The sequence below is a fragment of the Populus trichocarpa genome, chromosome 17 (genome assembly GCF_000002775.5).
Source record: "Populus trichocarpa isolate Nisqually-1 chromosome 17, P.trichocarpa_v4.1, whole genome shotgun sequence".
NCBI classification, from domain to species: Eukaryota; Viridiplantae; Streptophyta; class Magnoliopsida; order Malpighiales; family Salicaceae; genus Populus; species Populus trichocarpa.
This window is the reverse complement of record NC_037301.2, coordinates 10,291,385-10,416,824: the sequence shown is the minus strand read 5'-3', so window position 1 is coordinate 10,416,824 and position 125,440 is coordinate 10,291,385. Positions and strand designations below refer to the sequence as shown.

At 32.9% G+C, this 125,440-nt stretch overlaps 12 protein-coding genes across 21 annotated transcripts; 5 read left to right on the top strand and 7 right to left on the bottom strand.

Annotated features, from left to right (window-relative positions):
• The first annotated feature begins 3,397 nt into the window (after positions 1 to 3,397).
• LOC7484563 (BAG family molecular chaperone regulator 8, chloroplastic) lies at positions 3,398 to 5,464 on the top strand. The gene is made up of 2 exons (XM_002324060.4): positions 3,398 to 4,383; positions 4,466 to 5,464. The coding sequence occupies exons 1-2, from the start codon at positions 3,751 to 3,753 to the stop codon at positions 5,225 to 5,227; spliced, it is 1,395 nt and encodes a 464-aa protein (XP_002324096.3). The 5' UTR covers positions 3,398 to 3,750; the 3' UTR covers positions 5,228 to 5,464.
• Positions 5,465 to 24,313: 18,849 nt separating this feature from the next.
• Positions 24,314 to 31,608, top strand: LOC7467877 (probable galacturonosyltransferase 14). Its single transcript, XM_002324058.4, has 6 exons — positions 24,314 to 24,984; positions 26,054 to 26,109; positions 26,230 to 26,385; positions 28,417 to 29,007; positions 29,694 to 29,996; positions 30,648 to 31,608. The coding sequence occupies exons 1-6, from the start codon at positions 24,768 to 24,770 to the stop codon at positions 30,933 to 30,935; spliced, it is 1,611 nt and encodes a 536-aa protein (XP_002324094.2). The 5' UTR covers positions 24,314 to 24,767; the 3' UTR covers positions 30,936 to 31,608.
• Positions 31,609 to 38,889: 7,281 nt separating this feature from the next.
• Positions 38,890 to 42,052, top strand: LOC7467876 (membrane-anchored ubiquitin-fold protein 2). The gene is made up of 5 exons (XM_002324057.4): positions 38,890 to 39,174; positions 39,707 to 39,992; positions 40,758 to 40,922; positions 41,484 to 41,571; positions 41,671 to 42,052. The coding sequence occupies exons 2-4, from the start codon at positions 39,860 to 39,862 to the stop codon at positions 41,537 to 41,539; spliced, it is 354 nt and encodes a 117-aa protein (XP_002324093.1). The 5' UTR covers positions 38,890 to 39,174; positions 39,707 to 39,859; the 3' UTR covers positions 41,540 to 41,571; positions 41,671 to 42,052.
• A 9,695-nt stretch (positions 42,053 to 51,747) lies between these two features.
• Positions 51,748 to 57,985, top strand: LOC7484562 (chaperone protein ClpB3, chloroplastic). Its single transcript, XM_024589103.2, has 10 exons — positions 51,748 to 52,233; positions 52,317 to 52,535; positions 53,009 to 53,246; positions 53,616 to 53,811; positions 54,255 to 54,309; positions 54,453 to 54,603; positions 54,902 to 55,210; positions 55,576 to 55,841; positions 56,104 to 57,027; positions 57,485 to 57,985. Exons 1-10 carry the CDS (start codon positions 51,994 to 51,996, stop codon positions 57,809 to 57,811), a joined length of 2,925 nt encoding a protein of 974 aa, XP_024444871.2. The 5' UTR covers positions 51,748 to 51,993; the 3' UTR covers positions 57,812 to 57,985.
• Positions 57,986 to 58,751: 766 nt separating this feature from the next.
• LOC7467875 (pentatricopeptide repeat-containing protein At3g29290) lies at positions 58,752 to 61,681 on the bottom strand. Its single transcript, XM_024589106.2, has 3 exons — positions 61,497 to 61,681; positions 59,456 to 61,233; positions 58,752 to 59,138 (listed from the first exon to the last, which is right to left on the bottom strand). Exons 2-3 carry the CDS (start codon positions 61,205 to 61,207, stop codon positions 58,947 to 58,949), a joined length of 1,944 nt encoding a protein of 647 aa, XP_024444874.2. The 5' UTR covers positions 61,208 to 61,233; positions 61,497 to 61,681; the 3' UTR covers positions 58,752 to 58,946.
• A 122-nt stretch (positions 61,682 to 61,803) lies between these two features.
• On the top strand, positions 61,804 to 65,185 carry LOC112324751 (uncharacterized). Of its 4 annotated transcripts, none has more exons than XM_024589108.2 (6): positions 61,804 to 61,960; positions 62,066 to 62,230; positions 63,338 to 63,411; positions 63,518 to 63,597; positions 64,154 to 64,305; positions 64,904 to 65,185. In XM_024589108.2, the coding sequence occupies exons 1-6, from the start codon at positions 61,957 to 61,959 to the stop codon at positions 64,981 to 64,983; spliced, it is 555 nt and encodes a 184-aa protein (XP_024444876.1). In that variant the 5' UTR covers positions 61,804 to 61,956; the 3' UTR covers positions 64,984 to 65,185. The 4 variants fall into 4 exon arrangements, with proteins under 4 accessions (XP_024444876.1, XP_024444875.1, XP_024444877.1 ...); XM_024589107.2 differs by having other exon boundaries at positions 61,818 to 61,960; positions 62,063 to 62,230; XM_024589109.2 differs by having other exon boundaries at positions 61,822 to 61,960; positions 62,063 to 62,230; positions 64,154 to 64,301.
• A 2,599-nt stretch (positions 65,186 to 67,784) lies between these two features.
• On the bottom strand, positions 67,785 to 70,703 carry LOC7484560 (EID1-like F-box protein 2). Of its 4 annotated transcripts, XR_002978623.2 has the most exons (5): positions 70,553 to 70,701; positions 70,401 to 70,441; positions 68,506 to 69,277; positions 68,296 to 68,366; positions 67,785 to 68,213 (listed from the first exon to the last, which is right to left on the bottom strand). XR_002978623.2 is itself a non-coding variant. In XM_024588431.2 (4 exons), the coding sequence occupies exon 3, from the start codon at positions 69,266 to 69,268 to the stop codon at positions 68,522 to 68,524; it is 747 nt and encodes a 248-aa protein (XP_024444199.1). In that variant the 5' UTR covers positions 69,269 to 69,277; positions 70,401 to 70,441; positions 70,553 to 70,701; the 3' UTR covers positions 67,785 to 68,216; positions 68,506 to 68,521. The 4 variants fall into 4 exon arrangements, 3 of the variants coding, with proteins under 3 accessions (XP_024444199.1, XP_024444197.1, XP_024444200.1); XM_024588431.2 differs by lacking the exon at positions 68,296 to 68,366 and having other exon boundaries at positions 67,785 to 68,216; XM_024588429.2 differs by lacking the exon at positions 68,296 to 68,366.
• Positions 70,704 to 72,926: 2,223 nt separating this feature from the next.
• LOC7484559 (uncharacterized) lies at positions 72,927 to 77,080 on the bottom strand. Of its 2 annotated transcripts, none has more exons than XM_002323850.4 (3): positions 76,826 to 77,080; positions 75,556 to 75,619; positions 72,927 to 75,438 (listed from the first exon to the last, which is right to left on the bottom strand). In XM_002323850.4, the coding sequence occupies exon 3, from the start codon at positions 75,390 to 75,392 to the stop codon at positions 73,320 to 73,322; it is 2,073 nt and encodes a 690-aa protein (XP_002323886.3). In that variant the 5' UTR covers positions 75,393 to 75,438; positions 75,556 to 75,619; positions 76,826 to 77,080; the 3' UTR covers positions 72,927 to 73,319. The 2 variants fall into 2 exon arrangements, with proteins under 2 accessions (XP_002323886.3, XP_024444195.2); XM_024588427.2 differs by lacking the exon at positions 76,826 to 77,080 and adding an exon at positions 76,637 to 76,786.
• Positions 77,081 to 82,364: 5,284 nt separating this feature from the next.
• LOC7484558 (uncharacterized) lies at positions 82,365 to 86,705 on the bottom strand. Its single transcript, XM_002323849.4, has 6 exons — positions 86,325 to 86,705; positions 84,747 to 84,896; positions 83,739 to 83,997; positions 83,439 to 83,657; positions 83,188 to 83,330; positions 82,365 to 82,917 (listed from the first exon to the last, which is right to left on the bottom strand). The coding sequence occupies exons 1-6, from the start codon at positions 86,619 to 86,621 to the stop codon at positions 82,612 to 82,614; spliced, it is 1,374 nt and encodes a 457-aa protein (XP_002323885.2). The 5' UTR covers positions 86,622 to 86,705; the 3' UTR covers positions 82,365 to 82,611.
• Positions 86,706 to 87,276: 571 nt separating this feature from the next.
• On the bottom strand, positions 87,277 to 90,419 carry LOC7484557 (uncharacterized). The gene is made up of 2 exons (XM_002323848.4): positions 90,263 to 90,419; positions 87,277 to 88,598 (listed from the first exon to the last, which is right to left on the bottom strand). The coding sequence occupies exon 2, from the start codon at positions 88,534 to 88,536 to the stop codon at positions 87,733 to 87,735; it is 804 nt and encodes a 267-aa protein (XP_002323884.1). The 5' UTR covers positions 88,537 to 88,598; positions 90,263 to 90,419; the 3' UTR covers positions 87,277 to 87,732.
• A 4,097-nt stretch (positions 90,420 to 94,516) lies between these two features.
• On the bottom strand, positions 94,517 to 101,302 carry LOC7484556 (cyclic nucleotide-gated ion channel 2). 3 transcript variants are annotated; one of them, XM_002323847.4, is made up of 10 exons: positions 101,096 to 101,302; positions 100,686 to 100,874; positions 98,304 to 98,526; positions 97,552 to 98,197; positions 96,804 to 97,019; positions 96,395 to 96,708; positions 95,828 to 95,939; positions 95,501 to 95,737; positions 95,298 to 95,384; positions 94,517 to 95,148 (listed from the first exon to the last, which is right to left on the bottom strand). In XM_002323847.4, exons 3-10 carry the CDS (start codon positions 98,321 to 98,323, stop codon positions 94,663 to 94,665), a joined length of 2,118 nt encoding a protein of 705 aa, XP_002323883.2. In that variant the 5' UTR covers positions 98,324 to 98,526; positions 100,686 to 100,874; positions 101,096 to 101,302; the 3' UTR covers positions 94,517 to 94,662. The 3 variants fall into 3 exon arrangements, with proteins under 3 accessions (XP_002323883.2, XP_024444635.1, XP_024444634.1); XM_024588867.2 differs by having other exon boundaries at positions 100,686 to 100,751; XM_024588866.2 differs by having other exon boundaries at positions 100,686 to 100,748.
• A 1,748-nt stretch (positions 101,303 to 103,050) lies between these two features.
• Positions 103,051 to 105,255, bottom strand: LOC112324672 (uncharacterized). The gene is made up of 2 exons (XM_024588728.2): positions 103,347 to 105,255; positions 103,051 to 103,277 (listed from the first exon to the last, which is right to left on the bottom strand). Exons 1-2 carry the CDS (start codon positions 104,869 to 104,871, stop codon positions 103,051 to 103,053), a joined length of 1,752 nt encoding a protein of 583 aa, XP_024444496.1. The 5' UTR covers positions 104,872 to 105,255.
• Between the last annotated feature and the right edge of the window lie 20,185 nt (positions 105,256 to 125,440).

The following is a 125,440-nucleotide window of genomic DNA, read 5'->3' as shown; positions in this document are numbered from 1 at the left end:
AAATTTACTTCCTAAAATGAAATTTAAAAAATGTTGAAAATGGGAATATGATGGTTATTTTGAACATATAAGCCCGCTTGTATTCAAGATAAATGACATGTCAACTAATTAATAATAAAAATTTATTAAAGTACTTGATTGATCTAATTTTATAAGTACATGTACTCAATTAAAAAAAATCAATACAAGTACTCAAATAAAATAAAAAAATATAAAGTATAGTACTTCATAAGCTATTATCCCAAAAATATTAAAAATAAAACAATATCAATATGAGCCCACATGATGAAAAGTCAATTATCTCATCAACGTTATGATAACAAAATTAACGATGATATTTAAATGATAAACTTTCATGAGTACAAGTATTCAAATACTCAAAATCAATGCAAATACTCAAATAGAAAAAAAATCATAAAATACATTAAGTAAACTCATTTATATACCATCGAGTTCCCAACAAAATTATTTAACTTCCAATGATAGTAAATATATAGATACAAAGACTATTTTGAAATGTCTCACTACGTAACGACTTGAACAAAAAAATTAAATGTAATCATCTAAGTGGTGGTCCAGTGGTAAGAGTTTGAGACCAAGAGATTTGTTCCCTCTGTGGTCTCAGGTTCAAGCCATGTGGTTGTTCATATGATGGCCACTGAAAGCTTACATGGTCGTTAACTTCAGGACCCGTGGGATTAGTCGAGGTGCGCGCAAGCTGACCCGGACACCTACGTTAAACTAAAAAAAAAAATTCAAATTATGAAAATTTATTTGATATTATTATTAAACTTTAACATGTTAAATTTACCAACCTGATTGCTTGTCTAATTCAAGTTTAAAATTAAACTATATAGAGGTTGTTTAAACATAACCTAATTGATTTGGAAAATTCAAAAATAGCCCGGATGATCAATAAAAAACATGGGTTGACTTTAAAAACAATTTCAAGATGATTTTTTTTTTTAATACTGAGAAGACAATTTATTGAATCGCCACAGGCTTTACAGCTTAACCCGTCAAATCCATGATTCCGGTGATAAATTTCACTATGTTTAAGAACTTTTTTTAACTTTTTTAATTCATTATATGATAAAAAAAATAGACGCTAGTAGGATCGAGTACAAACCAAATGTTGAGATATTTGTTTGGGAATATAATAACCTCATTGAAAGCAAATTAAAACAATTGATAAAGACAAATTAAAAATTAAGAGAATTTTGAAAGATGAAATTGAGAATAGATGGACGAAAATGTGTGTGTGTGTTAGAGAGAGAGAGAGGAAAAGAAAAAAAAAAACCAATCTACTTTACCGTTTATATGAATAGTGTGGGAGATGTATTGAATCCTAAAATTTTTATTATAGAGAATAATAGTTTATTGGACTGTGTTATGAAGTGGGTGGGATAAAAAAAATTAATGTAATAAAAAAATATTTAGACTGAAAAGAACTATTTGATATTGTTATTAACTTAGACTATCATATCAATTTTAAAATCTTTTAATTTAATTCTTTTTAGGAGATTTTATAATAGTTTTCTAGCATAGAGTATAATATAATAACTAGTGCAATATATTATTATATCTCATGAAGATTACACGAGTTATTGAAGATTTTGATAACATATATGGTACCATATAATTAAATCACACATGCATTATTGTTACAAAATATAACCAAATACAAATCGAATCGAATATTCAGTACAAGTGCGTGCATTAATTAGTTACCACTTAGAAAACGTAATCCTATTTTGTTCAGTTATCTTAGTATTATTATATTAATTAGGTAGTAAATAAATACAAAAATGATCTTAAATGGATAGTTTATGAAAAAAAAGAATTATACCTTCTATTTTATAATTTGATCAAAATTATATTTATCTATTAAATTTTAAAAAATTATAATTTATATCCTGAGTCAGATTTTAAATTAAAAAAAATATCATCATGTATATAATATATCATAAACTCAAATAAAAAACATATCACAAATAAAATGAACAAATTAATAATTATTTTTTTTACCCTAGTTTTTTAATCTTTATCAATTTATTGGTGGAAGGAAATGATTCCAAGCAAAACCCATAAATTCTCATTTTCCCAGAAAACCCAAATATTTTCTGGGAAAATCTCTCAATCATTTCTTCGATTCTCTATAAATTCACAGTGAACAAAATGTCCGCCATAATGTCTGTTTCAACTATCATCTTGGAAAGTTTCTCCAGAATTGTTGTTACTTTGTTTCAACTATCGTCAAAAATGGAATATGGATCACAGTGAACAAAATGTCCAAACCAACATTCATAGTCTTCTAGTAGACGGATTGTCCGCCATTAATGTCCGTTGACTTGTCCGTATGAAGGTCAGTGAAACCACCTGCAGGTGAGGCTCATATCGAGAATCCTACAAAGACCTAAGAAAATTTTGATTCGTGGAATATGAATCTTACGTGCGCACACCTTTACAACACTAAACCATGGAGTTGCTTTTTACTATGCCCACTTCAAAACCCCCCCTTTCTTACGTCGATTGCTTTGTGCCTCAAAATTGTTATTGCACCTTTAATGTAGTTCTTGAGGTTAAATCTGATAAAACGACATGTCTCTTTGATTCCCTGGACTTGGGTCGCATGACGGTGGCGGTGCGCCTGGTATATTTGGAGTTTGGTGGCTTTGGAGTTGAGTGAAGGCGGTGGCTATGGAATTTGGCTGGATTGTGGGATTGGTGAGGTTGTGGGTTTATGGGTGGAGATGGTGGCAAAGTAGTGAATTTGGTGTTTAAGAGAAGATAGGTGGAAGAAGATGACTAGGTTTTTTATTTAATAATAAATTAATAATATTTATGCTTTTTATTTAATAATAAGCTTGTAATATTTAATATAGCTCTTTAGTTATTAATTTTTTTTAAAAATAGTAAATCAGTAAAAATTATCTAGTTCGATGGTTGGTGAGTTTGGTTTGTTAAAATGGAGAGTATAGTTTTTCCATGTTACTGTAATAATTATTTTTTAAAATATAATTTTTTATTTAAAAATAAGTTAAAATAATATATTTTTAATTTTTAATTTTTATATCAGTATATTAAAATAATATAAAAAAATAAATTTAAAACAAAAAAAAATTTCAAAAACTTTTTTTAATAGTAAAAACAAATGCAGCACCAGGATAACTCAACTTTTATTAATAAAAGTATTGATTGGAATTGTGTTCAAAATAATGTATCATGAAAATTTAATTTTTTTTTAAAAAATTAATTTTTTTTGATATTTTTTAATTATTTTGATGTGTAAATATTAAAAATAATTTTAAAAAAATAAAAAAATTATTTTAATATATTTTTAATAAAAATAGCCAATAGATTTAGACCCACCATGGACAAATTGGAAATGGACTCTTCTATTACATCACAGGGATTCATGACTCTGGTCAGCCATTTCTTTGCACCTCTGCATTCTCACTTCTCATCGGTGCCAGCCCAGCTCCGGCAGCGGGACATGATAATCAGTTCATAACATATTTCCTTTTCTATTTGTGTGAGAAAGAAAACCCTAAACCGCACCAAATTTCTTAATCTTTAATCTTTCAATCCCATGACTTTATTTTTGCTCATCTTGAATTACAAAAAAAATAAAATAAATAAATCTCAATTATCAAAAACAAAAAGCCCCCCCCCATTCCAAGGCCCCTTTTATCTGTCAAAACCCTCCAAATCTCTGTATCCTTTCCTCCTCCTTTACTAACAAACATCATGGCCTCTCATCACCACTGCCAAAACCATGTCTCCGTCCCCACCACCTTTACCACCACCACGACCCCTTGCTGCTGTTACAGCCACTGTTCTCCCCAACCTCACCACCACCCAATATCACCACCACAATTATCTAATGATCCACTTCTCCAGTCCCTTGTTTCTCTCCTCCAGCAACAGCAGCAGCAACAGCTGCAGCTGCAACACCACCAATCCCATATCTTCTCGCCTTGCCTTGACAGACCGAACAGCCACACAAAAAATCATCACCAGAAACCAAAGCTACATTTTCAACAAGAAGATGACCCCCAACAAACCCATTTTGTTCTCGCTTCTCTTCTTCAACGAATCAACACTCTTGAGTCCTCACTTCACCAATTTTCTGCTTCATGTACGAATAACCATAACTATCCTTCACATTCTCTCAGAGACACAGCTGCACGTGTTATTCAAACCCATTTCCGTGCCTTTCTTGTTCACAGATCAAGAACCCTAAGGCAGCTCAAGGAGCTTGCTTTTATCAAATCCAGTTTCAACTCTCTCAAATCTTCTATTTCTACTGAATCCCATTTTGATTTCAAGGTCGCTTCTCATAAAGCCATGGGCTTGCTCCTCAAACTTGACTCCATTCAGGTATATCATTAATGGGTCTCTGTCTAATTTTCTCATAATAATCTTATGAGATTATGATTTGTGGTCTTTTTTTTTTTTGTAGGGTGGTGATACTATGATCAGAGATGGAAAAAGGTCAGTTACTAGAGATTTGGTAAGGTTTTTGGAGTTTGTTGATGGATTTGCAATAAAAAGGCATGAACTTTCGTATAAATCTGCTAGGAATGTGAGGGCTTTAGGGAATACTAACAAAGCTAGGGCTTTGAATGCCAAGAATGGTTATGGTGGTTGTCGAGATTTGACTGAAAGTCAAAGGGAAATAGTGGATAAATTGAGAAAAAGAGTTGAAAAGATTAGTGGGTTTTCGAGGGCTTGTGAAAATGACCAAGAAGATGTGGAGCTTGAAGGATTTCAGCAATTCGTTGATGATGGAGATGGAGAGCTAAACCGAAAAGTTTCTGTTGATGGAAAGCGAGGTGTTTCGTTGAAAAAACGAGTTGGTCACCCTAGAGTGAAGAAAACTGTTAGTTTTGCTGAGAACGGGAATTCTTATAGGGTAATTAGTGACACAGATGAGTCAGTTCTAAACGGAGATGATAGTTTCAATGATGGGAGTGATTACAGTGATGATCATGGGGAGGCTGTGGAGATCCATTTTTCTGAAACTGGGGAAAGAAAAGGATTTTCTAAGGGTGCTGAGAATGACCAGGAAGCTCATTTGGAGGATGGTGGGTCATCACAGAGCAGTGATAGTGGGTATCGCTTGGAGAAAGATGGGAGTTTAGTTTTCTCTGCTCCAGTGCCTGTGAAGATGGAATCAAGAGCTGATTTGATGAAGAGAAAGGCTATGAAAATTGTCACATAGGGGGCCAGTCATTGGGCTTGAATTCTGAAGTCATGCAAAATTCTGTGGCTTGGCTGGCGCTTTAGGTTCCCATTATATTCTAATTATCAATTGTTAGTGCAGCATTGACGAAATGTGTTTGTAGGAATTTCCTGCATTTGTGAGAGATTGTGAGATTTGTGAGTGCAATCAGCTACGTTCTGCCAAAAATTTTAGATGTTCAGTGAGTAATAAATTCCACAGCTGAGATTGTTTTAACCCTTTGTATCTAGTTATTCACCAATCATGTTTCCGAAAGTGCATATGCTAGCAGCAGAAAATGTATTTTTCTATTCCTGTGCATTTTAAGCCTTCGTTAGCTGCACCCTGTCAAAATACCTCTTCATGTTAGAAGTTTCTCCAGCTGGAGATGTTCTAGTCACGTAGAAGCACTTAGCACAATTTATTAGTATAAGGTCTTGAGAGAGTCAAATTGTGACGTGAACCTCTGTATACAGTGCCCTATGATATGATTTTACATACTAATGAGCTTATATAATACACAACTGGGGCCACCGGAAAAGAGAATGACACCGCGTTGCTAATGAGTTTCCAGGATGAGAAAATGAAGTGGAAGTTAGGGGACCATGGCTTATATAAGTAGCGTGTCAACTAGAAATCAACTAGAAACATGAAGTAGATTAGGAAAAATATGGATGCAAGACCAAGATTGTGAGGTATTTTCTTGCAGGATATTTGGGGATAAAGAGAAGACCAAAAACACTACAACAGAACAAAAAACTGAAAAGTGCTCCAGGAATCAAAAAGATTTCTCGATAGAATTTCAAATCACTTGAGAAACAACAATGGACTGAAAACTCCACATCTTCCAAACCTGTCTTATACAAACATACAAAGAAGCTAGCATCTAAGCAATTGAAAAGAAAAACCTCAATTTGGAGGAGTATTGTCTATGATCCCATGCATCCTAGCTGCTTATGGTAATTACTAGTTGTCATTGACAAAAGGACAAGAAAGAATCCAGCAATTTTGATCAGCTGCTTGAATTTCATAGAAGTTGATTGATACTTGATCACACTGACCTCATTAGTGAAATGTTTGGGCATGGATACTTCGGCCACAAGCAAGCATGACTATCATGTCCAGGTCAGTTACAAAATGAGTTGAATAGCATAACATAACGACAACAGCAACTAAGCCCCAATCCCAAGCTATTCGGGGTCAGCAGTGTGGATCCTTTTGCACTATTCAGTTCAATCATAAACCACATTTACCTTCAATATCGGAAGTACTATTGCTCCAAACATATTCAAAAGTATTATTATACATCCAAGACTCTGCTGTGTTTGCTTTGTGCTGGCCTGCATGACTTGTTTGTAATGAATAGCTGTCTCTGTGACTAGAAATCATGTTCTCATCCTGGAAACTATTACCGGCCACAGTTTCAAGCTTTTGTGCACTCATGGCATTTTTCTTTGAACCAGAAATTTTTATCCTGGCTTCTCATAACGTATTCAATGCTACCTTAAAACTGTGGTCAGATGCCAGCCCTTCCACCACACATTTTATTTCTTCCTCATACAATACATTGTACTGCAAGTTTTAACCCCTGTGAGAATTACTCGGCACATCAAGACAGGACAATACATCCAAGATGGCATCATCCCTGGCATTTTTGGTCCATTGCTGTAAAATATAATTTTGTGGAAGAATGAAGACATTTGTAGCTTTGAATACTGCAATCACATCTCTGCATAGGATCCCTTCAAACTGGAACATCTTGCAACTACAACTAGCTATTTCTTCTGATATACTCAAAGTGACAAAGTACACCTTTTGTTCTTCATCAAATTTTGCTAGCTCATAAGTGGTGGTTCCTCCATCATCTCCACCTAACTTCACAGCACATAAAAGAGATTAAAAAATCTCATCCTGAACTACAGAACAATTTTCTAGCGTAAACTTCTGCTGCTTGCTTTTCCATAGGAAGTGGGGTCTTTAATATGGGTTTAGTGTAAACAGTCTCCAACTCTGCCTTTGCTTCTTTTTCATATCGATCATCCAAAGCCCTCACATATTGCTCTGCAAAATCTTGCAAGGTAGTCCTCGCATTCACGTAACCATCAAAAAGCGAATTCACACTCACACTTTTCTGGGCAGTATTCATGCCTGCAAAGAATACCTCTCTAACATAGACTGGGACCCACAACTTGCAGTCCATGTAAGGTGATTGAATCCATTCATTTCCCCTAACAAAACCCAAGTAGATTCAGGTATCCCAGTTTTGTTAACGCCTCTATCAAGTTCCACCTGAAATGTCTTTTGAAGCGAACTGTATGCATGCCCCATTTCCTTTGGCATTTTGCTCATGATGTGCCACTTGCAATATCAGTGGGTTGATTGGGGGAAAACTCTCTCTATTGCTCTAGTCATGGTAGAATCATAATCAGTTATGATTAACCCTGGTTGCTGTCCCGACACTGCCTCAAGCCAGGTTGTGAAAATCCAAATGAAAGTAGATTCTGTCTCATTTGCAAGCAATGCACAAACAAACAACACTGATTATTTATGATGATTTACTCCAGTAAAAGGTGCAAAAGGCATCATACACTGATTGGCTTGATAAGTATCAAAGGCCACAACATCGGAGAAATAATCATATGCAATTCTAGATCTCGTGTCAACCCAGAAAACACTACTTGGCCTATCCTCTTCATCAACCTGTATTGCATCATAAAATGCAGGATCACTAGCTTGCATAAACTTGAAAAATCCCAGAATATTTTGAGCATCTATACCAAAATTGCTCAGTCGTCCTCTTCCTACATAGTTAATACAATTCAGGAAATTAAATACCATTTTGCCAACAGTATTACCATCTTCTGTAAAGACAATCACAGGTGCATCTAACCCCGTCACAGGAGAACTTAAAGATTCACTGAAACTATTATTTAGATCATAGTCCTGCTTATGTGACCTAAAAAAATGTCGCATTCATGGTGTTAACATCTCATGATTATGATTCTTCTCTAATTTTGCAATATACCATTTCCCATTATCTCTTCTTCTCACAGTCATCAATGCCTGGCTACCTTCTCTCGTAATAGGCCTAGCACGCCTCCTCCTTGTTTCCTCACCTGAATCCATTTTCTTTGCTCGCTTCTCTCCGTGAAGCCCTTCTTTAGAACAACAAAACTCTCTAGATATAATTGAATTATCTTTCTTAGACTGATAATACGAATTCACATGAATGCTAAACCCTGTTTGTTTTGCAGACGCACTGTATAAATCCCTCACATCATCTTCTGAAGTAAACCCCATGCCCAATGCAGGTTCTTCAACCCTACCATTCAAACATTGAAACAACTCAACATTCACAGTATCAAATCTGTTCCCGTCATCCAAAACCATTGGTGTCTCAGCATCCTCTACCACACAACACTCATCACCTTCATCTTCTAAAGCCACCACATAAGAGTTCACTAGGTCTTTGGCTTCAATTGCAGGCTCATCATCATCCATGTTATATTTTTGTTTTGCAAAACAAAATCAGATATTAGAAACGTACTAACCCCCAACTTCCAAATCGTTTCAATTTGAGAAAAAGGGACCCTCTTAACTTCCTTGTTTAAGTTATATATCTCCACTAAAAACAAGATTTAGTTACAAGCTAAACCATATCGTGATTATCCAAAAAAGCTAAACCATATCGTCCTATTGAGCAAACTTGCATATGTAGTTGCCATGATTTCTAGGTGCAATGTACAAACACTAGAAGAAATCATAATACAATGTCCAAAACAGCAACAAACCTTTTCAACTTTGGTTAACCAGATTAAAGAAACACACACATACACAGTCAGAATGACACATAACACATTTTTTTCTTAAACAACTTGAAATTGGCTAGAACAAAAACTGCTTAAAGTTTAAGTGATGTCAACTACTTAGAATAGTGGTTATTTTAAGGAAGCTAAAGCAATCCATTGCTGTAAATTAACGAACTAGTGGAACCCATTAAGGTTTTCTTTACTTTCTTTACGGGAGAGAAGAAAGGTTTAAACTTCGAGAAGTTTATTACCTCTGCAAGGAGAGACGAGGATGGGAAGAAACCGCCGCGGACGATAAGGTAATGGGAGGACCCAAATCACCACCTCCTGTCCACCTTATTTCGTATATAAATGTCGAATTTCAATCCATGAGTTTTGGGCGTTGGATGCGTTAGACGAACAGATTTCTGTAAATATGGCTGTAGTTTTCTTCTCTTTTTTTCATGATAAGGGATAGGCAACAAATTTTTATTTTGATAAAATAAAATATTAATGATTAAAAACTAAAGTTTTGCTTTGAGTTTAATGTTTTGCGGACATTTATTTTGGATTCTTGAATATTAAAAGCAAGACTGATTATCAAGAAATTTGATTAAGTACTTATCATATAGCATTAATCTTTGATCCTAAATTTCCTTGGATTGGTTGTATTTGGACATTTTGGCAAACAAAACATCTTATATTGTTTTTTCACAATTTCTAAAGACAAATCTCTGTTTCATTTTGCCCCATGTTTTTCTACCCATCATGTAATTTCCTCATAGAAAATAAATTAGAAGCTGTGAAAGTACAAGTCATTTATCTTTCTTGTATCTCAATCAATGACTTAATGACTTGTTCAAAATTATCTTTTATGATTTGACTTTACGGAGAAATAGAAACTCATGAGTACATGGCAGATGATCATATTTTTAGACTTTGAAAGTTGTTTTTAAAATATTTTTTATTTAAAAATATATAAAGATAATATTTATTTTATTTTTAAATTTATTTTTGATATTAATATATCAAATCAATTTAAAAACATAAAAATAATAATTTAAAGTAAAAATAATAATTTTTTTTTAAAAAATACATTTTTATTGTAAAAATAAATAGACTGGCACTTGATTACTGACTGACCATATTCTCATGTGTATTGGTATATAACACTTGATAAATCTTTTCCCCAATCCTTGTTGGGATGCTGTCATTAATGGGCAATAGTATCTGCAGCCCTACTCTAAAGGAGGGTTGCCATTGTCAAATACTACAACGGTGGGGTGTTGGTAGCAGCTGGTTATTGTCAAAAGAAGCTGCACCGACCATTGACAAAGAATGGCCACCATTGTTGAGGAATGAGCAAGAGGAGCTACCATTGAAGCCTATAAATAGAGGCATCACTTGAAGAGCAAAATGAGAGAGAGTGCAGAGAAAGATGTAAGAAATATAAGAGAGAGTGGGCTGCCCATGGTAACAAGCAGTGGCTGCCATTACAACACTGCAAAGAGAGAAAAGAGTGAGGTTGAAAGTTGCAAAGAGTGGATGATTCCTCCTCCTCTATTGTTGTAAATATTGTTATCTCCCTATATAATCAAATAGCTTCTCCCGTGGATGTAGGCGATTTGTCGAACCACGTTAAATATTGTGTCAGTGTGCTTAGCCTCCAATGGGCAATCATCAGAACATCACTGGTCGGAATTTCCAACAATCCTCACATATCAAACAATTATTTTTGAAAGAGTTATTGTTATCTTTAATGTTGAGTGAATTCATAATAAAAGTGTAATTCACATCATAAAAACTTGAGATTGCGTTACAAAAAGCTTGAAAAAGAGTTCTTTAAAGTTATTGTAAAAGGTGTGGTTTAACCTTTAAATAAGACCAAAATAATGAAATAAAAATATTCAAGCTTACAACTTAGAAGGAGAACTAGATGATTAAATGTAATCAAATCAATGTGTTCATCTTTTCCCCTTTTTCTTTTGTCTTTCAATCAAGTTATTTTATGATCGTGTTTGTGTTGGCGTTGTTGCTTGATGAAAGTTTAGGTTTTAGTGTTGATTTATAACAAGAATTAGTTTTAGTTTGTCTTGCTAAGTCACCCTCTTTTTAGATTCCATAGACTTTTTCAAATCAATTTATTAAGACTAGCCAAAATTTAGCGTTCATGTACCAACACTTATAATCCAAATAGTGTTACTTATTTCTCTCATCATAAAGGATAAAGATTTTTAGAGAGAGAATCTATTTAAGAGTAGAATTGAGTCAAAAACTTATTATTGTCTTCATATATTGAAGACATACATTAGTGATGGTGATTGAGGGTAGAGGGAGGCTTTTTCCATCTCTCACATAAATCATAATCAATGTTTATTATATAAATCATAAAAATTGTTCTGAGTCATTTTTACTATACACACTTATAATTTAAAGTTATTTTTCAATAATTATTTATAAAGAATAAAATTTTGAATTTTGATTCAAAGTCAAAAATCAACATTTAAAGTTGGACCACAAGAACTCTAATTTCAATCTTTTTCGCACCATTAACAATTTCTTTTGATTTTATTTATTGCAACACTCACATATCTTTACCATTGAACAAATTGATACGTATAAAATCAGGACCTCAATTATATTTTAGCTAAAAACTAGGTTACTTAACGCGCTACATTGCAAGTTGGACTAAACAATTTTTGAAAGTAAAAAAAGAAAAGAAAAGAGAATGTCCAGACTAAAAGAAACTCTTTGATATTGTCATTAAATCTGGTCATGTGAATCAAACTTAAAAACTCCCAACTCGTTTCATTTTCTAGTCCGAGTTTCAAATTAGATCATGTGAGAGTTTTCTTAATATAATTCAGTCGACTTGACAAATTCAAAGATAAAAACAAATCAAAAGATAAAAAAATAGGGACTAGACACACATATCCAAATCCAATTGGACGATCGGTAAAAAACGGTTTGGCTTCTAATTTTTTTTTTCAAACATTAAGATGATGATATATATTTGATTGATTCTAGTGAATTCAAATTAACTCGTTAAATTCATAACTTGGGTTATAGACTTAAATGGATCCAATAATATTTTTTATATTTAATTATATAATAAAAAAAAAGACCAATTCAAAATAAATCAAATATTAAAAGATGAAATTGAAAAAATATATATAAAAAAATTTAACCAAAACCTATTGTTGAATGATAAAATTGAAAAACAAAACACAAAAAAAAACATGTCAGACCAGGGGCACGAGCCTTGGTGGTCTAGCACGTCAAAGCCTTAAAAATATCCTAGGGCCTTCAAACATCTCAATATATTCTTTAAAGCCACAAAAAGTTGGCTTAACTGCATCATCTAAAAAGATGATTTTGTTGCAACCTAAAATAAGGTTTTTAGGATATTATATATATTAAGGGCTAATTCAGCCTATTGGCAGGGCTATTCAATTTCCTGATAAGTTCTTGGATGAAATCAGGGATAAAACGCATCTATGATAATTTCTTAAATGCCTTAATTATATGCGATATTTTTATAAAAAAAAATATTGTCCATGATTGCAAGCCTATATTTCAAAGGCTTAAAAAAGAACATGCAGAGTGAAACCATGAATACACCACTGCAATAAAAAAGATCTAGACCAAAGATAAAGAGTTTCCTTATCTTTCTATTACCAATCGTAGTATTTTTTTTTAAATTGTTGAAACATATTCTTTAGATATGGTAGAATTATAAAACAAAGGATTCATGATAAATAACAATCAGTGAGATCCACCTCTAAACTTTGGAACCTAGCCCATAAAAATTATTCCACAATTAAAAAGAAAACTATATCAATAGTTTTTGTGTATTTTTAAATTTAAAAGTTATTTTATAAACCAAAAATTCTTATTGAGCATTGATTGTGAATATGCAAAAAATTTCCTAATAAAGGATGTAAAAAATATTATTTCTAAACAAATATTCACTAGATGGAAATGATTCTCTTTGTATTTGATTTTGATATTGAATATATCAAAGAAGAAAATAATTGTCTTCCTGATTTTCTAACAAGAGAATTCTTGTAGGGATTGCAAAACTAAAAACAATTTAAAGGTCTCTAGAATTTAAAAGATCTCTAAATCCTTGACATATTAGAGGAACACCTGTAGTCTTTTCTAATAATAATAAAAAAAAATCTAAATTGTCCAATGAAGCTTATTTAATAGGTCATTCTTCTGCTAGTGATAAAGAAAATTTATACCCTTTTATTCCATAAAATGCTTTTAGCATTTGAAAGATTGAAAGATCTTTAGTTCCTTCTTCAACTCTACAAGAGGTGGCAATATTGCTCTTATCAGAGCATTTTCTCCCATTACATGATAAAAAAAGAGTTATCTATTACCAAGAGCTTTTATTAGAGACGTGCTCAATCTTTCTCCAACATATTCCCATAAATAAAAAAGATTGGGCTTATTCTAAGTTCATAATTAGAAGCACTTATATAAGGACCTCTCTAGTACTAAATGTGATCAATAAGAATTAAAACTGAAAAAGATAAAAAAATAATAATAACAAGGATGGAAAGGTTTAATTTATATAAAGATGAAATTATTATAGATAAAAATGCCAGAGTTCTCTCAGAGATATTTAATTGCTACAAAAGAAGACAAAATCCTAAAAAATTCTTGTATGGAGCATAATAATAGGTGGTTATGGAATGCATGGACATGGTGAGACTCATGTTTCACTTTTCAAACAAATGGTTCAATATGGTATGGAGCCAAATGACGTTACTTTTACTTCGGTGTTGCAATTTTTCAACCATGATGGCTCGGTGGATGAGGGTTTGTTTTTGTTTAAACTCATGCTCAAGAATCACGAAACAATACCCAATGATGATCATTACACATGCATTGTTGATTTGCTTGGTTGTGCAGATTGATTGGATGAAGCTTATGATCTGATTAAGACAATGGTATTTATGCCCAATCATGTTGTTTTAGGTATGTTGCTTGGTACTTGTTGATGGGTTTCTAGAAACATGTATTGCAGCGGAAATTATAAATTTAAAACTTTTTTGGGAGTCCTAAGGATCTCATTAGACAGATCTAGAGTCGTTTAGTGTTTATGCGAAAATTACCTAAAAATCATATGTTCTTTTCGGCTTTGAATATTTGCTTTAAGGCTAGGTTGTCGCAAATCATAAGTCGTCCAATTGTTTGGCCTTTAATAATAATTCATATGAACCGCCAGTGAGAAATATCATAAACCCTTTTAGAGAGAGAGAGAGAGATTGTTATACCTTAGAGTGCTAGCTCTTTTTTTTTATATTTTAGGTATTGATGCACTATACTTTTCTTACATTTCACATCACACCCCTCACAAGAAATAAAAAATATAACATTCTATTTATAGAGAAATCTAAAAATCTTATAAATGAAAAAAAATATTAATTTGCCCCTTAAATAAAATCACGTATATTATTTTAGGCTAATTTTTTAAATTTATTCAATCAAGTCCTCTTTGATTTTTCTAGGTCTAGAATTGTAATTCCTTGTATAAATTACACACTAGTCCTCAATTTCTAAAACTTATTTATGATTAAATCATACTTGATTAGTTATCCTAATTTAATTTTTAACCAGTGGTTCTTAAATGCGTGATCCATTAGATTCCCTAATAAGTTGGCCCAAATATAAATCACAATCTTAAAATAAAATAGGATAAAATAAATTAAAAACATTAATTTATTATCAATTCAACAATTGATTGATTTATATTTGAAGATCAAATACAATGTTTAGTAACTTGTCATGATTCCCCAAATATTAGGAAAGTAATAAGTGGTTTGACTTAACCTTTCAGTGACCAATTTTTCAGTGCAATTATTATCCCTTCATCAACAATGTTTTGATTTAGACATTATAGCTTAAAGTGTGTCTACTATGTCAAATTATGTTTGTTCACAATACCATAATCATTGATTCTTTAAATAAGATTTGAAACTCTTTTGAAATCTCATTCCACCTTGCGCAAGGATTTACAATCAATACTATTAGAGAATAGATGAAACATTTTTCTTAATTCATTCATGGTGTTGAATTCTCTCTTGATTACTTAAATACCTTCATATAGTTCATGTTATACCCAATATCTGCCCATTTATTACTTTTAATTAGGACAACGTGTAGCAAGATCAAAATATAACACTTCCTATATAAGATAACTTAGTGACATCAAGTCTAAATATCACTTACATAACTGTCATGTGAGCCTTTTCATAAACACATGTGATCTCTCCATATGGATTTATCATACGGGTCAATTTAGTGTACATGTCATCTAACAAGCACCTATATATTAGTTTCTGATATTTCTTATACCTCAGTTTATAAGAACAATTGTTTCCTTTCATAAAAGAAAAAACATAATATGTATTAGTTTCAACAATTCTAATTAATGTCCAGTCTTAATAAAGCATTAACCAAGAACATTTATGAAAAAAATGCTTTGACGCAATAGGAATCTCATAATTATAACAACTTTATAATTTTTTTTGCAAAACATTTTTGTCTCGATGACGTTATTTTTATTCTAGATTCATTAATTAAATATTTGATGAATATTAAAGATAAATAAGTATATATATAGTCGATGTTATGCATAATCAACCAATTGACTACATGACATATATACTAACACTTACTTGGTACATCAAAATATAGAATTGGGAGAGGTTGCAGCAAAGTGGCTTTTTAAGCTTGAGCCACATAATACAGGAAATTTGAGGTGTTTGAGAGTGTGGTAATAGTTGTTTTTCAAAATGTTTTTTGCTCAAAAATATATCATAATAATTTTTTTAAAAAAAAATTATTTTTAACATCAACATATCAAAATAATTTAAAAATATAAAAATATAATTTTAAACAAAAATAAAATTCAATGTTTTAAAAATACGGTTGCAACCGCGTTCCCAACAACTGGCCAAACTTTATGCTGCAGAGGGAAGGTGGGAGGATGCAGAAAATGTGAAACACGTGGTGGATGCCATAAGAAGAGCACCTGCCTACAGTCTGATTGAGGTCAGAGCTGTGTCATTTGGGAACATACTATCCACATCAACTGGATAAAAATCTACGGTTATCACCCGCATTGAAGAGTATAATTGATTTTGCTGATTGCTTAGAAACTATATATGAAAGACACTTTATTGAACCAATAATTTTCCAGTTCAGTGCATCAATTGGCCTTAAATTGCAGCAGATCAGGAGTTCCTTTCTGTCAATCTAGCTCATTGCAAGTGCAGAAGCAGCTCGCCTGTTGAACATTTGGTGCAACCTCGTTTCACGCACAGAATCCATTGCCATTTGACATCTTGAATTTTGAAGAATGTGACTAGCTCAAGTGGCAGAGGGATCAGTGTTTTGTGTGTTTAGACGGCCTTTCTTGCAGGGCAAATAGAATATTTACATGCAAATTGAGTAGCTAGGAAGGCCCATCGATTGTACTGTAACACATTTGATGTTGTTCATGGCTGCTTCATCCTAAACACCCCTGATCCCTTTACAATATTGATCGACGTGAAAATAATAGTGCCGATTGGTTATGTTTCTACCATGGACCTGTCACCCTATCAATGATGAAAAATCTCGTCTTTCGAAACTTCTTGGCCAATATTGTAACATGATTTTCCAAATTGAACTGGTTTTGTTATTAGTACCTGTCAGAAGATTTGCAGTGGATGATGATGTAAGAGCATTTATAATTCATTTAATTTGGATTTAGACAGAACATGGTGATGCTGACTGCTTTTTAAAGGGATGATTTCGCTGATTCTTCAAAAATGGATGGTTTAATTTTCCCTTTTCAATTATTAGGTACGATTATCTCATCTTGTTTTCAACATTTATATCATTGGATTAATTGCAGGAACTCTGTGCATTTGACAAGCACTAGTTCTTTAAAGCTCAACCACCTGACCTGTCGCCTCCCCTGTTTTGTCTTCTTTGTTTCAGTCGCCAACAACATAATCTGCTTTACAAAGGGCCATACCTAGCGTGCTCTTCAGGCAAGGCATTGACAGGGGAATTTCTTTGAGACACAAACAAATAGATTTAGACAGTGAACAGAGGACGAAATAATAAGTGGAGGTGAATATACACATATCACAGTTTTGGCCATGTGAATGATCGATCTACTGCTTATCATGCTTTGGCTGGCACTCTTGCTTTTAGAATAAAGCCTTCGTGTACACATCGACTGCAGATTTAAAGCCCGCTGTCTCAACTCACAGCTACAAGGCATGTGCTCTCTGCCTTTTCTCATGTTAAGATATTCCCTTCAATGGAGGGGGCCCCTTCAGTTTTGTGGGAGGGAGGGAGATGAAAGCATATGATCTGAGCTGAGATGCAGGTTTAATTATCATCAGTTGTGGGCTTGTCTCAAGTTTTTAAAAAAACAATGATGACAGAAGCCGACTTTTTTTTGAAGGATTTTGGCACCTAAACACATAATCCAGCCAGCCAGCCTGCAATTTGCGAGTCTCAAAAAACATGCAAGTGGCTTTGGTTCTTGGATTTGCCTAGATTAAACCCGACCTAGCCATGTTATTGATATTGCTAGCAAATTAATAAAAGAATATCAGAACTCTATTATCCACGTCTAATAGCATCTCTAATGGCAGGAGAGCCATAAAAAAACAACTACCAAAATGGTTTTTTATCTATTGATTTTGAGTCTCCAGGAGGATAGATATGCCCGATGATAAAATATATTTTTTTTTGTCAAAATAAAGAGTTTTTGAGGAAAATAATAAAAGGAAAGGAAAATCTTAACTACTTTTTTTCTCTTTAAACCTCTCTCCTCTCTGTTTTATCGTTATATAAAAAATACAAAATAATTTGTTAAAATGGTTTTTTCCATTGAAATACCATATAATAAGTGTTAGAAAATAATATAAATTATATTTTAAGACTTCACCTTACAGTTTAAGCTTTTATGTTGAATTGAATCTTTGACATGATATTAGAGACTTGATGACTAAGCGGTCACGAGTTCGAATCTCACCATTCCTATTTATTTGATAAAAATTAAGCACAATGTAATGTGAGCCTTTGTAAGTTTCAAGTCCAAAGGGCTTTCACTTGAGGGGATGTATTAGAGAATAATATAAATCATATTTTGAGGCTTCACCTAACAATTTAAGTTATTGAGTTGAAATGATTCTTTAACAATAAAAAAAAAAAAAATCAAATAACTTTTGCCAATGCCCTAATAATAGATAAGCAGCATGGGATTTATCACACTCACATTTCTTTTATATGATTAGATAGCAGAGAATATCCTCAAATTAATTTTTATATATCCTTCTAATTCAATCAAAGAAACACCTGGCTTGAATAACTTTTTAGAAATTAACTTCTTCGCTACAATTCCTTTTCTTTTCTTCTCTTTTGGAAGGAAAAAACCTATTGTCAAGAAGTAATCAAAAAGAAATTATTATCATTATTATCATTTCTATGAAACTTGATTAGCTTGAAAAGTCGACTCGGGACCTGATTCAAGCCGAGTTTTATAAAAAAAATAAGAAAATATTTGATTATGCATGACTTATTCAAAATTCAGGCTGACCAGTTTATATAAATAAAACCAACTTCTTAAAAAAAAAAAAATATGTTTAGTTTGTAGAGATTACTACATGTTTAAAGTTGTTTGTTGCCATAATCATTTGACCTTGAGAAAATTGCACCATTAGTCATTAGATTTACAAGTGATGTTTGATATCGCCGTCGCGGTCTAATAATATATTAAAAAAAATTATTTTTTTGGTTTTAAATTATATTTTTTATTTTTAAATTGTTTTGATGTGCTGTTGTCAAAAATAAATTTTAAAAAATAAAAAAAATTAATATATTTCTAAAAAGAAAACTGTTTAAAAACCAACCTCTAACAAATTTCCAAACAGGAATTGCAATCATGCAGGCTTCGGCTGTTCATTTATCCCATATTCACTTTGAAGCTATGAGCTGTGACAATGAAGCCACCTACATAAGTGGCTCTAAGACATCTTATTGTTTTATTTTTGTTTTTGTCGGTGCCAATAGCGTGTGTCTGTGTATGGCTAAGCAGTCCTTAGCGAATTTGCCAGCCCATAGCGACATGATTCTTTCAGCGCTAGCCGGCAAAAAACTTCATTTTCTCCTCCCCCAACTTTATTTTTTTATTTTTTTAAAAAAAGCTGTACCTAATATTTTTTCCAATGATAAGAAATATTTCCCTTTCAATTAAAATTAACCATAAACAAAGGCAACATGCCACTTAAAAATTATAAAATCGCATAGTGTACTAAAAATAAAATAAGAAAAAAAATTCTAAACTAAACACAAAATCTACCATTCTAAAGTTTTTTTAAAATTTTAATCTATTTTTTTTTACGATTCGATTTTTTCGGTTATTTTTTTCGGTTTTTTCGGTTTAATCGGTTTTTTTGCTCACCCCTAGTATGCTATAGGAAAAAAATGTGCTTAAAGATTTAATCCTTTTGTAAATATTTTAGTATGCATATATATATTTATTATATTATGGTTGAACTCTTAAAGCTAATTAAGGAATTTTTCTTGCATACAGTATACTATAACTTTTTTTTTCTGGATTCTCTTTTGTTTCTTTCATTTTCCTAGTATAGTATGTGATAAATTCGTTCTTTAAGAAATATAATTCACTTTTTATGGTTAATTGTCAAAGTATGTGCCACGAATCACCATTTTAGTAATGGAAAGACACATAAAAAGCTTCATAATATCAATATTAACTAGAATGATAAAATCCAGAAAAAAGATAAAAAAATACTGTAACCTTATTTGTATTTTTTAATTATTTTTTCTAGAAAACAACAATTTAATATTGAAAAAAAAAGGCACAACTACAGTAATGGAGCATGGTAAATTTTAGGGGTAAGTAAAAAACTGAAAAACTGAGAAAATAAAAAAAAATTAACCAAAAAACCAACCATGAAAAAAAACTGATTAAAATTTTTAAAAAACCAACCGGTTTGGTTCGGTTTTGATTTTATAAGCCTGAAACCAAAAAAACCAAACCGAACCAAGCCCAAACCAAAAAAAACGAACCAAACCAAAACCGGTCGGTTTGAACCGGTTTCGGTTTCATTTGTTTTTTTTTTTAATATTCGATTTAATTATTTTTTTATAAAAACGAACTGAACCGAAAATAATCACCCCTAGTAAGTTTTATTATGTTAGTCTAAAGCCATTTGCTAAAAAAACCAATACACAAACAAAATTCACATGCCCATTAAATAGCCAGCCATGTTCCTCTTTTAGCAATCACCCACTTCCATGTGGAAGTTGCAAATTGCAATATTAAAAATAGCTGGCCTCTTGCTCCAATTATGTTAATAACTTAACCTAATTTTTTTTCCCCATGAAAAAAATTATTAAACCTAACCCAAGTCAACATCCAAATCATAGGTGGTCTAGATCCATTGTTTGTTTTATTTTTTTAATATTAAAATAATATTATTTTGATTTTTTTTAGATAAATCAAGTCTTAATCAAATATTAATTAATATCTGATTTTTTAAACTTGACCTACATCAAATCCCATGTCAATCAGTTTATTAGTGGACCTGAATTTAAGAAAATATTGTTTCTATGACTACTTTATGAGGTGGGTTCAAATGATAGAAACAATTTTAATTTTAATTTTAATTTTTAAAATAAAATAGGTTAATTACAAAATTCTTTAGCATTAAAGATGATGTGAGATTTACAATAGAACCCAGCAATTCCTTTAAAATATCGAGAAGACTTGTCTTGCCATCTCTGTGTCTTCTCTTGGTGGATCACTCGATAATTGATGACATTCACAGATTTAATTATCATGATTGTGAGTTTTTTGTCCACTTCAACCAATTGCATCAATGCTTCTCCTCGCTTTGAAAGTATAATAATAATTGCGGTTGTTTTTTAAAATATTTTTTATACTAAAATATATTAAAATAATATTTTTTATTTTTTAAAATCAACGTATCAAAACAATTTAAAATATATATATAAAATAATTTTTAATAAATAAATAAATAAATTTTTTAAATACACGAATGCCACCGCGTTTCCAGACAAACTGTTATTCAATGAAATTCCCAGCAAGAAGGTAGACTAGATAACCAAGTCGTTGGTCCCCATGTCACAGGGCTTCTCTGACTTCCAATTTTTGTTTTTTAATTTTTTCTCCTTTGATGTCTCAACTGTTCTTTCTTTCAAAATCAATGGCGTCTCTGGAAATGTTTGGGGCAGCCAAAATTAACTAGTTGTCATGAACAAGCGTCCAAACTTTTATATAGATTGTCTAAAACAACGAAAAAGAAAATAGAAGAAAATCTTTTTTCTTACAGCACCCATCAGACATGTAGTTTGCATTACGCCGTGAGTTGGGTTAAATAATAGTGTTCTTCTAAAAAATAAGAAAAATTAGGGATTTGATTCATTGATTTGAACCCATGACAATAAAACAAAAAAAAGACAATGTTTAATCGAGAAAAATAAATATTTTTTAATATTATAAAAAACAACTCTCTAAATATTCTTAAAATATCTCAATGATTTTATTTGATAATAAAAAAAAATTAAATGAGAATGAGATAATTTTATAAAGAGAAAAAAATACAAAGCTTAAATGCTAGCAAATCAAATGCTGAATTATGAAAAAAGAATAACCCCGCACAAATAAATTGAATAAAACAATGAAAGGGGAAACTAAAAAAATCGATTAAAATAAAAAAAATCAAGTCAACTCGGGTTAACTCAATTAACCCGCGACCTGTGATATGAAATTGAGATAACCCTATAGAAATGGAAGTTATAAAAATCAAGAAGTTGGAGGCCCAATAACATAATTTTGAAAGATAAAGATGAAAAAAAATCAATTAAAAAAATCTAAAAAAAACAAAGTCAAATCAAGTTACGAAACTCATGATCTGGGTCATAAGATCGAGTTACCCCATAGAAGAAAGACTTCAAAAAATCATGAAGCAAAATTTTCAATCATAAAAAAAAAAAGATGGTAATCATAAGAACAAGGACCAAATGTGGTATAAAAACTAAATGAAATAAAACAACAAATGATGAAATTGAAAAATAAAATAAATCAAGAAAAGGATAAAAAAAATAGCAAACAAAAAAATAAGTATCAAATCTGGTATAAAAATTAAATTAAATTAAATAATGATGGATGAAAATGAAAAATAAAATAAATCAAGATAAGGATAAAAAACAAAAAATAATAGCAATAGAAAGAATGAAGGCTAAATATTATAAATGAAAAATTGAAGGAGGATGAAATAGAAAGAAATTCTAATTTTATAAATTATTTCAAATAAAATAAATAGTAATTAAAAGAACATTATTGGGATTCAAATGAAAACAACTTGAAGGGCTACTTTGAAAACAAATTTCTAGAGCCACGTTTAACAAAAAATACTTTTAAAGATGATTAAATCATTGTACTGTACCGAAAAAATATGAAAAAAACCTCTATGTCCTCATTCAATTTGAAGATGACTTTTGAACCACAAGAAAAAGACCATTCCACCCCTAACAGGAGGCTTAATGATTTTTTTAAAAAAGATAAAATGATTATTTCAATGTTCCAACCCATATTATGATTTGAATCCGGGTATACATAAAAAACCAAGCACTTATAAGTTTTCTCTAATCTGGCTAATAAGAAAAAGACCATTCTACTCCTAGAAGTCTTGATAATTTTTCTTTAAATAACAAAATAATCATTTTACTATTTTAATCAACAATAATTTTAATATGTAAACCTCCTCAAAAATAAAAAAAATAAAAAATTGAAATCTACATTTCCTTGTTACTTCTATAGCTTAGCATTGATTTTTTTTCCTACCATCTCTTTCAATTTTGACACACTCGAAAAGTCCCCCAAAGGTGGAAACAGCCTCCCTTCAAATCGTTTGTGTGGACAGCCCCCAACCTTTCGTCCCGACGAAAAATCTGTGGTAATCCACAGAAAAAAAGAGATCACATCATGATGGTGGTACTGTGACAGCGGCATGCATGCTCACCTCCTGTGGGCCTCCCTCGCATATGGACGTTGTGTAAACTTTGACCGTCTCATATTTTCCATGCATAATATAATATAATAATATTTCACCATGCCAGCAATATTTGAATCTGTACCCTCCTCCGTATTAAAATTTCCAAGTTATTGGACCGGTAAAATGGGCATTCAAGTGCTTCTTTCTTTCGTAACGGACATGGAATAGTGAAGGGAGAGATCTCATTGCATTTCACTCATCAAAGCTTATGATATTTTAATTTAATGACAAAGATTTTGCTTTCATGAGAATTGGACTTGATTATACTGTTTTGCTATTAATTCAATAAATTAATGCGTAAGGGGTGCTTGAAGCGGCCGTAAAGATTGTTTTTCATAGTGTTTTTTACTCGGAAATACATCAAAATAATGTTTTATTTTTATTTTTGGATATCAGCGCAGCGTATCAAAATAATACAAAAATACTAAGTAAATAACAAATTCTCTCAAACACTCTTTAAATACGATGGAATCTTAGTTTTCTCTGCATAAAAAATGTATTTTTTTTTTTTTTACAATATTTCTTGGATTTGAGTAGAGAGGAGGAGGATTTATTCTGATGAATTACATTTTAACTTAATGTCAATTGATGTATAAAATAATTTAAAGATAAGGGAGAATTTATTTGTAATTGGAAAAGAATCTATTTGTTTTTGTGTTTAAAAAACGATTCAAAAAAATTAATTTTTTATTTTATTTTATTTTTGCTTCGAATTATTTACTTTTAATGTTTTCATATCGATTTGATATCTGATGTTAAAAACGATTTTTAAAAATAAAAAAAAATTATTTTACTATATTTTCAAATAAAAAATTATTTTAAAAAATAACTATTACCAGACTTCCAAACACAACAATACATCACTTTTAAACACCATACCCTCCACTTGAGTGAGAATTGATATGAAAGAATAACTAAAATTGACAAGCACTGAAAAACAATAGTGTCCAAGGAAAGCAGATCCATGTTTTGGCCACGAACAGAGGAGACATCTAAATTTAGCTCCAAGGTGAGGATTGCAAACACTGGAGCCTCTCGAAGGTCAAAAACTCACCCCCACACTTTTCTCTCTCCTTAAAAAAAAAAAAAAAAAAAAAAACCAACACCATCGCAACACGGTTTTGACTCTTGAACAACCTTATTTACTTTATTAAAAAAAAAAAAAAACAAATGAGAAAAAATCAAAATAAAAAAATTAGACGAAAACACAAACACAGAACAGAACCCATTCTCTCTCTCTCCCTCTCTCCCTCCCTCCCCTTCTTGATCCATTAAAGGTAGAAGAAGAAGAAAATCTTGCAAAAGGAGAAAACCCATTAGAGCTGTATTGATGTATTGTTGCATGTAAATAGGTATAGAAACCCATTTTTTATTGTTATAATAATAGCTGCTGCTGCTGAATCTCCAATGCGGTCTTTGAAAGGACCACAAACAAGGGAAGGAGAAAGAGAAATAGAAAGGAGGATAAGAGATAACAGCAACAACATTACAGGAACCCGGAAGGGAAATCTTATCTGTGATAGGTGTGGATCTGATGGTGAGTTGGGTATTGTTGGAACAAGCGGGGAAGGAGCTAGAACTTGTTGCCTTTGCTAGGTTTGTGCTGGTGAGGCTGCATAGAAAAGGAATATGCAGCTTCACATCTCGCGTAGCATGAGAAGCATCACTATATCTTCTAGCAGCAACAATGGGTTTATTGACTTAATGAAGATCAAAGTCGCAGCTCGCCATATCTCTTATAGAACCCTTTTTCATACTATACTCATTCTCGCTTTTTTGTTACCTTTTGTATTCATTCTCACTGCTTTGGTTACCCTTGAAGGAGTCAACAAGTGTTCCTCATTTGGTGAGTTTTATTTTTTATTGGCTTTTACTTGTTTTCAAGGATTTTTGTGTTCAAGTGTCTGGGCTTTTTTTTGGTTATTTTGATTGTGATTGTTTCTTCATGTGGTGGATGGATCTTCATTTGATTTGGGTTGTGATTGCTTTCTAATTTCATGATCTTGTTATTGTTTGTATGTATGCATTTGGCTGTGAGGTGTTTGGATCCTGATTTGATTTGGGGTTCGGTTGTTTTTTCACATGTGATGCATTCGTGTCTTGTTTTATTCACATTTTGTTACATCTTTGCATATTTTTCATGAATGTGGCTTATGTTTGTTTTGAACATTGATGGTTAATATTTTCAATTTGCTTACCTCTTTTTTCTGCATTACTAATACCTTGTTCTCTCCGCTCATATACATGTTTAAATACACTCACGGATGGTATTCATTTGATTATGATTTTCGCATTTGTGATTGATATCAAGGGTGATGGATCTAATTCTGATTTAATAGCTCATTATATTTGTTGGCATAGAAATTTCTTGCAGCCGAACGTATTCCAGCTGTGTAACTCGGCTCTGGATTTCTTAATCTAGCATGATTAATTCATGGATTTTTCCATTTCCATTTATTTTTCATGCGTGTTCGCTCGCTTCTAATAACCAATGAGGCTTTGAACTTGTAAATTTATTGGGGATAGATTTCAATTCATTAATTTATGAATTCTGGGAGATTAGTATTGTTTATTGTCTATGATAAAGATGAGCTAAATAAAGATTTGACGGAGTCTTAATTAAAAGTAATTCACTGATACTTCAAACTGAAGCAGACTTCTAAAAAACATAAAGTCACAATTTTAGATTAATTATTTGGTTCTCCTGGCTGTTTCATTTTTTTAATCCTTTGTTTTTTGTGAAATTTGTTTATCGTGTTTATAATTCCAATTACTGAAATGTTACAGAGCAATCTGGATCTGCTTTTAGATGTCTATACTCATTGGATCAGGGTCTAGGATCACAATTTCATGATGCTGCTTCTGTGTTTGTGGCGATGCTTAATTCTTGTTCTTGCTTTGCTTTTGCACCGCAGATTGTTTAGGTAGACGGTTAGGACCAAGGCTTCTTGGTAGAGTAGATGATTCAGGGGTAAGTAAGCCTTTTCCTTCATCCTTACTGTTTCAGATTAAGATATTACCTCCTCTCCTACTTTTTGTTAATGGTGTTATTACAAGTTGAATACTTATGCTGGTGGTAATGATGTAACAGAGGCTCGTTAAAGACTTTTACAAGATACTCAATCAAGTTAAAAACGAGGAAATCCCAGATGGTGTAAAGCTCCCAGCTTCTTTTAGCCACCTAGTTTCTGAAATGAAGAACAATCAGTATGATGCAAGGACATTTGCATTCATGTTGAGGGCTATGGTATGTGTCAAGTTATTCAAACATAGACATAATTAATTTAAGATGTGGTTCGTTTCCTTATTCTTAACTTATTGGGAGGAGAGCAGGGTTGAAAAGTAGGTTTTAGCTTCATGGATCCATACTTGTTTCTGCATCTTTCATTTTGTTTCAAACTAGTTATATCACTCAATGAGGGTTGAATCTATTACCAAGTATTAGACAGGAATTATATTTGAACTTTTTTTGTTCATGCTCATGTTCTTGTTTTCTGTTAATTGTAATCTTAACATTTGGGAGTTTTTAACTGGAGAAATATATGAAATTTGGGTGACACATCTTATTAGTAGTTATTATGATTTTTTGTTTGCCTGCAAAAGAAAGAAAAGGGATTCCAAAGAGAGGGGTATAAAATATATAATACTTGAAATCTTGTCCCTGTGTATTCTATCAAATAATGATTTGCTGGAAGGGATCTCTGCATGGTTCTATGAACGATTGCTATTAAATTATCGTATGCTAAAATGTCATGGACAACTGAAGAGAAGATCTAAAAGAATTAGAGCTATTGCTATTCAATTATTGCTTGCTGAAAAATGAATTATCAGTTTCATCCACCAATACCTTGTTTTATGTCTTGACTGAAAAAGAGTAATTAGAAATGAAATGCCAATTCAATCTATCTTGAACACTTTAGCTGATTCTAATTCCCACTTATAGAAGACTATTCTAAACCTACAAAATTCCATTGGATGATGGATTTCAAGTAGATATATGTTTATGCCCTACTCCAGGTCTGATCTCTTCAATTGTAGCCTATAGATCACTAATTCTATCTTCAAACTTACACTTGATTGCCAATCAATCAGCTTTTTTCATTAACAATGTGATAAAGGAGGTGACCCTAGTTTTGAGACCTTTCATGCCATGTCTGATACTGCTTTTATATCAACTATTGTTGTTGCTTATTTTTTGCATGACATTCTCCTTGATGAGTGTCTGATATTGAGTTTTGATTTATTGTTTGCTTGGCATCTTGGTCAGGTTGACACAGGATTGTCCACAGGACGTCTTGTTGCATTTCTATTCTCTAGGTTGTTCTGTTGTGAGAATCTTCTATTGTTGTGAGGCTTTAATTATTTTTCGACTGAGGAGATACCATTAATTGTTTATTGATGATGTGCTCTTAGAATTAGTTTGTTGGAAAAAGAAGAGTGACACAAATTCTTGACCCTTAACTCATGACCTGCTGACATGGATGAGTAAATTCTATCATTTTTTTATATAGGCAAGGAAGCTATATGTTAGAGGTTGGATCCTACTATTTAAAAATGAAAGATAAAACATTATTATTATATTGTTGTTATATCAGAATTACTTTTTGTGGAAGAAGGAAAAATTAAGAAGAGCAAAAATGAATTGACATACTTAATGATTCATTATATGAACCAATGAAAGAAAAAGTCCAACATGTTATTTTTGTAATTATTACTGTATTTTCTTTTTCTAGGTCTTAATCCTTTTATTTGATTAATTTTTAATTCAATATGAGTACAATGTTGGTGTGGGTCAAGAGTTTGGGTCACTCGTGGTTTGCAGCCTCCTTTAATGGTCATGATCCCTTTCACACACAAATACATATTTTTAAATTAAGTTATTTTGTGGGCTAACTTGCTATTAATATGACTTTTCATTATTCAATATTAGATTGAATTATTCTACTCAACTTTGATAGAGCTCCAATGGTGCAGTCATGGTACTAATACATTTGTTTGTTTTAAGTTTGGATCCTTTAACTGCAACACGTTCATGCTACTCTGTGTCATTGAAGTGGGATGTGAAATTTGTATTTGCTTTCTTTTGTTATGTCTTTGATTGATCCATCGATTTCATTTTCGTTCTCTTTTCTTGTTATCCTTTACACATATATGCATAAATTCATATGTATAGAGAGGGCATTTACCCATGCCACTCCAATAGAAAATAAGAAATAAAAATCTGCTGGGTTGTTAAGAAATATTTTCAACTAATGTCATTTTTTTTTATCTTTCACAGATGGAAAAATTGGAAAGAGAAATTAGGGAATCTAAATTTTCAGAGCTGATGAACAAACACTTTGCTGCAAGTTCCATCCCGAAAAGCATCCACTGTCTCTCTCTACGTCTGACTGATGAATATTCCTCCAATGCTCATGCACGTAAACAATTACCTTCTCCAGAGTTCCTTCCTCTGCTCTCCGACAACTCTTACCACCACTTTGTCCTCTCAACTGATAACATTTTGGCTGCCTCAGTTGTTGTCACTTCTACTATCCAGTCATCTTTAAAGCCTGACAACATAGTTTTTCACATCATCACTGACAAGAAAACCTATGCGGGCATGCACTCATGGTTTGCGCTAAACCCAGTCTCCCCTGCTATTGTGGAAGTGAAAGGTGTTCACCAGTTTGACTGGTTAACAAGAGAGAATGTTCCAGTGCTTGAAGCTGTAGAGAACCATAATGGTATCAGGAATTATTACCATGGGAATCACATTGCAGGGGCAAATCTTAGTGATACAACTCCACGAAGATTTGCTTCAAAATTGCAGGCTAGAAGTCCAAAGTATATATCAATACTCAACCATCTTCGGATATATATACCTGAGGTGATCTCATATGAAGTTTATCTTTTCTGTTGTCGTACTTGGAGATTATGAATTATGATGCATGTGGTCTATTTTAAAATAACCAGGGACCTAAGATGTTAAAGGGTAAAAAATGCAACCAAAAAATTATGATGCTAGATGTCATGAGGAAATGTCCTTGTGATTATTTCATGTGCACATAGGTAGAAACCACCTGATCTCACTTGGAAAATCTAGTCTTTTACCAGCCATAACAAATCAGGATCTAACTTTAGTATTCTTGAAAGTATCCAGGATTGTTGTGGGAACATTCATTGATTTGTATCGGGAGTGACCCTGTGAATTCCTGAAGTTTCTAAAATTTTTAATATATTGAAATATGAATAAAATGTGATGCTTACAAATTGAAAAAGGAAGATGGATATGGATAACAAATGATGATTTACTTAAAGTAAAATGCTTTCTTTTGGAAGGAAAAAAGAGAGAAAATATACTAAAGTTTGATGATTATGTCACATGTCCAATGGCAACAAAAATTTCTGAATTCCTTTCATTTCTAACGGCAGCATTAATCTCCCAAGAACTATTGTATCATTAGTCCAACCTTTGAGGTTTGCCATAGTTTCTGCAATTTTGTTTTGTGCTAGATTTATTTTTTCTTCATCTGTTGGCTCAATATCTTCATGCTGATTGGTTATGTTGAACAGCTCTTTCCAAGCCTTGACAAGGTGGTGTTTCTAGATGACGATGTCGTAATCCAGCGTGATTTGTCTCCACTTTGGGAAATTGACCTTAAGGGAAAAGTCAATGGAGCTGTAGAAACTTGTAAAGGTGAAGATGAGTGGGTAATGTCCAAGCATTTCAAGAATTACTTCAATTTTTCACATCCCCTCATAGCAAAGAATTTGGACCCTGATGAATGTGCATGGGCATATGGAATGAACATATTTGATCTCCGCGCATGGAGGAAAACAAATATTAGAGAAACCTACCATTCCTGGCTGAAAGAGGTAAGCTCACCTGTTCCTGCCACCACCCTTTTTTGGTCTAATAAAACTCTAGGATAATATTAAAGACAGACAATTTCACTAACATGCTCATGCTGTGATATTTGCTATCTTATGTGGCAAGTGACTCATTAAATGTGCTAAAAGGTAACCTTGATCTCAAAAATTGTTATGTGAGAAGCATTGCGCACTAACAAACAAGCGTTACTAGCTCCAGCTTTAAAAAAAATATCAATATGAGAAGGACCGCATCGGTAAACAACCTTCATCATCATCATTATCATATTCTTTCATTTATGAAGTATTGTTTTTACTTGCTTGCGTGCTCCTCACCTGTCATTGGCTCTGTGCACTCTTAATTTATTTGTGAGTACATCACTTCAGGGTGTTTCTCCCTGTAACATTTCAGATATATTCTAGTTTATAGTTTCATATTAGTTGATTGTCGGAATGTTAGTCAAATATCCAACTTCCACGTGGCTCTAAATTCTGGATGAATATCAAACACCACAAATACAAATATTTCGTATTGGGTTATTCTTGTATGCACTGAATATTGGTGAGGTTGTGCTTATAGTGATTTGTATATAACTGTAGGCAAATAAGAGATGCTTTGCCACCGTTTTTCTCTTATTCTGGGTTTTGTTTATGTAGAACCTGAAGTCAAACCTGACAATGTGGAAACTCGGAACCCTACCACCTGCTTTGATTGCATTTAAAGGTCATGTTCATCCAATTGATCCATCCTGGCATATGCTTGGGTTGGGATACCAGAATAAGACAAACATTGAGAGTGTAAAGAAGGCTGCAGTTATCCACTACAATGGTCAGGCAAAACCTTGGCTGGAAATTGGCTTTGAGCATCTTCGACCATTTTGGACCAAATATGTGAATTACTCCAATGATTTTATAAGGAACTGCCACATCCTGGATTCAGTTTGATCAACCATATGGGCTAGAACTAGAATTGGAATGGAAAAAGACAAGTGATTTGGGTGGCATGTAAGTTTTTTCATGGTTGAAAATTTTCTCAAGGTCTACTTGAGAAGGCAAGTGGAAAATCATCCAGAAGGGAGCAGAGTTTCAGGTCTGAATTCTCTGTCATACCTCGTTCCTTTGCAGAAAAGGGCCTGATCACCAGCACGGGCATGGGATTCTTTCTTTCAATCTTTAACGTAGCAATCCATCATTTATTTCTTGGTTGGAAAATTGATACTATTAATGGTCTTCCTGCAGAAAGTCTAGTCTGATTTCCTGGCACTTATATTAGAATAAAGCAAATTACACAAGTTAGAAAGTGCATATGCCAATGCGCCATAGTGCTTGGTGCAGGAAAGAGGAAGGCTAGGGCAGATCTCTAGTGAGGGCTCCAGCATTGGTCTCCAAATGTTTCTTCACTTGATTTTTCCCCTCTTCTTGTCATTTTTGCTAGTACCTCCCCATTTTTTCCCCTGTCAATTTAATATCATCAAGGTGAAACATAGGAGTAGGTAATGGAGATTGCTTTATTACAGGTCCCGTTAAATTGGGGAACTTTTTAGGTTATATCTCAGTATTTGTTATGTACGATTCATGAGAAACATTAAAATGTGCAGAAAATTCTTTTTTTTCCTAAGATTCTGTTTCTCCTTGTATCCTTGAGCATTCACTGTTTGTGACATGTTTTAACATCCATGAAGCTAATGCTAGGTCGCCCAAAACCCAATCACAGCTCTCATGATCCCCATTTTTTTCTTCTACAAGTGTAATTGTATTGAAGAAAACCGTATAAAATACCAAGGGTATACTCTGAAAAATACAAAGCTCGTTACCTAGATCGATCAGCAACAACTATAGTTTCTGGAAAACCTAATTTAGAATCGTCGATTATTCAAACAGAACACCAAAAACCCAGAATCCTAAATGTAACCAGAGGGCCATCTAACCTGGGAAAACATGTGTGCAGGTCCATGATCAATTATATATTATTTTCTTGTGCAGAATAATTAAATTACGAGGAATTGACTGTGTCTCATTTCCTTCTTCGAAAAGAACATTGTGCACGACAATGCCCTAAAGGAAGAGATGGTCGCGTAGAGACAGAAATCTTGTGTACAATAATATCTTTAGCAAACAAAAGATTCTTGTTGTTCATGGAATTTCCTCAGTTGATGATGACAAGAAATCCATTTACTTGCACGATTATCTTTTTCTAAGCATCCAACAACCGAATTTGGCAGCTCTGATGTTTCAAGGCAGAGGTTCCTTGTGCCTAACGCATCCCGATTATCTTAAATGCCCCAGTCCCCCACCACATTTGATTAGACCTCTCTTGGAATTTTGCTTTTCTTATCTTTATATCATTAAATTAAATTAATTAATTAAATACCAAGAGATGACCATTAGTGTCCTTTGTCTGCATCATTAATAAGCTTATTTTGATTCTTCTAAAGTTTAAAATGGAAGAATCTGAAAGTTCGTTGAAATCACACATATTATGGTTGATTATTTTTTATTTGATTTGATTTTTATAAAAAAAAATAATTAAATTAAATTTTTTTTTTTAAAAAAACTGAAATCAGGTCAAACCGACCAGTTTCAGTCCGGTTTGGTTTTTTAGAACAAAAACCGGTTCAAAATGGTTTGACTTGGTTTTTTGCCGGTTTGACTCTGTTTTTTTTATTTTTTTCGGTTTGGGTTCAGTTCGGTTCGGTTTTAGGCTTATAAAACCGAAACCGAACCGAACTGGCCGGTTTTTTCAAAATTTTAATCGGTTTAATCGGTTTTTTTTCACGGTTCGGTTTTTTCGATTATTTTTTCCTGTTTTCTCGGTTTTCTCTATTTTTCGGTTTTTTTCTCACCCTTATCACATATATCTACTTGATCAAAAGATCAATGAATGCACCCAATATTAAATGAGCCTAATCCCTATCTTCATGAAAACAAGAAAGAAGAATTGTATTCGATGCTTTTTTAGGTTTTGGATAATAGTTACTTTTTAAAGTATATTTTATTTAAAAATATATTTAAAATGCAATATAAAACAAAATAGGCCTCCTTGACAGGGTCCTGATAAATTCTTTGGTCAGAGTTCACATGATCAAATCATCTCTCTCTTGCATTAATTTGGTGCCTTCAGTTTTGACCATTCTAAGAACACAGCTCCATATGTCAGCAAATTGTACATAACCTTATATTGCTTCATACTTTTTATTATAATTTTATTAATTTCAGATTGGAGGACTAATAAATAGATACATCTGTTCCAAGTCATGGCTCTGCCCTCCCATGAAAGCTTAGCAGCCATTAATAATTTAGTGCACTATTTCAAACTTAAATTGACAATTTCCTTTCTCTTCGTTTGCAGCTGGTCCTTTGAGGAGCACTTGTCACCCGGTATGTAAAGAGATTAATCTGGGCCAGCGCTCAGGATACCCTTAGTTCTACCAAAAAAAAATGCTCCAGAAACAGTCCTTCTTTTCCTAAAATTCTGCATTTGCAAAGAATAAAAGTTTGGTGCTGTTCAATTAGCAGTCACACATTTTTGTGTAGGCTAAAACACAAGATACTTATACATTTTGTCCCGCCGCTACATTCTCAAATATACTCTAGATTGCTATAATGTTTTTTGTGAAAAAATTTATTTTGATCCTTCAATTTTATTTTTACATGTTTTATCCCTAGAGGTTTAGGTTTTCTCGTTTCGATTCTCAAACTTTATTTTCATTATATTTTAGTTTTTAAATTCTAGAAGATGAGAGAAAGCCACTGCAAAAAAAAAAGGTTTTTCTCGTTAGAGATAATAATTGAATAGAGGTAGTTTTTCTCCTTAACCAAGAATGAAATAATAGATTGGGAACTATAAAGAACTTTTTTGTTTTATCTTGAGTTTTTAGAGTAATTAAATATTATTTTAGCTTTGAAAATATGGTTATTGAAATTTTTATGATATTTTTCATATTCTTTTAACTAAAAACAAATTGAAAAATTGATTTTAAGGTCCTATACTCAAACCTTAATTTGGTGACCAAAAAAAGTTATAATAGTACATAATGATGTGTCATTCTTAATATGTTAAGAAAACATATTGTCCACCATTTTCTTTTCAAAAAAAAAAAAACAACCTAGGTGTGCGGATATGTCCTTCAAACCCATGCATACTTGATCTTTTTTTAAATGGACCTTCATCTTTTGTTTTCCAGCTCTTTTTTCCTTTAATAAAATTCTCTTTAAATAAGATTATTAAAATGATATTTTAAAAAAATCCCATTATGCTCTAATTTTCAAATTAGATTATAGCTTTTTCACATAATATTAATAATTATTTTATGATTAATTATACATGAAAATTGAATTATTCGTTTTTTATATGATCGTATAAAAATTGAGACATTATTTTTGGTTTCTTGATTGAAAATTGTTTTTCAAATCATGATAAGTTTTTATATAAAGAACCAAGCTTTTGATAATAATAATAAAAAAAACATTGTTTGTCAAAATTAAAAAGAACTGAACAAATTATGAAAAGGAGTTTTGTCTAAAAAAATACATTTTTTACTCCTAAATTTAAATCATTTCAATTCTGACAATTCCTACTTTAAATATTTTAGATTTGTATTTAAAAAATCATTTTGTTGATAAAAATAGAAGTTGTTGTTACCCACTTTTAACCTCACAAAAACTTAAGAAAAGAAAAAAAATAGAAAAAGAAGATCCAAAATACAAGAGGATATACATGAAGAAAGCTTAGAAGAATGCCCAAATTGGTGGTGAGGGATCAAAATGACAAGTGAAAATGTTGGAGGACCAAAATGTATAAGATTGATAAATTGACAACCTAAATTAATTTTATTGAGGACTTAATTGTAAGAAAAATTAATATTTAAAGTCAATTTAGGCTTTAATTGAAAGAAATTAAAGTTTAAGGGTTGAATTGCAATTTTAAAGAGTTAATTCAGTCAAATCAGGGGCTTAATTGCATACATATTGAAGTTTGATGAACAATTAGAGACTTGATTGAAGAAATCTAAAATCAAGGACCAAACTTAAAAAGACGAGTTAATGCAGGGGTTAAAAATGATCAAATCAGGGGCCAAATTGTAAAAAAAATTAGAATTTTGTAGATCAATTTTAGGGTAAAAATGCATAATTTCATAATCAAGGACTAAAATGAAACAAGTGGTCAATTTTGAGGTTGACAATTAAGTTTGGTAGGGGTGAAATTGTATGAAATTAAGAGTTTAGGAGACAATTACGTGTGTAATTAAAAACAATTGGAAGAAAAAGGACTAAATTGCAATTTACCAATATCCCAAATTAAAAATCTTAATTTTTAGGGTTTAGCCTAGACAACGCGTTGTGTGGTTGAATGTGGCATTTCCGACCACTTTAGGGGTTGTAACCACTACCATTTGACTGAGAAACACTTGCTCTACAAAGATCAGTTACTCCTATAAAAAATATGCATTCTATTTTCTCCAATGATCTAAACAATATCTTGTTCCCGATCAGCCTCACTTCATTGACAAATTATGGGTTAATCGAGGTGGCACATTCAAGCAAATGAATGTGAGGCTATAGGCCTCCAAATCGAGCAAGATTGGATCTAAAGGAAATGTGTGCACCCCTTCTACCAACTTTAGATGGTCTTCAATAACGATAACGTTAAAGTTGCTCCGACAAAGCCTCGAAAATAGGTAACTTGGTTATCGATGGTTGTGATACTCATTTTGCAAAATCACTAATCTTTTTCATGTGTTCATACTTCAAACCTTCTCGGTCGATTCTTATCAAAGGTTGGTCACGTTTCTTTGAAGATCATAAGGTTAAAAATAAGTTTTTTGGTCTCCAAGTTTGGAAAAACAACTAAAATCTCAAAAACCATGTTTGTTGCAAAACCACCATTATAAAACCAACATAGGTACAAAGCTTATAGCTATAAAACATACCAAAAAATCTCTTATTTTGATCAGAAGGCCGAGCTTTTATGAAGAAGGATCAATTTTTGATTGAATCCTAGCTTGAAACCCTATAAATACCTTTGGAAAATCAAGGTAGAGGAGCAGCAACGAAGAGAGAAAGAAGAGAGAGGAAGATAGGATAAAAGAATTCCAAGTGTGAAGGTTTAAGAGCCTAGTACAAATATTTCCTCAACTTTGAGATAAAGTAGCAAGCTTGGGAAAAAAAGGGCAGCAACCATATTGAAAAGTATAAAAAAAAACTCTTCTAATTTAGCAGGTGATGTCCATGAAGCACACCTCTAGCTCTTCATTGCATGTTTCAATGGTGTTTTGAACTTGTATTTGTTAATACATTGTATTGATCTTGTATTTTGATTAATGCATGAAATGTTGCTTTTCTTTGCTTGATTTTGATCTGAGTTGTTTGTTACTGTATACTGGATGTTTAAGAAATGTTTTGATGTTTATTTTGCTGAAATAAAATGGTTTTTATTTTCTGCCAAATATAGCAATATGTGTTTGATGCTTTTTTTTTGTTTATTAGTGTATTTTCTTGGTTCTTGAGCTTGAATTGGGTCCTAAGTTGTTTAGAGAGTCAATTTTGAATTGAGATTTGATGTTGTTGTTGGCTGACATTACGGATGCAGTTATGAAGGTAAAATCTAATGCATGATTTTGATGATTTGATGTGTTTTTTAATTAGTTCTTTTGATTCAACTATGTTTAGTATTGGTAATGTGGTTTGTGAGAAACAAAAACAGTGTGTTTAGAGGCCTATAATGCCATTTTCGAGGTTTAACAATGTGTTGGGTTTTTCTAGGTTGTTGGGCAGTGTTGTTGGGAAAAATATTGTCTTAGCTCTATGATTTGGACCGGTTTTGGTCCATTTCTTTGCACTAAAAACTTTGTGATATTTGACTACTTAACAATCTAGGATTTATTGGCATCAATAACAAGTTTTTAATGGGTTTAAATCCTATGGTTTTGACTTAGAACCGAAACCTATTTGGACCAAATCATGATGATTATTTTACAATCAAAGTGAATGGATGCTAGATTATTATCATTGAATGATTCACAACATGTTTGTGACCTTGGTTTGATCGTATTTGGTCTAGTTGGAGATTCATGTTGCTGAATCGGTATGAATGTTTTTCGTATTCTTTATTTTTTGTGTTTGATTTGTTTTTGATAAAAAAAATTGAGTTTTTCTATTTTTTAAGTTTGATTCATTTTAAGTTTTGGTTTTGTTTTTTGTTTAGTTTTCGGGTCAAGCAATGTTTTTGGTTTAGTTTATGGTCGGACTAAAGATTTCGAGTCAACCCGGTCAAGTCAAAATTAGATAAAAGATTAACACCTTGTTTGGCTGACAATGTTTTTGCTAAATGTTTTTTTTTGTTTTAAGGGTATGTTTGACAAACACTTCATAGGCCTATTTTGATAGTTTTGGTTTTAAAAAAATGGGTTGTTGCCAAACATGGCCTTACAGAAATAAAAAAAATAAAATAATAAAAGAATAATTTTTGCTTGTATACGAACCAATTCTTACAAAAATTGCATTTTAAAAAGGAGGGGGAAATGGTTTTTTAACATTGTTTTAGAAAATTTATGTGCATTTAAAAAAAAATCAAAATAAGTTTGTAAAACTCCTTAAGGATTTTGCCAATATTTCAATAACCCTAAAAATTTTAATTTCTGAAAATTAATGGTCAATATTATGATATAAATGCTAGACCTACCAGGAGGTTTGTATTTAAGTACTAGGAGTTGACTAGAAAATTCATGGTAGAATTGATGGTGGTGAAAGTGGAGAGGTAATGAGGTGAAAGAGAATGAGAGTTACGAGTTTTGTGGTGGAATGAGGTGGAAGAACATGTAAGGAGGCAAGGAGGCAAAGATGTGAGGGAAGCTCATGGTGTATAGATAGAGAAAAGGGTTCTCCGAGTGAGGGAGAACGAGAAAAATAAGAGGAAAAAGAAGCAATATTTTTCAAAAATAGATCAGTTGATTACGCCACTCCAAACAAAAAGTATTGATTGCACACCCTACTAGCTTAAAAACTTGTTTGTTTTTTAGGTTGCTTTTATATTTGCGTTGAACCCCATGTATTTAGTGTTTAGTTACAAAACCAAACTGTGTTTTTATCTATAAGACCCACCAATAAACCGATGTCCAATCTAAGTTATTATAATGAAGCATTTTCTACCAGCTTTTCTTGTCGGGTTCAATCAATGTTATACCCTTTAATTTTTTTGATTGTTTGTTACCTTTTAAACTTACAAAAATGACTTTTTTTTTCCTTCTTTCTTCTCCTTGCAACAAAAACTAGAAATTAATAAACATCTTTTTAGGTCATTTCATTATTAATATCAATTTCAATTTTATTTTTTAACCAAACACCTTAGACATGTTTTTTGCTTAAAAACAATTTTAATCACAATTTTAACCAAACATATATTTTTATCAAATCAACTACTACTAAAAGTGATTTTTTTGAACTTACTTATTTCATACCACAACTATAAAAACTACCACAATACTACTCTCAAACTCAACTAGGCAATTTTCTTTGGTTACACCATTTAAGTTTTGTTTTTTTTTTTGCGTTTTAAAAGCCTTTTTTTAAAATATTTGATTTTTTTTTATTTTTTTATTTCAAATTAATATTTTTTTGGTGTTTTCATATCATTTTAATATACTAATATTAAAAATAATTTTTTAAAAATTAAAAGAATATTTTTTTAATATTTTTTTAAGTAAAAATTATTTTAAAAAATGACTATAACTATATTTTCAAATAGTCTCTGAGTGACCAAAACCGCTGGGAAAAAAAAAAGTGTGATTCACAATTTTTTTTTTAATTTTCAAAATAATTTTTCATGACTGCTATTTGTTTTTTTAAAAAAACCCTCAAAATACGGTGTTTTCTTTTTTTAATATTATGTGACCATGACATTGTAAAGCTGGGAAACAATGCTAAGTCTTGTAAGAGAGAAACCTGTCCATTTCCATAGTCATAGGAGATTGCTAAGAGAATGCAAGAACGGAGGCATTGACCATAGATATAGAAGACTTTGAAAAGTCCGAAACAGCCTCCTTCTGGGGATTTATTCGATCTCTTCTTTTCCCATTCCTACCACTATTGATGCACACATCAGTTTTTCTTCTTCTTCTCTCTTTTTTATTCAAGCTTGGATTTTTGAGCCAAAAAGAGATTGGCCCAGATCAGTTTTAAACAAAAAGTAAGCTAACCCATCAAGGATTTTCAATTCTGTTGAATGTTTGTTTTAGTTTTTTTGATGACCCAGTTGAGGATTTGGGTTTACTTTTGTGCTCATGGGAGCTTCCTTTTGTATTTTTGTGCTGTTGTTATGCCCCATGCAAGTTATTCATGTTCTCTGAGTGGTTCTTTTGATTCTATGGATTGGTTTGAGGAAGAACTAGTTAAAGCTTTTTAAGTTGCTGTGATTTGTATGAGATTTGTTATTAAAGATTTAGTAAGCGTACCTGTATGTGTGTCACTTCGTGTTTGTGATTTATTTATATATTTGTGGCCTTCTGCATGATTTTGTTGTAAAAAAAAGGTTAGCTTTGCTTGTAATTTTGAATGAATTCATCTGGTTATAATTGATTGCTGATTTTGATTGCTAGAAATTTAAATTCAAAACTATTTCCTCAATGGTGTTTCCTTCTTTGCATTAGTTTCCTGTTCCAGATTGCTATGCTTTCTGCATAACATATTTACATGGGATAAATTCTATTTTCATTTGGCAGAGTACCCAATTCAGAATCTTGGTCAAATATTTGTCTTTGTAAGGACCCAAATCAAGAAATTTAGAGGGCTTGATTTCTGATAGAAAATTCAATTGAGATAAAAGGTCCAAGTAGAGGTGGGTGCCTTGATTTTGAAAGACTGAATCTTTGAAAATGGCTGTGGTGCAAGATCAGTTAGAGATCAAGTTTCGATTGACTGATGGATCAGATATCGGTCCCAAAACCTTTCCGGCTGCTACAAGTGTTGCAACCTTGAAGGAAAATATTCTTGCTCAATGGCCTAAAGGTTAGAAAAGCTTCAAAGGATTCCCCCCCCTCAAATTCTAAATTATTGTCTTTTCTCTTAACTGTTTCGTTGTGAAATTTTGCACAAATTTTATTAAACTGTGTCTAGACAGACATGTATTGATGCTGGGCTTCTCTTTAAAACTTTGTGCAATTTCTGTCTATCTGTGGTTTACTATTCGGAAGCGACAACCTTAACAAGAGGAAGTAACAAATTATTTATGGATATTGACTTCAGGCATTTTTGTTCTTATGAATATTGATGAAAATTTGTAACGAAATTCTGAAATCTGAATTGTTATACTACACATTTTGCCTCAAACAAAAACTGAAGTAACAAATTATTTAGTTTAGTTGTTTATTCATCTTTGTTGGTAATTTGGATTTTCATACTCTTCTTTCTTCAGTTAAATAATTTACGAATTTAGATGGAATAGGATGGCACCTCTGAGACTCTAGTTTGGGTTGTGAACATGGTTGTTTTTGTTCATTGGCAATCCAGTGGGAATGCAGCTCTGTAAAGTGAATGCATTTGAATTTTCAGTTGCTGGTTATTAAGAACCACTGTCAAACTTGATAGCATAGCAATCAGATTTGTCATGTAATCTTGCTAGACAACATCTTTTAAGTCTTTGTTTTTGTTGCTGTTTATTCCCTAGTAAAGACAAGATTTTACACTTGTGAACTTTGATGCTTTCTATAGTTTTAAGTACCTCCAAGAAATATTATTCAAGGTACTTAAAAATCTTAATATTTATTTGACCAGAAAAGGAGAATGGTCCAAGGACATTGAAGGATGTCAAGTTAATTAGTGCAGGAAAAATACTGGAAAACAACAGAACAGTAGGGGAATGCCGGAGCCCACTGTGTGATATCCCTGGTGGTGTTACAACCATGCATGTTGTTGTTCAGCCATCTTCTGTAGAGAAAGGTACAAGCATTATCCATCACCCGACAATAATGATGGCCAAATTTTTAAATATATTCTTTCTTTCCAATCGTTTGTTTCTTGGAGCCTTTTGGAAATAAATTATTATTTTTTATTTGAGCACTGTGCAACTAGCATGGCTTGTTTTGTTTTTTGTATAATTTTTGTAGATTCCCATATTTTGTTTTTGTGAAAAAGCCTAGTTTGTGGTTTTGAGAATGGTACCCTGTCCAATTCTTTACCCTCTTTTGGTCTACTATGTTAGACAGATGGCTATTTTTGTGGCTTCGTATACCTTGTTATGTTACAGACCAGGGATGGCATATAAAAATGGTTGCATTTCATTGAGTTCCCAAGCATCTTATAAATTATCAATGCAATAGTTTATGTCAATTCAACTCAATTATTGGCCATTTCAAAGCAACATTGATGGAAAGCTAACTTTTGCAAACTATACGGCGATTACATAATTTTTTTTGGCATTTCCCTGTTGTATAGTATATTTGAATATCGATTTTATTTCTAGTGTCTTATTAAAATTTGTATCCCTTTGTGGCGGAGCAGGGAAGAAAGGGGCAAATCAAGCAAAGCAAAGCAAATGCGTTTGTGTTATATTATAATTTGCACCACCAAGAGCAGGAATGACATAAAGGTAAATTAGATACATGACAGTCCATGTCGTCTTCAATAAAACATGGTGCTCTTTAAGTTGATTTTTGTGTTTCTTTTTCCTCCTTCTGTGTTTCTACAGGAAGAGAGTTTGGTGCTGTTATGAGATAACAAAGTTAGCAAGTTGTGGATTTGATGAGAAGCAATGACATTATGAACTTTTATAATAGATCATACATAGGTCAGGTCATACCCAACCCATTTGGTATACGATGATTGTAGTTAAGTCAATTCAACTCTACTTTGAGGCAACTAAATCTCATATTTAGTTGAAAATTTCACACAGGCACGTATCCCAGATTTTACATTTTGAATTTGTGTCACCTTGTCATGTTTCGGTCATAGTTGTACAATCTGAGTAGGTATTACAATTCATGTTGGCGGTCATCATTTACCTAGTTGAATGATGAAAAGCTCATGACTGTTCTGGAATGCAATAAAATTCTTGTTTCATTCTTGATCAAGTGGATGGGGTTTCAAAGTCTAAGGTCAAATGTAGTTTATGAGTATTGCTTTCTTAAAGAACTTTCATAGTATGAGTTTGTTGGTTTTCCAGTAATTATTCCGTGCCTGAGAACCTTATATTTGCCTTTAACGTTTGTTGCACTTAATTGTCCCAAAGCTACAACATGTGTATAAAATACCATGCAAGAAACCAGGTCTCCACTTGGTGCCCCCAGTAGACTAGTCAAATTTTGATGCAGCTATCAAATACCAACTACCAACCTTTACCACTTTCTTAGTTTTTTCTCAGGTTCTTACAACCTTCTTGCCCAATTTGATTGATGTTCTGGTTGTTTACGGCCACCTATTTGAATCGCACATGCATATTGGTGGAAGGTTTTGTCTAGATGCTGGCTGTCAAGCTTCTATCTTCTATATGCTTGGTGGCAAACTGGTCATAGATCTAAAATAACCATTGATGGGTCAAAAGCAGAGAGCTAATCCTAACTTTTCCTTCATGGTGAAGGTAAATTATGTGTAGGTGGGTATGAATCATGAAAATGTCAAATATGGTGGGTTGATGTGATTTTGGCGCATTCAAAATAGATTCATGACATGGTTTACATGTTTACTTGATGATCAAAGCACAAGTAAATTTTTTCTGCGGATGAGGGAGTCACTTTCCTTGCTTTTGCATCCAATCACTCTTAGATCCACTCTTTGAGGGTCAAGATATTAATTAATTTCTCGGAGATTAACAATATCTTTTTCTTTCATTTTTAAATCAGTATGATCCATCTGTTGATGTGCTTAAATGTGGATCTATTGAAGAAGTCTATTATATTCGAAGATCATCATCTCCATTGAACCCCAAATAACAATTGTTGCTAAGATATTCGGATGTTAAAGACAATAAAAAAGACACGAAAATCTTTTGTAGGCCCAATAGATAGATATCTTGAGTTTGATTTCCACATTTCATGATTTTCATCTAAGAAAAGATCATAATACAAATAGACAAAAACTGAGATAGACAACAATCTTGTCAGTCGACTCAGGCCACCTCTTAAGCCCAAGCATCACAAAATTACTTCACATGGTCCAGACAACCTCTTATGCAAACTACTCAAGTGGACATATTTGGGCAAAATTAAAAGTGGATTAATTTGAGGTTAAGATTTTATTGGAAAGCTTTCTCCAGCATAAGATATATAAAATACAATATTATTATGTTTAAAATCAATTATAGATGAATGAAACATTGATTTTGGTTGGCAAAATTATAAAGCTTAATTCCATGTTAAAAGATTACAAACTTTTTTAGTAGCTTATATAATGGTGTCTTAGAATGTAAAAATTAGATCTTATGGCATCAAATTTTTTTTACTAAAACGACGTCGTTTTGATTTAAAAAAAAATCAGAATTGACCCGGTCAAAACCCGGAACCCGGGCCTTGGACCAGGCCGGGTTTAAAAACTTTGGAAATTATGATTTTAACTCTTCATATATAAAATAATGATTTTATATTAGAATTGAAACCCTAAATTAAATTAATTATATAATTAATTTTTCTAATTAGATTAGGATTGAATTAAAATGTTTAATTCAATTTTTTTTAAGTCTTGTCATGTCCTAATAGGATTAAGATTGAATTAAATGGTTTAATTAAATAATATTTAGAAAATTAGTTTTAATAAAATAATGAGAGTTTTTTAAGTTGGAATATCTTATTTAGTTAATCCTAAAATAGTTCATGATATTAATAAGAATTTTAATAAGATTAATTTTCTTATTAAATTTTGAAAAATGTTTTTCATGGAATTTATGTTAAATAAAATTTGTTTTGTTTGGGAAATTATTAAATTAGATTTGATTGAATATTTATAAGTGTTAGAAATATTATTTTATAGTAGCATATAAATTCAATAATTAGAATTGAAGCATGAAATGTAATTTATCATGATATTAAAATGTTTTTATACATGATGGATGATTATGGACATTAAAGATCGATGTGATTGTGTTTTTATTTGATGATTGAATGGTTGTGATTTTTATTAAATTGGACCTACATGTCCCGCCTTATTTTTATTTTTCTTTTGTGTTGTAAATTATTTTCTCATCTAATTCAACTCAAATGTAACTTAAGGTTTCTTAATTAATTATGTATATGTTATGTAATTTAGAAATATAAACATTTAGATAGAAAAATATTTTGTAATCCAAGAAAAATAAAGAAATGGAAATAAAGACTACAACCGAGGTGCTTGCAAGTGACTTATAAAGATTTGCAGCTGCTATCTAGGATTTGACCATCTAATTCCCTTCAATGGATCGAGAGAATTAGTTTAGATATGTTCATAATCATCCAATTAAATGACATTATAAGGGTGTATGTTTATATATAAATTGTTATGTATGAAATATATATCTATTATGACATGTTTTGAAAAAGACTTATTTAATTATTAAATCTATCATTAAAATATTAAGTACATGTTTGAGAACATAAAAAGCTACTTTCCAATTTTATGTGCATAAAACTAGAGTTTTATTTATGGATAACTTGTTGAGTCACTCAAGTTTACTGTTAATGTAAAATGTTTAATGTTATAAAATTAGGTTCTACTTAACTAACCTATATAATTTAGATGAGTCACTCATGATCATATGAGGTTAGAGGCACGGGTTAGGCAAAACATATAAGATATGTTTAGACAAAGAGTTATTACCTAACTGATTTAGAAGTCATATAAAGATGTAATTGATAAACTATGTTATCTACCTAACTTAATTTTTTTGATTTGTTTAGTCACTTAAAGTCGGATAACTTAAATAGGATCCTAGCCCACTAGGAAAATCTATGCGAGATTTTCTAAATTAATAGGGAGGGCTATTAACTTGCAAGAAAATAGTGGGATATCAAATTAGAATTAAAGACTGTATCTAAATTTAGAATTTAAATATGTATGCATGAAACTAATACTCTCTATCTTTACATAAATAGGTTGGTAGATCAAAATGAGTAGTAACATATCCCTACAAAGCATACTTGATGCTAACAAATTGACTTGACCAAATTTCATGGATTAGCACTGAAATGTAAGAATTATTCTCAAGCAAAAAAAGAGGTTGTATGTTCTTGAAAATCAAATTCCAAATGCCCATGCTAAGGATGTTGAAGAAGAAGTTAGGAATGAACATCAACGTCATGTTGATGACGATGAACAAATAATAATTCTAAAACTAATGCTAAGTTGTTGCACACTATGAATAAAAAAACAATTGTTGAATGAAATCGCTTAAAAATGGGTTTTAGCCAAATAGGATGTGGTGACACCCCTTAGAATCCAAAACAAACAAGGAAATAATTCTTCCTTAGGCTCCTATGTTTCCACAAATAATAAGAAACCCTCCTATAATTTTGGAATCTATAAAACACTTGGAAATACATAACTCTATAGTTGTTGTTGAATGGTCCTCTATGGATAACCAATGATGCAGAAATTAATTAAGCCTAAGAACTAGATGGACCAGACTCTTTTTATACATAGATTAAGTTGACTAGAGTCTTATCATAACTTATTGAAGTTGTAGTCTTTTTTAAACTTACTTTGACCCAAATACTCTGAATAAGCCCATTGAATATATTTTTGAGCTATTTTGCCTTTGATCTTGTAATTGACCTATCTGAAACTTCTAATGGTTCTTATGATGTAGTTTGAATCATATTATCTCATCTCTCATCAAAAGTGCTTGATCTTGAATCTTCAACTACATCAAACAAAGAGAGATAAAAAAAACATTAAAAGTAACAATAATATTATACTCATCTGGTAGATCTACTTTATAGGTATTGTCATTAATTCTTTCAAGGACTTAAAATAGATCATCTCCTCTTGGCATCAATTTAGATCTTCTACGTTTAGAAAATCTCTCCCTGTACATATGCACATAAACCTAATCACCTGGTTTAAAGATAAACCTTTTTTAGCCTTTATTAACTTTAAATGCATATTACTCACTCTTTTTTCGTATTTACCATCGTACACTCTCATTGAGAGCCTTCACTACTCGTTCTTTTCATTGCCATTAAAAAACTAACCCTTTCATCGATAGATAAAGGAATCAAATCCAAAGAAGTTAAGGGATTAAAGTCATACACAATTTTAAAATGTGAATAATCCATAGTAGAATACATACTCTTATTATATGCAAATTTAACAAATGACAAACAATCTTCCCAGTTCTTCAAATTTTTTTTAATGATGGTTATTAACAATATAGTTAAAGTCTTATTAACTACTTTAGTTTAACCATTTATCCATGGATGACAAGTGGTAGAAAATAATAATGTTGTTCGTAACTTACCCCAAAAATTCTTCCAAAATAAGCTAAGAAATTTAACATCACGATCAAAAGTAATAATTTTAGGAACCCTATGAAGTTGGGTTATCTCCCTAAAGAATAAGTCCACCATGTTAGTTGTGTTGTTGATTTTATGACAAGATATAAAATGTGTCTTAGAAAACCTATCTACAACCATAAAAATAGAATCCCCACCCTTTTTTGACATAGGCAAACCTAAAACAAAATCCATAAATATATCAACCCAAGGTTTCATAGGTACTGATAAAGAAGTATACAAACCATAAGGTAAAACTTTAGACTTAGTTTGTTTGTTATTATGCACCTATAAAAAATTCTTTACATATTCTTTTTTGTTTTAGGCTAATAAAAGTGCTCATGCAAAATATCTAAAGTCTTAGTAACCCTAAAGTGTCTCATTAAACCACCCCGTGAGCTTCATAAATAAGTAATTCATGTATAGAACAATTAACACATATAATATTTTTTTCTTTAGATAGATAACCATCAAACTTATAAAATTTATCAAATGTCAAATTCTCACATGCTTTATATACCTTGCCAAAATCAATATCGTCAAGATACAAGTCTTTCACATAATCAAATTCTAATTATTTAGTACTCAAAGTTGAAATAAGTACATACCTTCTTGATAGTTCATCAACCACTATTTTCTTTAATTTGTTTGTATTTTATCACATATGAGAACATTTCTATAAACTCAATCCACTTGGCATACCAACAATTTAGCTTCCTTGGCTTTTCAGATGTTTTAACGATTCATGATTTAAATGGATCACAAATTCTTTAGACCATAAGTAATGTTGTCAAGTTTTCAATGCCCTTATTAAAATGTAAAGCTCCTTATCATAGACAAGATAATTCAAGACTCCACCATTGAGCTTTTAACTAAACCAAGCCATGAGACATTTTTTTTATTATTAAAATAGCTCTAATACCTATCCTCGGTGCATCACATTCAATCTCAAAAGTTTTCATAAACTCAGGTAATGATAACAATGAAGCCAAAATCAATTTTTCCTTTAACAAGTTAAATGCATTCTCTTGTTATTTAATCCATTTAAATCATATTGACTTCTTAACAATTTCAATTAAAGGTGTGACAAGAGTATTGAAACCTTTAACCAATATCCAATAAAAACTAGCCAAATTATAAAAACTTTTTACCTCTATGATTGACTTAGGTGAAGGCCCTTCTTGGATAGCTTTTACTTTTTTTTCATCCATCTTAATATCTTTTACAGTAACACCATAACAAAATAAGATAGATTTTCTTCATGTAAAAGTTATATTTTTTTATATTAGCATATAAACATTCTTTTCTTAAAACATCCAATACATTCTTTAAATGTTCAGCATGCTCATCTAAACTCTTGTTATAAATGAGAATATCATCGAAATAAACCACAACAAATCTACCTATAAAATTATACAAAATATGATTAATTAATCTCATGAAAGTACTAGATACATTAGTAAGTTCAAAATGTATAACTAATCATGCATACAAACCATATTTAGTTTTAAAGACAGTTTTACATTCATTTCCCTCTTTCATTCTAATTTGATGATATCCATTTTTCAAATCAATTTTAGAAAACACACAGGATCCATATAATTCATATAACATATCATTAAGTATAAGAATTAGATGTTTATATTTTACCATAATATTATTGATTGCATGACAATCAATACACATTCTCTGAGTCTTATCCTTTTTTGGTACCAATATCATTGAAATTGCATACAGACTCATACTCTATCTTATATAACCCTTTGACATTAGCTCATCCACTTGCATTTGAATTTCTTTTGTCTCGTCAAGATTACTTCTATAAGTTGATTGGTTAGATATTGTTTCTTCGGGTACAAGATCAATTTGATGTTCAATTCATCTAATAGGTGGCAATCCACTAAGAGTCTTATTAGGGAAAATATCCTCATACAATAAAGAAACATAAATACTAGGAATACAATAATTAAGTTTATTAGTGTTAAATTCCTTCTTATACACAATTAAAATCATAGACATGTCAGAAAAATAAACATTCTTAATCTCATTTATTTGTGCATAAAAACTAACTTGTTTCTTTATTTTTTCCATATTCTTTTTTTTTTCTCACCCTTTCTTCTCTCATCTCGCGGTCAAAACCCTATTTTTCTTCACTCTGGACTAATATTTTCTCTCAATATTCCTATTATTTTCACTCTTCCTCACATCCTCACATAGTTGTTCTGAACTTTCAGCTTCACTTTTTTTTTTTTTATCTTTAATTGATCTTCATAAATATGTCTAGGTGACAATGACACAAATGAGAAAATCTTTTCATCCTTTACAATAAAATATATATTCTAAACCCATAATGCATTATCTTCCTATTAAATTTCCAAGATGCCCCAATAATAAATAAGTAGCATGTATAGAAATCACATCACACAAAATCTCAACCTTGTATTTTCCAACCGAGAAAAAAACCAAAACCTATTTAGTAACTCTTACTTTACAACATTCATTACCATTGAAGCTTGTAAGGTTTTTCATACTTAATAATATTCAGATTTAATTTTCTAACAAGTATAACACTAACAACATTAACACAACTTTCTCTATCAATTATCATACCACATACCTTGTTATTTATATGACATCTAGTATGAAAGATATTATTCCTTTTGTTGCTCTACATCACCATTTTTAATCTGAATATTAAGTGATCTCCAAATTAACAAAGCTTCTTTATCAATTGGTTACTTAATATCACTATAATTGTCAAATGGTGACATCCATCTTCTTTAGATTTGTCACTTTCAAATTCAATATCTTAATGTTCTCTTATAACCATAACCCTTTTGTTTGGATATTATGAAACTACATGTCTATTATCCAAACATTGAAACACTTAATATCATGGTTATAATTAGTTTGAGTTTTGATTTACCTTTGAGTTTATTTGCTAAATCTCTCCTCAATATCTTAAGTGATTCAATTTTGCTTTCCATGGTATTCAACTTTGATGGGGCAACTCCTCTTTTCTATAATTCGACCTCCAAGCTAAAAAAGAACCCAAATTACCTTATTAACGTGTACTGTGATTTCTCTTTAACTACCTTTCTATCTTAGTAGTCATGGGAACCATATCTTCTAGCTCAATATAATGTTGTAATTCAACCATATTAGTTATATCTCTATTCAAACAATTCAAGAACCTTGCCATTATAGCCTATTTATCCTTCACAACATTAACTTTAATTATAACAATTCTCATCTGCTTATGGTAATCCTCTACACTTTTAGACCCTTAAGTCAAATTCTGTAATATCTGAAATAATTCCCTATAACAATGTTCAAGAATGAACCTTTTTCTTATGATTGCTTTTATCTTATCCCAAGTATTTACGGGTCTCTCTATTTATTCTTCAACCTAAAATAATTTGATCCCACCATATTAGCATAGTTAGTAAACTCAATAACAACAAAGTTTACCTTTTTTCCTCGTAGTAATGGTGGTAACAAAAAATCAACTGTATTTTCTTTTTCCATTTCAAATATGCTTCAGAATCGTTTCTATCCTAAAAAGCAATCTTCATCTTAACACTCCCTAAATTTATGTCCAAACCATCATAAAATCATCCTCCCTATTTGCTCTTCTATGGTAAAAAAAATCATGTGTCTAAACTCCCTAATTTCTAGGCTTTCGAATCCTAATATCATGTTCATGATTAAAATTCCCAGCCTTCTCATCTGTATTTTTTACTATAAACTCATTTAGAGGTGAAATAACTCATCTCGTAGGCTTTCTACCCTTGGGACTGACCTATATCGAAGCCTAACTACTTTGGTTCTTAATAAAGTCATTCCATTCATAACCTCTTCTCCAGACCTCAAGTTCATCATCTCTAATTATTGTTGCATATCCAATTATTCTCATTCTAGTTTATTCTTATCTTTTAGCGATGATGATACACTTTTAGCTGACATCATCAAGATTCGAAAATCATGTTAGTAGCAAGAAAATATATCATTACACACCCTATCATGTGTTTACACTGAATAGATGTCACTTCTCTCGTGTTTCACATGAAGTTTTAGTTTTTTACTATAATAAGCTCACCTTTCATCTTTCACCACTCAATCTAAAATTTTTTAGTTCTTTAAGGAACTAATTAACAACAAATAAAAAAATTAACAATTTAGTAGCCCAATCCAAAAAAATATATGGTCTCAAGAAGCAATGAAAAAAAGTAAAAACTACTAATACAAAACTACAAACAACAAAATGAATTCGTGTGAAATATGAACAATACGAAGACATAAAAAATATAAAATTAAGAAAACTAATGAAATAAGACTCAAATAACCCAAATTAAGAAATACATTATTTTTGTGTAGCAAACTTGAAATCAACATCAAAATTTTATTTTTTTTCATATAAAGCTACCTGTTAAGAATTTTTTTTTTGTAATTTTCAAAAAAAACCCAACAAAATATATCCAAATAATCCTAAAATCAATATATGACACTAAAATATCCCAAAAATCAAGAACTTTTAAATTTGAGTTGATGAATCCAAGATTTGATGAAAAACCCTAATTTACTACCTAAATCCTAATCAATATATAACACTAAAATATAAGCTGATTCAAGAGCCTTGTTATAATATTAACTGATGTGAATCTTGTGGATTTAAAAATCCAGAAACTTATAATCAAATCAACCTTTCCTAATAAAGCTAATTCAAGCTTGTGATTGAACTTGACACAATGATAACCTATATTGAGGCATCAAAAAAGCTAGGCATATGAGTTTTGCCTTCTAGGCTCATTCACGCCTAGCCTCTTCTTTATTTTTATTTTTATTTTTAAAAGATTTGTTTCTTATTTTCTTAATTTAATTTTTAATTAATATCCTTTTTTATTTTTAAATTCTGTATTGTATGTATATAACAAGTAAAATTAACCTCACAAATAAATAAATAAAAACATACAAAATAAAAAGGATAACCAAGATAAAACATTTGCACATATATTTATTTTGTTTATTTTTTTACGAAGAATATTAATTTTTATTCGATTTAATTAAATCCCCAGTTTTAAAATTCATAATACAAAAAAATAATCTATAATAGCATTGACATTTTTTTTATATTAAAAATTAATTAAAGTTCTAGCAATCCGTGAAAAAACGAAAGCCCAAATCATTATAAAATGAAATATCTCCATCGCATCAAAAGCTAATGCGTTCATTACACTAACAAAGTGCCACGTGTTTGAACACAGTAAAATCACGCTTTTCTACCAATTTTGAGAGCTTTCAAGAAGTCTCCACAGACCCCTCTCTCTCTCTCTTTTATCTTCTCTTCTGTGTTTTAACAAACAGCACAGGTTTCGCTTACTCGCTAGTCGCTACAGCCTCCGATACATAGAATTCTTTTTTATTTTATTCTCTTCTTCATTCTCACTCTAAATTAAAGTAAAGTCCTTTTCTTTCGCTTTAATTTCTTCCAGCTCACTTCTCTCTTCTTGTCAATCTCCAAGCTGTATTACTGGCTTGCCACCTGCTCAGCCAAAATGGCAACCACCGCTACAGCGGCGTCGTTTACCGGAGTGAGTCTGTGTCCTTCCTCATCATCTCCCCTTTCACATTCAGCTTCCATTAGGAATGCTTTGTTGCCTCAAAAGTCTCTTATTAGTTTCGCTGGAAGGCGGACTTCTGTGAAGTCGCTTGAGTTGAAGAGAAATGGTGCCCGTTTTCAGAGGACTAGTAGACCCACTTCCTTTGTTGTTAGATGTGATGCTTCTAATGGAAGGGTAAGTAAGTAAATAAGTAAGTTAACTATCTACAGTAGTGATGCCAATTATTGGATTTTATTTTTTATTTTATTTCTCGACAGATTACACAGCAAGAATTTACAGACATGGCATGGCAAGGAATTGTATCTTCCCCAGATGTGGCGAAAGAGAACAAACATCAGATAGTGGAGACCGAGCATTTGATGAAAGTCCTCTTGGAGCAAAAGAATGGCCTTGCTCGCCGTATCTTTTCCAAGGTTGGGGTTGATAATACTCGTCTTCTTGAAGCCACCGATAAATTTATCCAACGCCAGCCCAAGGTAATTTACTACTCTTTTCTCTCCTTTCGTGCTTATTAGTACCCATCTAACATGTTTTTGTGTGGGTTCAAGTGAAGTTTTTGGCCAAAAATTGCCTTGCTTATGGAAGTTGAGATGCAATGTGGTGTTGCTCAATCATTTGATCCCTGAATATCAAAGCTTTCTTTGCAATGTGGTGTGTAGGTTGTCAATCTTCAATGCAATTTAAGGCATTGATTATAAGATGTCTTAGAAATCTGACCAGCACATGATTAGTACCTTAGTGTTAAAGTCATGAACACCAGGTTTGGGCACTAGAAAAACTGGCTGACACATCTTACGATCTGTATGTGGACCCTCCCTCATTTGAAGCTAAAGCTTGAAATGTGATCATGTCCACGAACCTATAATTTCACAGGTTTGAAATCTCATGTCTGGAGCTTTTATGATGACCAAATTATCACTTTATTTCTCTCTTTGTCTTATTATGCTAGGTTCTAAGCGATTCTGCTGGTTCAATGTTGGGACGTGACTTGGAGGCCCTGATCCAACGAGCCAGAGAATACAAGAAAGAGTATGGGGATTCATTTGTTTCTGTTGAGCATTTGGTTCTTGCATTCACTCAAGATCAACGATTTGGGAAGCAATTATTTAAAGATTTTCAAATATCTCTACAAACTCTGAAACCTGCAATAGAATCCATAAGGGGACGCCAATCAGTTATAGACCAAGGTTGAATACTTTCCCTTTGAGCGTTTTGTGTTTTCGTGTGTGTGTATTCAAGATAAACTTGAAAGCAATAAAGCTTTTTCTTTCTCAAGTTTAAACTGTGATATGATTCAAGTTCTTGTTAATGGAACAGCATGCTGGGGTCAGGAGGCAGGAACTATTAACCATCTGGGTTGAACTAATGTTCCTGGGACAAGGAAAAATTTCTATTTTTTCAATATGTTAGATGGTTGCTAATAAAATATTGTTTTTCATGTGTCTCTGTACTCAGCTTCATATCTGTTGATAAATGATTTATAGTTTTGTTTTTGTTTCTCTCAATGCTTAAATTTCTGCATGAAGCATATCTGAAATGTTGTTAGTTTGTTTCAGATCCTGAAGGAAAGTATGAAGCACTGGAGAAGTATGGAAAGGATTTGACAGCCATGGCAAAAGCAGGAAAGCTTGACCCAGTTATTGGCAGGGATGATGAAATCCGTAGATGCATCCAGATTCTCTCCAGGAGAACAAAAAACAATCCAGTGCTAATTGGTGAACCAGGTGTGGGGAAAACTGCAATTTCTGAAGGGTAAGCATTTAAATGCTTGATTCTTCACAGAGGCAATATCATTAAAGTAGGATCAACTGGGATTTTGGGTATTTCTGATAAATTGGGTTCTTGATCTGAGAAGTTTCTGGCTTTACTTCTAATCAGTAATTGGCCTTACAAGTTAGTTGAAATTTTTCTGACTTGCAGCTTAAACAAACATCCTCAATGTTATTCTCACTATATTACTTATCTCATAGAACATATTAAAATAGTGAAAATGGTACTCAAAGTTTGTGCTGAGTCCCAAGTGAAGCATGCTTGTTTTACGGACCTGGTTTGAGCTTCTGGATGCAGTAGGATGTTTTCATAGGGGGTGGTTAAATATTTTTTTGTCTAGTTTGACTGCCTTAACTGGATCTGCTTTACATCTCAGTGGTCTATTTCTAGAATGTATACATTACTCTGACTGTACTTTCGGACAGGCTTGCCCAGAGAATTGTGGAAGGGGATGTTCCTCAAGCTTTGATGAACCGCAAGGTGCATTCTATATGCCCATTTTAAGCTCCACTCACTGAAACTTTTTTTTTTTCTCTCATGTTATTCAGAGGAGAGGCTGCATTGTCCATAACCTGTGTCTACTGTTTAACCTGGTAATGATTTCGTTAGATGTTGCTTTACAGCTAATATCCCTTGACATGGGTGCACTCATTGCTGGGGCAAAATATCGAGGGGAATTTGAGGATAGATTGAAGGCTGTACTTAGGGAAGTCACGGATTCAGATGGTCAGATTATCCTTTTCATTGATGAGATTCACACAGTGGTTGGTGCTGGTAAGCTGTATATCAGATATCTTTACTTTATCCTATTCCTTTGAGCTCATATGTCTTTATGGAATTGAATTCTCTCAAAGTAGAACTAAATGTATTTTTTTTTAGAATGCCATTACTTCGTGGCACATACCTGAAATGTGGATGAAGTTAAAGATTGGAAGCAGATTATTCTTAATATAATAGAGATGTGAATGTGGTCCAGATCAATACTAGCTGTCCTAAATGTGAGATGAGGTTTGTTAATGAACTGTTGATAATATATCTGATATCAATAATGTCCTTCTAATACCTGTCTCAGGTGCCACAAATGGAGCGATGGATGCGGGCAATCTCTTGAAGCCTATGCTTGGCAGAGGAGAGTTGCGCTGCATTGGTGCAACAACACTGGATGAGTATCGTAAGTATATTGAGAAAGATCCTGCATTGGAGCGTCGTTTCCAGCAAGTTTTTGTTGATCAACCTACAGTAGCGGATACAGTATCTATACTCCGGGGACTGCGTGAAAGATATGAGCTGCATCATGGAGTCCGAATTTCTGACAGTGCACTTGTGGAAGCAGCGATTCTGTCTGATCGTTACATCAGTGGAAGATTTTTACCTGACAAAGGTAAAACTGATGCACATAGATATATAACAGCCTAAAAGGCTGGAGGATAATTTATGTTGTTTAGATCATTCAATGTTGACTTCCTATAATGCATGTTTGGCCAGCAAGGTAGGACGTGCAAAAACAATTGTATGCCTGTTTGTCATTATCCCAAAACTAATGTTAAATCTCATTATCATATGCTAAATTTATAAAGAAGAGATATCAACTGTCCATGAAATTTGTATTTAAGTTTTATATTTGGTCCATAAACTTGTGTGGTTTGCATGAACATGTATATCATGCTCCTACAACGCCAAATGTGTCTACAATTTATTTATAAGAAGTACAAGTCCACAAAGTGCTCATGTATTTTCAAATTGCAGCTATTGATTTAGTTGATGAAGCAGCTGCAAAACTGAAAATGGAAATTACTTCAAAGCCTACTGCCCTTGATGGAATCAACCGTTCAGTATTAAAGCTGGAGATGGAGAGGTTATCTCTTAAAAATGATACGGATAAAGCTTCAAAAGATAGGCTGAGCCGCCTTGATGCTGAGTTGTCCCTGTTAAAAAAGAAACAAGCTGAGCTGACAGAGCAATGGGAGCACGAGAAGTCTGTCATGACACGCATTCAGTCAATTAAGGAAGAGGTATTATTTTACCATGAATGTTCGTCGGAAGTTAACTTTCTCTTCACATACACTAGATAAGTCAGCATGAGAACGATTCTGTTGCACACTGCCACGCTCACAAGTTTTGAAAAGACAAGCATAATGGAGTAGTGAGTGTGAACTCCTATGTAATTTAACTATTATCAAAACAAATTTTCCAAAAATCATTAAAAAATAAGTAATAAAATGCCTATTGATGTGACAATCTCAAAGCTAATGTTTATTCCTTTGCTTTATACAGATTGACAGGGTCAATCTTGAGATTCAGCAGGCTGAGCGAGAGTATGATTTAAATCGTGCTGCTGAATTGAAGTACGGGAGCCTGAATTCTTTGCAACGCCAACTTGGAAGTGCTGAAAAGGAGTTGGATGAGTACATGAAGTCAGGAAAGTCCATGCTGAGAGAAGAAGTTACAGGTGATGACATTGCTGAAATTGTTAGCAAGTGGACTGGCATCCCTGTTTCCAAGCTTAAACAATCTGAGAAGGAGAAGCTATTGCATTTGGAAGAAGAGCTGCATAAACGTGTGGTGGGTCAAGACCCTGCAGTGAAAGCAGTAGCTGAGGCCATTCAGCGATCTCGTGCTGGTCTCTCTGATCCTCGCCGTCCAATTGCTAGTTTCATGTTCATGGGCCCCACTGGTGTTGGAAAAACAGAACTAGCTAAAGCCCTAGCTTCCTATATGTTCAATACTGAAGAAGCCCTTGTACGAATTGATATGAGCGAATACATGGAAAAGCATGCAGTTTCACGATTAATTGGCGCCCCACCTGGTTATGTAGGGTATGAGGAAGGGGGCCAGTTGACAGAGACAGTTCGTAGGAGGCCATATGCAGTTATTCTCTTTGATGAGATAGAAAAGGCTCATTCTGATGTATTTAATATCTTCCTTCAGATTTTGGATGATGGTAGGGTGACTGATTCACAAGGTCGCACAGTCAGTTTCACAAACACTGTCATCATTATGACTTCAAATGTGGGTTCACAATACATACTTGACACTGATGATGACTTGCCAAAGGAGGTAGCTTATGAAACAATTAAGAGGAGGGTAATGGATGCTGCTAGATCAGTCTTCCGACCTGAGTTCATGAACAGGGTTGATGAGTACATAGTTTTCCAGCCTCTGGATCGTGATCAAATAAACAGCATTGTCAGGTTACAGGTATGTTGGGATAGTTTGTTTGGGTTGATCATATTTTTCTTCAGCGAATCTCCTTGCAATGTGCTATAAATTATTATTACATAAAAGTGGTCAGAGCTTGTTTGGTCTATTCTTGATCGTATTACCCAAATTAATAATTGTGTTTTGCATCCTAGTTTACTGCAATCATCTTGCAGCCTGTTAGATTAAGATTGGGACTTGGTAAATGAGCCTGCCTACCATTTAGCTGAATTGTAGTGCTTGCATGTATATGTTCCAAGGTGTGCTGGATCTTTTACAACTCTTCATGGAGACTCATGGGAAATGACCTCTTTCTTTGTTAACAATGGAGCAATTTAATTTGAATTTCAATGTTAACCTGATTATGCTTTTTACACTGAGTGTAGCTTATTGCATGATGATCCAGTTTTGATGCATTTTACTGACTGCTTATGCCATATTTGCTTGTGCATTTCAGCTTGAACGTGTCCAGCAAAGGCTTGCAGACCGGAAGATAAGAGTATTGGTTACTGATGCAGCTGGAGACCTTCTTGGGACTCTTGGATACGATCCCAACTATGGTGCTAGGCCAGTCAAAAGGGTGATTCAGCAGTATGTTGAAAACGAACTTGCCAAGGGTATCTTGAGAGGGGAATTCAAGGATGAGGATTCTGTCTTAATAGACACCGAGGTTACAGCATTTGCTAATGGGCAGCTCCCCCAGCAAAAGCTAGTTTTCAAGCGTCTTCAAACTAGTGAAGAAAAAGCAGCTGCAGAAAATCGAGTTTTCTCACGAACTGTCTGAATGTTTATAGCTTCACTACACTATATAGGTTTTATACATTTTGTGTAGAGGGTTCGTAGCTCATGCTAAATGGCTTTTTCCATCTTGTATGATGTTTCCATTATAAAACTAAATGGCTTTTTCCATCTTGTATAATGTTTCATTATAAAAGTACAGGTCTCGAGGTTTATGCTATTTTGTTTTAAGGTATGGACACCGTGCCTACACTTGTATTTTTTATGCCTTAAGTGGTTGCCAAAGTTGGGGGCGATTAGTGTTCCTGAAGTGTTAAATGCACAAGAGAGCGACGTAATAATCTATTTCATAGACCAGAGTTTTCATGCATGCTCCAGTTGAAGAAATTGGCTATCCATATTGACACCATTGTTTTTAATATTTCATTTCAATTAAGCTGTCTGAATCATTTACGAAATTTTGTGAACTGGAGAAAACAATGGAAAAGGTGCGAGTAAAAATTGATCGGAGAGAGTCATTTCTAATGTATTTGGTTGTGCTGCTATTATGATCTGACGAGTTGGCCAGTGCGTCTCTATATTTTTGTAACTCAGAATCTCTATATCATAAATTGCTTAAAGTCATGATCTTAGAGAAAACATCACCATACGATGTCCACGTCTTCTGTTGATTAGCAGCAGATATCTCTTAAGCTGCTGATGTCATGTTAGTGAGACAGTCTTGCTGCCAAGAACACGTTCTGCCATTTCACTCTACAAAAAGGACATGAGACAATAGCCAAGACATGTTCAGAGAGATTGTCATCGATATTTCTAGACAAGAAATAAATACTCTCTTCGGTAGATTGTTCAGCACATGGGCAATCAGGGGAATTCGGAATGGTTCGGACTGCTTAATTTGCCAGCCCGGTTGGCTCACAATGCCTTCAATCATAGAATATAGAGGATATACCATTGTTGCCAACCTTAGAATCAAGGAAGAGGGAGCATTGGAACTGGGATATTTTGTATAGCTAAAGACTAGACATGGGTAATTTACTTTGCTATATCATGGCACAACTATGTCCCATGATATTTGCAGAAGTCAAAAGACTCAAAACAACGATCGACAGCATGCTCTTTCATTTGTGTTCTCTTCCTAGATGTTAAGTTACAGTACTAAGGATATGATTCCATGTGGATTATCTACGGCAGGTAGAAAACCTGCTTCTTTTAGTTGAATTCTTCCGCAAGTTCTGGAGCATCAAGGCCCCATCTGGTTTTAGACCGCTCTTGCCCATTTTCATGTACAGCTTCTTTGCTGATTCAGTCTTGCCTCTTAAGCACATTCCATGGATTACAGCATTGTAGAGGGAGACATCTGGTGCAACTTGCTGCAGATGAAACGGAATTTATCAGTTATTTCTGAACCATTTGCAATGCTATAACAAGAAAAGGTCCAGATACAAGAAATTGACTTGCAACAGACAAAACTTTTATGAAACTAAAATTCGGTAACGCTAAGCAGCTCATCTTTTATGCTCCTGATTCCTTAACAGAGTCCAGGTTATGTGAATAAGTTTATCTAGAGTGAATTCAGAGAAAAGCACGGAGTTCATGAAGAGTGAAGGCCTGAAGACAGATTAGATTAATCTTTGTATGCGATTATTCTCGAGCACAAAAAGGATAGAATGTTCAGAAATAAACTTACATCTAGTATTTCCTCCACCTCATCCCAAAGAGATGCCCAAATGCAACTTCTTATCAACGACAAATAGGTAAATGTGTCTGGAGGGCACTTCTGGTGAACCATGTGCTCATAAACTTCCAAAGCAACTTCTGGCTTTCTAGCAACTTCACAAGCACCAATAGCAAGATTATAAGATGCTGTTGAAACTGAAAGCCCAGAAGCTTCCGCCTGCCATACAAGCTGAAGAGCTCTATCCCATAAACCGAGTTTCTGGCATGACATCAGAGCAGTGTTGTATAAATGTTCATTTAATAGAGAATTTTGTTCTCTTTTTAGTCTCTCAAAGAGCAGAAGAGCATCAACATGTTGATTTGCCCTGTATAGACCACTGAGCAATGCATTCCATGTGTACTCATCAGGTGTATGACCCAAAGACTTGAGAATTTTAAAGACCTTAAATGCTAGTTTGATTTCCCCTGCTTTCCCAAGTAAATTAATCAATGCATTACATGCAATAAGATTTGGCTTCAGCCCATGATCCAACATATTTTGGAAGATATTCAGAGCCAAGTCCCAATTTCCCTTCTTTGAACATGCACCAATAACAGCATGCAGTGTATCCTCTCTTGGTTTCAAACCATTTTGAACCATTTCGCTGTAAGCTTCAAGAGCTAGCTCATTCCGACCGCAACGAACAAAAATGCTAACTAAAAGTGAGTAAGTAACTTGTGTTCCATGATAGCCATTTTCCTTCATACTTCTCCATATTCTTTCAGTTTCAACCCAATTTTTCTCCTTGCCACAAACAGATATCATTGTGTTGTAAACAATTACATCAAAATCCTTCTTCTCTCTGGAAAATGCTTCCAATTCAGTAAACATATCAAGTGCTGAATCACAACCCTTGGTACTTGCAACTGCTTTCAGTATTAAGCTATATGCATGGCCTGTTGTGATCTCATTTTTCTTCATGTACTCAAAAACTCTCAAAGCATCCTCATGCAGTTCGTGTCTTATAAGGCAAGAGAGAAGAGAGTTACAAGCATGTCTGTTAGGTTGGAGGCCTGAGAATTCCATGGACCTAAGCAACTGCAGTGCACTTCTAATCTTGTTAGATCTACTAAGCATCAAAATCCTTCTTGATAACTCATTTTCATCAGTTTCCTCTAAAAAATGCACCCTACTTTCATTAACAGTAACCCTATTGTTTAAAAGTGATGGTGACTGAACAATTTTTTCATTATTAATATCTGATCCCTGCTGAAGTGGCAAATTCTGTCCACAAGAATCCATGTCAAATTGGTCTTTTCCACTCTCAACCAAGTCTTGTTCTTCCTTTTCATTAGAAACCAACTCAGAATTGTCACTGACAATTCCCCAAGGAGGTAATTTTTGTCCAAGAGGATCCTTATCAAATTGGTCTATTCCTCTTCGAATCAATTCTTTTTGTCTGTTATCTTCGGAAACCAACTTAGATTCATTACAAGCTACCACGCCTGATACAGCCAGCGAATTTCTCATTGTAATGGACCCGAATTGCAAACCCATCTGAGGCAACTTCAATCGAACACATCCAAACCAAGTAAGACCCTTCATTGACACGGAAACCACATTGAGCTCACATGTTCCCACATGAATTCTCCTTGTTTTCATAGCTGAACAACCATATCCACCACAGCAAGAACTTCTACAACAATTTCTATCTTTACCATTGTTTGGAAAATACACACCCTTTTGACAAGCAAGCCCATGCCATTTCATGGTAACTAGCATTGAGTTCCTCAACAATTCTCCCGTAACTGAAATAACATAACATAAAAAAAGAAATATGCAAATATTCACTTCAATCTAAATCCTCTATAACAAGAACAACCCAACTTGGAAGCATCCCAATTGCATTACACACACACACACTATACAATCCTTTTCATAAAAAAAAAAGGAACTATCTTTGCTTCAAAAGACTAAACCACCTGCAACTGGAAACTACTTTCATGTAAAATACTAGAAAGTTTCGAAAATAACATCAAACCCACAAAAGTTAAACTACTTGGGCACTTACAATAGTTCAACAAGAGTGAGAAATGAAACAGCTATGTAGTTTTCAGAAACAACCGAATGGAGAAGACCCAGTTCAGTCACAAATCCTGATCTTTTAAAGCACTATCTCTGTAGAAACAACGAAAAGTGACAAGTGAAAAGTGAAAATAGCTTTAGAGAGGGGGAGGGAGAGAGAGGAGGAGGAGAGGGAGGAGATATATAGGATTATCTGAAGGGAAAGATTATTGTATAAAGAGGCAAACGAAGCCGTTTTATAGAAGGAATATTCAATAGCCATGTTAAACGTCATCGTTTTGTGCCTCTTTGTATTTCACCTTTGAAAAAGCAGCTTGCTTTTTACTGCAGGGACTCCTTTGTTAACAAAACAAAGCAAAACCCTATATTTGGCCATAGTAGAAAAGAGAGAATCAATTGCAAGAAAAAAGGTTCAGTCTTTTTCTTTGCGTAAAGAAGTTTAGTTGATGGGTAAGGTTCATTTTCTTTTTTCTTTTTATGGAAATTGTTTATAGTTTTATTTCTGCTTCTAAAGTTTATTTATTTATTTTACATGCATAATATGTTTTATAGCAGAGGAAGGAGGGGGAGAAGAACTGTTTGAAGTGGAATCATCAAAGAGTGAGAAAGTGGAGGTGGTGAAGGAAGGAGTAGCTTCTATAGCATTATTGCCATCTGGGTCCATTTCCGGTCACTTCATTCAGCTGCCCCACTCCATTTGCTATGGTCTTCATGGCACTGGTACCCCTAATCCCCACCTCACTATGTATATGTGTGTGTTTAAATGTATGCTTATGCCTAAGTGGGTCAATGAAGTGTTACTGGTCTGGAAAAAAGAAATGGATGCAAGGTCTGTACTTGAACTATGGACAGGAAAAGAGAAAAACAAACCAAAGTTTCAAGTCTTTTATCCGCCAGAACTTTTGGTGCAAGGGAATATTTGGAACTTGGAAGAGTGTTATTTGTCAATAATATTTATTTCTCAAATTTTCTTATAATATTACTACAAATTGGTTTTCATGGTGTTGTTTGCGAGAAATTATAGATGCACCAACGAAAATTAGTGCTTTTAGAGGTCTTCATTTACAGTGTATAAAGATGCTAAAAATCATACAAAGCATGTCTCTTAATATTTGGTTCTTGCTAATTTCTCTTTTCTGTTTTGGCTGATTTGTGAAAAGACGAAAAAGAAGAACTAGTTATTTTCTTGTATTATTTATGCGGGAAGAAACTGAAACTATTTAGAATCGTAAAGTCACACTGAAGCTTTTTGGTTATTTGAATGCACATTCTGGCATAAATTGTATTGCTGTTAAGACTTTCTGGCAGCTCCATATGCGGTACTAACATTCCAAATTCATTTCATGCTCTCGAGCACTCATTGCACTACCTGATGGTATTCACCAATCGCACGATAGTGGAGTCCTGCGTTTGGACTTGCAATGATGATATAACCTATACAATTATGAAAAGGAAATGTATACATGTGACATTCTGAGTGTTTTGACATTCAAATAACAAGTGAATCCAAGTGCTTACACTTGCTGGGGAGATATTTTTTCATGACCTGGTCTATTAGACCAAATGAATCATGTTGGGGCATATCAGGTTGGACATATTACCATTGATGTGCCAGCATGATTGATTTGTTTTACAAAAACTGAGTCTATGTAATAATTCTCCTGCCTAGAATGTTTCTAGATCTTAGAGACATTTTCTTGAAACAAAATTTGCTTAGTGGCCATCTTCTGTAAGAATTGATGTAAAAATCTTTCCATAAAGACTTACTTTTGATATGTTTCCGCGAATTATTTTCCTATTCTAAACTAATTCTTTTATGGTGAAAAGAATTAGCTTGTGAGAGGGAGTGTAGCAGAGGAGAGGATTATCGCCTGATCAAACTTACAATTGTTGACTTCAACGTATGGCGTGTTTGTTTCTTCGTTTTCCTTCTGTAATTCTTTTCTTTTTTCCGGGCTGTTGTTAACCAACCTTTTGTTTGTTTTGGTTGTCTCTAATTTATAACAGAGTGGGAAAGAACAAGCTGTTGTAGTTGAGTGTAAAGGCCATGATGCTGCTCGATTCCATAACGTTGATCAAGCTCATGGGTAAGCCATCTGGGATTTACTGTTAGTTTCAGATTAACATCTGAGTTGGGAATCAGTTCCATTTCATGACTCTTTTCTTTTATTTATTTTTTTCTTTAAAAAAACAAACTTTCTGATGTTTTTAAGTTTGTTTTAACTCATGCAAGTTTATTATCTTCTGTATTTGTGCTCCATAATTAGTTTGTGCATGCAAGTGTGACATATGTTTTCATCAATTGGATTATGGATAAAATGTCAATGATAAACCTCATCCCAGTAATTAGTGATTACTGATTTACACAAGCTATATTCTGATTGACTTTTAGCAATTAATTCAAGTATAGTTCATAAACTTCCATGTGTTCCTCAGAAATTATTGAATTATTTAAGCTTGATTCTGATAACATTTTGTGACAGCTCCTATCACTCACTCCAATTTAAATTGTAATCCCTCAATGTATTTGAGCTTACTACTAGATCCATCTCTTATTAAGAAACTGGGATTTGTTTCTCTGTTCAAATATAGACCCTCAGAGATGAATTATTGCACTAACATGTCCTATGTTGTGTGTAACAGCTGGGAAAAGGATATTGTAGGTATGGTAGAAGAAAAGCATGGGAAGAAAAAGATTCATGTTTCATTTGAGTGTGAGACACTGAAAGCTGACAAAGCAGCTGAAGACCACATCAAGCAGTTCATGCCGAAATTGGCTGGGCTAGATGCTGTTGGTACTTTTTTTCTATCTGACCTTACTGCCCACTGGATATTTTTTGAATCTTTTATTAGCCCAAGCAGTAAACGTCAACCCCTATGTGGCATTACAAGAAATATGCACCATATTCAGCATTTAACTGTCTTTTGACTGATTCAGCTAAATAATAGTTTTGTTTGACGAGCAAAACAAACTTAGCTTGTGTTCATGTCAATTTTAACAGAGAAAAGTGCTACAGCATTTAAATGTCACAAAATTTTCTGATTCCGTATCAAATTACTATAGACTTTCCAGAACAAGCTTAAATAATTTGTGACGCTTTAAAAGACAGTCAAATTCACTGCGTGTCATTTTTGCACAAGTTTGAGTCCTTGATCACACTCATCCTCAATTTAACAGATAGGACAGAATTATACATATTGAATTATGGTCATGGCAAGTTCCTAGGAACTAAATGGCATATTGATTCTTATACTTGTTTTCACATTGACATATGGTGTCCCAAACTTGGAACTTCTTTAAGTAATGTTACAGCATTTGGTTTATGCAAGGCGATATATGAACTGTTTAGAGCTTTAAAAGCAATCAACTCGCTGAAGTTTGAAATTGTGCAGTTAACATTGGGAGGATGAGCATTTCAGGATTGGACTTTGAAGCAGAGGATGCTGGTATTAAGCAGACTATGATTCAATAGAGATATACCTCTATCCTTGTCTGTATATGCTACTGCATACTATATGTTAATCTATGACAAGAAGCTAGTTAATCACATGCAGCTATACCTGTTTTGCGTTATCATAAAATAAGCAATTTAATGCTTGATTATGCAACCAAGTTTATTGAGACAAGTCTTCTAGATCAAATATGCACTTCGAAACTAAGGCTTTGATGATTTACTGCTTCGTTTCTCTGATAAAGAAGAAGAAGGTCTACTGCTTCAATTCCTTAAAAAGTGATTATTAGATTATTTTGTTTATCGTATTATTCATATCAGGGAAAATCCATCCAGACATCTTGAACTTGAGGGCTCTGTTAAATTTCGTTACCAATTCTTTTTACAGCTCGATAGACTCCCATCCAAATTGTGCCCATCTTGTGCACAATGAACAAATTTGGGGCCTGCTTTCCAAAGCGCAATTTAACTAACATTAAGGCTTTCTACCTTGGGGAGCTTAGGAATAGCCCTTAATGCCGCATCTCTTCCTAGACGCTCGTTGCATAGGGGAAAGGATGAGAAGGGCAAAAAAGTTCAGATAGTTCAAAACCCAACAACGGGGAGAAGGATCATTTTCTTTGTCAAGTCAACCTGAGGTCTTGTCACTTCTGTGTCCAGTATCAATAATAAACCAACTGGTTTGCTTATAAGAATTTGGAAAATGGCATCGCAGAGGAATCCATTTTCATACGGCAAAACTCAAATTCAACCAGAGGACAGGCCGGCAGCCCTCCAATGAGAATATTTGCAAAATTCCTATTATTATAAATTATAATTATTGAAAAAAAAAACTAATAGGCATCAATGAATCCACTGCTCATTCCTACAGTGATTTCCCTTTTTTTTGGTCCCTTTTATTTTTTATGCTTTGGTCCTTCAATTTTTTCTTCTTATGTGGTCGTTTTACATTGCTTTGATTTGAAATCGGTCTTGATGATTTGTTTTTTATGCTTGCATATGAGAATCTCAAGATGTTGAGGAAATATTTTGTCACACGGTTAATTCTTAGTTTTACAAAACAAAATTCAATTCAATTAATTTAAAATAATTAGAACTTCAAAGGACCATATTTGAAGCTTAAAGGAATATCCAATCCCATTTTTTTGGCTAACATCATGAATTGATTTTTACGGTCAATGGGGGGGTTCATGTTCTTCTTTTTTTAATTTCGGTTTTCTCAACTTTTTTTTCTTTCAAATTGATCTCTCCATGTTGGTTTTATTTGGGATTTGATTAGGTAGTTTGTTTTGATTGCCTTAATACGGAGATCTTGCAATATTAAAAAAAATGTTTTAGTTCAGTTGATGCTTGTTTTTGCAAAATAAAATAAAATTCAGCTTATTTAAAACAATTAAATGTTAAGTGATCAAAATAGAAATTAAAAAAATAAATGGGTTAAATGAGGTAAACAAGCAGGTCAAATAGGCTAGCAGGTGGGTGGGAGGTGTCCACGAGACTCAAGCGGTCATGAAGAGTCTCCAAGTGGTTAAACAACGACTTCCACAAAAGCGTTGGAAGTGTAACCCCATACTCTTCCCCTCCCTCTTTCCTTTCTCCTCTCTTCGAGAATTACACGAGCCTACCAAAATTGAAAGATGTCATGTTATTTGTTTTTTGTATCAAATTTGATTATTATTCTGTTGATTGTTATTTGTTTTGTTTTTTATCCTTTTTTGATTGATTTCTTTTTCAATTTCATCTTTCACACATTTGGTTTTATTTTATTTTTATGTCAAATTTGGTTTTTATGCTTTTGATTACTATTTGTTTTGTCTTTTATCCTTTTTTATTTTTTTTTTAAATTTCATTCCTCGATATTTTATTGATTGTGGATTTGGCTTTGTGATCTTTATGGATTTGCCTTCTATGAAATTAATTATTGTCTCATGACTTGGGTCACTAGTTTCGAAGATTAGCTCGAGTTGACTTAAGAATTTTTTAGGTTTTTTTTTTCAATTTCATCCTAAACATTAAGTTGGTTAAGGATTGAACTTCATGATTTTTTTCACTTTTCTTTCCATGAGATCATCCCGATCTCATGTTCAGAGTTATGGGTTTAATGAGTTACCTTGGTTGACTTCGGTCTTTTTTCCATTACCATTTTTTAGATTGAATTTTTTTTAAAAAAATTTTGCCTTTCAATATTATGTTGTCTTGGATTTGACTTTTATTGTTTTATTCAATTTGTTTTCTATGAAGTTATCTCGATCTCATGACTAAGTCACATATTTATGTTATGTTGTCTAGAATTTGAGTTTTATTTTTTTATTCGATTTACTTTTTACAAAGTTATTTCAGTCTTATGATCAGATCGCGTATATGATAGGCTACCTCGAGTGGTCTCAATTTAGTTTTTTTATTATTTTTTTAATTTGATTTTGTCCTACAATATTTAATTTGCTGAAAATTAAGCTTTGAATTTTTTTCATTTTACTTTATATGAAATTATAATATTTTCATTTAATTTTTACTTGAAAACCTTATAAGAATATTAAGAGAAAATCTTTTCATAATATTAACAAACATTTATTTAATTTAATATCATTATCTATTTTTTAATTATATTATTAAATTAACCACACCTATTAAATCAAAATAAGTTAATTACATTAATCTCATATTTTTCTTGCTTCTTATCCCTCAGCATTCTTTTTTTTTTTTTTTAAGATTGAGAAAAACTGACCCAGCCGCTTCCCAGCCCGCGGCGCAGAGCATTTCTATAACAGTCGGAGAAACAAGGAACACAGTGGAGTGTCAAGTTGTACACACGTACTCCATCCTTCACTGGAACTAATATAAATTATGCCACGGAAGCAAAATACAATCCTCCGCAGAGGGCATACAGGAGGTTGAACCTTCTAATTTGTATCAAGATTTTCATAGAAAATCGTAGGGTAAAGCAACTGATCGATCATAGACAACAGGGGTCTGTGAATTATTGCAGTTACCAATCTGCCATGAAAGTACAAATATGGGCATACATAAAAAGCACACAGTCTTACACGCTCACAGTAAGTAACAGATGATTAAAGCTCGTCAGCAACAGCCTCCAGCCCTTCTCTATGAAACAAGTGACCTGGGCAGGAACAGGAAGCAATGTTGTTGCAGTCTAGAAGAGATTGTGAGGGTTGGTTACAGCTTCAGGGCAATATAGGGTAGCCTATCCCTTCTCTTCCACATTTGCTCAGTCCACAAGAAACAATCCAAGCCTGCTAAGACAATTGTTAGAAAGAAAGAAAAAAAAGACTGTCAATTGTAGAAATTTCTGGAAATGAAAAGCACATAAAACACCTTAAAAGTCAGTAGCATCTAATTTCTCAGCAGAAAACGCATGCTCTTCCATGCCCGCACAACCACAGACACTGAATATCGTCTTACAGGTTGTTACTTTGTTGTTCATGGCAAATCGAAGATGTCTCTTTGACAACAGTCAAAAACCCCCCAGAATTTTATCTCAGTTCCTTTCTAACAAAGAGTAAATTACTCAGTAAAGGAGGGTACCTGCATGTACTCTGACTCACTCCAGCTCAGAAACCTCCTCGGAATCAGACAATGGTAAGAGAGTGCATATTCCAAGAACATGTCCATTGAGGCACACATAATATTCAATGCAGTCGTCATAGGCACCCAGTCTGCAGCTGGCACTCTGTGGAATCATTTCAGCTTGCTGCATGCTCCACAACTTCGTTTTACAATAAGGACACACCTCGGTCGGGTGAAGCTGGGCCCCCCTTTTAATCAGCATTTTCCGGACCTTTGACATTGAGAATGACTTAAAAATTCCTCGGAAAAATCCTACATCCCCTTCATCCCCTTGGTCAAGATGTTCGCAGGGGTCAGACACATACAATACATCTGTCCTGCACTGTGGCAAAAGAAAGCTCTTCCCTGACGTCCTAGAAAACCGAGTCCTATAAACAAAATGACCAGGAATGTGAACATTATTAAACAGGCCACCCTTGGTACATCCTGAGCAGTAAATAAGCAGCTTCCCAAGTGCCCTCCAATTCCCATCAACGCTGTGACTTCCACTGGACTGCAGATCAAGCATCATCTTTGGAGCCCTTGCTCGGCAAAATGCCTTCCACAATACTCGCTTGGCAAAATCATCAAACCATTTGCATACACACGACAGAGTAGCAATCAACTTAGGGTTCCAGTTCAGCTGTTGAAACACTAAAAAAATCACATCTTCACTTAGATGCCCTTTTATGCATTGACAGCTAGAGGAGTGTACGCAACGATATTGCTTTGTTAAAATCATTGTCTCCACCTAGTACAATAGTAATATATGATAACAAAGATAATCAGTACTTGTTGTACATTCCTACCAAGATCAACACAGTTAAAAGTCAGCAGTTATAGCATTTGACGACCAAATTTGTCAAGTTGAAAACAAAGGTCAGGCTGATTTCTATTGGAGAGACAACTGTTTGACTGCGCAATTCAGGGGCATGAAGCTAAAGGAAGAAAATAGCACTGGAACACGGGGCAAAGCGAACCTGTAAAGACTAGATCCATATGTTGTTTATATGTGTAATATAATAATAAGAAATGTATATTAAATACCATTCATATCATAGTCATGGGAGTGAATAAGGTTCACTTATGGAGTCATATATACCAACAAATTAACCATTCAAATCATCTATTCTCATTCAATAACATGAATGAGTGCCAGCAATAATGATGTTAAGTCAAGAAAATTCATGAACTGTGATCTTAATGAATAAATCTACTATCTCCTGCTATAATTAATCTAGAAGTTAAACGGAAAAAAAAATGTAAAATTGAAAGCACACAGCATCATAATCTTCAACGGAACCACAAAAGATACAATTGCAACAAACTTTAGTTGAAAAACGAAATCCTATCAAACAATGTCCAACGTTAATCTATATGTGAGTACTAATACAACCTTCTGAGCTACATAAGCATTGCTCAGTAAAAAAGAACTCCAGCGCTTCTGTTCGAAAGTGCACATGCCTTAACCATGCATAACATTTTATAGAAACTTGCCACGGTACAAGTTGACACTTAATCCTAACCATTAAAAGCTTCAAAACTTGTTTAAGTTCCATCATCTCAAGCATCACATAGCAAACTACAACAACGATTTTCTCAATGCATGTGAGTTACCCTCCAAAACTTAGATCCACAAGAACAATTTATCAAACTGCAAGCCACTTAAACCAAAAAAATAAAAATAAAAATGCAATCACTTAATCTAAGAAAAACCCACTTCACATATTCACTTGATTATGCAAAAACAGCACTTGAGGTTGAAGAGCTAAAAAAGACCCTAGCCCACATCAAAATCAAACAAGAAAAAGCAAAGAAGTTAAAAGTGGATAGGATCGTAATTAAAATCACATCAAAAACCCAAAATTTCCTACCTCAGCAAAACAAGTATCCTCTTCTCATACCCTCAAAAACCCTAAAAAACCAAATTTACACCAAAAAAATGAAGCAAAGATTAGGCTTTTTGTGAAGCACTGGTTAAAAAAAACACTTCACCAAAAAAAAGCCGGAAACTGTGACCACTTACATGCACATAAACACCTTGAGACGTATTTCGGTCCAAAGTGAGAAATAATGCACTCCAGAGAGAGGAGTATGAAGAGTAAAGGAAATGCAGAGATTGGAGCGAGAGACAGATAGAGCAGACGGCTTTCTTGAGGCTGCATATAGGAGAAGAAAATAGTTTTATATTTCTTGAACAGATACAGTTACGTGCTTATTTTTATTTTCAAATCAAAGCCATTCATATTTCGCCACGCAAGAGTATAAAGAGCAAGTGGGTTCTTACAGCGGCTCATGTGTTAGCAGCTCATTGGTGGTTGTTTGGGAGAGAATGACAGTCAGGTGGATAAGTAGAATCCATACTTATGGGGTATTTTTAAAATTTGAGGGAAATGAAATGCCAAGAGCACTACTACTACTACACACTGTCCACAGGAGAAAGATTCTAAAGCCCCAACATTTTTCCACGTGTCAGGTGTAGATTTTTTCACAGCATATTTTATTATTGGATTGATGACCACTGTCTGTGTGCCTCTTTGGCATCCTTTGATTGGGTATATTTCCATGTTTCAGATTGTGTTTCAGATTCTCTCTCGTTGCTGTTTGAGGTGGTTTGTTTATTTTCCAACTAATTTTTATTAGAAAATATATTAAAATAACATTTTATTTTTAATATCATTATATTAAAATAATCTATAATATTAAAAAAATTATTTTAAGTATTAAAAATTTTAAATTTTAGGCAAACATTATTTTGATAATATGCTAAACTTTATTTAGGGACATTTAAAATTACGTTCCATATAATATTTTAAAAAAAATTAAATTTTTTTATAAAATTATTATCTTATGTTTTTTTATCTAAGTTACAGTATCTAAAAGATCACTTAATCTTAATTAATCCATTATAGTCGTAACAGCCCACTAAAACATAAAGTTTTTCCGGTCATAATATACTTCATTCACAAGATTCGAATTCGAGATCTTATTTAAGAGGAACAAGCATCAAACTACTTGAACCAATCATTATTGATTTTGATTATTTTAATATGATAATATTAAAAAAATAAAAAATTATATTTTAAAAAATAATTATTATTATATTTTCAAATAAATTATTAATAAATTATAAATGAACGTGGAAATTGATTGATATTAATGTTGCTGATAACATTTGCTGACAAAACATACACGGATTTTGCTGACAACATTTGCACTTGTTTGAAGGCTAAACCTATTTGCAAGCATGATTTTGTGCGAACCCACCATGCATGATTTTACATGATGGATGGCTTGTCTGCAACGAAGTTGTTGATTAGAAACAATTTTTTTCAAAAGAAAAACTAGGAAGAAAAATTGTATGAATCTCACTTGTATTGACCTATCAAGATGCACAAGTTTTCCAGGATGAACTATATAAATGGTTTTAAGAAAAATTAATTCAAATAAGATTTTAAATTGAAAGATCACCGGTTCTAATCACCCGAGCATCAAACCCATGGAGAATTAGGTTTTCCTTATTTTCATTTTTCGTCTTCTCAAAATTTAAGCTAATTAAGTTTTAATTAAAGTGACAGTCTAATGTTATCTGCTGGAGTGAATATAAAGGCGTGCTCCAAAGTGAGAAAATCCTTGACTCCTAGAACTCTAAAAGGAGATAACCTGGAAAATCCTTGGCTGAGTAATTCAGAGTTGAAATTGTCTCACCTTTTCCAAACCTGTATACGCTAATATGCACAATAACCAAAAAGATACTATTATATTTCAAAATGAGGGCAGTATTGAAAAATTCATCCTCAGGTCATCAGTAAACACTTCAGAGTATTTACCGATGACTTCTGCTAAAGGCAGATGTGCCATGCCAACCACTCGCTGGAATTATGGGTGTACCAGCTGAAATGGGCACAGCATATTTAACCAGGGCCCCATTTCATTATGTCCTGCATTCTCATCACCCTGCTATTTAAATTGATATGAAGTAGAACACTCCCATTAATGAAAAATTCAAAAGAAATTCAAGGATAATGCAAATCGAAGGCTGGTATTGAGCAGGATTTTATGAACATAGAAAATGTTGCAAAAGCACAGCAACGATCTTCCATGCTTGAAAAAGAGATTCAAGGATAATGCAAATCAAGTGGTCGTGATGATGATTCGGGTTTGTAATTTCAACTGTTCTAATGCTGGCTAAAAGCAAGTCCACACAAGGTTTATAGACATTATCACTCCACAGAAGTAGTTTGGGAAAGGATCTGGTCTGCCCTCTGTAAACACATCATAATAACAAATGGAAGCAACGGATTAACGATGAATTCAATCACAGAGAAACATGAAATCCCACAAAATACAGATTACACATCACATTTAACAAGAGAAAGCTTAACAACACACAAGATAAATTATAGAAGGATGAAAAATCATGTCATGCAGCTTTCTTTTGCAAGTCAAACTACACGAGTATACTTGTTTCATCCACAAATAGAATCCAATCATATTAGGTACAAATTTGAAAAAAGAAGATGCATACACTCTGTATATTAGGCATGTCAAGATCAATACTCATAGGAATTTCCGTCCAATTCTATATCCGCAATCTAATGTCAACCGAAGCAATCGTTTTTACACTTCCACGACTCATAAGCTTGTTAACCACACTTATCAGTGCAAGCTTGGTCTTATTTTCCTACCAATCCTTTGAAAAACCAATGGACTGTTAATGACCAAGCATTCACTTAGACTTAATTGTTTTTTAGAAATTTTTTCTTATTTTTAGTTTAGCAGTCATTTCCAATTCAAGAAGCAGCATTTGCAGAGGGTTTGCCATCTTGCAGGGAGATTACCGTCTCGAAAGCACCCACCAAGGCCTTAACCTTACTTTTCCTTGTCTCTACAAGTTTACTTGCTGTTTCTTCTATGACATTATTAAACAGACCCTGCGCATCTTTCTTTCCATGAACATCTTGATGCCTCAAAACAAATTTTCCTGAATCATGTTTGCTGTCAATCACATCACCATCAGCTCCTCTCCTCTTGAAGCTTCTTCGGCCATCAGCTTTGAGATTTTGGTTATCCCCCAACACTCTTCCTCGCCTGAACTTCAACCTCCTTGGACTATTATTCTCAGACAGAATATCAATCACCCTTCCCCTCCTGAAACGTAATTTCACAGGGTTGCCATCTTTGTCCTCAGAAAGAACCATCCCAGACTTTCTATTCCTCCCTCTGTGTTCTGCTTCCAAAGTCTCTGTCTCTTCAATGCACTCAGTTTCATCGTATTCAGAGGAAGTGTCATCTTCTGCTTCTGTCACAGTATACTCAGACTCTTCTTCATCTTTTTCACTATGGGACATGGAGGAGATAGATTTTGGGAGGGATGGAGACTTTAGTGAAGACAGCAGAGGTGGTGATGCCTCGACAGAAACATTCTCATTGTGATCAGACTCCACATATTTGTTGTCAGCTTTCACCTTGATGACATACAACGTTTTCTCCTGGATCGTGTCACCGTTGGATTCTTCAAGTTTGCCATCGGGTTGAACAGGATCGGCATTCTTATGGGAATTCTTATTCTTGTGCTGCTTATCATTAATTTCTTTAGTCTGAGGCGTGAGTTTCAAGCTCCTATTCTTCTTTTCATTCAGGCATGCAATTCTAATAGGAGAAGGTTTACTGGACAATGAAGCTCGTGGGGATGCTAGTCCTCTAGCAACACCACTGACTGACCTTCTAGGAGAAAATGAAGCCCTTGGGGATGCTTGTAAATTCTTTGCAACTGGTTTGGAGGTCCCTGTACGCCGTTTGATCTTGATGTCACCATTTCTTCTGGCACCAAAAACTCTTGAAGCATCAGGCGAAGACGATTTTGGATTCAAAGTACTAGCGTATTTTGCAGATAATTTTACTTCTTTAGCTTTCGACAACACTTGTTTCATAGAGACCCCTGGTTTTTCAGAAGATGATGCCAAATCCTGCCTAGTGATGCTTGGGTATGAATTGACCTCTGAATCCTTCTTCCTCCCAACAGCTGTTGTCTTTGTCTTCATCCAAATTTCACTTGACCCTGAACCTTGGCCGCCATCTAATTTAGTTGATGAATTGATTTTTGAATTCTCCTTCCTCCGCACAGCTGATGTCTTCTTCCTCATCCAAATCTCACTTGGCCCTGAACCTTGGCTGTCAGCTGATTTAGTTGACACTTCCTGTGTCAATGTCATTTTCTTGAACAGAACTTCACTTGAAACTGGACTTCGGCCATCAAATGATTTTGTCAGAGGTGACCCAGCTGATGATTTTTTCTTGGCCAGAACTTCTCTTGAAACTGGACTTCGGCCATCAAATGATTTTGTCAGAGGTGACCCAGCTGATGATTCTTTCTTGGCCAGAGCTTCTCTTAACATCGAACTTTGGCTGTCAAAAGACCTTGCTAATAAACCTGCTGGCGTCATCCTCTTAGTCAGGACTTCTTTGAACAGTGGAGTTTGGCTGACAACTGATTTGGTTGACACCTCTCGTTTGATGATCTCAGGACTATTAGCACTGGGAGATTTGGAATTGGGACTAGATTTGACCTTCACCACTGATGTACTGTAGTCCTCTGTCTGAGACTCTGCCAAACTTTGGTCATCTGGTAGTTTCTTTATAATCCTTCTTGGAAAGGAACACCTTGCCTTCTCTTCAAATGCATGTTTCCTCCCATATTTACAGAAATCATGACATGAACCAGTAGAAGCTCGAAGATAGTGAGGAAGAATCTCCTTGCTTGTATCCGACGAACTTGATTTTCCCATAGAATTTCTTTTTGAATTACCTCTATCTGCCTCAGCTATTGTTGGGGTCACTGCTAGACTGATGCTTGGCTCAGCCATAAGATACACACAAGTTGAAGAGAACAAAAGTATAGAAAACGCAACCCTGCCAACAAAGAACATCCAGTTATGATGGTATAGTTTGAATGCATTATCTAGAGAGAAATAATTCTGGTATTATCCAAAATCTTATTCTAATATCATAACCAGGAAGAGAACTCACAAAAATCTAATCTGATATCACGCTGAGTGAAAAACTTTGGACTGGAGAAATCTCAATCTTCAACCTGGAAAGTAAACAACAATCCATTTATGTTTTGAGATCAATGTAAATTTCTTGTAAACCACAGAAAATGATAGGAATATCCCACATGAATAGTGAAACAATAAGGAGTAATATAATAATGATTTTACAAATTTCAAGAGAGATGAGCAGAAGAACCACAGACATATCACTTATTTTATTTTCTGAACTTTAAAGAATTCAAAAGCTCAAATACTACCAATTAACATGCTTCGATTGGTTATGTTTGAATTGTTTTACATATCAGATACCAACGATGTAAAGAAATCGAAAGGGACAAGAAATCAACTTTGACACTGTTTTGAAGGATAGAATCTTTTCGAGGATTGGATCAAACAGAGTAATCAAGAACTTCCAAAGCTTAAAATGAGATAGCAGAGCACCACACAATCTCATAATAAGCAAAACAATATAAATAAAGAAGATAAACAAATAGATAAATGGAATCACTTCATTATCCAAGAATGAGAATTTTAACACAAAATCAATCTAATTCAATTCTATGCTATTCCAAACATCCTGGAAACCAAAATAAACCATCCACAGCACCAAAAGCATACCCACATATGGATTCTCTTATTCATTTAAACTAACTGACAACTGTTAAATACATTAAAACTGAGATCTTTCAATTTCTCAAACCTACTAACAACAATATTCTTCAACATGCTATTTTCATAGCCATACTAACTGTTTAACAAGGAGACGAAACAATATCAATATAACATGCATTTCTATTCATTTCTTACCGCATACATTAACAAGAATGAAAATTACAATAAAAGCAATCAAACCATAACACACCAATCAAATCCAAATGAAGCTCTCAACCAACATATCACCAAAATCCTAAAAGTTCATGCCACCAAATTAAAAACAAAGATACAATCCAATAATTCACTAAACTAAAAAAAAATAAAAATGAAAAACCCTACATTAAAGCAGGATTTTTGTAACAGAAGACACAAATAAAAGAGAGAAAATAAGAACAGAAACGCACCAAGGACAGGCTTTTTCTCAAAAACCCATGATCAAAACACCATTTCCAAAGGAACCCATTTTTGCAAAACAAAAACCCATCTCGAATTTGTCTAAAAAAAGGAACTTTAATATAGAAACAAAAGCAATACGAAAAGCTTAAATAAAGAAACGTAACAAAAAGGCAAGTTAGTTTTTTTTTTTTACATACCTGTTGAGAGAAACTGTATATAAAACAAGGGAAATGCAAGTGAAATGAGAATTTGGTCAGTTTTATTTCTTTAATGATTTAGGGTTGAGAGATCATGCAAGCAACTATGTTTCGTTTTCAGGTTTTGGTATTTCGTATTGGTGGGCTAAGGTTTCTTCTCTCTGTCTGCAATATTATGCGGTTGTTGCCACTATATTTTTACATGTCTATGAGAGAGGGAGAGATGCGTGTTGCACTATATTATAATTATACTGCCCTTTGCCTTTGCCTTTGCCTTTGCCTTTGGGTTTTTATTCACTTCTAGAACTAGCCAAAGTCAAAGATGGAGTTTTTGGGAGGATTTACTAACTTATTTTGGTGGTTAATTTGGAAAAATTGTTGAATTTATTGTATCAATGGAAATTAGGCCTAAATTAATCACGTTTCTCATAATTAAAATGGAATTTCATATTATATTAAATGATGGAATTTAATATTGAAAACTATTTTGAAAATAAAATATGATTTTTCAGATTACTTTTTAAATTAATAGGTTATTTTGGTTTTACTTTTTAAAGTATTTAGACACCGTTTGGGAACGCAACAAAAATTCAAAATTTTTTTTATTAAAAATTAATTTTTTTATGTTTTAAATTGTTTTGATGCGTTGATCTTAAAAATAATTTTAAAAAAATAAAAAAAATATTATTTTCATATATTTCAGCACAAAAAACATTTTAAAAATAACCACAACCACACTCTCAATCAAACTTATTCTCAACCCAATAAGATTTATTCTCAACCCAATAATTAAATGTTATTTAGATACATTAATTTCTTAAGAAATTGATTGTTAATAACTCAATAATTTAAATTTCAAACGTTTGGAACCGGTTTCCAGTTGTTTTTTTTTTTTTAAAGCATTGAGCTAGTAATTTACGAGTACATACAAATTTTGAAAATTGAATTTTTTTAATTGTTGCCATATTTAATTAAAATTAATTACTACAACTAATATCTTAAGGAGTATTCTCAGGACACGCTTTAGTTTTTTCATTTTCTTTTTTTTGGTGGAACCATTTAATTTTATCTTTTTTTTTTTTTTTTTAAGAAAAGAGGAGAATTATATATACCTTCTTGGCGATCATTCACCTCGTTTTAAATAATTCTTAAAATAATTAATGGTTTTAAAGTATAAAATATTTATTTCTCATTTTGGATATTTTGCAATCTATTTTAATATTAAAAGTTATTGGGATTTCAGTGTAGCAATTAACAGTGAATACTAAGATTTTTTTTTATTTTAGTCCTCAAATTTTTTTAGAGTTTTTTTTTTTAAATATTTTTTAGTCATTTTAATATTGGATGGACTGATAATTGAATTTAATATTTTTTTTTCTATAGAGTTATTAAAAATCTCATAACTTGGATAACAAATTTTGTAAGTTAATCCAAATTGATTCAAGTCGATCTAATATGTTATCATTTTGATATTTAGAAAAAGATGATATATTAATTTTTTCAGTCAAACTATATTTTTATTGATTGTTCAGGTTGTCTTTGGATTTTCTAAATTGACTAGATCATATCAGATCAATCTCCGTATAATTTCTTAAAATGTTTCTATCAAAAAACACATTAATAACATTTTAATATTTTTTTATGTCAAAAAGAAGATCCGATATGCAACATAACTCGGAAGATAATCTAATTGACAAGAATTAATTAAAGAGGGGAAATCACTGTTGCCCTCCTCTCATCATTGAAACAGTAATATAATTTGTTTATTTTTTATGTCTTTTTTTGTTTTATTTTTTGTTGTAATTTTTTTCATCCCTAATTTTCTGATTGACAACATGTTTTTATAATCTAATTTGATTTTTTCTCGTTAATTATATAAACAAATTGTAATTTTCAATTCTTAAATTAAAAACAAGAAAAAAAACAATCCAAATATAGAAGGTTTTTTTATAATTATATAAAAAAGTGGGTTATTAATACTATTATATAGACAATATTTTACACATAGAAGATTTAATTTTCCATATTAAAAGAATGGGAATCAGCAGGCATTGGATAATCTACAGTTTATTTTGGGTTGGTCGGTTGTAAAGATATTGTTGACTTTTTTAAATGGCTCCTTCCATCAGTTAATATCATTTCTTAATCACTTCTCAGACTTGGATTCTGTGAGATATGCTTCCAGTTTTTTATTCTTTCTTTTTTATATGTGGGAAAGGATAGCTTTGAAGAAGCAGTGCCATGCCCATGTGGGCCACTGCCCAAATCACAAAATGAGCACCTTCTGCTTTGGCTACCAAATGTTGAAAAAGTGTGCACCGGTTGTTCTACCGATTTTTTTTTTAAATTAAAAATATATTAAAATAATATTTTTTTATTTAAAAAAAATTATTTTTACATCAACATATTAAAACAATCTAAAAATATAAAAAAATTAAATTTAAATTTTAATAGAACAGTATTTGCAATTTCAAACAGGACCAAAATCACATGAAAAACACACAAGATCGGAAAAAGTTCAACCTGTGTAGTTGGTTAGTGTTTGTGTTTTTATTGCGATTATTTTTTATTTTTTAAAGGTGTTTTTTTAATAAATTAAAATAGTATTTTTTTTAAAAAAATATTATTTTTAACATCAATACATTAAAATAATTTAAAAACACAAAAAAAATTAATTTGAAACAAAAACATTTTTAGTGCGCCAAAAACTGTGAAAGAATTATCTCAAACTAACAGCTTTAAGCTATTAAGTAAGATCTCAAGATATGATTTATATTATTGTTTAACACATCCATTCAAATAAAAGCTCTTTGAGTTTGAAACTTACATAGATTTATATTATTTTATGTTTAATTTTTATCAAATAAATAAGATAATGAAATTCAAACCATGACTGCTTGGTCATTAAAGTTTTGATATCATGTTAAAAAAAACTAATTTAACATAATAACTTAAACTGTTTGATAAAATCTCATTTATATTATTTTCTAATAAAATTAATTAAACACAAACACTGCCTTGTAATATCAGTTTGGAATTTAAGATTAATTATTCGTGAAACCTACAGTGGTTTTGTGTAGGAATTAGTTAAGCTTAATTCCTATTAATATACTTTGTGTCTTGTCGACGTCATCATTACATCAAGATTTGTGAAGATGCAAATAGAATGGTTATGATTATGCATGAATTGATCAGCAGAAATGGTGGGTGCCTATATGATTTGGTTTGCATGACAATTAAGATTTCATGATGGCAGGTATCCTATGCACCGTAAATTAATTATCATTCTTCTATAAAGTAAACAGTAGAAGTTTGAAATTTAGTTTTAAACATTATTTTATGAAAATTTTATTTATTTTTTAAAAATTAATGTCGAGAAATCAATTCCACCAAAAAACTAAGTTGTTAGATGAGGTTCCAAGAAATGATTTATATTATTTTCTGACATATTTTTTAAAATAAAAGTTCTTTGAACTTGAAACTTGTAAATGTTTATATTACATTGTACCTAGTTTTTATCAAATAAATAAGGATTGTGAGATTCAAATTGGTGATCGCTTGGTTATCAAGGCTTTGATACCATGTAAAAGAACCAATTCAATCAAAAAGTTTAAACTATTAGGTAAAGTTCTAAGATATAATTTATATTATTCTCTAACAATTGACATTTTTAGATTCTTGAATCGTTTTAATATTCTAATATGAAATATAATTTTTTTAAATAAAAAATATTATTTTAATTTATTTTCGAGCAAAAAATACTTTAAAAAATAATTGTTACCATACTCTCAAACTCTCCTAACTTATAACATCCTATTTCAATTAGTGTAATATTGTCATTGCCATTAGATTCTCCCCTAATCAATCTACAATAAGTTATAATTTCATACAATGTCTAGCTAATTCGTTGGCAAGTTTTTGGCTTGCTGCTGTTTCTCACGCTCAAAAAGAAAAGAAATAATAAAAATCTGCAGTGCTTTATGCCTGACATTTCACAGACTTAAAGGCTGGACAAATGGCTTTTCCAAGATAAAGCCCCTCGTAGCTAGCCTTACTTCGTGGGGGAAAAGTAATGTTGCTTGAACGTTCTCTAAGAAGCATAAAGTATGAAAAGAAGATGATTGCATCAGTCCATGGAGGCATGCCCTAAAGTTTCTGTCAAAGTCATGACCCAAATGGAAGAAAAAAGAGGAAAGAGACAATTGAGTAATAGTAAAAGTCACTTTGGATTCTCTCTAGCTCTCTCATGGTCCATGACACCCATGTTTTAACTTTCAAGATCTAGCTAGCTAGCCAGCATCTTCTTTTATTGCTGCGGTGTTCATCTCGAAGACAAGTTACTCTCTGAAAAGTTCTGTGCCCCACGAAAATGGAAAACAATTCTCTGTTTGTTTATACGTTTATCAATGAGTGGTTTGCACGAGCGTGTATACTCAAGCCTGCTGAGAATGAAATTTCAACACAGCTGGTGTGGTCTTGTTTTTAGTTGAGGAGAGGGTGACCCTCCAACCAGAATATAGGTTTTCAAGTATTTATGATAAACACTGATCCATTCCATATTTGATTTTCTGGTTGAACAAGTGCCAGGAATATATGCACAAGAGTGGGCATTTCCTCTCCAGAACCGGCACGATTTTGTTGTCAAAGTTGTTCATCGAGTCATCTTCCTTGAATGCTGGACCCATGGAAATATATTATTAGACGTTTATACTTAAAATTCAACATGGTAAGTAGCTAGAACTTAGAAAAGGGTTAATGGTTGTTTACGAACTTAAACTCTAGTAGGCCCAAGCTTTTAATATATGACCCCAAAGGTGTGGTAGAAGGCCATTCAAGGCAAGGCAAGGCTATTAATTTTCAGGAACATGAAAGATTGATTCCCCGACAAGTAATTTCCACCTTTGCGGAAGATGCAAGTGATTGACACACACGAAGCTTCTAAATGGATAACATATAAATTGCTTAGGAGCTCCTTTCACTAGAAATGAAGGATAGAAACAGTGTGAATAGGCAAGTTCAAGGAAGATGCAAATTTTGTTCTTTAAGGAGGGAGTTTGCTTTCTTGGTTATCCCATGAACATTTGTCTTGGCAGGAAACTCACTCTCATCCTCCGAATTTCTTAATGATTAGGTAATTGATCATTTCTCAGTCATGTTATTGTCACTAACATGAGAAGATGCTAAGCCTGGTTTAGAGTATCGAACCAGCCAACCTTCGCATTTTCTCTGGCAGTCAATTTAAATTTCATGTGATTGGTAATATAATGCGTGTTTTTTAATTAAAAATACATGTAAATGATGTTTGTTTTAGATTTGTTTTTATATTTTTGATATTAATACATCAAAATATTTCAAAAACACCTTAAAATGTATCAATTTAATATTTTTTCAAGGAAAAAAAACACTTTAAAAAATAAAGTGTAACACAAAAACAAATACCCACTATAGAGGAACCACAATCATTGACTGAGGAGACTTTTAGGAATTACTGTGACTACAATTTTTACTCATTGCTTAAATGGCAAGTTAAAGCTGTAGATAACAAATAGAACCTGTTTAATTTGATGAGGCGTAATCTGCTTGTAATAACAAAGTGCTCGCAGAACAAGGCTATTTCTACAATTGAACCTTTTGAATATCGTATCATTTAAAACATCTGCAACTAGGGACATCAAAACCATATATTTTGTTACTCTATTAGGATTCTAGGACAGATGATTTATTGAGAACTTGATATACATGTAAGTGAATTTAAGGTGGTGAAACTGATTGGCTAAATTTATGTTTCATGCAGTTTTCTTCCTGCCTGAGACAGTCTTCTTCACTGCTCCCACTGAGACTAAAAACTGATCAAGAGATGATAAGGTCTTCATGTCATCTGGTGGGAAGTAACTGGCTGCCTTGCCCATAATTGATGTAAATAGAAGAGAAAGTGAAGGCCGAGTAACATAACGCTCTCCCAAGAGGTCATCTAGGAATGCAAATGCAGCTAAAAATTCAGACCTACCTGCGTTTATTGGAGCAGCAAAATGAGCAGGAATTATCCTCTTGAATTTCCAGTCTCGGACAATACTATCAATCCAATCCCTGACCTGCAGTATTAACAAGCACGAGAATGGTCATATTTTAGAACAAAGCTGAACGTACTGAAATTGAAAACACTTGTGCGGACTTTACTTGCTCTGGAAGGTTGATAATTGAAATGAATTTCATCACATGTTTATTCTTTGGTTGGATAGTACTAATCGTGGTATACCATAACCAGACAGATGATGGTCTGTTGTTGTTCACTTTTTAGGCCTACAGAATCATCTTAGCCCAGCTATAACAGCTCTAATATTGCATCATAGTCGTTTCTTTACCTTTTCGGGAACTTTGCTGAAGACCAAAGTCTTCACAATGGGTGAAACAATCAACTTTTGTGACATCTGAGCAAAGCTAGCATTAGGTTCCAATAGATTAGAAGGACCAAGAAACAAGATCTGGAGGACCATTCTTTCCCAACCTGCACCAAGAACTTGATTTCAATGTGATGCATACACACTCTCACCCTCAAACTGCAAGCAACACCATATTCGGTTTCCCTTATTGGAAGTGGGATTCAAATACTAACCTTTTTGCCGGCTCATCTGGTTATCAACAACTGGTTCCTGAGGGACTTCCTTCCCTTTACTAAGAATTTTTACAGCCAAGCCATTCTTTGCTGATGCTAGCAAGGATTCTTTGCCAATACATTCAGGTGGCATTCTTGGCACAAAAATCACAGCATCTGTTACCAGTAGTGATCTTGAACGCTTGTGATAGAAAGCTACCTCGACATACGGTCCAATTCCTGAGATAATACACAACAAATTTGTTCGAATCGTGATTCGTTAAATGAAGTTTAATTCATTGCATGTGCAATCAACATTACCAACTTCGGGCGAGCTTAGGACTTTTTGTTCAATCTCATCAGCCCAAGGGGTAGACATATCCTCATCCGTCAAGGTTTTGGCACGAAAAATTCCGAAGAACTCAAGTGGCAAATTCAGGGGCCAGCTCCACTGCCTTGGTGCCACCCATATTTGGGCCCGTGGAAATTTTCTCGAAAATGGGCCAACAAAGATTTTATGTTCATAAGCAAATGTAGGCAGTACAATGTATTCGACTGGAGCTCCCAACTCCTTCAAAAGCTGGCAGAGTAAGACCACTCATCAAAATGTGGCCAATTTTGCTTAAGGGGATACATTAAATAACCAAATATATGACTATTAGACATCAATGACTTCCCTTCAGTTGTTTCTTATTTCCATCAAGCGTGAAGACAATTTAATAGTGACAAATTCTGAGGTTTTAGGAGCACATATCGCCATTTTTCTTTTATTTTGAATTTTGAGGAAGGAAATAGAAGCACTTCCTTTCACAAGGATGTAATTTCCTACTGTCAAGAAATCAATGTCTTGACATGAACTAGCATCCAACAGCTGGTTTTCATGTAGGAAAAGCAAGCAAAGATCAGATCTCCTGCAACAGGTTCATCTGGAATAGAAGTGAGGACCCATAGCTAATTCTAAAAATTTTGCATCTCCTACTTCCTACATATATCATACACAACTGTATAGTTGATAAAAAAAAATTATAACTTAAGGCAAGGGTAAGCCATTTTGGTTTGCTATGTACGAGTAAAAGTGGTTTTATTGGATAGTCCTAGAAAGACAGATCAGTTTTGCCCCTAATAGTGGGTAACCCAATACCAGACTTGAAGATGCAATCAATGGCACATGGCACTGTCCTTGAATGAACTTGCAATAATGAGCATAAAAAATAAAGTAACAAAAAGACATTTCTTGTGTTACAGAAACGAACTAAAATCAACATACACTCAAATCCTACATGCAATAGTATCTAGTTAAAGAGTAAAAAAAGGTACACAAGGTATAACCTGAATACACTCCTCTGTTGGAGCAATGGGTGCGTGGACCCATAATCCTCCAGATTTGAGTTTGATGACTGTCATTCGAATGTTTGTTGATACACTGCTGAAGCCTAATGCTTGTTCTTGTTCGAATAGCCATATACAACTCTTCACAGCCTAAGGCATAAAACAGAAGAAAAGGGGGGAACACTTAGTGTAATGAACAGACCTTCTAGCTACAGCTTATATTAGCATACAAAAGAATTGTGTCTTCTACAATTCTTATGTTTCCCATGCATATCAAATACAACTCTTGCTCTATTTTCTGGACAATTTTAATACGAGCTTTGACCATTTCTTTTTCCCATACTGATAGAATTTCATCAAGTGGGGTTTGAAACTGAGGACCTCACTATGAAGGAAGTTCTGCTCCACCAATTCATCCAGAGTTGCTTCCCAGTTTAACGAGACATATAACAATAAAACAGAACATTTTAATTTACCTATTTATCCATCTTTTAGGCTGACTTCTTTGGTCTCATAATTCATATTCAGCCATGGAAAGGAGCTCCAGCATTCAGGGGTTTGGTGATCTAAATTGCACTATCCAATCTGTTATTGGTTTCCAATTCCAAATGCACAATATAGAAATTCAGGAAATTTTATTTGTATTTCAGTTCCTTGAGGACAGTATAAAGTGATTTCAGGTGTCTGATTTTATATTAAGTTTTTTTTAGAGAATAAGGCAAACTGTTATAGGGTTCTTGGAGACCACAACGTAGATAGAACCCAAAGGCTTTGCAAGGGAAAAAAAGGTGCTGAAAAAGCATCCTTGTTTGAAAGCTTTTTATGCTGCCATTGTTCTGGGTGTTTCAAACACAACATTTTCGAAGTATATTATTGAAGAGCTTTCATGATTTTCTAATGGTATGCGAAGAAGTAGTATCTTCAACCACAAATTGAAATTGAAACAGCTTACTTTATAAAGCATCGAATTCAGTAGACGGTTAAAAAGTCTTTTATTTCTTCATCTAAAAGACATTTCTACGAGACCTCATAGATCAAGAGTCCTTATATTTTCCTTAAGAAAACATTCAATATTGGGAAAGCATATTAACTGAGAAGAAGTTTCCAATCTGCTCATTCCACTTCACAAGTTTTGTTAGTGTAAAAACTTGAAACACAGCAAATATGAAAAAAAAAAAGCCCTATCATAATTTTTATCACAGACAGAACACCTGCTAGAATGATGCTTCACCTGATTAAAGTTAGCAATGTGTACAACAATGCAGCATGAAATATAAGCCCTTCATGCAAGCAAAAACATCAACCTCCACTCATTTGCACATCAACAATTAAAGAGCAGAAACCAGATTATAAAACAAACAGTGACATTATGATGTAATTTATCTCTCCTTATAGGTACATAAAGTCTATAAGATGCCAAATACAAGAGACTGCGAGGGATAAAACCTGAAGACAGACAAGTTTGTAAATATGCATAGCAAAGGAAAATTAAGCATTATTCTTGATCAAAATCCTTAGCAACCAAAGTTACCGATCATTAAATTTTATTTAGGCCAAGTTGAAGATAAAGAAAGTTACCTCAGTCCTTATAGTGCGCCTATTAAGGAAAGGACCAAGAGGGAAAGGAAACCCAGTAAAGTTTAGGTAAAACCTGCCACCACCACCGCCGCTGCTGCTAGTGCTCGTTGTGGTAGGGGTGTTACTTGCAGCAGCAACCACCAAGCTGAAGCTGTCTGGTCTCTTGTTTCTGGGTTTTAACTGAAAAGGAACACCCTTCAAGGACCCACAAAAAAAACTAGAACTTGAGTCTTTTAAAGTGGTTGGATTCTGTAGGACTCTGGATTTTGGGCAAGAAATGGTAATGGCTGCCACCATTTTTCTTGAAACGGTGTCAGATTTTACCAGAGCATAGATGTTTCAAAAGGTTGTAGGGTGTCCATAGCGTTAACAGAATCCAGAGCTGGAATTTCCCCCGCTATGTTTGCGACACGTGTTAGATTTTCCTACATGTATTTTTCTAGAAATTTATTGTGGGCGGGGAAAAAAGGGGCACTGGAATGGAAATTATTGGTTGATTTATAATATGTTTTTTTTTTGAAAAAATATATTAAAATAAATTAATTTAAAATAAAAAATATTTTTAAAACATAAAAACATACAAAATATTAACTCCGGAGAGATAGTAGCCACGAACCCTAAAATCATAATTGAATTTATTGGCTAAGAAGATACATCAATGTCTAATTACAATTACAATCACAGTAACAAAAATTAAGAGAGCTGGCGATTTCATTGTATATGTTTGCACTGTTTATATTGTTTCTGGATCCTGAGTTTAGTTTGGTCTCAAGTGTTTAAAGAGTCGGTTTTGAATTAAGATTTGAACCCGTCCTCTGCAAACAAAACTTGAAGTCTGTTCAGAAGTATCATCCGGGAAATGAATAAGAACCTATTTCAATTGTATTCCCAGAAGAGCTTCAAATATATATATAAAAAAGAATTCAATCGAAATAGTATTAAACACGGAAGATTAATATGAAACAACTCAGGTTTTTGTCGCTTTGTTTCAAAATCCATCATGACACAAAAGAACCATAATAAAGATTCTATAAAACATCAGTCTCCACACAACCAAGAAATCAAGCTTTTGGGTGATAGCCCTCACTTGATTAATATTTCAGATACTTACAATAGCAGTGCATATCCACAAAGAGACCATTTTTCGCAGGACCATCATCACCAACAAACCTCCAGAAACAACATCCAGCCCTGACAAGCCAAATCCTACATTTACAGACGAGCTTCTAACCAAGGACGATATAGGAATAGAGGGATTGAGGAGCCTCATACCCAAAGAATTAAAATAGTCTTGGAGACTGGATAGTCATTGAATAACCAAACTCGCGGCACCAAGATAGAGATGTGCCGCTTTCTTGGAGCAAACTTCTATTCAAAATGCTTGCAGACTAAGACGCTAATTTGGATATCAAGTGATGATTTCTCTGACAAGCCAATCCAAACTAGGATAAGCAAAGTACAGAATGAGAAATGATGGGAGAGCAAACAAAACAGTGATAAGAATGTACAGGGCCAAAATGGCTGCACTGGCAGGTATTGCATATAAGATGATCAAAAGGAATATGATGACCAATGGGAACTTTGCTGTCAGATGAACAAAGAAAACCAGTGACTTCTGAAGGGAGGAATGTATTCTCCTCACATTGAGGTAACTGTTGACATGATTATGATCATGGTTTGCCTCTGATGGTTCAGCATGATGAACATATTGTCCCCTCCTGATGTTCCCACGGCTTGCCTGATTTCCAAGGGCTAAATTACTGTCCGATGACCAGTGGGGTTGTTGATCTTCACAGAAGGTGCCATGAGACTTCTCTCTATCACCATTCTTGCTCTCAACCATCCAAAGAAGAAAATAATTCTTGCGAGGGAATTTGAGGTTCCCTCGATAAACAAGGCGGAATGATAACAGATTGCACCATGGACAAGAAATAAAGAGAGGGAGCTGAATTGGTAATGTAGGGAATTTCACAACAGCCCATTGAAGCCCTAGGATGCAATTTTTGCAAAGAGTATGGCCACACCATAAAACATAAGGCACATTTTCAACAATGTTGAAGGATTCCCAGCATATCGGACACTCTAGGCCTTCTTCTCTGCTTACAACAGAAGATGCCTCATCGTCTGAGTATTCTGAAGGAACTTGAGCTGGCTTTAGAGAGTTGTTCAAACTAACACTTCCAGCTAGGCACTTGGATGCAAAATTCCACATTTTGATTGGAGACAAATGACTATGCAAACATCATCACTTTCAATGGTTGTAGAAGCTGAAACCTACAAGTAACATTAACCATTAATTCACACTGGATTGTCTCCTCTTGCTAATAAATTTCCAAGTATTTCACTTGGCAGGAAAAATAAGAATTAGAAAGAGAATTAAACTAAATTCCATGTAATTTAGGCTGAGGTTCAGTTTAGCATCCATTTTCAATTTTTCACTGCAATCTAATTATGCATAATAGAGTAATCCAGCGTTTAATTCTGTATGTCAAAACAGAACATTTTCATTTCATCAGACTACACTATTATCTCCAAAAGGTGGAAAACTTATTAGAAAGAAGCAGGTTAAGATGATCAAGAAGGGTAATCCAAAATAAAAAAATAAAAAGATGCCAAACAATCGACTTCATGGTGTCAGAGCCTCTAGCTATAACACCATCACTTGTAATCCCAAATGCAAAGTAGAAAGAAAAGGCTAAAATGACCAAACAATATAAGGGCATGTTTTCCAATAACAAAATGTCAGGATAGATTACTTGAGCAAACATGCTGATATTCATTATTTTACATTGAGACAAATAAATTTACTGGTTAAAGAACCCTTGATGTTATTAGAGCAAGCTGCATTTTTAAAACGATTTACATTCTCCACATGCAATACTAGCTAGCTATGAGCTACAGTTAACAAAGCAGAAGTTTGTACAACATATAGTGACACAATGACAAATACCAATAAATTGAACTAGATCCATATTTGCAAATTCTAATGCCAAACGGATGTTTGCTACCCTAACTATGCCCTATACTTCTGATCTCTGCTTGATTGACCATATAACTGATAAACGTATTAAGTCACATCACAATGATGCAGTAACAACTAGTTGGGAAAATTGATCATAAACTTGTTTTCTGGTGTGAGTAGAAAATACAAATTCTTATATTCCATCAGTGGTACAAGGGATGCAAACGTAGAGAGAGCTAATTCAATATGTGCGACAACTTTCTATCACACCTGTCCTTATTTTGCATCCAAGCTTGCTTATGGATGTTAACTTGAACGCATGCGTGCTTATGTGCAGTAACACACTCACAGGAACATCTCTTTTTGACCCAAAACCATGCGTTTATTTCTGTTATCTTTACCAAAAGAACAATCCCATCAAATAATGATATTTACACTGAAATAATAGACCAAAAATCTGAAATAAATAAATCAAACACTCTCCCTCCAGAGACTCAAGCTCGACCTCAAAATCACCCAAATCAACTAAAACTCAAATCAACCAGTTAAAGATTGATGTGCTTAAACCAGTTACCACCAGAAAATCTCTCAATCAGATTCAAAAGCTGTACCAGAATTGTACTATTCTTACAGAAACTGCAACGTTAACCATACAAACATTCTAAAGACAAAACTAAAAACAGTCAATGATCATTACAAGAAATAAACTCTTGGATTTAAACAAAGAAAATTCATGAAAACAATCAAACAAGAAACCAGAAAATTCAATAACAAATAGTAATTTGAGAGAAAACAATCAAAGCCCACTTCTTTTTTATTGTTAAAGAAACATTCCTAACAGTCAACATACAAAAAAAAACAACCGATCCATGAAAATCCAAGCTCGATGTGGTCATATAATTATACAAAGCTAACAACTTTCAACGCCAATCAGTAAAAAGAAAAAGAAAAGAAACAGTTCATGACATGGCCTTACCAGTTTATCAAGAAGGGGGTTTAACAGAGAACGAAAAGAAATTAAGAGGGGTTCCCCTCCATGTCTTTCTCCCTCTGTTTTCTTCTAAGGATACGAAGCTATAGACAATTTCTTGGGGGGGCTTTTCGAAATTGTCTGGTCCAAGCGGCCGACACTGCTTGTCAGGATGGCCCATGCTGGTGGTCCTTTTCAACGAGAATATGGTGCCTATTTTTGTAATTCCACATTGTAATTCATTAGTTTTTTTTCCTATTAATTTTTTTTTTATTAATAATTCATTTTATAATAAAATAATATTCAAATATTTATTTATTTTAAATTTATGATATTAAAAATTCAAATAATTTGATATAAATCTTGGTAATTTGTATCTAAAATAGTTAACTTTTTTCAATTTATACAATAATTATAATTTCACTAGGCCGTGTTTGTTTTCCGAAAGCTGGTTTCCGGGAAACCACTTTTCAATTTTTCATATGTTTGTTTGCCATAAGAAAAGTTAGTCAACGAAAAACACTTTTCGGTCAACGAAAAACACTTTGCAATCAAAGAAAAATTTGGCTTGGTTTCCAGGAAAGTGTTTTCCTTTTATTTTGGGTGGAAAACACTTTCCAGAAGTTGTGAAAAAATAAAAAATATCATATTATTTGCTGATTATATCAAATTTGATCCTCAAAATTTTGATTGCTATATATATATATATATATATATATATATATATATATTTTGTTTTGAATATTTGTTTTTCAATTTCATCCCTTAGAATTTAATTTTATATTAATTTTGGTCTTTATTTTTATAATTGTTATTTGCTTTTTCCTTATTATTTTTTATTTGAAATTTTTTATCTATCAAATTTGATCCTCATTCTTTTAATTATTACTTATTTTATTTGAAATAATTTATGAAATGTTAATTATTATTATTTTAATTTTTTCATCTTTCATTTTTTTTATTTTTTAGATTTAATCTCTATTATTTTGATTATTATTTATTTTATTTGAGATAATTTATGAAATTATATTTTTTTTCTATTTCATTCTCATTCAACCTTTTAATTTGTAAGATTTGTTCCTTATTATTTTAATAAACTTGAAAAAAATAAAACATTAATAAGTTATTTTCCAGTTTATTTTCTATGACATAACCAAACACTGGAAAATATTTTACAACTTATTTTTCATTATACTACCAAACATCGAAAAATAATTCACTTTCCTGGAATTCACTTTTCTGAAATTCACTTTCCAAAAAGAAACTACTTTCCAGCAAACAAACGGGGCATAAGATAAAAACTAAGAATGTAAAGCTGAATTGTTACATACATACATATATCTATATTCTGAAATTGCAATATGTTCTGTTATTACAATTAATATTACTGTTCTTATGTTTATAAACTCTTTGTTTTTTTAATTTTATTTAGAGGAGTTTTTTAACATTTTTTTTAATCTCATGAATAAATAAGTTATATGATGTTATTGAAAGCTTTATCTATATGACCCTACTAACATTTGGTGAGATAATATTAGCATTATTTGATAGAGAATAATATAAATTATATTCTGAGACCTCACCTAACAGTTTAAGTTATTGGGTAGAGATGATTCTTTGACATGATATCGGAGTCTTGATGACCAAGTGGTCACGAGTTTGAATCTCACCATCCCCATTTATTTGATAAAAATTAAGTACAAGGTAATGTAGGCATGTGCAAGTTTCAAGCCCAAAGGGCTTTCACTTAAAGGGGTGTGTTAACGAATAATATAAATCATATTCTAGGACCTTACTTAATAGCTTAAATTATTGGATTAAGATGATTCTTTGACATTATTATTCTTAATTTTTTGTTTAATTTTTATGTAACTGGAATAAATTAATTCACATGTATGAATAAAAACTTATTTAGAAAATATTTTTAATGTTAGTACAATTTTCCAAAAGAAATGATGAAAATTTTATGAATTCATTCATTTAGATAAGTCAAAAGATACAAAAAAAAAAAAAAAACCAAGGATGTCCAATAAAAAAAAAGTAACTAAGAGTTCAATCTAATAATTTAATTTGGATTTTAATATTTTTTGTTATTATCTATGGTTTGATAATCAAAATAAAATGTGAATAAAATACTATATTAGTTAAGGATGATTTATATTAATTTTTTATTATTGTAATAAAGATACAAAGTCATATTGAACATGTATAATCAAACAACATATTTATAAAATAATTGTGTGAATCAAAAGAAAAAATAAATAACATAAACTTTAATTATCTAGATTCATTGGCATCCAAAATAGATTATAGATATGTTAACATAAACATTAATTTGATCTCCAAAACAATTCATTTTCATAGATTAAGAAGATTGATTGGCATCCTCTAAATGATCCAGAGCAAATAAAAAATGGTACACTTATTTATTTTAATATTTAAGATTAAGAAGATCTTTGAGTTAAACCTTAATCTTTAATTTACGAGATTTAACATATAGATATATTGATTAATTGGGATTATCTCTGAATCAAAAATAGAAAAGCGAAAAGAGAGTTGAAGCTAGGAAGGAACATAAGAGTAAAAAGAATAAAATTCAACTTAACTAAGAATTAAAGAGGAAGGAGATACGAAATTAGTGACTTTATGAACATTTAGATCTTGACCCGTGATTTTAGTTGGCAAGAAAGAAGAAAAAAACTTATTTATCAACTCAAAAAGCACAAAAAAACAACCAGAAATCTCCAAATTAAATTGGATAAGAATTTTTTTTTTTAAATCTAAATTCTTTTTAGATAACATTAAAACTCAAAACAACTACCATAAAACTGTTCTCGTCGAATAAAACCTGATGACAATAATTTTTTTTATTTTACTAAAATCAATATCAATCATGATCTGCTCTCTTTTCAGTTCAAATCCAGTGGCGTCCTCTCTGCTCTCTATAACACATGTACTAAAAAAATAAAAATAAAAATTCATATTAAAAGTGAATTTAAAAAATCTATAGGACCACAAATATATAATTGAAAAAGTAAAAGAATAAAGGTAAAATATTTTTTACAAAACTTTAAAACCACCATTCATTTTCTCTGTTTTTCTCATTTTAATCTTTGATCTTTTATTTTCTTTCCTCCCTTAACGATCTTACTTAAATTGGCCCTCAATTTACTCTATAAAGGGTGAAAAAAAATAATAATGAGACAAAAAAAAAAAGCATTATAAACAGTGAGTCCACAACATTTTACGAGAAGATTCATGGTGCGTGAATCTCCCATATTGTTAATAAATTAAAGTTTTACTGTCAATGTCTAATAAAATAAGGTGAGACTCATCGTTGTTGAGCATCCGAGAGTGAAAGGCTTCAATAATAAGTTTAGCGTCTCCTTTAATTATAGGATTAGCAAGGCCATTAATGGCTTCTTCAAGGGCATATGCTGGCTTCCGTAACAAAAGGATCAAAAGCATGCATGGCCAAATAATAAAAACTTTATCTCTCAAGACCATACTGTTAATTAGAGCCATAATTAAAATATAATTAATACCAAAATTGCCTAATTAACTCTATGGAGCTAAGGAAAGTGACATGTCTGATCAGCATCAATGTGGTTCAAATATTCTGTACAAATTAATTTCAAATTCATGAAGATCCATCCTTTTTTTTTAGTTTAATGTGGGTGTCCGGGTTAGCTTGCGTGCACCTCGACTAATCCTACGGGCCCTGAAGTTAACGATCATGTAAGCCTCCAGTGGCCATCATATGAGCAACCACAGAACTCGAACCTGAGACTACAGAGGAAGCAAACCTCTTAGTCCGAAGCTCTTATCACTGGGCCACCACCTAGATGGTTATGAAGATCCATCCTTGCATGCATGCTTTGTTAATGATATGATTGTAAGATCAGGATTTAATAATAATAATAATCTTAAATTACATTTTAAATTTTTTTTTATTAAAAAAGTTATAAGGTGTTCAATAGTTTCATACCAAAGCTCATATATTTTAAAATTTTATTTAGAACCCCTTTTTTGTTCAATATTTTCATTTTTAAACCCATAAAGTTTTTAAATTATATATATTTAGAACTCTATTTTAAATTAATTGAACTTTCCCCAACGTATAACCCATTTATCCCTCCTGTTTTCAATTTTTTATTTTTTATTTTTTTTGGTGTACCCAAGCATATTAAATCTATTTTATGAAATATAAGGAACATTTTGAGCTAATTACCCACTGATGAATCCATAAACTTCGAGCTCTTGAAGAAAGAACATTAGAATAGCACAAGCTAGCTCTTAAGCTGTGTATAGTCCTGATCTTACAATTTTCATGGAAGATTTAGTGTCTAAATCTTATTAAAGAAGGGAAAAGACCGGCCAAAATAGCAGCATCAATTGCATTTAATTTATTGGAAGTGGTCATGTGGCCTCAGCGACATGAACATTGCAGCACACAGCCGAAGACGGTTCTCCATGCTTACATTTACCATGTCAGGAGTCGCTAGTCCCCTCTTCCTAATCCTGTATCGTCGCCAAGCAAATTGAATGTTCACGGCTGCCCATGTTCGCCAATTGGACGAGTAATATCTCATTGTTCGCTTGAGTCTCTTGCTGGCAAATCTGTACCTGAAGTGTTCTGAGATATATCTCAGATCATATGCATCCAGAACAAATGCTTCTGTTGGTTCCATACAGACAAAAGTTGCGGATGAGGCTGGGAGGCGGTCTATAAATGGGCGGCGAAGGCACCACGAGAGCAGCTCATCACCTAAAAAGCCTCCTGGCTCAAGCACACTTGTGGCTACCATGCCTTTGCTAAGGCATTGGCTGTATTTCACACGTCCGTGCACAATAAAAACCATCCTTAGCACAGGGTCTCCTTCTCTTAAAATCTGTTCTTAGGGGCAATAATATATATGTTCAATAACTTAATACAGTATAACAGTTTAATTCTTTTTCTTGCAGAATTATGCATTCAGTATGGATTGTTGCATAGAAAATAAGCTAACAGAATGATTTTAACTTTATGATCATATCGAACCTTTTCATCTTTTGAGTAGACAAGGAGCTTGACACGATCACAGATGTTGTCAAGGATAAGATCATCCAAGTTGTGAAACAAAGGCACCTAATTAAGAGTAAGAATTACTCCATTTCATAAGTATTTAAAAGGCATCCCTTGATGCTAATTTGATTAGTCAATTTGCTTTTGCAAACACATTATGAGGATATATATTGTGCTACCTTTTTTATGAGGTCTAGGCAAAGATAGCGTTTAATGTCTCTCCGGAGTCCTTCGGGCAGTTCTTCAATCCAACTCATCTCGTCCTCTCCTCCCATGACTCTCCATTTTTGGCGTTCGAAATGTCGAAATCTTTGTCTTAAACCAGTTGGCAACTGTCTTCTCCTCATCCACCATTCCACATCTTGGCGTCTTAGCTGCATCTTTTTATTCTTTGCCATGACCACATGCAAAAATACCTATCAAACAATAAGAATTCCTCAATTCTGTAAGTATTCTTTTTTTTATATATATTCATTCAAAAGAAATCAGTGCTGAAGTTTTATTACCTGGATGTTTCCTATCAGTAAAGTGAAAAGAGTGAAACCACACAGCACAATGTATATACTGAACATCACTTCTACCAAGTTACTTGTTGGAGCGAGTTCGTTGCCGAAAGAGCTGCCAATAAAAGCATGATATTAAAAGAAAACCGTAGTAAAGAACCAGATCAAGCTTATACAAGCCTACATTTTCCTCATATTATCTGTAGAAAATCAGATTAAATTTTGGTAATTCATGGAGTCTAGGTGCATCAATAATGCCAGCATGACAACCTAGTTTACTGTAGAAGTTTCTACAAAAGTTCAGGAAGATGTAGTTAAATGTGCAGCTATTCATACAGAAAGTTGGCAACCTAATTGTGAAGTTTAAACTAACATGTTAAGCATGCCTGAAAAGAAACGAGAGAGACTCTGATTATCAAAGATGCTCAGGAAAAATCTGTCCACAAATCTGGAAGATTAAAAAGGCCAAGGCAAGGGCAAATGCAAATGAAATAACTATGAGAAAAAACTGACGAACCTCATATCAGAAATTATTTGCAGCTTTTGTACTAAATTAAGTAGACTAATTACCTAAGGTTTAACAAGCCCCAGAATATGGGATAAAGGATCTTGACTGCTAGAGAATTGCTGGATACAACTAGAAGAGCTGGCGAATAAATCCCATAATTGAATGGTCCATTATCATCCAGGCACAACGGCTTAGCAATCCATGTTGAGTTTCTGCCACAAGGGTTTCCATAGTTATCTGCTGGATACATGAACTGATAGCAAACATTCATCGAGCATTGCAAAGTGAGATCGCAGTTTCCATTTCTTTCACACTGTTTCTTGAGACATGTCGCAACTCGTTCTGTTGCAAGAACATACCAGCATCCTCCTGTGACCTGTAAAATCTCAAGGAAAGGTGCCTTTTACTATCAGATTGATGTCATATGAAGCTTAAAGATTCATTTCTCTAGTGAGATTAAATTAGACCTACATGAGAGGCAATTAGGTAGGCAACGAGATTGAGTCCAAAACCCCACCAAATTGTGCCAAATATATAACCTGTGACTTTCCGCATTCTTCTAGCCAAGCAAAAGCTGTGGTAGACCTTGGGAAGGAATTGGAATGAGAAAGTCACTAATAACATCGTCAAGACCTGCTTAATCTTTTCTTCCCTTATTAGTTTTGGTACCAGCAACCAAAATATTGCCTGCAAAATGAAGATATTAGAAGCGTTAATCTTATTTTTTTTCCAGATTAATCGCACCAATTTGCCCTCGTTTTCTTCAGCAAATACAAGGAATGAACTTCTAATTAGAAAATTTGTGAAGTTGGATCATCACTCCTGTAGTTCTCTATAAATTATTCTGTTGTTTTGCCGACATAATTAAGAACACACGGATATATATACCACTCCTTCCAGATGTTGATATTAGCCACAGCTCATCATTCCTTGAAGATCAAGTCATCCATAAAATCTCAAGAACATCGCAACTAGTTTCTAATTTTTATTTCTAAGCTTTAAGGATTAGATATTGATTAGAGTATTTTCAAATCATTTTTTGTGTAGATAATATATAGATAAATGTGGTCGATCATGCTATTAATTTTTACTAAACTTAACTACCATAAAAGTCTAATATATATATATATCGCCGGAGACCAAATCTCCTTTGGCATTTGTTTAAATCACTAGCACAACAACAAAGGGCAATCACCAAATTAAAGCAATCGTACTAAACCTGGGGGATCGGCAGGATAACAAAAACATCGAACCAAAATCCTTTCAGTGACCTCACATAATGATAAGCAATGGCACGTGCGTTCCACACGAGTTTCCCACACCCAAAAACAAGGGACTCCCTCGACACGTACGCCAGCCTGAATTGCAGCCATAGATGCCAAAGATGCACCGCATCCACGCACGAACGAGCAACTGTCACGATTGCTGCAAACCCAATATTCACATACAAACAAGGGGCCCCACCTTTTCCAATCGACAGTGACAATGCGTAGAAGAAAAGAGGATCAATGGCCAGCGCAATGCCACGGGTCAGCAGCAGCACCCTATTCCATTTCTTGACCCACTTGCTACGTGGATCCAGGATGGACCCAAACGGGCCCTTTGTGTTCGGGGTTTGACAGCGGGCAGGTTTGGATATCGGATCGGATTTGGCATGGATAGGTACGAGGGAGGATCCAGCTAAGGCTTGCCATTCGGGTTGGTGGACACTGTCACAGCTTGTGGAGTGAAACACAGGGACACCAACCTGAGTGCAAGCATAACATTCCGTGGAATCGAAAACAGCATTGTTGCTGGAGCTGCCGCTGCCGCTGTGTTTGCTTTCATTGCAATACTTGACACTACCTCTACTTTGTCGAAACCAGCTGGGATCATCATAAAAAAATATTTGACAAAATATGAATTTCAATAATTACCTACAGGATGCAAAAAGCAACATATTGTATGAGAAAATGAAGGGCGAAAGCTTACCTAGAGAGAGAGAACGACATAAAATGAAATGGTGAGAGAAAGGGAGAGAAATGGCTTAGAAGCAGCTGGAAGTATCGGAAGCACTTCTAATATGTCTGGTACTGTACGAAGAGGGCGCGCTGTCCGGAACATTACACGAAAGTGATGTTGCTGAGTGGTTGGAGCATTTTGCAGTCAAAGTTTTTTTGTTTTATCTGTTCTACCAATCTTTCAGTGTCCTGGCCTGAACCAAAGATATGAAAGGTAAGGACGAAGGACAGTACTAGAACTCACAATTACACGGATCTATTTGTCCAAGGCTAAATTCAATGACATAAATCCTGACAACGTAACTTTATAAGAGAATTATAGTCATCAATCTTTCTTTTTGTTTTAATTTTATTATCCCATGTTATGTTCATACGATTTTTAACCTCATAATCTGTTTTGACTCTTGCGCTCCATTGTATTTGAGGCCTTAAAAAATGCTTCATCGTTAAATTGGTGCTGAGTTTTGAAAATTAAGATTTGATTTTATTAATTTTAAAAAAAATTAAAACACTAGGGACCAATTTTGGCAAATAAACATAACAATATACCTTTTTCCCTTTTTACTATTCATGAGGGAAAAGTATAGTTATAAGTTTTTGCCTTTCTTTTTTTTTTTTAAATTTTTTATCCCTAATTTTTTTATGATTTCATGTTTCAATTTGAGATCTCATTTGTTTATGTTTCAATCCCTATTATATTAGAGGAGAGAGAGATAGTGAGTAAGTTATATTCTAATCATTAAAAAAACCAATTTTAAGTCAATAAATTTCTATTGATAAAAAAAATATTATTGATGTATTTTTAAACTTTTGTATCGTCATAAAAAATAGATCAAGTTAAGAAAATTTTTTTATTTGATTTAATTTTTTATTTTTTTTTCAAATTAGTAGAGTTTTGAGTTTAGAAATTTATTTATTAAGTTTTTTGAAGTATTTATTAGATGTTTTTAAATAAAAATATATCAAAAGCATTAATTTTAGGATCCCAAAAACCCAAAACCTAAATTTTCAATCAACTTTATATAAACCAGAAAATAACACCTTATTTTATTTTTATTTATAAAAAGACAAATCTAGAATCCAGGCCCACACATGTATAGGCCATCTTATGGTTAGCTAGGCATGCAAATTCAATATCTTCGGCCTAAACATCTAACCTTTTTTTATGGTTTGTTTTTTTTTTTTTAAGATTTTGATTGAAACACATTATATATAAAATACTTAATATAACATTTAAATTATTATTCAATTTCCCATGGTTCTCATAATGTTATAGTTTTTTATGGTTTTTTATGAAGATATTATTGATTGTTTTATGAATAATAATATATTAGCCTTGTATGTATAATTTCTAAAATACTTTTCTCATTAATGTTGAATGAGAATAGGATAGCTAATTTTTTATTGTCAATTTTTTATATAATTTTTTAATATCAATTCATGAGTTTTTTTAATTTTCAATTAATTTTTTTTTACAATCATAATAAATATTTACTTGAAACACAATGCTTCTCATGACTTTTTTTTGTCAAAAAAAAAAAAAACATGAATAAAAAATTAGGTTTTTGATTAAAAATATGTGTTTATTCCTTTTTAGTTCTAATGGTAATAGTATTTTCTAATATTTTTTACTGTTTTTTTTTAATTCAATGAGCTATACTATTAATAAAAAAATTATTTTTTTTATCTACGGAAAAAAAATACATGAATCGAAAAATATAATTTTGATAAAAAAATACATTTCTTCTTTATAATTTCAATACTCATTATCTTTCTTATGAATATTTATTTTTATTATCATATAATAAAATAATAAATATATTATGAAAGTAAAGTTATTAAAATTTAAGTACTAGTTCTATAATCCAGGTCATAGATTTGAGGGTTTATTCTGTTTGATTTGGATCAATTTAAAACACCATCATTTCAATATTTTTGTAATAACAAATATTAAATCAATGTTGTTTTAATTTTTTTTAAATTAAACTAGTTTTTGAGTGAATCGATCGCTTTGTAAGTGCACTTGTTATGTTAATTAAATTATATATGGTCAAATCAATTCCAGTTTAATTTTAAACTCTATCTAGAAAAGCTCGTCAATAAATGAAATTCATATCAATATATGCAAGTGTGATGTATAAATTGTGAACTATATATGGATTTGTTTCTACACATATATATACCTTTCATAAAAGCTTAAATATTGCACTCAATTGTTTCTAAAGTGCAAGAAAGGAAATAATAGAGAAAAAAGAGAGAGCAAAAGAGCTGCTATTGATCAGTGATGAACAACTAAGAGTAGGCAAAAGACTTGAAGAGCCAAGTTATCGAACTTGAACAAATATAAGCATACCAGCAGTCCATTGCTCCAATAGTGTCATCTCCCTTGATGATACAGAACAACCAGCTCGAGCTCCTGCTGCAAATCGTTAGACATCAGGTTCAATTTATGGCTACCTTAACATATGCTCCACTCTTTTTTTAGCACTTTTTTCTTGTCACCAATATTTCACCATGAAAGCCAGAAATATCAAGCATGGATCTGCAAAACAAATCTCTAACTCATTGTTCCAACGCTATAAATATCAGAGAGATATGAATGCATCTAACTCATTGTTCAAGATTAGATTTTCTTCCATCCCATGATCACCCCAAAACAATCATACACACACACACACACACACACACACTTATAATCCCCCCAAAGCTTAAAGCATGACAGAAGCAAAATTAATGGTAGAGTCGCTTTTTCAGAGAGTTTACCTGCTAGATATATGAAAACTTCACCAGCAGCAAAGCATAAAACGAAACTAAAACTCTTTAAATGTAAGAATCTCTTGGATTTTGTATTGTTAATATGATAAAGAATCTAAAATAATTACTTGCATTGTGAAAGCTGATCTCCTTAATCACATTTGGTTAGGAATTTGCACCTATATTTATTTGCAAACATCTCAAGTACAGCGACCTTTGAAATTCCCTAACGTACGTAGGTGATTTACCAGGAAAATTAAAAACGAAAACAAAAAAGAAGAATCAACTGTTTTCTAATTTTGTCACTAGCTCTAATGTATCCAATCCTAGAAGTTTCTTTGTTCTTTCCTCAAACCTACCAGTAACGTACTTATGTTAATGCTCTTGAAAAGTGTTTGGTCAGCTAAAAGAGCGAAAAGATCCACAGAGACAAAATCGTGTGGTCTCAGCTAGTTTATTTAGCGCCATTAACATGTGGGTATGATTCAATCTTGGTACAGGCTTGTTTAGAACAGTGTAATTAGCTTAAGATGTTCCATTCCTTAACAGGAAATATAAGGTCATTTTCAATCCTAGCAATCTGCATGCAGCCTCTCTCTATTTCACTGGACGTATTTCTGCCCTCGTAAATTTGTAGGTTGCCTCATGGCAAAGCTCCTTCTGCCATCCTTGTAAATGCCGTAATGGGTGCCAAAATAATGGCTTCTCGTAGTTCACTGTATTACTTTTATTTTGTGAAACTAAAAAGAGGATAAATCAATTTTTTTTTTCTTACTTGATGTATAAAAGTGATGTTAATGGATAATACCACCTTGATTAATAATTACTTATATCAAGGTCTACAAACCAAAGGAAAGAAACTTAATCTCTAAACAAATAAGTGGAACATAAGCTCTAGGTCATAAAAAAAAGGAAGGGGGTGGGGCGAAAGATAAAACAAAACAAGATTAAAAACCACAAAGAAGAATGCTAGAAAACTATTGCAAGGTTTGCATAATATCTTCTTTTCAACTCTTATTTATACTGAATTTTAAAACCAAAATTGATGGGGAATTAATGCTCTTAATTACAAGAATTAATTCACATTATTTTGTCTTAATTAAATACACTCTATAAAAATAGAATTAACCTGATAAATTCTTTTCTTTAACTTTAACCATAGTTTTGAAACCCGATCCGGTCATCGACCCAGTCAAGTGATCGGGTCACGGGTCAGATGGGTTGACCCGGGTCAACCAAAAAAAAAACACTTATAAAAAAACACATAACTAGTTACAATGAAACACTTACATAAACCAAATTTAAATTATAAACCAACAACATAAATTTAATTCAATATCCAAAACACAAACAAAATATAAATTCTAAAATATTTAAAACAAAACATCCAACCACATAAATTCTAAAATATTTAAAACAAAACATCCAACAATATAAATTCTAAATCAACAACACATTCACTTTTGTTGAATGAACACATTAAGTTCTTCTGTGTCCATAGGAGCAAAATTTGAATCAAATGTTGATGGAATTGAGCCAATCTCGTCAACACCTAATAAATCATCAGCATGCTCCTTTGAAACTTCATCGTCACAATCATCTTCAATATCATTAACATTTATGACATCTACATTTCAAACACAATTAATAAATAAATATTATGTGTTAAACAAAACTTTATTTTAAATAATATTTATCACTAAATAATCAATCATTAATTACCATCATCTAAAGTATCTTGTATGGTCATAGTTGATAGAGCTTGGTGAAAACTCTCTACTTCTTCAGTTGTCAAGATTGACGGGTCATCTTCTACTACCTAATTTTCAATGTCACAAATTGTCTCAACATTAATTGGATCATAATTTCGTCCTTTCCAATAATTTCTATATATTAAAAGTGAAGATAAACACAATATAAGTATTAATAATGTTACTAAATAAGATAAAATAATATTTAAGGAATTAGAGAAAAGAAAAATACTTTTGTTTCAATATTCTTAGATTGCAGTGGACGTAAACAAGGTCATTAAGCCTTTGGTGCTCCAATCTATTTCTCTTCTTGGAATGAATATGTTCAAACATACTCCAATTTCTCTCACATCCCGAAGAACTACAAGTTTGACTTAACACTCGTATAGCCAACTGTTGTAGATTTGGAGCGCTGGTTCCATATGTCATCCACCATTCATCTATACAAAAAAATAATAAGTAAAAGGAGACTATGTCAAATAATATTTTTAAATATAAAAATTATATACCTGGAGGCATAAGGGTGCGATTATTTATTGCGGACACTCGACCAAAGTCATGTTCAGCATTCCTAAACAACTTCATCTCACTTGTAATCTTACTTTGTAATGGTAGATTTCCATATGCATACTTCTCAAGAACATCTAGAAGTCCAGAAATGGTGCTCATATGTTTATCCATTATATTTGCATCATATTGAAATCGAGGATTCAACCAAAATGCCGCTGCATAAAGATGTCTATAAAATTGTCCATCCCACCGATTACTGATAATGTCTATGAAAGGTTTCACTCTAGCCTTTCTCTTTTGAAATCTCCTCATCATTTCTTCTTTTGCATGATGAATAGCATCATACAAATATCTCATCGAAGGTCTATCATCACCATCAACCATTTGTAGAACTCGAATTAAAGGCTCACTCATTCGCACAATTATTGCACATTCTTCCCAAAATAGAGAGTCTAGCACACTCTCAACAAACTTTTTTCCTTTGCTATCTTTAGCATAAGCAGATGAGACCCATTCCCTAGATGTCACCATAGCTCTCAACTCATCTTTATGAGCTAAAATGCTTTGCAATGCAATGAAATTGGTAGAAAAAGGAGTAGGAGCTGGACGAAGTATTTCTTTTCCTCCAGTGAACTTCCTCATCAAATACAATGGATAACAATGATTATAAATGTACTTTGTGATACCAGAAGCATGCTCAACAACACAACAAACCGACTGCAATTTACCAATGTCCTGGAGTATGAGGTTGATGCAATGAGCAGCACAAGGAGACCAAAATATTGAAGGAAATTCTTCCATCAATAACTTGCCAGCAGCAACATAATTTGCAGCATTATCAGTCATCATATGCACAATGTTTTCTACCCCAACATATAAAACAATCTCTCTAAACAACTGATACAACAATCTAGCAGTCTTTGAGACATCTGATACATCCACGGTTTTCAAAAAAACTGTTTCTTTAGGACAATATACTAAGAAGTTAATTAAAGTCCTCCTCTTCTGATATGTCCATCCATCAGCCATTAATGTGCAACCAGTTTTCTTCCAAATCTCTCGATAAGTCTCAACATAAATCTTGACTTCATCAACCGCTTTTGCCAAGTAATAACCACGAATAACATGCAAGTTTGGTCCTTTATAACCAGGACCCATGGCTGTTACAGCATCTATGGCATGCTGATAATACACAGAATTAACAGCATTAAATGGCACATATGCATCAATCATCCACTTCGCTAAAGCAAGATCACACCGTTCAACTGCTTCCTTCCTTTGCCAACAATTTTGAAGAGACTTTTGAGCACCAGGTGTTGTTCTCGGCATGAAATATGTCCCTAATGTTGCAGATTTCTTCTGCTTTCCACAACTTGTAGTCGATTGTTTTACAGTGCTGGTGCTTTGAATCTTTTTCTTTTTTGCAACCTTCGGTGGTAACATATGTTTTTTAGTACTGACATCGTCTTCATCCTCATCATCACCATCATCATCATCTTCATCTTCTAATTGCCTAATCATCATCTCTTCATGCTCCCTTTATCGTGCATTAAATAGATTGAATTCTGCTTGCATTTCTCTAACTCTTTTTTTTTTCCAGCATTTCCTTTAAGATTCAAAAGCATTTGATGTCGAACATCAGGAGGACATTTACGACATTGTTCAACTTCTCCTTTAGCTCCAACTAAATGTTGCTTAAATCGATTAATGCCACCACTCGCAAATACTTTAGCACAATATAAACAAACTAATTTAGTTTTTTTACACCCAACACTAAGTTCAGGAGCTTCTCTACAATGACCCCATGCCAAATCCGTTCTTCCTCTACTACCACTTGACATGGAAATTGAAGGTTGAGATGATTGGGCCGTTGAAGGATCACTACTTGGAGTACTACCATCATGTGAAGACATTTTCAGAACCTAACATAATTTATAAGAGGGAATATAATTTAAAGCCAAATCATTTTGCAATCCATTAATTAAATTCTAGAATTTAATTAAATTCTAGAATTGGGAGAATTTAGTATATAAATATACTGGGAAAGGAGAGGCAATGATGCCGATAAAATCTCCCAATTCTTTCATGCTATTAGTACTTGATGTTAATTGCACAACTAATATTCTCTCCCGTTTGGACAAGAAAAGGCAAATTCAAGAGGAGGGAGGGCGCCATCTATATTTAAATCACGCAACAGTGTGGATCCATACTACAAGATCATTTATGGTTAATTATCTAGTTATCGGATAACTGTTATCCATCACACATTATTGCCCAAAAGGAAAAACAAAAAACAAAATCATAGCCTGTTTGCTTTCGTTCATGAACAAAGACAGATTAATAACAACAATTCAATCACCAAACCCAAACAAGATGCACTGGCTGGTAGATGCATGGAATTTAGCAGAAGCAAAGGCAGAACAAACACACCAACGTGTTTGCTTAAATTTACAGTCAACTGTAAAACCAAAAGCAAATGCACCGAACAAACATTACTAGCTGAAATATTTTAACCATAATCAATAATTCTTACAACAGTTTCAATCTCTAGCTATAACAGTTCCAAAAGCAAATGCACCGAACAAAACTAGTTTCCTCATCCATTTTCGACACTTCCTAATAACAGAGGATTTATTACACTGCAGAAAAGAAAGAACAGAGAAACATACCTGAGGTTGAGATGACTGGGTTGCGACTGAATCAATGAGACTGAATCAACGAGACTGAATCAACGAACAGCAAAATGATGCCCAGAACTGCAAGTTCAAAACACGGCCAAAAATAAAGAAAAGAGAGAGTGAAAGAAGAAGATTCGTGAACAGAAACAAGAGACTAACCTTTTTCACAGTGAAACAACAATGATCAAGACGTCTTCTGCTCTCCTCTGCTCCTCAGCTCATCGATTGAAATTGATTTTTTTTGTTAATTAGGTTTGCTCTGTAATCAATATGCCCAATTCTACTTCATTGTTCTTCGTCGTTTTGGCCTTTAAAACAAAGGCCAAAACAACGTCGTTTAACATCTACCAGTATATAAAAAAAATAGACCGGGTCTCAGCCAGGTTTGACCAGGTGCCCCGGGTCTCGGATCGACCCGCCGGGCCGGTCCGGGTTTTAAAACACTGACTTTAACCACTTCTGTTCAAATTAGCTATATTAATTGGTTGTCCTATATTATATATTGTATTATATCATTTTTTCTTTAACAACTTCAATTCATATTTCAAAAATATCTTTTCAAATGGTTTTCTCTTACTAGTATTTTCTTGATATTCTCTTTCTAATAATTTTTGTGCTAATTGTAAATTTTTGAGATATAACACCCAAAAATTCACTTAACACTAACAGAATTACCGACGGAATAATTCTGTCGGTAAATTATAGTGATAATTACAAATGGACACTATTCTGTCCGTAATTCAGTCGGTATATAATGACGGAATACTGCGGTCAGTATATACCGACGGAATATTCAGAATAAAAAAAGCAGTTCGCTAACGTGGAACTTTTTACGGGTGATTTTAATGACGAAATCATTGAGAGATTCAAACCCGGATCTCCGTACAGTAACGTGACCAATTCTCCGTCAGAATTGCCGATGGAATCACCGACAGAATGAATCCGTCGGTGATTCCATCGGCAAAAGTGAATATATCACCACTCTGCCGACCCTCTCCTCCTCTATTTCTCCTTCTTCTTCCCCATCCCAACTCTTCCCTCCCAAACTACAAACAACCACCCCTAAAAAAAAAAAATCCCCCTCTTCTCAACACAAGTCATATTTCTTTAAGTTTTGTGGTCACAACATCCGTGTTCTGATTTGTTGTGGATTTTATCATTTTTTGTATGTAAATCAATTTTTTTTAATTTTAACATTTAAATGTTAATTTTATTGTTTTTTTAGTATATGTTGTATGTACATGTTTTATTGCTATTTCTCAAACAAACTTGTAGTATATGAATGTATAATTTTGTACTTGTTATGGTTTGTTTTAGATTTTATAAAATTGTATTTGTTTGTAAATTGTTGAAACTTTGTTGAATTACCGAATTATATGTGTTGTGGTGAAATAATTAATAGCTTGTTTAACGGGTCCGTTTTAATTTTTATCAATGCTATTGCTGAGTTGTAAATTTATATGTATAAATTTGTATGGACGTTGATAATTGATAATGAATATTTATGAGAAGTTGTAATTAGCTTGTTGGATAATCTCGAGGTAAACCAATTTTTTTGCAAATTTATTTACCTAACATAGTTAATTAATACATGTTGTTATCATAATTTTATAGAGGTTCGATAAAAATCATGGATGATCGTTCATGGATGTATCGAGATTCATCCCAAGGATTGCGGAGGATGGATTATTGTAACGGGGTTCAGGGTTTTATTAATTTCGCAACATCTATTCCCATAAATTTTACTAGATGCGGTATTAGGCATTTCGCAAAGAGTTGCAAAAATATTTACTGGAAATGCATCACCGACGTTGATACTGACAGAAATAGTCCGTAGGCATTTTTCAACGGTCTAAAATTACCGACAGAGTCACCGACGGATGATGTGAATTCCAAAGGGTGGGCATTAATGCATCTCTGTCCTCATGCACTGGGCGACGAAATTACCGACGAACTGCGAAAAATATGAAGGGTAATTAAACTATGAATATTATTTAACTTTTTTTTTTTTTGATGTATAATAAAATTTTATTTGCATAATTGGTTTTTTTTACTATTAATTTATATAATTTTATTTTATTTATTCTAAATAATTAAAAAAACAAATTTAAAATCCCCACCGACGGATTTACAGATGGATATAGTCCGTCGGTATTTTACAGAGAGTTGAGAAATATTTACTGGAAATGCCACACTTACCGACGTTTTCACAGACGAATAAAGTCTGTCGGCATTTTACTGAGAGATGAAAAATATTTACTGGAAATGCCACAATCACCGACGAATAGAGTCCGTCGGTATTTTACCAAGAGTTGAAAAATATTTACTGGATATGCCATTATCACCGATGGAATACATCCGTCGGTATATTTTCAGCGGAAATTTTTTTTTTCGGCGCTCATTTTCTGTCTGTAAAACCATCGGCAATATATATTTTTTCTACCGACAGAGTTAGTGATGGTAAGTGAGATCACCGATGAAAGGCATGTCGACATACACTTTCCGTCGGTGATTTAGTCGGTAAAAAATTTATCGATGGAGTCTGAATCTCACACCGACGGATTCGGTCCGGCGGTAAAACTGTGAAATTTTGTAGTGTAACATTTAATTGGTCGAGTACTTGCATGTTAGTATAGGTAGATGACATTGTTTATTGTCTTGCTAGAAAAGCCAAGGTATGTCTAGATTAAAATTGACTCCTTTTAAGTCTATATTTACTATTAATGGTTCTGCATAGGAAAAGTTTGTATTAAAGAAGTTGATTGTTTAAAGGTTGAAGGAAAATAAGTTATTGTAATAGATTTCTTAAAGGATTCAAATTGTATGAAGACACTACCATTAAGGCTTTCTATTATTAGTCTCTAATTTTTTTACATTTTAGGTGGTACTATTTTTTCTAAGTCCTATTTTGGTGAACTTATTATTTCATCCTGTTTTAATCATTTTAAGATAAAAATATTAGTATTGTGATGACTTGCTACAAGTAATGAAGTTTCTTTTTTAGAGCTTTTGGGTTTATATTCATAACTTTATAACTTACTCTATAAAGTATAGTTATAGCCCTAGTGTTATCTATCCAATCCATATTTTACGGTTGAATATTAAGAGTTAATGTATAGAGTACATTAGGATCATTTAACTTTATCGTATAATTTAAAAAGCAAGTGATGCATCAACATATTTTAAAATTTTAATTTTTAACCCAAATCCTTGTTTAGAAGGTCTAAAGATAGGGTGATAACCCAATGATAGGTGAGTAGGACTTGCATGCATACCCAACATCTCTAGACTTGGTATAATATCAGGCTTAGGTGATATGGGCCTAGCTCGCTTCCAGGCTCAACGCCCTTGGATGAGGCTCGAGCTGAGCCTTAGTAGGCATAGGTCTAGTGAGCTGCCATACCTAATTTTCTTGGATTCTACTAATTGTTGAGCCTAAGCGGGCATAAGTCTGATGAGCTGCCAAACCCAACATCCTTGAGGTAGGCTACATGCTGAGCCTAAACAGATGTGAGTATGATGACCTTCCAAATCCAAAGTCTTTGTGTATGACTATGTTCTGAGCCCAAACAAACATGAGTTTGATGAGATGCCACACCTAAAATCCTTGGGTTTAGCTATATATTGAGCCTAAATAGATGTGGGTCTACTCACAGACCCAACATCCTCGGGTTCAACTTCGTGATGAACCCAAATGGACATGAGTCTGACGAGCTATCTTACCCAACGTTAATGAGTTCAGCTACTTGTTAAGACCAAGTGGGCATAACTCTGGCGAGTTGTTAGACTTAATATATAACATCCTAGAATTTTCCATAATCACACGTGAAAATTCAGGTAATTTTTTTTATACAGTTTTCATATAAAAGTCTATCAAAATTTTGGTAGAGTCTCCCCTATACTGAGAGGTCCCAAGTTATCCACATATAACCTGTTTAAACTTCTAATATTCCACATCTCATAACTCAATCACGACCCAATCATCCTAGGTCTCAATCCCACAGCATCATCATCATCACAACCAAAATATTTATAACATATATCGAACAATAAATATCCTTATAGAGGGATACATGAGATAAACATGCATTTATGGAATATGATTATATGAATTTCAGAGTTAAGTTCATCTATTCAAGTGTAAACATTAGTTATACAAATTAAGTTATATAAATGTTTTAATATTACAAAATAGAAGGATATACTCCCTAGAACTAGATAACAAAAAGTTAACAAAAGTTAGGATCTACTTCTGTCGTGAATTTTTGAAACCAAATGCATATTATTGAAACATGAATATCATAATAAGTATAATAACACAAATATCCAATAATTTAAAAAGGCAAACATGTATTCATATTCTATTTACTTCTCTCTTTTTGTTTCCATTGGAAATCTTTCTCATTCAACTACTAAAACTATTTCATCTTCCATTCAAGTTTTTATAAAATCAACCACAACTATTTTCACCTAACACATTGCCGATACCAATTTCACCGGTGTCATATCACCCGATAAGCATTGATGCATAGCAATCCCCTTACCCGGGACCCTAACATACACTAAATGTATACTCGTCGATGCTTGGTGATCCCCTTACCTGGGATCCTAACATACACTAAATGTTTGCTAGCCGATACATGATGACCCCCTTATCCAGGATCGTAACATACACTAAATGTATGCTAGTCCATGCCCCATAGGTATCGATGTATGGTGATCCCCTTACCCGAGATCCTAACATACACTAAATATAGGCCAGTCCATGCCACATATCACACTTCTTATATTTTCTATGTCAACGATACTTTCATCACTTGGCAATTCACATGAAAGACCATTCACCTTGAACACATATACATTCGGGATACTATCCAAAATAACAACATCATTACATAAACTTTCATTCTTTCATATAATATCCAACATTCGATAATTCACATTTCATATCAATAACATATTAATTTTATTGTTTTTTAGTATATGTTGTATGTACATGTTTTATTGCTATTTCTCAAACAAACTTGTAGTATATGAATATATAATTTTGTATTTGTTATGGTTTGTTTTAGATTTTATAAAATTATATTTGTTTGTAAATTGTTGAAACTTTGTTGAATTACCGAATTACATGTGTTGTGATGAAATAATTAATAGCTTGTTTAACAGGTCCATTTTAATTTTTATCAATGCTATTGCGGAGTTGTAATTTCCATAAATTTATATGTATAAATTTGTATGGATGTTGATAATTGATAATGAATATTTATGAGAAGTTGTAATTAGCTTGTTGGATAATCTCAAGGTAAACCAATATTTTTGCAAATTTATTTACCTAACATTGTTAATTAATACATGTTGTTATTATAATTTTATAGAGGTTCGATAAAAATCATGGATGATCGTTCATGGATGTATCAAGATTCATCCCAATGATTGTGGAGGATGGATTATTGTAACGGGGTTCAGGGTTTTATTAATTTCGCAACATCTATTCCTAGAAATTTTACTAGAGGCGGTATTAGGCATTTCGTAGAGAGTTGCAAAAATATTTAGTGGAAATGCATCACCGACGTTGATACCGACAGAAACAGTCCGTCGGCATTTATCGGCGGTCCAAAATTACCGACAGAATCACCGACGGACGGTGCGAATTCCAAAGGGTGGGCATTAATGCATCTCTGTCCTTGTGCACTGGCCGACGGAATTATCGACGGACAGTGAAAAATATGAAGGGTAATTAAAAAATTCTGGTGTGAAATTCAAAATTTACCGGCGGAATTTTGAAACATCACTGCTAATTTAATTAAAATTAATATTATTTAAATATCCGTCAGTGAATCCATCAGGAAAACTGCGCTCTAGATTCCTGTGACTGCCTCTTCAGTTTCTTTTTTTCATCTGCTTCGTTTCAAAGCTTTGGTTTTCGGTTTTTTCCTCTCATTTCCTTCAAAAATTTTGTTTTTTAGCTTGTAATCTCTACTTGAATCTTCAGCAAATTAAAAGATATGTATTTCCATTTAATATGCTTAATGATTTTACTTTTTTATATTTTCTTTGTTTTAGCTATTGTTATTTTTGTTGTGTATTTTTGTTTTGGTGTCTTTTTATAATGTAGATAAAGTCTTGAAATAAATACATTATTAAGGTAAGCATTTTTCATTACTAAAGTTTATAGTTTTTTTTTTTAATTTGTTCAATATATTTTATTGTTTGTATTGCCATAATAATTGAATACTTTGTTGAATTTTAATTGTTATTGTTGAATTTACCTTGTAATTAGTAATTGAATATGTATGAATAAATATTTATATATTTTATCTCAATTTTACTATATTATTGCATGATATGTGTTTAATTATTTCTATTAATTTTAATTGTTATTTGTTTAGATGTTAGGTTATATACAAGATCTTTGAATGGGGTCAATTGGTTGTGGCTATTGTCGATATTTGCATGTTTGAAAACTCTGGGTAGTCTCTTGTGTAGGGGAGGTGCTGCTGAATTTTTTTTAACAATTGAATTTAATTATGTAATTATTCGTATAAAATTGTGTAGATGCGTAGAACGAAATCAACAGCTCGTCGCTCACATTGGGTTCCAGCTAGTTCTTCTAGCAGCGAGGATGACATATCCTTAGATGCCAATCAATAAGAGGCACATGCGCCGTCTACCGATACTGCCTCTTCTAGCATGGTTTCATAGCGGAATCAATTCACCCGCAAGTACGAGGCACAGTGGAAGGACGACCTTTCAATGTAAGTTTGTTTCGGTTTTAGTTTTTTTTTAATTATAACATAATTTATGAACAACTAATCAATATTTTATTAATTTAATTTATTTTCAGGTTCACAAACATTGAGGCCGCCTGAGTAATATCATCGGCGTTTAAATCATCAATGGAGATTCTATTATTTCAATGAAGTCAGGTATCCAGACATCCTGAATGGATACTGAATATCAATTCATGGTTTGACAAATTTGAGGTTGGTGTTAATTTCTAATTTCCAGCTTATTTTTAATAAATTTTTAATATATTTGTAAATAAATTATTATTTTTATTTTAAATAAATAATACACAGCACAAATTCGAGTGGAACAACCCACCCGACAATGTTGTGAGGAGGGTGTGGGAAATCACACGGCAACTAGGTATCATCGAAAACAATACGATATATATATATATATATATATATATATATATATATATATATATTTAAAACATTTATGTTTTAAAATCTAATTGGTTACTATGGAAGTAGGTTGCGTGATTTTTGGTATGAAGTACAAAAAAAGGCAAAAAACAATGCGAGAGATAACGGTCTTCTAGGCTGGAACTACATGGTGGTTTGGAGGGATTTCAAACCGCTATATATCCCGGGAGTTATATGGCCACAATATATTGAGCACATGACATCGAAGCGGTTCACACGATGCTCATAGTCCGGTCCTGGCAATCGGAACCGACAAATTCATGGTTTGGTGACAACGCACATCGGCAACTCCGTTCCGTTTGCTGCACATACGAAACGGATGGTAAGATTAATTTAAATGAAATATATCGTTAAATAATTTGTTGTTACTTAATTAGTTTTTTTCCTTACAGACTATGTCTCTTGGACGTGAGCCGAGCCCAATGGAGCTGTTTGTAGAGACGCACGTGCGGAGTCAAGACTGCCAAAAGGGGGTGCAACAGTTCGTTGACAACAACGCTCAACACTTTATGGTAATGGACTTGGTTATTCACACCCTAAAAATTTAATGTCTTTGCCATTTCTTTACTTCCGCTCATTTATTCAGATTTCATCATTTTTTTTCTTGATTGACCAATCCTGTGCGAACACTATTTCAAAGTTTACCAGATTTCATCTTATGGTAGACATGTTGGGTTTCTAAAAAAAGATAAATGTAGCAAAAATTATAATCATGATTTTTTTAGAATGTCATGATTCCTTTTAAATATTCAAAGGTCATTTATGGTTTGAATGAAGATTACCAGATGAACAACTCTTTTGTTTTTTGGATTTTGTCAACATTATTCATGTATAGGTTGTTATAAACCACTAGCAGTCCAATTATTTAGTCTCTAACAATATTTTACACCAATCACTTGATTAAAAATTACCTATATATTTTTAGATGAGTGATTAGTACTTAACAATGCATTTTTATCAAGGTTTTATATCATCATTTTACACTTGAAGTATCAATAACTCCTTAACTAGAGCATGTTTTATAATAACAAGTCTGATAATATAAGATACCTTTAATTTATGGTAAATGTTCATTTTAAATGCAGGCCTATCACATAAATCAAAGGATTGATTGATGAGTTTAACTACTGGAATTGAGAAGACAAAGAGAGGGCTAAGCTTATAAAAGAGATGCTGGTTGAATTCAAATTGGAACACCATTCGGTTATTGGATCATAGCTAGAGTTATAGAACTTGGATTTAGGTCTGATTTATATGGATAGAAAGCTAAGACATAGGCCTAAAACTTTCATGAGAGTCCAAGATTCAAAAGGACTGTTTTCAAGTTCAAATTGTAGCAACAACAGAGAAGTTGGAATCTGTCCTGCAGCCCAGACACTGTTCAGTGTTCAGCCCATATCTTGAGTTCTAGAAGCCCAAATGGCCTCATTCTTGTTTTTTGTTGGAAAGCTAAAACAATTTCCCATAACTTTCATGAAGACAATTTGTTCAAATTCTAATGTTAGCAATGACGTGTTCTGTAGACACGAAGATAAGGATTGTTACCAAGTCAAAAGGTGGCCACCCACTCAATAATTAGTCATCAAATCTATAGTTCCTAATTTTGGCCTATAAAAGGAGGCATTTGCCATACATTTAGGCATCTTGGTTTTCAGATCAAGATCATTTCCTTACTTGCTTTCTTTCTTTGTAGTTTTAATGTTCTAGTTTTATTTCATGTTATAGTTTCATTAATATCTTGTTTATGCTTTTCATTTCCTTTACTATACTTATATAATTATGTTCTCATCTTGTTTATTTATGTTTCTCTTCTTCATAATGTTTAGTGAAGTTTAATATGTCAAGGTGAAAAGGTTTCACTAATGGTGTTGGGATATGTATAATATAAACTCAATATGAACTTCAATACTTACATCCAAGAAAGTTTGCTATTAACATGTCTTATCATTTTTATCTTATTAATTCTTAATACCTTACTTGTTAAATGGTTAATCTAGATTTGTGTTGTATAACACTTGGTACAATAAATGCTTGATCCTTCATAGCCAACTGTATGGTATAACCGACATCTGTGCTATGAAAGGAATTTGATTTTTTGTTAACATAAGTTAACATCATGAATTCTTGACAATATTTTAAAGTATTAGTGTTACTTAAATAAGATATCTAATATGATCATGTTAATAATTTATAATGAACTATTAAGGACAAATCATCCGATTGGAACCTCCTTTGTGTATGGTTTCCAGTTGAGTAGTAAAAAGAGTTTATATTATATTTATTTGAAATACCATTAGTGGATCCTCTAACATTGACAACTATTTTATCATTATTTAATCCTTACATCAATATCACATCTCAAAAGTTCTCTTCAACTTTTCTCCTTTTATTATTTATAATTTATATAGTTGACTTCCCTGTGGTTTGACCCTGGTCTTGCTGGGTTATTTATTGCTTTGACACTCCTGCACTTGGGATAAGACATCAATCTTTTGATCGTGTCAGTGAGAGTGATTGCTAAGACTTGAGTGCTAGCATTTTTTGACTTTCTATATTATGTTATTGCACACAAATGTCTTTTTAATTTTTAAGGCATAACATGAAAACCTACCCTCTTTAATCATGAAAAAAAGATTACTTTGCTTCTGAAATACATCATATATTTTATTTAAGGATAATTATTATAAATTTATACAATCAAATCCTTGATTTTCTAAATCTAGAATTCTAATCTCATATTTAAATTATTTTCTAGTCCGTCAATTTCTTTAACTTATTCATAATCAAGTGATACTTGATTTTATATCCCACTTTAATTTCTTATCAATGATTCATAATATATATGATCAATCAAGTATTAAATATGTTTGCCGAAATATACTCACTATCCTAATTAGAATTGGATTAGATAAAGTAAAAAAATTAATTTATATTATTTTAATAATTGATTAATTTATATTTAAAGGTCATGTGCAATGTCTAGCAATTTATCATGATCTCCTAAATATTAAGAAAGTCATTTATGGTTAGACTCAATCTTTTAGTCATTAGTTTATCAATGTAACTAATATCTCTTTATCTATAAGGTTTTTAGATATTTGAATATGAAGTGTGTCTGCTTTATCAAATCATATAGTTCTTAACATGATAGTCATTAATTATTTAAATAAAATTTGAAATCCATTTGAAATCTCATTCTACCATATACAAGAATTTTATAATCAATACTATTTGAGAACATATGAAATATTTTATCCAATTTACCTATGGTAATGAGTTTTTTTTTTTTTTGATAGCTCAAATATCATAATTCATTAATCTAAAGGCATTGCCTAAAAAACCCCCAAAGAAAACTAAGATATTGGTGAGAAAATTATACAAGAGAGATTATGTTGGTATGTAGATATTAATGTAAGAGAGGAGCTATGGGTTTCTGAAAAAACCTGAGCTTTTTTTATTCTACTGTTTATTGAAGTGGAGTGTTTTTAAAGACTAAGTGATTTTTATGGCAATGGTAGCGGCAATGACGATGATAATAATGGTTTTCTCATTGATCGGTTTACATGTTTGTTGGTGTGTATTTTTTTCACAACAAGGTGAAAATAACTTTAATCTTTCTAAAATTCTTTGAAAACAAAATATTGCGTTTCGTCATGAGTCATAATATTTTATTTTATTTTTCAACAAAGAAATTTAATATGTAGGTTTTTCAATGCATTTTTTGACATAAAGAAAATTTCAATCATGAATCGAAAACCTTATGCAAATATTTAATTAAAAAAATTGAGAATCACTCATGTGAATAAATGCAAAAAAAAATTAAAATCATTAACTGTAACTAAAGACTAAACTAGAAAAATTTAAAGATAAATGTAGATCAAGATATTTGATAAAGCAACACAGGCAATTGACCTGGTCGTGTTTAATAATTTTGTTTTTTATAATTAATTTTTTTATTTAATTAAACGATAACAAAAGTAAACACATATATGAAATCAATTGAAAAAAATCAAAGAAAAAATATTATACAAGGTTGCACATATTAAAAGATATATAATTTTATGTGAAAACCAAATAAAAGTTAAACGATATTTAACCAAAGACTAAATTGTAAAGTTGAGAGATAGATATTGTTGTAGAAATTTTATCTCAAAACACAAGTCATAAACTCAATTGTATTTAATAACATTGTTCTTAGAACCAATATTTTACATAATAAAATAATAATAAAAAACATGCACAGGAAAACAATTGAATAAGATTAAAGGAAAAAATAATAATTAAGTAGGGATACAATGAGAAAATGCCTCCTAATATAAGAAAAAAGTGATGAAATCTTATATGTATACTAAGTAAAAATTAAATCATATTTTATTAAAAAATAATAATAAATTGTTAAAATTGAAAAATAAAAGCCAATAAATGATGAATTTTCAAGAAAAAAAATAAAAGTACTAGAAAAATAAATTGAAAAAAGAGGCCCGTGTGTATTGGTCTAGGTGGTTTGGGGTGCCTCGGATATCATTTTTATTATTATTAAATAGTGAATGACTTGTTGTGTGCCTCATTTTTAAAAAAAAATAAACTTTGCCTACTAGTCTAGTTTCAGACAACTAGAGCGTCGTAAGAAATTTAGGCCATGAGTTTTTCTCACCACAAAACTCAAGTGTCAACTTTTTTTTTACCAAAAACATCTAGAAAACACCATATACATATTGATAAATCTATTCATGCCCTCAAATAATTGAAAAAAAAAAGGCCCAAAATTAACCATTTTCATGGTTAAAATCAGTAACAACCGAGACTTTCTTGCTCTATCACCGATACCCAACAACTTTTTTTTATCTTCTCTCAAAATTTCATAACATAAAGTTCTACTCCCACTATAACAAAATGGAATAAGGTGGCAACATGAAAACCAAAGAGAGCTATCCATTGCCCATAAAATCCCACTAGTCCCACAATTATTTTTCGACAAGGCTAGAATATCTCTAGATTTGCCTATGGAGGAAATAGAATTCCACCTAGTATTAGCTTCTTTCCATATAGTTCTAACCAATCTATTAGAGCTTTTTCAAACAAAAAGCAAGTATCTATCTCACACTAAACAAGCATCATTTGAATAGAAACATGCTTAGCTGACACACACAAACCATAATAATTCCAGAAAAAAAGCTTCATAAGATATCTGATAGAATACCTTACCAAATGACTCCTGGCTTGAACATCTATGGTGTAGCTATCCAGTTTCATTCTCCCTAATCAATTGTCCCTGAATGTCTGCAGCAAAGATTTTCAAATTATGCATATCACCAAAACCCAAAAAACGTCCATCTGTTATGATCTCCTGGACCTCCTGTTCAACATCTAATTTTGAGAGAGATAGCGAAGCTGCACTATAAAGAAGACGTAGATTTGATTGTTGTATACAAGGCTCCGAAGAATCCTCTCCTTGCTCTTCAGCCGCATGATGCACTGCGCCATAATCTGACAAAATCTTCACCTTCCTTTTACTGCTTCGAAGAACCATATGATGTGTGTTGGTTTGTTATTTTGACGTAGACAACCTAGTGATAATTTCTATTATGATTGGATGCAGGGGAGAGCATGGTGAAGAGCTGGCATGCTGGACCTCAAAAGCAATGTCAGAGCTCATAGGAAGAGTAGGCTAGGCTGGAATAATCTCTAGAGCAATAGCAAGGGCCTTCTCCACCTCATAGCCCACGAGGCTTCCCTCTTCTCCTAAGAAAATACTGTTACTGGAAAATTGGCTTCTCATGCTTGGTATTGCTATCCATTTTTTACTTATTTTTTTGATAAATTTTTGAAAAACCTAAAAATAGCAAAAAAATAAGGAAAACTTAAAATATATATATATTCTTGATATATTTGCATCATTTTTAGCATTTTCAATGTCATCTCAAAAGACTTTAAATTTTAAAGGTCTTTTGAATGCCTTTATTTTTTAACACGTTATTGTTAAAATTATTGATTTTCCTCATCGAGGCGATGTTGATATTGCTCGTTTTCAGAAAAAAATCAAATACAAATGTTTTGCTAGGCATTGAAAAAAAATGATTTTTTTCTCTATAAATAGAGAAGAAAAAACGGTTTAACAAAAAGGGCAATTTTGCACATTTGGAGGAAAAAAAACCCTAACAAACCTAATCTTTCATCTTCTCAAAGCTAGCGACCGCCCCTCTTGGCCATCTCTTTTCCTTCTCCCCTAAGCCATGACCTCTCATCTCCATCACCAGGAACCCCCATTTCCCTCTACAAACAGCCAACACTCCCTCTATCCTCCTTTTTTTTTTTTTTTGCAAAAAACCGGAGACTCCAAAAACCAAAGCCGGCCGCCGCTCCCCATCTTCTTCTCCTCCCTCAGCCCCAACACACATGACCTTCCCTCTCAGCTGCTCCCGTCTCCCCTCAACATTTCCCTCTCCAAGACAGCCTCTTCATCGTCCCTCTCCTCTCTCAACCAACCACCATCTCAACCTCCCTGTTCAACAGCTGTTCCTATCTCCACCGTAGCTTCAACGGCCACAGACCCATGGTCTTCACCGCCAACTGTAGCAGTGCCGTCCTCACTGGAGATCCAGCAACCCACACACGGCAGCGCCCGAGCAACACTATCTTATCCACAACGAAGCCAGCCGAATAGACGACAACAACAACAGCCCCCACTCCTTCATCTCCTTCAACCGGCCTCCAGCAGCAGTCCAAGCACGGCAGAACCCACCGACCATAAGCCATAGACGCCCTGACCTCAGAGTCGGCCGCCTAAAACAGAGAAGAAGGGGAAACGCAAAGAAGAAGGAGCTACAGAGAGAAAAGAAGATCTGAAAACCAAGAAAGGAAAAAACTAAAATCTACTACTTGTGTGTTTTTTTTGTTGCAGGTAACGGTGGTCCTCACTGCCGGCAAGGAAGGGGAGAGGGGAAGAAGTCAATCTAGATCCCCCTTTTTTTCGGGTTTTTCTCATGGTGGTGGCGCGTGGAGCAGATGCGCCGCTACTGTTCCTGCAGTTCCAGAAGGCCTTCCTTGCAATTCCTGGTTTTTTTGGGGTTTATTTTGTAAATTTCAAATTGTTTAATGTACTATTTGTTTAGTTTTTGAATTTTTATAATTTGTAGCGTGCAAATATGGATGTAAAAAAAAAAGAAAAATACAGTGAAAGTGGACATGTGTGTTTGTATTTTTTTTATGGATGTTTTTTATGATAAAATTGCAAAGAATAAAGAAGAATTTAATGTTTTGATTTGCTCACGGTAAAGTATTATGAACTTACATGTAAGTTGTATTTCTAGTATTCAATGAAAAGATAAAATTTTTAAAACTTCTTTATCATATCAAAATCACGAAACAACTTACCTCAGGTAGGGTGCGCTAGGGATGCTAAAACATTTCCTAGCCACAACTAGACCCTTACCCTCAAATCTCTGACAAGTCTAGTACACCTGGGTTTCCTAGTGAACCTAAAACAAATACTAGGTGGCGACTCCCAAGAACAAGCAAACGAACAAAAATCACCAACAACGAACGCCACGCGGGGACGTGCGACACTTTGGTTCAAGATCCATTTAGATGAATGAACCACCATGATTTCTGGAAATTGGATCTCACCAGGAAAAGCTGAATAAATGGTATATCTATCCCATCGGTGATTGAGAGAAACATCAACGACCCTATCAAAATACGAAATAACTTGTTAAATTGGCTTCTTCCATTAGAGCACCACATGAGAAAAGAAAAGATAAACAAACCTATTCAAAATATTATAATGATCATTTGGCTCTTTCAAATGGCTTTTATCACTGGAGATACCTTCAAAATAAATCTTTATCTCTTGTTCAAAGGGTTGATCATATTTCTAAGTATGGGGATTAAAGTTTTATGCTAGAGGATGTTGGGGGTGAGGGGAAAAGGAATGGTTTTATAAAGATTAGGTTTAGGGATAAATGACTGGTTACTGTGAGCACAGTAACCAGCTAATTATTTTCATTTGATGCAGAACGTGAATTGCTCACGTTCTGCATGCAAATGAGGGGAACCAAAGATGAGGGGACATAGAAGGGAAGAAGATTACCTAGAATGAGGGAGCGTGGTTGCTGAGCTGATGATGGCTTGCGGTGGTGGCGGCTGGGAAGCTTGATGGAGCTGCTGCGCCGGGCTATGGTTTTTCTCCTTCTTTTTTTTTCTATTTTTCCTCTCTTGTCTCTCTTCTTTTTTTATCTTTGTTCTTCTCCTCTATTCTTCCTCTCTATTCCTCCTTTTTTTTTTCTTTTTCTCCCCTGTTTTTTCTCCTTTTCTCCCCTGTTTGTTTTTTGTTCATCTATTTCTTCCTCTCTGTTTCTTTTTTTTACTGCCCCTCCCTCTTTTCTGCTCTTTTTTTCCTTGTATTTGTAGGTAAATACATGGGGAGAGAGGCCTACTACCCCTGCCTAGTCATGGCACAGGGGTAGGGTGGCCAGGGCGGCCACTGTGCAGCCGCCCCACGACCACTCGAGGGGCATGTCCCCTCTATTTTTTCACCCCATGGTAGGCCATGGGTCAGAGCTTAGGCAAGTGGGGGGTTTTATCAGCGTCTTTTTAGGGCTTTCGAAGAAAGAGGGAGGAGAGAAAAGCAGGGGAATGAAATCTTCTTCTTCCTCTGTCTCGCGCATCTAGGGGAAGAAGAAGACCCATAGTGCCGTTCAAAACGGCACCGTTTTGAGCTTTTCCTTTCTTTTTTTTGAATAGTGGATGAAACGGCGCCGCTTTGGACAAAACACGCTGTTTCATTTAAAAGAAAATGGTGCAAAAAACGTGTCAAAGTCCAAATCAGTCCTCAATTTATGAGTTGTTCAATCAAGTCCTAAATTACAATTTTGATTTTAAAAATAAATTCAATTGCATCCCTGCCAAATTTAATCGTCAGCCCTGAAGTTGGCCGCCCTTTTCACTTTAGTCCTTGGTCTATGATTTACGCAATTTGACCCTCAATTGATCAATAAATTTCCAATTTCTTCAATTTGGCCTCTGATTCCAGCAATTACAGCCCCTCTATTTACACGCCTTTTCCAGTTTGATACTTGGTTTCGGATTTCTTAAATTAAGTCCCTAATTAGCCATCAAACTTTAATATTTATGCAATTAAGCCCCTGATTTGACCAAATCAACTCTAAAAAATTATAATTTGACTCTAGAACTTTAATTTCTTCCAATTAATGCCCAAATTGACTTCAAAATTAATTTTTCTTTCAATCAAACTCTTCATAAACTCAATAAAACCTTTAATAAATTTAATTGAGTCCAATAAACATCTGATTTTGAACATTTCTTTCTCAAATTGAATTTTCTTTGTCAGTCGGGCTCTCATCAGTCAACGATATATCGTCAAATTTCAATCCTTGTATTTTTAAACCTCCTCAACCAATTTTTAGTTATTTTCTGGGCGCTTCGGCATCCTCTTTTCACTGTTATTATTTTTTTTGGATTTTTTTTGTTTTTTAGTCCGTATATATATATTTTTTTAATTTTTGGAAGAAAAAAATGAATTTGGGGAATAACCAAAAAATGGGTTATGACAAAGCTCATAAGAATGGTTTAATAGGGCATTTTGGTATTGCTAAGACTTTAGATGTATTGCATGAATATTTTTTTCACCTAAAATTAAAAGGTATGTGTAAAGAATCTGACATAAATGCATTACATGTAGACAAGCTAAGTCTAAAGTCTTACCACATGATTTGTATACTCCTTTACTCTTACCTAAAATTCCTTAGGTTGATATTTTTATGGATTTAATTTTATATTTACCTAGGTAAAACAGGAGTAGAGATTTCGTATTTCTAGTTGTAGATAGGTTTTCTAAGATGATGCATTTTATACTATGTCATAAAACTAATTATGCAACTAACATAACAAATTTGTTATTTAGAGAGGTGGTACGACTTCATAAGGTTCCTAGGAGAATTATGTCTAATTATGATGATAAGTTTCTTAGATATTTTTAAAAGGTTTTGTGGGGTAAGTTAAGTATAAAGTTGTTATGTTTTACTACTTTTCATCCATAAAAAAAAATGGTCAAACTAAAATAGTGAAAAAAAGATATTAACTACACTTTTATGTACTATCATTCAAGACAATCTTAAAAATTAAGAAGATTGTTTGTTGTTCATTGAGTTTGCATATAATATGATTATGTATTTTACTACTAATTATTCACTATTTGAGATTGTTTATTGTTTTAATCCTTTAATTCCATTAGATTTGATTCATTTACCTGTTGATGAAAGGATTAGTCTTAATGGCAGTAGAAAAGCACATATAGTGAAAACACTCCATAAGAAAATATAGCAACATATAGAGAAAAAAAATTATCAATATGCATCCAAGGTAAACAAGGGGCATAAACATGTTATTTTTAAACTAGGTGATTGGGTTTGGATTTACATGCAAAAAGAGAGATTTTCAACCCATATAAGATCAAAGTTGCAATCTCAAGGAGATGGTCCATTCCAAGTCCTTGAAAGAATTAATGAAAATGCATACAAGATAGATTTACCAGGTGAGTATGATTTTAGTGCTACTTTTAATGTTTCTGGTCCATAAAAGGTCAAAGTTGTAGTCTCAAAGAGATGGTCCATTCCAAATCCTTGAAAAAATTATGAAAATGTATACAAAATAGATCTACGATATAAGTAAGGTTTTAATGTTACTTTTAATATTTCTAGTCTATTTTTTTTTATGTAGGTGACGATTCAAGGTTGAATTTTTTTGAGAAGAGATAAAATGATACAGATCAGTTCATAATGCATCTTACAACACCAAATGATTCATTAGAAGTTTCAATTTGACCAATTACATGATAAAGGTTCAATGATGCATTCAATGAGCTTTTTTAAAGCACTTGGACCATGACAAATTTCAAGAAGGTTACAACAAGTGATGATCAGACCTTAATCAATTTAATTTATGTGCAAGAGGAGCCTTATCCATCTACAACATGGGCCTAATTATTTCGCAATAGTGGGCTGTCCAAATATAGCATGCGACAACTTTGATTAATTAAATTTTTCCGTATGTTTATTGATCCCATATCAGATTAGAAATCCTTATTGTGTGTGGAAACATTTATGGTAGCAAAAGAATTACTATTGGATAAGTATGACAACTTAACAATTCTTACGTAATTTGGAAATAAAGTTAGCAAGGTCTATAAGAAGACTAATAAGCAACAACAATAATCCTTGATTCCCTTGGATGCTAAGTTAGGTATAAGGCTATATAAGCGTGGACTTTGTGTTTTTCTAGTTTATTAATGTGCAACATTAGTGTTTGAACATCATACATGGATTTGTTTTCAATTTTTTTTTTTTTCATGTTGTCAACTTGTTTTTAAGTACTTTGGATTTTATTTCAATTGGGTTTGATGTCAACCCATTAGTCCATTAGGGTTATGTCTTTTCAACACTATAAGAACTCTTTTGTAAGGTTTTATTTTCATAATAATATTCATTATTATTGCCGTATATTGTGTGCTGGTAGGTGAAAGAATTCTCGTACTTTTGCTTCTTCATTAAACTGTTTTGAATCATCAAAGAGTAATTGTTTTCATGATGTTTTTTTTATACTTTTTAATCACAATTATTTATAATTTTTGGTAAAGAGGTTCATTCCAAAAGTTTTGGTACTTTAATTGAGATAACCATTGTTCTTACCCTACATAGTCGTATAAGAGATTATTTTAAATTCAATGTTTGTGCTGCATTTATGTGTTTCATGTAACTCCAACATAAATACTATGTCAAAACCATTTTTTCCAATCAATTGTTTTTGCTATTGTTCATTCAAAGGAAAAACCTAAACGCCTCTAAATAGTGGCTCAGTATAAACTTGCGTACAGAACATGACGATCGTGATTATAAACGTGGTATAGTATAATGAACATAGACCTCCTTATTACATGTTTCCCCCCCTACCTACCTGAAGTGTCTGCATCGGATGTGAGTGGAAGATTCCTCGAAGGTTGAGACTTACCCTACAAAACCATGTATTTTTGCCAACGATTGATTAACAGTAAGGTAAACATAGCTTCCGCTTTTAAGTTTCAATTTTCTTGTCCTGTCAACTTTATCCAAGATTTTGTGTTGATCTGCAAACTATAATGTTATGAAATAATGGAGTACAGGTGGCAATACTATTAAAAAATTGATT

What these genes read in the sequence shown, in the direction of transcription:
- LOC7484563 (XM_002324060.4), top strand. Translation starts at nt 3,751, where the DNA reads ATGGCCTCTCATCACCACTGCCAAAACCATGTCTCCGTCCCCACCACC. An exon ending in TCAAACTTGACTCCATTCAG is followed by an intron (nt 4,384 to 4,465) that starts GTATATCATTAA and finishes TTTTTTTTGTAG; the next exon opens with GGTGGTGATACTATGATCAG.
- LOC7467877 (XM_002324058.4), top strand. Translation starts at nt 24,768, where the DNA reads ATGCAGCTTCACATCTCGCGTAGCATGAGAAGCATCACTATATCTTCT. An exon ending in TTCGGATATATATACCTGAG is followed by an intron (nt 29,008 to 29,693) that starts GTGATCTCATAT and finishes TATGTTGAACAG; the next exon opens with CTCTTTCCAAGCCTTGACAA. An exon ending in ACCATTCCTGGCTGAAAGAG is followed by an intron (nt 29,997 to 30,647) that starts GTAAGCTCACCT and finishes TTGTTTATGTAG; the next exon opens with AACCTGAAGTCAAACCTGAC.
- LOC7467876 (XM_002324057.4), top strand. Translation starts at nt 39,860, where the DNA reads ATGGCTGTGGTGCAAGATCAGTTAGAGATCAAGTTTCGATTGACTGAT. An exon ending in TCTTGCTCAATGGCCTAAAG is followed by an intron (nt 39,993 to 40,757) that starts GTTAGAAAAGCT and finishes TTATTTGACCAG; the next exon opens with AAAAGGAGAATGGTCCAAGG. An exon ending in GCCATCTTCTGTAGAGAAAG is followed by an intron (nt 40,923 to 41,483) that starts GTACAAGCATTA and finishes GTGGCGGAGCAG; the next exon opens with GGAAGAAAGGGGCAAATCAA.
- LOC7484562 (XM_024589103.2), top strand. Translation starts at nt 51,994, where the DNA reads ATGGCAACCACCGCTACAGCGGCGTCGTTTACCGGAGTGAGTCTGTGT. An exon ending in GTGATGCTTCTAATGGAAGG is followed by an intron (nt 52,234 to 52,316) that starts GTAAGTAAGTAA and finishes ATTTCTCGACAG; the next exon opens with ATTACACAGCAAGAATTTAC. An exon ending in TTATCCAACGCCAGCCCAAG is followed by an intron (nt 52,536 to 53,008) that starts GTAATTTACTAC and finishes TTATTATGCTAG; the next exon opens with GTTCTAAGCGATTCTGCTGG.
- LOC7467875 (XM_024589106.2), bottom strand. Translation starts at nt 61,207, where the DNA reads ATGCTAGTTACCATGAAATGGCATGGGCTTGCTTGTCAAAAGGGTGTG. An exon ending in AGGTGGAGGAAATACTAGAT is followed by an intron (nt 59,139 to 59,455) that starts GTAAGTTTATTT and finishes TTTCATCTGCAG; the next exon opens with CAAGTTGCACCAGATGTCTC.
- LOC112324751 (XM_024589107.2), top strand. An exon ending in TTACAATTGTTGACTTCAAC is followed by an intron (nt 63,412 to 63,517) that starts GTATGGCGTGTT and finishes AATTTATAACAG; the next exon opens with AGTGGGAAAGAACAAGCTGT. An exon ending in GGCTGGGCTAGATGCTGTTG is followed by an intron (nt 64,306 to 64,903) that starts GTACTTTTTTTC and finishes GAAATTGTGCAG; the next exon opens with TTAACATTGGGAGGATGAGC.
- LOC7484560 (XM_024588432.2), bottom strand. Translation starts at nt 69,268, where the DNA reads ATGATTTTAACAAAGCAATATCGTTGCGTACACTCCTCTAGCTGTCAA.
- LOC7484559 (XM_002323850.4), bottom strand. Translation starts at nt 75,392, where the DNA reads ATGGCTGAGCCAAGCATCAGTCTAGCAGTGACCCCAACAATAGCTGAG.
- LOC7484558 (XM_002323849.4), bottom strand. Translation starts at nt 86,621, where the DNA reads ATGGTGGCAGCCATTACCATTTCTTGCCCAAAATCCAGAGTCCTACAG. An exon ending in GGCGCACTATAAGGACTGAG is followed by an intron (nt 84,897 to 86,324) that starts GTAACTTTCTTT and finishes TTTATGCCTTAG; the next exon opens with GCTGTGAAGAGTTGTATATG. An exon ending in CCTAAGCTCGCCCGAAGTTG is followed by an intron (nt 83,658 to 83,738) that starts GTAATGTTGATT and finishes GTATTATCTCAG; the next exon opens with GAATTGGACCGTATGTCGAG.
- LOC7484557 (XM_002323848.4), bottom strand. Translation starts at nt 88,536, where the DNA reads ATGTGGAATTTTGCATCCAAGTGCCTAGCTGGAAGTGTTAGTTTGAAC.
- LOC7484556 (XM_002323847.4), bottom strand. Translation starts at nt 98,323, where the DNA reads ATGTCGTTCTCTCTCTCTAG. An exon ending in TACTGATAGGAAACATCCAG is followed by an intron (nt 95,738 to 95,827) that starts GTAATAAAACTT and finishes ATTGTTTGATAG; the next exon opens with GTATTTTTGCATGTGGTCAT. An exon ending in GCCTAGACCTCATAAAAAAG is followed by an intron (nt 95,385 to 95,500) that starts GTAGCACAATAT and finishes ACTCTTAATTAG; the next exon opens with GTGCCTTTGTTTCACAACTT.
- LOC112324672 (XM_024588728.2), bottom strand. Translation starts at nt 104,871, where the DNA reads ATGATGATTAGGCAATTAGAAGATGAAGATGATGATGATGGTGATGAT. An exon ending in TCGCACCCTTATGCCTCCAG is followed by an intron (nt 103,278 to 103,346) that starts GTATATAATTTT and finishes TTTTTTGTATAG; the next exon opens with ATGAATGGTGGATGACATAT.